Source organism: Epinephelus fuscoguttatus, linkage group LG11 (genome assembly GCF_011397635.1).
Source record: "Epinephelus fuscoguttatus linkage group LG11, E.fuscoguttatus.final_Chr_v1".
NCBI classification, from domain to species: domain Eukaryota; kingdom Metazoa; phylum Chordata; class Actinopteri; order Perciformes; family Serranidae; genus Epinephelus; species Epinephelus fuscoguttatus.
This window is the reverse complement of record NC_064762.1, coordinates 14,329,050-14,473,228: the sequence shown is the minus strand read 5'-3', so window position 1 is coordinate 14,473,228 and position 144,179 is coordinate 14,329,050. Positions and strand designations below refer to the sequence as shown.

At 39.8% G+C, this 144,179-nt stretch overlaps 2 protein-coding genes across 5 annotated transcripts; one reads left to right on the top strand and one right to left on the bottom strand.

Annotated features, from left to right (window-relative positions):
- Positions 1 to 42,784: 42,784 nt before the first annotated feature.
- On the top strand, positions 42,785 to 136,705 carry baalcb (BAALC binder of MAP3K1 and KLF4 b). Of its 4 annotated transcripts, none has more exons than XM_049589195.1 (5): positions 42,785 to 42,803; positions 130,153 to 130,368; positions 130,687 to 130,907; positions 135,995 to 136,194; positions 136,431 to 136,705. In XM_049589195.1, the coding sequence occupies exons 3-5, from the start codon at positions 130,727 to 130,729 to the stop codon at positions 136,593 to 136,595; spliced, it is 546 nt and encodes a 181-aa protein (XP_049445152.1). In that variant the 5' UTR covers positions 42,785 to 42,803; positions 130,153 to 130,368; positions 130,687 to 130,726; the 3' UTR covers positions 136,596 to 136,705. The 4 variants fall into 4 exon arrangements, with proteins under 4 accessions (XP_049445152.1, XP_049445153.1, XP_049445154.1 ...); XM_049589196.1 differs by lacking the exon at positions 42,785 to 42,803 and adding an exon at positions 127,725 to 127,735; XM_049589197.1 differs by lacking the exon at positions 42,785 to 42,803 and adding an exon at positions 128,285 to 128,591 and having other exon boundaries at positions 130,690 to 130,907.
- A 661-nt stretch (positions 136,706 to 137,366) lies between these two features.
- nme6 (NME/NM23 nucleoside diphosphate kinase 6) lies at positions 137,367 to 142,608 on the bottom strand. Its single transcript, XM_049589193.1, has 6 exons — positions 142,371 to 142,608; positions 142,015 to 142,110; positions 140,586 to 140,688; positions 140,147 to 140,186; positions 139,260 to 139,420; positions 137,367 to 137,699 (listed from the first exon to the last, which is right to left on the bottom strand). Exons 2-6 carry the CDS (start codon positions 142,105 to 142,107, stop codon positions 137,548 to 137,550), a joined length of 549 nt encoding a protein of 182 aa, XP_049445150.1. The 5' UTR covers positions 142,108 to 142,110; positions 142,371 to 142,608; the 3' UTR covers positions 137,367 to 137,547.
- Between the last annotated feature and the right edge of the window lie 1,571 nt (positions 142,609 to 144,179).

Genomic DNA, 144,179 nt, shown 5'->3' with positions numbered 1-144,179 from the left:
CAGAGGAGTGGGGAGATCTGGCCGTTGGTAAGATGGAGGGAACTTTACCAGAGTTCATTTAAGGGCTGCCCCCGACTAAGAATTTTCCTAGTTGACCAATAGTCGTCATTTAGGACCATTAGTCGACTAGTCGCTCGCATGTTAACGATATTAATTTAATTGTTAAATGATATATTTTGGGCGGGGCAACACAATGGTTTGAGTTGAAGGTGTGAGAAAGAATAGTATCAGTAACATTGTTAACACTGTGCTACATTACAGAGAAATACAAAACCGTACTAATGAACCTTCATTAACATAGGCCTATATTTTATCTACAAGTGCACGTCACACACTGAGCGAGCCGCCTGCTAATGATGCTGTCAGCAAAGCAGTAGTGATTGTGCTAAGTGGCTAATGGGCACGTAGCTACTTCCATGTTTCAAATGATACGTCATGTTTGTAGTCGACCAATGAAGATGAGTTTACATATCACCTTGGGTTCGTCCTTCACCTTCTCAAAATGATCCCACACTTTGGATTTCCTGCCTGACATGTTATTAACTAGCCTGTGGAATAACCGCAGGTACCAGCCCTTAGGAACCATACAAATGCTGCGTCTTTAACCACCTGGAAAAAATGAGGTTAGGCGCTGGGAGCTACTCTTGTGCATCTTGTGTATCTGTTGGCTGTGATTGGTTTGTAAGCTGCCTCCTGTCTGACTGCTGAGTGTGGCCACTTCCTGTGTCTGTCCTTTCAAATGAAATCCCCACATGGTCCAGTCATAGAGGTTTTGATTTTGACAAGGCGCGGCTCCGAATAGAGTTTCACGTTTTTTGTTTTCTTTTGTTTGTTTTTGTTTTCTCTGACTAAGCGATCAATGAAATCTTGCTGACTAATGACATTTCTGGTCGACTAATGTTTGGTCGACGACTGGGGGCAGCCCTAGTTCATTTACAGGTAGTACCCACATTGCTCTGATATAAGCTGGTTGAAAATCAGAGAAGTATTCCTTTTAGCCATCTGGTCTGCTGCGAGAAGTGAACAAAAATGGCAGAAACTTTGCAGGTCAACCTTGTCATGGTTGATCTATTTCCTGTTAGTCTCATGAAGTCTCTATCGTCACATGGAAGATAACCAAAGTATAACACAGCAGTGACAATCTAATCAAAATGCACAAAGAGGTTTGATTCAGAGTGTCAGAACTCTTTAACTTTGAAGGATTTCACTCTGACTGCTAGATAATTTTCTTTGTAGCTGTCATTCTGCACAAAAATGTGTCAAAAGAATCTTTTTGCAAAATGTACGTATTTCTCATATCCAAGGACTCCCTTCCTCTGCGTTAGCTTTTGCACTTATGAACCACAGCTATCCTTTATACCCTTGTGGCAGTTACACAATGCATTTCCTAAGCAGTGTGGTCAACAGCCCATCTGTCTGTGTGTACTGTTCTGGGTCAAGGGCTCAGTTCAGGACAATGCTGTCTTGCTCCTCTCACATTACTGTGCCTAGTTACAAAACAAGCTGATGGCATGGCTTTAGTCAGGGTCAAACACTGTCGTCCATCTCTATATATCAAATTCCATGTTGATGCAGAGAACTATGATTTAGCTATCATTATGACTCAGTGCTGGTGGACCAAACATGTGCAGTACAAGGCACAGGTCCAAAACTGCATAACAGTCAGTGATAATCTTTTGATAGATTTTTTTGTGCTTCTACCAGAAAGGCGGATGTTGTGAGACTACTGGACTCACATTTCACTGATAATGGAAGGTAAGAGAGAAGTCAGTGTCAGTATCAGGCCTCAGTGTTTCTTCGTGTGTAGTGTAGACGTGCTCCTTGGTATGGTGAGTTAATTCGTTTTGTTTGGTTGTTGTCAGGACTTCCCTCTTACATTTCCCACACTGGCAGATTATAGCCACTAATGGAGCCTCCTGGACGCTCTGTGCCTGGGACCCACTTCCCTATTAAAGTGATTATTGGGATCAAGGGTACTGGCAGGCTCTGGTGTGGTAAAATGGCATATCAAATTTCATTAGCTATATTTGGTCACTTTAGAAATTAGCCCCTTTTTCTTAAACTCTGAATAATTCTTTCAGTAGTGTTTTTATACTGAGCTGTGGGCCCAATATTGTTACCTCCAGTTTCCATAAAGGAAGTAGTCTGTAATCACCAAATAATCTTACAGCATTCTAGCCCTACTAGCGGAGTGGCTCTAGAGATATTGTTCTGTCAGTGGGTCAGTCAATGAATTCATCTTTTTGGTCCAGACAGAAATATGTAATATCTCAACAACAATTGGATTGATTGTCATGAAATTTTGTACAGACATTCATGGTGCCCAGAGGACGAACCCCAGTTGCTCTGGTAATCCCCTGAATTTTTCCCTAGTGCCACCAGCAGGTCACAATACTAACGTATTCAGTGAAGTATCTCAACATCTACAGCCCTGATTCCATAAAAGTTGAGATGCTATGTAAATAAAAATAGAATGCAATGATTTGCAAATGCTTTTTGATCTATCTATTCAATTGAATGCAGTACAAAGACAAGATATTTAATGTTCAAATTGATTAACTTTATTGTTTTTTTGTATATACAAACACTCTGAATTTGATGCCAGCAACACGTTTCAAAAAAAGCTGGGGCAGGGGCATGTTTATCTCTGTGTTACATCACCTTTTCTTTTCACAACATTCAGTAAGCTTTTGGGAATTGAGGGCACTAACTATTGAAATTCTGGTTGTGAAATTCTTTACCATTCTTACTTGATATACAGCCTCAGTTGCTCAACAGTTTGGGGTCTCTATTGCTGTATTTTGTGGCGTTTTTTTGGATGTTGTTGATATATGGCTTCCACTTTGCAGCGACAGACTGTGTTTACTGAAAATGATTTTCTAAAATTTTCCCAAGCCCATGTACTACTCCTTGCAGTTGACCCTTTGCTTAGTTCTATCCCTCAAATGCAGACTGGCCAATCATCAGCCAGCTCCAACAAGGGTTCGACAACAACATGGTTGTGCTCTATAGACTGAGATGCAGTTGTTTGAGATTTTCTTCATTGTTAGGGAAGCTTTGCGTTTTAAATGTTGTGCCCCAGGCATGTGTATTACTTAAACTCGTTACCTGGAGAGGTTGATTGGAGATAAATGTTTCTTCCCCATTCCAAAGCTGAAATCAAACCCTAAGAACGCTAGCTAGATACTGTTTTCTTAAAATGGAAAATGAAAGGGTAGAAGGGGTATAGGATGGATAACCTGGTAAAAATGATGCCTGCTTAACACGAGTCTATAACAAAAATAACATGCTGACATTAGCTTTTAGCTCAGAGTACCACAGTGCCTAAATACAGCCTCACACAGCTGCTAGCTGTTTTACAGGATAACTTAAGTATTTTTAAACTTATCCCATGTTTTTGTGTTTAAGTGACTGATGGAAACAACTACTTTTGAAACTACCTCAGTATTGAGCAACACTGGTGCAGCAAGCAGCTACGAAACAGGCTCCAGTGTAATCACTCAGGGCATGTGCGTCAGTTTACACACACCATAGGTGCTTGTTTTTGCCACTGACAGGCTCAGATTGTTATTATAAGTTTCTGACAACATTATGAAAATGATCCCAACAGTAAGATCTTTGTTGTTAAACCAGCAGCTCCGAAATCGCCATCGCCAAAACCATCAGAGTCCATTTAAAAAGTAATTTAGCATGTACAAAGCCAGCATATTTTCACATCTACCTTCGTTAATTAAGGGTTTATTTCAACCAAACCAGAGTCTGTGATTGTTGGGACAATAGGAGGACAAACCAAGACAGTTTTCGTGAGTTTTATTTTGTTTCTGTGACTTTGAATGAAGTGTCTAATACAATGATAAGATTACAGTATATTTAAATGGAGTCTGGAGGGTTTGGCAATAGCAATTTTTGGGCTGTTTCTGGTTCAACAAAAATGATCTTACTCATTAACAAAAAGGTCTATCTCTGTAGGGGTCGTTTCTATAATGTTGTCAGACATTTAGAATAATATTCTGAGCCTGTAAGTGACAAAAACAAACACTTCAAGTTGATGTGAATTCACGGTGTGCACATGCCCTGAGTTGTTACATTGCAGCCTGTTTGCGGCTGCTGGCTGTAGCCCTCCCACTCAACACTGGACCATTTTCAAAAATGGTTGTCCCCATTTGTCATTAAGACACACAAACATCAGAAAATAGGGTCCATAGTTGAAAAACCCCACAGTTACCCTATAATGAGTGCACTATAAGTGCAGGCAGTGTGCACAGGCTGATTTTTGTGACTTTAACTCATCATTAATTCTGCTCTGTGTCTTTCTGAATACTGGATTGCAGAGATCAACTCTTCAGTTTTGGTAATGGGAAACAAAATAACCCTCTTTTAGTAGACGTGTATGTTTGAGGATAAGTCATCAAACTGCATTTTTTTACCAACACTGACCCAGCCCACAAATTATTTAACATTTGACATAAGTGGCTGTGTCACACAACACCACAGCTTCTACAACAGAAATCAAAAGGCACAAACACACTGTATTAGAGAGGACAGTGATGAGTAAATGAGTCCTAACAAGGGTATATCATTTGGCAGGAGTTGTTTAAATTCACAGATGATTGGAGCTAAACCTGGCAAGGTTACCGCACTTTGTTCCAGTGTCATTTCTGTTTACAAATATTTTTTCATTGCTTTGAGTTGAAGTCACAAAAATGTTCCAATTATGCAAATGAGATACACGCTTATTAGTTTTGAAGGGTATGAACTGGGTTTGTTTATGGAACGTCAAATACACAAACCATGTACCAGTGAGAGGACCATGAACTTGTTGGCAATTATCTTTAAAAACAAAAGTGACTCAGTACTTTGGTTTGAAATCTATTAACCTGATCAGTGTCTGAAAAAAGGAGTGTGTCCTTTCCTTTAAAGCCTACAGTTTCATTCACTCTCTGCATATTTCACTATAGTTTACAAACATATGAGTGAATGTCATAGCAGCCCGTTACAGAGAAGATGGATGAGTTTCTCCCTATATTGTCAAGAGGTTTGTTGTGCTGGCACGCTTTTCACCACTTCCAGTAGAGATGAGAGGTAGTGTGGGATTTCCCAGAGCAAAAACCCAACAAACTATCGAACTATGATCTACAAACTCTAAATGATCACAGAACACTAAGAATATTAAAGATAAATGTAAACAAATTATGAGCATGAAACTGGAATTGAAATGATTAGTCAATTAATTGATTTAGTGGTTTGACAGAAAGTTTATTTGTAATAATTTTGATAAACAGTTAAGAGACATTTAGAGACAAACAATTAGGATTTACAAAATTGTGATTGTCAATTTGGTTGTAAATTATGAAATGATTATTTGCTCAATCAAGACAGTAATTAGCAGATTAGTCAACAATGAATCAGTATTGCAACTTAATATTAACATCTTCAACTCCACAAGTATGTGGGTGGCCTCGGCCGATATTACTGTCTTTTGAGCTCGGTCTCCCTCTGAAGTTGTCAAAATCCGGCACTTGGGCAGTGACTTTTGGCGTTAGAAACCAACAAAAAAAGGTGTCCTTTAAAGGGCCAGTGTGTAAAATGGGTTGAAACAGTGACATCAGTGGTCAAATTCTAGATTGCAGGGCTCACCCGCTCACCCCTCCCGTTGGGTAAATGACGGTGGCCTTGTAGGGACAAAAAGCCTTACGCACGAGTTTTTCAGGAGTAGGTCTATCTAGCGACGAGGTGAATGTTTATTTAGAAATCTAAACCATGTTACGATATTGTAATGAATCCCTCACGAGCAGGAGACCAGAGGAGCGTTCGGGGAAAAAGGCCCATTTATTTGAGCACTCCAAAAACTCCTCTAACACTCCAGGGGGTAAAAGACTCCGTCCCAAACTCTGACTCTTCTAGCGTAACAGACACACTTCATACACACATACTCGTTTACCATTCCGAGTGGGGACCCCCCTCCCCTCTCTGCTCAATCTCCAGCCCGCACACCGACTGACAGCGTAGCCGGTAAACAGAGCTCAGCTGTTTATTTAACCTAGCGATATCTCCGGACTATAGTAGCTGCAATGGACGACTTTGAACGTGATTTTTAAGAGCTTCTTGTAGCGGACACAGACCCAGAGCCATACCTGTTTGAGCCGGAGCATACAGATGAGGAACTCCATGTGTTTGATGCTGAGCGGGCGAGAAGAGAGGCTGAATGCACAGAATGGGATTCGGTGCTACTGCTACCATCATTGGGGAGATATATCACCAGGAGGAAAAGCGCCGCAGAGAGTGCATCACAAGGAGTGAAGTTGTGTCTTCTTTTCCTCGCAGACGACAGTTCGGATTCATTCTCTCCTGTTGCGTGGTAAGTGTGGTCCATTCGCAAACTTTATAACTAAAAAAACTTTTCACTACTCTGTATCGACGAACTACTAACACTCTCTGCTGTTTCCTCCTCCTTCTTCCTTCCTTCCGCTGTCTTCATTGGTTTATTTATACACACGAAACGTGTTCTCTGGCTGGCTGGATCGTCCGCTCGGTCTGCCGTACATACATGGCGGCGCAAGATGGCGACCTCTCTAAAGCAAGGCCCTTGCTATATATATGTAAAAGCATAATTATAAGCCTACGAAAACCAAACGAATTTTATTTTATAGCGATTATACACTTATGTAAACATATTAATGGGTAGAATATTCAGATTCAGATTCAGATTGACAATAAACCATGCCAAATATTACACACTGGCCCTTTAACATTAGCATGATACATGGCCGGTTGCCGTTATAGTTTAACGGTGACCGGCAGCGTCAGGGGGAAACAACGTGGGACAAGGATGAAAGCTAAGGCGGCGAAAGTCCAACTTGGGCAGGCAGGAGGGGGGTGGATGGGTCCGACTGTCACTCGAGAGAGCGGTGTTCGCATCCCGTAAGATTGTTTTTTGTTGCCTAAACCCAATCATGTGTGTTTGTTGTTGAAGGAAAAAAAAATGTTAATTTGTGGTGTTGTACCGATGTTCATTATTATTATTATTATGTCAACGGTAAATTTCCTGAGAAAACGGGTGTATTTTGAAAGAAGACAATGCATGTAACAGACAGAACTTGAGGGTACTATTCACATCCTATCTGGACGTGAAAGGTCCATGACCAAATGTTGATATGTGATGAGGTCGAAGGGAGAATGTGTTGGTCTTTGAGAGACTGTGGCAGGTTTTGTCCAGAACAGGGGGCCCTTGACCTCTGACCTCGAGATATCTGAATGAAAGTGGGTTCTATGAGTATCCACGAGTCTCCCCTTTACAGACATGCCTACGTTATGTTAATCCCAGTCAGCTTTTCTCATGCAGTACAGATGTCTTATTTTTGTCTGTTGTATTTGGATATTTCTGCACACTGGGGTCCCTGAACAGTCTTTGCATTGCATAAATTAGGTATGACTGGAAAGCTGAGACTCTTGTAGATTCAATGAATTTTGAAATTTTATTAATGTGTGATGATGTTAGTCCCCATAGTAGCCATTTCATCGTAGTGAGATCTTTTTTTTTTCTTTAAACTTGACCTCACTAATCACAGCCTCTTGAACTTTTACGACCACAAACTAGAGACCTCGGGCATTTAGAGGAAAAGTGGGTTTCATATGTATATTGACAAATGGTTAATAGATGGACTGCACTTGTATAGCGCCTTTCTCGTCCTTTGCTTTTTACACTGTTCCTCATATTTACCCATTCATACACTGATGGACGAGGCAATCATACAAGGTGCCACTCACTCGCCAGTGGAACAGCCATTAGGAGCAATTTGGGGTTCAGTATCTTGCCCAAAGATACTTTCGACATGCAGACTGGAGGAGCCGGGGATTGAGCTGCTGATCTTCCGATTACTGGATGACCCGCTCTACCTCCTGAGCCACAGCCACTCAGGGACAGAGTGGATTTCTCAGCAGTTTCCACATGAGAAGTTCTCCCTGTCCAGCAGCCGAAAAATGCAATTCTTACAGAAAAAGATTTTTATACCAAAACACAACATGGATTTTTCCTGTGATGTTCCTCAAGGAACAATTTTGGAGGGAGTTTTGACAGTTTCTTATCACAACTTGAATGTTAAAAAAATGCTTAAATTTAGCACCAAAATCTGTAACAAATGGTATCAACCCAAAAATGGCAGAAACAACTTATGAGACATAATTGACCATTAAGGAATGGCCATCAAATACTTCCATCATAAAGCTTTAAGCCACTCTAACACTCTGAACTTTAAAGTTTGAATAGGCGCCCAACCGGAACATAATGCTTTTTAAATATTGATGACTAGAAGAAACTTGACTCACAGTGCTGAGCTGCAAATTATTCTTCAGGTTCCCAGATTTCAGATGAAGTATATCACATGTATACCTAAGTACACTTCAGATTTTATATCTTAATTTGTAATTTTCATACTGTGCTGCTGCCATGTGCAACCAGTGGATGTTATTTAGGGTAAGATAATAATCTAATGGTGGTTTTGAAATAGCTGGCAGTAATGTAACATGATTCATATGAAATGAGCTCAAATACACAAACATGTTGGTATATTTCTTTCTTTAATACACTTCTACTGGCTTTGTAGATTTATACAGGAGCTTCTTTGAGGATCCTTTACTTCTTATAGGCAGTTCCTAGTCATATACTTTATAGAGGACTTCCAGGGAGCACTCTGCAGCTCTGTGCAATTCCCTAATTCATTCTCATCACAGTAAGTGAAAGTGAGAGGGCAGTTGAGTCCCTTAAAGGGAAAGTCAATTAAGGAATCCCAGATGATTTATTGTTTGCTACAAATACATTTCCTCCACCTGACACCAATTTTCCAACTTATTTTAATTAAGTCTATAGGTTTTATCATAAGTGCTCCTGCAGCACTGTACTGTTGTCAGCCTCACAGTCCTCACTTAAAAGAGCTTATGACACCGTAAAACGCAGATTGATGATACCTGTTAAGTATTTGAATGAAATATAAACCATCAGTCTCATTTACCTTTGGCAAATAAAGGTCTCTGTCTTATCAAAACATGTCTGAATCAGTTTGACAAATGAGTGATAAGTAAATAAAGTATGAGGCTTTTCTTATGCATAGAGTAATTGTACTACGACAGTTTATTATTTTTACGAGTTGTCACTGGTCAGAGTTTTTGCATAATGAGTAAAAATGACAAAAAACTCCAGGTAACAGTGGCAAAACACTGTGATGCTGTGGCAATGTTGCTGAAACTAAAAAAATCATGGAGCAAAATATCTAATTCATATGTTGACAGAGTTAAAAAATCATGGATACTTCTTGTTACATGAATGTGCAGCGCACGGGCCTGAAGCTGTTGAGGCTTGGTTGACATCTGCCGGACTGCCTGCAGTATGAATAAAGTATAAAGGGTCACTTCAACAAGCCAAGATTTCTTGATTTTTAGTCCCTAGAACTCCAGAAACACTGCTATTATCAGAGGCAATTTGTTCACACTGAACGCACAACCGTCACCTCTGTTTTGTTTTAGCAGTCCGCGTTTATTCATCCCAAAAGCCAAAATATCACCTGACGTGCGAAGAGTGTCTTGCGTGTTGTCAATTCAGCCTCAGACTTGATCTCAAAACAAACCAGGAACTTCAGTTTGTTCTGGTATTTTCCTGCAGCCCCCTTTCCTTTATTCATGTCTCCATTAGGGCAGCACAGTATGACCAGAAATGTTATCAGTATAAAGTTCTTCATGTGAGTTGATATTGATAAATGTGATGATAAATGTCAAAATACCTCTTTCAAGTTTAAGGGCTGATTTTTGCTCCTGAGTAAAAGTTGAAGAAACATTACAGTTAATTATGGTTTAATTATGGCCCACGACCCCATAGGACTCTTAGAGGTACTGCAGGGTGGTCCACCAAATTATTGTTTGGTAATTTATTTGTGTTTTAATTTACGTTTTAAGCCACTTAACATTGAAACATATTGGTCATTTTGCTGTATTATTATTATTTCAAGTGTACCAATGTTCTTGTGAGGCCCAAGGGCTTGTTTGTAACTTTTTGAGCAAAAAGCTCTGAGATACCGTCCACAAACAAACAGGATTTATAAATATATGAATCTGCCAATAATTAATATTTTAAGAGCTTAGTATTGTATTCACTATAAAAGGCTATGTTTATACACTTTAGGCTGCCCTGCACATTACTGTAAGACCAGTTAAATATGCAGTTTTGTACAAATATTTGTCAAACAGTGTATCATTTCACCAATCTGAGGTAGATTTTAACAATTATAATCAAAATATTGTCAGTAAATGAAAGAATAAACAGACAAAGAAATCTTAATTCTGGTCAGGAGCATGTCAAACTCTTTGTACAGACAGTTTGTTGACATTGTAGTTGACAATGTAGACAAAAGAAACTGACAAAAATGTCAACTTTGGTCAGTACTTTCTGTACAGTTTACACCCGCAGTATTTAATTTCTGCCGTTTCTCAATCAAAACAACAAAAGACAGACTTTGATGCTGTGAAGTTCTAGTAATCATGGGGTAGTCTAGAGCTGTTATCTATGGTTAAAACAATCATACTAAAAATAATTTTATGAGTGTTGAATGTTGTAACATTCTTGGTGACAGTAAGCCTTGGTGCCTGGTCTTGACTTCTTCTTCTGCTTAATGGTGAGTAGCAAATAGCATTTAAGGTACATTAGCACCCCTCTCTTCTGGTGTTGGCGTTGTTTAATTATATTGAAGATTTATTGAACATTTGTGGGCCGACACTGATGTTTAAAATAACAATTTGACTAATAGTCAATACTGATGTTTTTATCGCTTTTGTCATTTATTTTGTATTTGTTGTTATTAATTCCCCCTTTTGTGTCAGGGAAACAAAGAAGTCTACACTATAAAAGTAATTGAAATGTTCTAAAGTAATTAAGCCCTTCATTAAACTACCTGTAAATGAGCACAAAATCAGTCATGCAAAGTTGTGAAACGGCCTTTAATGTCACCTTTTTACATAAAAAATATCTTAAAAAATAACTGCTCAAAAGCCTTTTTACTATATGTAATATATCATAGTGTCCCCTCTTATATCAATTTTATACTGTTGTGAGAACATCAACAAATTTGTCCTTCAAACAACTGTATTTATTCAATTTTCTCCTCAAATTTTACACATTTACATTTACATTTTACTGGATTACATTGAACAAATCATGAGAATGCCACTGGCTGTTTAACTAGCTCTTCTTTTAACATGGACTCACAATGTAGCATAAACAACAGTGTGCGTCCTCCATCGATAGTGACTTTACTGTGTTCTTTTGTCCTGAAGACGTCCTGGGGAAGATCTCTGTTTGTGCCTAACATGTTTTTTTACTATTGTCCCTGGGAGGACCAGACACTAACTGCTATTAGCTATCTCGTCACACGACAGTGAGATCACAGAGCCCATTTACCAAACAGTCATTGTATTCTTCTTGTAGTACCTGCTTATTCATTTGAGTGGCCATTAGTCTTGAGCCTTGCTTTTTATTTGGCGCAAAATTGGTGTGACATGACAGAAAATCATCAGCTACTGCCATTGGTGAATGTCACCTCTTTGCTGATAGGCCGACTGCAGTCAAGAAGGTGATTGTCGGCTGATACCGATGCTTAGCCGATAAATCAGTGCATCCCTAAGAAAAATTTTATAGTGATGTGATGTAACGACCATTATCGTTTTATCCCCCAGCTTTAGTCTCAATACATTCATTTATTGGAAACTTAAAGCCTTGGAGTTAACAGTTCATAGTGACAGTACAAACTGTAAAATTGTTATCCAGTGACAAATGACCAACAAATGCAGAAACGACACAGACTGTGTTATTTTAAAATATGCTAGTTGGAGTTTGAATAATTGATCATTCTATCAAATCTCAGAGTAAATGTGAACCACAAAGAACCAACAAGTGCTGTTTGAAGCACATTAATCACAGTCTATCAAAGGTCTCCATGCTCCTGTAGTGTGACAAATGGACCTATTAGGTGCTAATTAGGCCTAGATTAAGGTGATGGAAAGCAGTGACAGAGTGAAGGATGTACTTCCACTGTGAGGAGGCACAGGGGGCATGACTAATAATGTTTTTAGCCCTTAAGTCTCACTTGTGACTGACAGTTTTGATAGCTCCCGGTGTTCATCATCAATAGAGATGTTCCACAACACCCCAGAGAGGTAATTTCTCCCAAGACTGAGAAATGAATTAAACTTAGAAAGGGACCCATAACAGTGTGAAAAAAAACCAACCCTGAAAACATTTTTCTGTCTCCTGGTTGTGTTTATGGTTCGCAAATTGAATAACTAAGCAGGCTCAGTCTAATCTGTACTGGGAGTCCCAAGTAAACTCTCAGACTGACAAACTGAGGCCCCAGGGCATACTTTATTGTAGATTTCTGTGGCCTCAGTGTGTACTGGCAGTGATGTAAGGCATTTGCAAATACATGCTCAGCTATACTCTACATAACTTCATCACATCCTCGTTTCCGTTTTCTACAAAACTGTGACAAAAGTCACTGCTAGCTGTTGTGATATTATGTACAGACATGGTGCCCAAAGGATGAATCCTAAAGACTTTAATGACTTTTCATCAAGCTCTATCATGATGTTGCTATTTTTGGGTTTTATTGATATTTTCTGACGAATTTCAAAGACATTGTTATGGTAAATGGACTGCACTCGTATGGCAGCTTTCTAGTCTTCCAACCACTCAAAGCGCTTTTACACTACATGTCACATTCACCCATTCACACACATTCACACATTGGTGGCCAAGCCTACCATTCATGGTGCCACCTGCCACTCTGTAACAATGGAGCAGCCATTGGAAGCAATTTTGGGCTCAGTATTTTATCCAAGGATACTTCGACAAGTGGACAAGAGGAGCTGGGGATCAAACTGTAGATCTTCCAATAGGTAGACAACGCGCTCCTCCTCTGAGCCACGGTTGTGGTTTTGCGTGAAATGTCGTTTTTGTGAGCGTTTTCTAAAAGCTTATGGATACAGATGAAACAGCAGTACCACCGGAGATCATGGGGGCAGGGTAATGTAGTTCAAACAAGGAGACGAGACATTTAAGAAACAGTGGAATGGAGTGACATAATTTGTTCATCCACATGTTTCAATTTTATTTAATGGCCTTGCAGTTTACCACCATCTACAATGCTGCCTCCATTAAAACGTACATTATTAAGACCTCCTCCACCCTTGCCAGTGACGAACGCAGCATTTTACTCAAAGTTGAACATTTTTCTGCTCTTGGCGATAAGACGAAAAAAATACGTGGTGCTCCCTTTGCTGTTGCTGCAGCGGCACTTGTTGCCAACTGCCACGTGCTGTTGTTCTTCCATGCAGTTAGGCATTTTCCTTCTTCCTTTGGCATTTAACATCAGACTACACCTGTAGATGTACATGCTGCCTTGTCAGGTCTGGAAAAATTGTATCCTCCGTACCTACAGTACTGGAGAAGAATGATTAACATCATATTTTCAGAATTTTGGCATCAACTTGGTACCGACATATTGGTTCTCGTGACACCCCTACTGTACTCTGATTGAAGTTCTGTCATGTCTTGCATCAGGTCGGGTACCTGTGGGGAGTCCATGTCATTGGTCCGACAGCCCGTTGGTCCAACATCCCATTTGTCTGACGGTCCGTGGTGCTGAACGGCTCCCGGCGGGCGTATTTCTGCCTTGATGGTGCGCCGCAACCAGCTCTGGGTCAGCTGGGAAAGGCTTGAGGCGGAGCAGGCTCACGGCTTATGTGTTTGCCACTTTCTTTTTCATTTTAACCCACGCCATGATCTTTTCCTGACCCTAACCAAGTGGTTTTTGTGCCTAAACCTAACCAGACCTTAACCACAGGGCAAAGGGAGTCAAAGGTGGTCTTTTGTCTTCATTTTATTTCCTGGTTTGGTTCTGGGTGAGAAAAGAACATGTGCGTCGGATCACAGGTGTTCAGAAATATTCATTGAAATTGTATGTCCTGAATTACCTTCATTTTAAAATATAGTATCTTCATTTCACACATTTGAAAATGATCACTTTAAATGTGCTGGCTAACCGAATTATTTGATCCCTGCGTGGTTATTAAAGGATCCGCAGTCCTGGGTTGGGCTGCGGCTCTTGTGTCCACGGTCACGTTGCAGAACTAATTGGTCACATGTGCGGGGGGCAGCGCAGGTGCGGTATTGCCCATTGTGGGTCTTGAAAATCAGAACTCTGCCACATACTGCTACCACCAACTGTGATTGAAAAGAGACGAGTGTAGAGGAAAATACGTTTGACCTTTTTACTTTTAATTTAATTTTGCTCTGACAAGATGACTCTCAACTCTCTTGCAGTGTGACAAAATGAGCTGTCCTGTCGTACGTATGCCAAATGAGCCTATTTAGAAATATTTCTGCTGCCGAAGTGCTGCAGCTGTGCAGTGTGGTGAAGTGGCGCTCCATTCAATGAGTCTGCCTGCAGAAATTCATTATCTTGAAAGCAAGCGTGGCAAAGACCATGGGCAGGTGGTATGGGTAATTTCACATTTCTCCTGTGCCCTGTGAGTGAAGATGCCACTTTGTATTACCTCTCTGTAGTGGAAAAGCACACTGGTGCGGTCTGTCCAACTGTCAGTACATCTGAAACGAGCCACTGTTGATAGCCAGCTGATTAAAAGAGGTGCTCTAAAGTCCACTGCAGTAATCTATCTTCACTTTCCAACTGCAACTCAAACTTTGAACTTTGAACTTTATAGCAAATAATTTTCTGATTTGAATTCCTAGTATAGTTCCTAGTATAACTGTCATACATTTTAAAGGTTGCAACAATGGTCACAATCTCAGTTAGTTGTTTTGTTGAACTTTGAAGTGAATTGTCATTAAAGCTCTCAGTTTGTAATCTTACACTGAAATCCCAACAGAGAAAACCCATTTGGGGTCATGTGGAGTAATGTGAGTCATATTGATCTTATTGCCCATCACATTCAGAGCCATATAACTTGGGGTCATTGCACATTAGCCTTGCCAGGGTCCAGACCTTTGAATCTGCCCACTTCATTAAGTTAGAGTTGACTGGTTTGTCTGGCATCGTGATATGAAACAGCAGACTCAATTAGCCAATCAGCGCTATGAGCAAGACTAACGCCGTTGTCAAGCTGTCATAAAGCATTGAAAGCAGTGTGCCAGAGCCAGTTAGAAGTATAACAACAGTGGCAAGCACCATAGACAAGACATATCCTGCTATCAAGGCTGTTCCAAATTGACATGTCTTTTGAATATTGTCCAACTTTGTTTTTACTTTGCTCTGCTCCACTCTTAAAGCCCTGAAAAACAGGTTTGTTGGCATGACGATGCATCAGTGTGAACTTACAATGACATTAAGGTCTGCTCCATTTTAGTGTGCTGGTGCTGCACTTAACATATAACGAGTGCAGTCTGTCAGCCAATGGCAGCAACCATGTAACTGTCAGCTGACAAACCAGAATGTCGGCCTACAGGGCAAAAGCCATTGTAGTTTTTCTATTTAATAATTGAATAATTGCCTGCTTAGACAGTGATGTTCACAGTGTGATTTTATTCAAGCCTGAATGACATTCATCAGTTCCCAGTCATATCCCCCTTGACTTGAGATTGTATGGGTCATGTGGTTGTGGTGACGTATACGCCGCTCTCGCCACTAAAATTTAGCGGCAGATTGGATGTATCTACTAAGTGGTGTGCAGACTCAGCCTTTCCTGCACACCACAGGCGTAGCTGGCGTGCTAATGGTGTGGACCCATTCAGGCGGATATGTTGGTCTCTAGTGATTAATGAGAGAAAATCGATTCCTCCCCCACAGGAATCAGTCAGAATGGATGCAATCTAAAACTGAAGATGAAAACGTAATGTCTTATATCAGGCAACCATGAGCCAGAAATGAAGCTAAATTGTCTTTTGATTCTTCAGTCAGCCCACTGCAAGCTGAAATGTTGCCACTTCTGGTGTAAATGGCCATTTTGAATATTGAAAATGTCAGAAATGGATATAGGATCATCAGTAACCCCCAAAACCATTCCAATGTACTCAAAATAGGCCTTGCAGTTGCTGAAATATTGTACATATAGGTAATTATACTTATAGGCTAAATTTTCCAACATGTACAAGTTAGCATCTGACTGTTTCTAATTGCTGGGGACCCAAACTGTACATTTCTAATACAAAACTTTGGGGTACTCAACATTTGCAGGTTCACATATCTACTAAGAAGAGTATATATGCAATTCAATTCAGTTTAATTTATAAAGCCCAATATCACAAACCACAGTTTGCCTTAGAGGGCTTTAAAGCACATGACATTACTCTGCCCTTGGACTCTCACAACAGATAAGGAAAACCTCCCCTCAAAAACCCTTTAACTGGAAAAAATGGAAGAAAGTTCAGGAAGAGCAACTGAGGAGGGGTCCCTCTTCCAGGATGAACAGATGTGCAATATATGTCATGTGTACAGAACAGATCAATATAGTAAATGTACAGTGATCCATATGACAAAATGATACATTGAGACAGAGAGAAAATGATAATGAACCAGAAATATGTGCAATATTTCATGATGGTGCAACAATTGATTGTTATTCTGCTTCAATACCCTGTTTTTAAATTTATGTATAGAGTCTTTAATGTGTCCGCTTGTCTGTGAATTTCTGTATGTACCACTGGAGACGCCTAATGTCGTACAGCTGTGCAATGACTATAAAGGCTTTGATTGATTGATTGATCTGGAAGACTAGTGACTGAAAATTCTGTTTTCACTGATTTGAGGTATAGTGAAGAGTATAGGTCACAGCAAGTGTAATTTTCCTGACAAAAAGATCATCTTGGGCTCAAATTGAAGCTTATGACCTTGGGGAGTTTTCTATACACAAGTGAGGCAGTGACATTCACTATAAAGTGCTGGAAAATAATAATAGTTCATGAGAATTTGTGAAGCAGACTAGGGATTAGAGGTAGGGAAAAAAATTAATACAGCATAGTATTGCAATATTTTTGTGTGGCAATATTAAATTACACAGTGCCAAGTATTGTTTTTTATTTAAATAAATTGTTAATGTTACAGATACAATTTTTTTTAAAGCTTTTTAAATCCACTAGATACATTTTGTTGTGTGAAGTGAGATGAACAGACTGAAAACTATCTTATTAGATGAAACAGATGTTGACAAAGTTTTCTTTTGGGGGACATAATTTACATTTGAAAACAGCAATACTCATCATATTGCAGCATATTTCAAATCACAATAATATTGTTATGTGACTTAAGTATTGTGATAATAACGTGACGTGGATCCTCTGGTGATTCCAACCCCTACTAGGGATGTCAGTTTTGGTTCATTTTGCTTGTGACAGCCTTACACCCATTAACTGGTAACTAACCGGTTAAATTTTACGTTTAAATTAAAAAAAAAAAAAAAGCAAAATGACCTGAATTGTAAGAAGCCTTTCCTTTTAGTCTGGCGCTTCAATGACTAAGTGAGTTTTAGCACCTTATTTGAAAGCACTATCCATTTAGAGGTGGTCATTTTTTAATGTCTGTGATATACATGTCTTGCCTTTTATTTTATTTTCTGTTGGCTTTCAGCTGGCTGGGTCGACGTTACAAGCAGTAATCACCAAATGCGCAGCACTGCAAGCTAATGTTAGCTCAGATTAGACCCAGGTGGAGCAAACTGCAGGAAACTAAAGAGTAGCAAAATTAAGCAATAGACCGACATGCACAACCAGTCAAAAATATTCCTGGTGGCTAACTGATGTCATCCCTTAAACAGACTAATATTTTTGAAACAGAACAGGCCCAGGGTAATATTTAAGGCAAAATGACAGCAAACCCCAGAATTTTGTTTTTCCATTTCCCCATTTGTTTCAGGACACTCTGCCTGATTTCATATGACTATTTATGCAAATGTAGTACCTTAATGTTTGCATTTATTTAATTTTGCCAGAAACTTGTTCCAGAAAAATGGGTTTTGGGTCCCCTGAGACCAAACAGCCCCAAGTTGGGGTGCTCCTTATCAACTTGTAATGGCCCAAGGTAGAGGCTAACAGGAACTAATAATGAAAAAAGGTAGAAGAAAGCATCCCGAGGGCTGGACCTGTCTCTTTGTTTAGAAGCACAGGGCAGTGCACAGTGACACAGATGTAGAGGTGTTTAAAAGATTCATCTCTAACATCTGCCTCTGCGTGTCATCTTTATCTGAGGTGTATCGCAGTAGACAAAGCCCCTTCTCCAACAGATATCATCAGAGTTCCCAGGTTGTAGCTCACTCACATTGGTGGAAGCTTAAAGGTAGAAGCAGTGCAAGCATTCTGTTTCACGTGATGCACGCAGTTTCTGTTTTCAGACAGCTCGCAGAACATTTCTAACACAAGAAACCTCACTCAAATGTGTGATGAACCCTGTTACCTGAACCACTGTAAATGTGCCTCCTGTTTTGATGTTGCTATATTTGGCTCTGCACACAATGGATCTCACGACACAGATGTTATCATAGACTTTCACAGTTATCTTGCAAGCTGTTTCCTGAACAGCATGATAAAACATTTGAGTGAACCACAGGTGCACATAGGAGAGACATGTGTGCACACAGTTCATCACAGGTGGGAATTTATATGCTGTCTTTCACCATCAGTCACTGTACACACACATACACCAACACACACACTGTGCCCTCTCTCCTGCTGATGCAGAGTTGGCACCATTAAAACCCACTTTGCTGTCCTGGACACTTCTCCTTTCCATTGTTTATACTGGAGCAGCAGAGTGATTGTGCTAATCAGGTGTGGTATACACCCTCAACACCAACTGTCTCTGCTGCTGAGGAGTCAACGAAGAGATTAGAGGACAATACGTCCCAGCTCCCTTTGCCCGCTATCAGTGGGAATCCAATTTAATTTCAGATAAAATGTATTATTTATATTGTTTCTTTTACACAAACATCAATACAAAGGCTTTGTGTAGCAGTGATTTTAGCAATGTTTATTTCTGACAGTAGGATAAATGTAAATTTCCTGTGGAGTGCATTTTTATGTGTTTATGTCTGATGTATCTTGTAGATGCAAAACAAGGATGATGAAATTAACACTTTCCCCGCCAGAGTATTATTTTTAAGTTGCCAGCCACCACCAGCATTTTTGATCGTATTTACTAATCTTTCAAGACCCACAGAAGAATTTGTTCTATGACATGAAACTAAAGAAGATTTCTTCAGTAGTTTGCCCATTTTATATCTTATTCCATTACTTTTTTATCGGCACTTGAATTTGTGAATTTTCATTAAATTTTTTTTTATTTTTTTTTTTTTTAAATTATATAAAAAAAAAAAAAACAAACTTTTTTTGGACAAAAAGTTAAAAATTACATTTTGTTCAACGATAAGTACAAAAGTACAAAATCAAGTTCACGTTTACATTTTTGTTGTTGTTTTTTTCTCATTTCCTTATGTCAATTTGAACTGTATAAATGAAAATAATAATAATGGAAATAATATTCTCTTTGAGGTATACCAGAATCGTTCAGTGTTCTGTTGTCTCCTTCTTCTCTGTGGTCGTCTTGTCCGTGTGTCACTAGCTGGGTTTCCATCCAAATGTATCGCAAATTTTAAGCAAATTTTGTGAAAATGCGCAAAAGAAAATGCGAATTTATGCATGTTTCCATTCATTATTCTTTTGCGAGTATTGGGAGTCAACAGGTCGAGCAGAAGGTGGCACTTCTCATGAAAAATAAAATGCAAAAGAACACCCGTAGAAGAAGAGGGCGCTGTGAGATGACGTCATTGAGAGCGTCTCATGTTCACAACTGATGTAAATAATTACCGGCACATCCATGACTATGACAAGATGGAGAGATTCCTTGGGAACTTCTTGGCTATTGCGAGAGCTCTCATCACACTCATATCAGTGCTTTCAGCGCAGCCGACATAATGCCGTGATGTCTGTGTTGGTACACCAGGCAGCGCACATGATGCAGCTGTATTCAACACATCCAGTCTATTCAGGTAAGTTGTGAAATAGCCTACACTCACCTGACACTGGAGTAATTACCTCTCTCTAAGTTCACACAGGTGTGTGTGTGAAGTAGAGGTAGGATTCGGTAGCCTACGTCATTGTTTATTCACTAAAAGTCGCATTTTCCTAATATCAATACGCTGACTTTTCCACCCCCTCCAAGCGTAAAAACTTTTTTGCGATATTTCGGCCTTTTTTCGAATTTCTGGCGTTTCCATTCAAGATTTTTTTTGCAATTGTTGGAAATGCGAATAAAAATAGGTGGATGGAAACCTGACTACTGTCATGAAGATCCCATTTCGTCCCACCAAACTAGTTTGCTTCTTTGTCCAAATCGGATTCAGAATGTTGATCAGAATAGGAATTGTCGGAGACTGTGACCATCAACATCTCCACGGCTTGTGCAACCATAAACTTTTCCGTCTGCGCTGGCATTTTCGTGCAGTTTACCAGCTGCAACATCTTCCTCCGGTTTCCAGCGAATCTTCTCCTTCGTTTGTTTTTGGACACGGCAGTGCTGTTCTATTTCACAAGATGTGTAAGAGCGCCCCCTATCTTATAACAGCGAAAACACGGATTGACGGAATATCTCTTCAGTGGCGAGGAAAGAGTTAATGATTCTGAAACAATTAAATGAACAGCAGGAATCCGATCATTTTCTGTCCAGATCCTTGCCTGACATTTATTACATTGATGTTCATAATGTGAAATCAAAATTCACAAACCCAAGTTCTGCCTGCAAACTCACAGTAACCGTAGGCCTACACCGTTAGCAACATATGCTGAGGACTGCACAACCAGCTGATTGGTATTCCAGTCATTGAATCTATGGGTAGCGCAAATCATGACTTTTAAATGGAGGCTGGGACACAGTATCATATCTCATCATATCAATGGGGTACAACATTGATTAGTTTCATTGAAAAAGCACCTGAATAGACACCATCTCTTTATTTCTACCACCGTCTTCTGTAACCCTCCAACATTGCAGCTCCAGGTGCATTGTGCATGTGTCCAAGCCTTCATTTAATAGTCTTGGCGCAACATGAAACACCGGAGCTGCAAGACCCTCTTGCAGCTCCCCAGTCAACCAATAGGTGACATCACAGTGGCTATGTCCATTCTTTTTACAGTCTATGGTGTCACCTTTACTATGGAAACACATCAAAATTGCTTACGCACATCCGGCGGCATAATATGTGTCGATCACCAGGACTATGACAAACAAATGCAGAGCCAAAATCCTTATCCCCACTGCTGTCAAGCAGCCTTTAGACACAAAAGCAAACTGATATAAAACAATTACTGTACAGTTGGCATTTACGCTGGCATATAGCCAAAGCTGAACTAACTGAAACACTCCTCCTAATGCAAACATTTTATTTTTTATTACTATATTTATTTAGTATTTTCAATTGCGCATCATCAGAGATGCTTTTCATATTTAAAGCCTATTGGACCCTGTTGCCTTTTGGGAAAGTGTTCGCTCAGAGTAATACAGAAGTGTCTGAAAAGCTCCTTAATTTTATAATGAAAATAGTTTACCAAGATAGCCAAAGGGCAAAATATTACCCCAGCAAAAGGATTTTGCCTGCCATCGACACTTCTGTCTACTTTCTGTTCATAATGAAAACAAATGTATCCCTATGCATTTGTTTTTTCCCCACAAACTCTCACTGAGTCATGACTCCTAAACTGGCCGTTTGGTATGAATCAAAACGTAAATTCTGTGTGGCCTTACACCCCTAGCTAAGAAATTACCAGAATGCTCCAAATGAGTTTTGGGTGCACCTAAATTATGTGCTGGTACACCTAAATGAAAAAATTAGACGCACCAGTCCAACCAATTTAATGAGTAAGTCTGGAGCCCCGACCCAGACTGCTGTATGCACGAGGCAGCAAACTTAGCTCAGACCAGCCAATACACTGAAGTTAATTTATGGGTAGGTGTTGTGCGTTATAACAATTTAATGGAACAATATTAATATATTTTCCAATATTATAGTAAATTAAAAATCCCAGAATAGGGTATGACATATAAGTCAGTGATAAGGAAGTAATGATGTGGTGAAAAATAAATAGAATTGGATAGACAAGGAAAGCCACAGTATGTATGTTATGTGTGGCAATACTCAGCCAATCTAAACCTGGCCTCAAGCAATGGAGATGGAGAATGGCAAGCACGTTTTCTCATTAGCTAGGTGTCTTTTCCTCCCTCAGTGGGTATGTAAATAAGGAACACTGTGGGGGAAAAAATAAATAAAATAATAATTAGAAGCTGAAATTAAAATTTGTTTTCTCAGTATCATATCTCTGTTTGCCAGTATGTATGTGGTGTAATATTGCAGACCATAAATTAAATACATTTGAGGCTGGCCAAGGGTCGCAATCTCATCAGCTGTATAGGATTTCATTATTCTGCATCAAAAAAAGAGGAATGAATTACAATTTGAATGAATGACAGTTTGTTCAAGGACAAACGTCAAAGTATTTATTTTCTAAGCAAGCTCACCTTGATACAGTAACTTTAATACTTGAGTCGAATGTTTCTTCACAGTATATATAGCGCTGCAAGAGTCTAGTAAACAGACTTCACAAAGTGATTTTCAAAGACAGTAATACTTTGAAATGCGCTGGTATCTTGAAATCCAATATGACATAACGTTAATTTATGACATTTGTAACATTTGTAGCCTTTTTAAACCTGAGTCCATGTTTTACTTTGATTATTGGACCTAATCTGTGCAGCCTCTCCTTTCATGACACAAGGTCGTTGGCTCTCGGCTGATCAATGAGAACCATTATTGAAAAGGAAGAGTAGCAGTTATAACTAACCCCAGAAGACAAGCGATGATGTGTTGAATAAAATTTATAGTAATTGGATTTTGAGGTTCTGCAAAGGATGATTCAAGCAAGAAGGTCTGACATGATTGCTCGTAATTATAGTGTCGGGATCTGGGAAAAAAGAGCTCTTACTGGCTGACTAATACATGAATATAAATTACAGTATGTTAAACATGGAGCAAAAATGGATCTCCTCTGTGGAGGGCTCAGTGACTTTATACTGAAACAGCAGGTAATGAAAATCATGACTGTGTCTGAAATCACTCTCAGGTTAATATAAAGTGCATTATACAGTCTGCACTGTCCACCTTTTTATATAAGTGTGTGAGAAATGTGTGCACTATAGGCCCTCAAATATTCCAACCATGCAAAAATAAATTAAAAAAATTAGTGTCTGTGGCGTGTACACTATTTTCCGCTAAGTAAAATTTTGTAGAGGTGATAATTACAGTCATGCTAACTTCACAAGTAAGTGATCAACTTAACCTCTAGATCTGCACCGATACTTGATTTTTTTTTTTTGCCGGTAATTCAGATAACAAATAATTCGAAACACACACAGTTATCCCTCTCAAATATGGTCATCAAACACCTATGGCAAATATATGTAATTTAGGCAGGAAATTTTACAGTTTAATAATGAATATTACTGACAAAAAAATGACATCAGTGCACTGAAACAGTTGGCATTTCATTATTAATATACTGATTGGACTCTAGTATCTTCATTTCAATCAGGAGAGATTCATTTTTATAGTAAAAAGAATATTTATTAATCTGTGCATGTAAGAATGAAAAAATGTTGAAGGTCTTTGCCGATTAGACCCCATCAAGGTGGTATGATTTAAGAAGGGTGATGAATCCATCATCGAATAGGAAACCCTCCAGGGTTTAGACACTGGTGTTGGTAGAGGTGGTGAAGATCTGTCAATGATCTGGATGAGTAGAGGAATGAGCTTTTGTTGAGCTTGTTCTGGCCTCCTTCTGCCCTAAAATGACAGCTGAGGAGAGAGCAGATTCAAAATTTTGCAGTGGCATGCTGATTGCCTGATAGAGATCGTGGCAAAGTTTGATTGGATAACTAGAAGAGTGAATGCCCATAGTCAGCTGATTGGAGGAAGCAGTGGGAATGGGATGGAGGGAGTTGTGAATGGATAAGCGCAAAGAAAGTCTTCCTGATTGAACTTACGCTGAGCTTCATTACAACAGTTCTGCACATGGATTCTATTATATCTTCTCTTATCTGACTTAGCACCCTGATATCTTTTAAAACAGTGCCCCTGTTGGTTAGGTCAGATTTAGGAAAAAAATCATAGTTGGGTGTTGCAATATTGCATACTTAACAAACCTGACGTGATGATGTGACATGGAGAGGTGACGTTATGCATGTATGTAACTTAAAATAACACGACACTGACTTGTTGTTACACATGGGACCTAAACCCTGGTCAGAGCACTGTGTTTGTTTGACCACACTGACCTTCCTCCCTATGGGGACTTTATATGACGTGACCTGACGTCCTCCATTGTTACAGTCATATAATGCAGGACAACCTTCAGCTCATAGGTCACATGATCATACCCTCTTGGATCACAATTACAAGGGTTATATAAGAATTATAATCAGGTACTGTTTTGTTGTTGAACTACAGATCAGATTTGTACCATACTATACCGTATGTTACATAATGTGAGTGTCCTATGTTACACCTGGTGCAGCGTGGCTCACAGCTCAGCTGTCATTGCTAGTTTTAGACCAACACATTTGTCATTATCATGACCAGCACTCACTCTGTGTGGGTAGCAAATTTACTTGCACCCATCTGTGCACACATGTAGGTCTGAAAATAAAGTGTGGTCAGGCCCATTGTTGGCATGTTGCTATTTTAAGGCAGCAGAGACTGACTGTGCAATCAATCAATCAACAAAAATTTTGTCTGAAATCAGAATGGCGCAGTATTTGCCTGCTTTTTAAAGGGCACATTATTCAGATGATGAGATGCATCTACATAAGCGGGCTCGCAGCGGGCAAACGCTCTGCTTGTTATACACACAGGGATGCACAGATGGGTTGCAGATGGGTAATGATACATCATTAATGAGGAAAATATTAATTAGATTCTGTAAAATGTGAACATAGCAGAGAGCATAGCAGAGCTGCAGTTCAACTCCCCATTAAGAGCGACAGTGTAACTTAACTGATTATTCCAGAAGCTAAGAGGTCTTCTGTTTCCTATGACAAGTTTAGGTTTATATCTTGTTTAGAGTTTTGCTGCTTAAATGTATCCATGATAGTTGCTGCAGTAAGTTTACAATGCCGACTACTCTCTATTACTCTCAGCAGAAAAAGTGGAGTTGGAAATTAGGGGTGTGCCATATCATCTCATTCATGATATCACTGGTATATTTTTTAATGTGATATAAAAATTTCAAATCATGATACTTGCAATATTTCGAATTGTTGACGTATTACGAAAATTACAGAAATTATTACAGACTCTACGGTGGTTCCAAAAAGAGGAGCAGCTTCAGTAGTGTGGAATAAACTGTGGCGTCCTGAATGTTTTATGAACAGCCCCGGACTTCTCAGACAATTTTAGCGAGTCACTGCTCAGAGGGAACTCATTCAGCGGCTCCTCTGGCAGCACCACAGCGTCTCTCCCTCTCCCCTCTCACTGTGTGCACATGGGAGTTGGTGTCGTCAAGTGATTTTGTCATAAACCGCGGGGCGACAAAAACTCCACATATGTTAATGTGTGATAGTTATGGTATCATAACAGCCTGTCACAGGTTACAGCGTGATGATTACAGGAGAAATGTCAGAGCATATAGGTCCAGGTGGAAAAAAACCAACTCAATCATTTAGGATTTTGCTAAAAGAAGGAAATCACCTGTTGATTTAGATCCCAGGGGACATTTTTTATCACCCACTCCTATTGGACATGCCCTAATTGCACTTGTGCCATGCACTTAAGATTGTTTAAATACGGGCCTGAGTCTTGTTCCTTTGTATCTCATCTCTGTCACTGAACTTGTTGATGATATTTTTGCAGTTTCACAGTCGCTTCCAGCAAAGACTTTAAAGCCAACTGCTGTCATCAACCATAATTGGAAGTGTGCTGAGCTTCCATAGAAGAAGAGCTGTACCACTAATTGATTAAAAGAAATCAAGCACTAATACACAGTCTTCTTTTGACACCAGTAATCACTGACTAAGATTAGGATGGCAGTAAATATTGTCTACCTGTATTTGACAAGTAAAAATGACCTTTGGCTAATTAGACTTTATCCTGGCTGAGGTCTTCATGCAGATCTACTCTTAATTATCAAAGTCATTTATCTGAAATAGATCCAGTTTAAAATTGTGGAGTCTGTTCTGTCTTCCTTGTAATATTGATCAATTAAAAAGGTCATATTTTCCACTCATATGGCCATATGACATTTCCCAATTGACTTTTATGGCCGCAGTCAACACTGACGAGTTTTGCCATTATTCTGAATGACATATTTGCCGGGCTTGAAAGTTATAATAGCTTTTATTAAATGGACTTTGCGCTTTTAAACGCAGCACAGGACGCTAGCTGGCACACATACATCTTGTACTGCTAATCAATAACTGATTTACTTTGCATCTCAAACAAGGACAGAGTGTCAGAGGGTGTTTACTTGCCAAAAACTGCTCATCAAATTTAAATCACTGTAGGATTGTGATTGCAGCGGACACTTTCTGTGCTCATGTAATGAAACACATCTGTGAGTGCTGTTAATGACTGAGAGCAGGAGGTCAAAGGACAGGGGAGTTGTTGCTTGGATTCTTGTCGCTTATGAACCCAAAGAACTTAAAGTTTGTTTAATGGCCGTTACTGAGGCGACCTGAAATGGCACTATTAAAAACGTATGAAGAAAATGATCTCCTTCTGAAGCACCTGGCATCTTCTGTGGGTGTATGGCATCCTCTCAGGGACGACTGAGCATGTTCCCTGCTGTCACATGTCCGCAGCAATGCCAAATATTTTTTATTCTCTCTGTATTGTGAAGCCTTGAGAGAGAGAGACTCCTGAAATATAAGTGCATGATGGCAGACCTGTAAATGTCTGTGAATCACTGCATCATAAATCTCTTAACTTCAGAGGGGAGAAGGAGGATGAGGTACTATCTCATGAGTGACATGCCAATTATCCTTCCCTCCCACCTCCACTCATTTTATAGGTGGCTACTCGCCGTAAACACCACAACTATCTCAGACATCTTGAATCTAGGCCTGGACACGTTTTTCAGACACATGATTGATGTACAGTCCACCTTCCTCGTCACCTGGGGCCAGGATTACTCTTGGTCTGAATAATTCATCCCACCTGTTTGTAATCTTTATCACTTTAACTTTGAGGCTTGGGCTGCCGTTAAATTAGAAAATCTCTAGTTGCTATCCATTCATTTCTTCCCTCTGACATGCAAACAGCTATGATTACAATTACAGGTAATTGCGTCTTGTTAAAAAGGACATGGGAGGATGTCAATATTGACCAGCAAGGCGATATCACAGCCAGTCAGTGAGGTGACTGGTGTCATAGCAACACACCACATCAAAACTGAAGGCTGCTTTAAAAACTGCTGCTGTTTGCAGTTTGCTGTAGGTGTGTGAGATGCTTAGCTGTCATTTTGTTTGTAATGCTGACAAGGGGAATGAAATTCACCAAGGGGAAATTTAGTGACTTAATACTTCACCCGCTCAACCTTGCCAAACAAAGCTCATGACGTTTATTTGCCGGTGATGTCATTACGACATAAATTTAAACAGTTCTGTCAGAGGTATTTAGGAGCGGATGATTTTGGACACTTTTTATAACGTGTCACTTCCAATAAAGAGTTGTTGTTAGGTGGAAAATGTGTATTAGAGAAATTGTACAACAAGAATTTATTCACAAATGTTGCAGTGTTCTTCTAATCACACTCATTTGGCTCGATATTAATCACCCCTGAAGCAGCTGCTTGCTGTTATCGATCACCGGTGTGACATTGTATAATATCCTGTGGCTGTGATATGACTTACTGCTTGAATAGGAGGAGGGCCATTTGTGATGAAGTATAATTAATATGTTGATGATCGCATATTTTATCCCCTGACCCACGTTTCTGCTGAGACAGTAATCAATGGTTTAACCAGAGGAGTCATATATTACAGGACAATCAATGAGTTTGTGCCCTGATTCAGTATCAGTATCATAGATAAATAATGTAGAGAAATGCTACACAAACATGCAAACCTCTGACGTCTGTAGCGAAACAAGAGTCCTAATAGCTCTTATTTTTAATCACATGATTTTCTTTCCTTCTCCTCCCTTTAGAAACAGGTTTTTAGTGTGTTTAACTAACATCCATGTGCTCCCAAGGTCCCTGAGAGACAACACCTAACACGAGCTAGCCCCTGATCTGTCATTCACTTAACAGATGAAACAGCGTCCAGCCCAATATCCTCAATAGCCAGGCACAGCTACAGTCAGTATTAATCACAGGCCCGGGCTGACAGAGAGAGAGAAGTCATCTGTATTCCCAACTGCCTTTTCAGGAGCATCATCCAATATGTAATTTAATACACAGACACTGGAGCACCTATAACCTTGCCAAACAGATAGGAATATGTCATCAACGCTGACGGGAAGTTTCCTGAAGTCTGTCAAATACAATCACAGAATGTGGGAGAATTCTTAGGCCAAGTATAAACAGATAAACAATCCTGTTTTGTAGGGCTGGGACGTTATGCTTATCTTTAAATTCAATACTGCCATGATACATGGGTGCTGATTCGATATGTATTTAGATTTTTCAAAGCATTGCTATTCTACAAGTATTGCAATTTGATATTAAAATTAATTGTGATTATTGCTTTCTGTGTCATTGGATCTTCTGCCATTGGCTGCTTTCTTGCTGCAAATTTGTTTTCTTAACGAATATGACGTCACGTCACTTGTGGATTACCTCAGTAAAAGGGGGCAAATTATTTCCACTTCCACCTTTGAATTATTAAGTGATTGATTAAAAATTGTGTAAAGGAAAATTCTGATACTTAAGTGCATTCAATTTCTTTCCCATTCCTACTTGGACACCAACAAGTAGCTTAAGATCCACTTTTTCGGATCATCCTAATGTGCTATATATATAAAGGATGAGAGATTTTAATGCTGCTATATTTTGTATAATGTAAAGTTGTAGCACATCTTTCTGTTTCATGTGGATAGACAAGTCTTGACAACAAAGAGCTGGCACCACAAAATACTTTCTTTTTCTATGCTGTATATGGCTCGTACAGGTCAAAGCATTCCACGTTAAAAAATAGGTGTCACAACCTGTCTTCACACATCACACACAACATACAAATAACACATGACATCAGTAATGCCTCAGTGACATGTTGAGAAGAGTGCTACTTAGCCCCGAGGTCAGGCTTCAGCCTTGAGTCACCTCTGCAGACCCCCCAGCTAACACTTTTAATTCTTCTGCCAGGGGCTATGATTTAAGACCAAACTGTGACTGCAATCCAGAAAAGTGCCAGGAATACTTATGGCCACGGTAGATGCTGACCCAATGTCTGTAGTCTTGGGTGCCTTTAAAAAAAAAAAAAAAAAGGTGCAGAATTTCAAGAACAAAAGCATGTAACAACTAAAGAGTGATAGTAATCTGTAAATGTCAGGATATTCATGCCTGTCTTAGTGCTAAGTTAATGGTGATGGAGATGGCTTGTGTGTGGGTGTGCACATGATTGTAGGGTCTTGCCTGTGACGTGCATGTCTGAGGATGTCTACAAAGATAAATTAGTGACCTTGTAACCCTGACAGCAACCAGTCATCATCTGTTAGTGTCAGGAGCAAAGTGAATGGGGGGTTCTGGGGCTGCAACCCTGAATCTTTCCTTAAAAGCCTAAAATCTATGCTATTCCTTCAATAAATCAAATTTATTTAGCTAATTTAATTCAGGAGGTAGAAAAACACATTTACTTGACATTGCTGGGGACCCTTACTTGAACTGAGAGTAGCCTAGGTTACCATGGAATGGATTCAAATATAGCTGAGTTAAGGTGTGTTCACATCGGGCCTGTTTTTTTTTTTCGCTAGCGACAAGTTTACATACAAAGTCAATGCAAACGGGCAATTGAGCGTATATTTGCCCGGGAGAAAAATCGCTCGGACTCCGAGCGTCAGCGACAGAGCGATTTTTCGCTCGTCGCTTGAGATGAGAAATCTCATCTGGAGCGGTTTTTCGCTGGGTCCTGTCACTTGCAGCTCAACGCTGATTGGCTGCCGGAATCCCGGGGGGGGGGGTTCTTGACTGTCATGACATGTCAATGTCATGTGATCAATGTAAGTGCACTTGTCCTAGAGCCGCCAAGACGGTTTTTATAATGCAAATAACTCTGTTTAGATAAAAACTACAAGCTTCTCTTCCTATGACTTTTCCTAAAAGTGTGTCTTGTATGTTTTCTGAAGCCTTTAAGTTACAAAAATGAAACACACTACACTTCTGAGCATTTATACCGCCGACCGCTGCTGAAAATTATACATTTTGATACATACAGGTAGGCTATTTACATATTGCAAAACTCTGTAAAAGTACACCAAAGCATACATTTTCGTTTCCAAATATTTATTTGAAAAATGGCTGCTGAAAAAACTGTCACTGTCAACTGCCTCCAAGCGCCGCAACGATCTGCCAGACCATCATATGTAACTTCATTGTTTATGCTGCCCGTGTGCTCAGAAGCACACAATGAATGCATTTTTGAGTAATTTCCAAGAAGTTATGATAAAATAAAAAAAAGTATTACAGACTATAGAATAGGACTGACAACCTCTCCAATGTCTCATGTCAATTAATTAACACTATTTGTCGGCTTTTTATAATGCCATTTTTTTTTTTGCTGCTGTGCTGCTGCTGCGCCGTGTCTTTTGGTCTATGATATTGTTGGCTATATTACGCATTTTAATGAAAAAAACTTAAGAATAAAAGAAATAACGCACACCCACAGCTGGCGCGGTCACTGTTGAGATTACATTCGTTTTTTATTATTAACAAAATGTTTTTTTATTGACCGTATGAATGGTTTGGTTTTCAAATAAATATTTGGAAATGAAAATGTATGCTTTGATGTACTTTTACAGAGTTTTGCTCGCAGCCATGCTATGGCTTGGCCGTAATACTTCTCTCCATGTCATAAACTCTCAGGGCAAGGCTCCGAAACCAAGAATATATTGGGGCAGTAAATGACGGTTTTTGTTTGTTGCATTATGGTCTCACAATGATGAACATGGTTTGAGAACAAATAGATACAAAACAGGATGTAGGATCTACAGGATGATGTTTTGCCTTGTTAACTATGATGTTTTTTTCCCAAATGATGTACAGATTTTTAGGCATTTTATCCCAAATGGCCCAATATTTAGTGCATACAGCTTTTGTAAATGGGGGGGTGGGGGGAGATCTCGCAGGGGAGCATGTCCCCTAGGTTTGGGCTGAACCCTGAATGTTTACAACTTCTGGCACTGCCCCTGGTCAGTGTGAAGCTTCGCACATCTGTGGATCACATGAAATATTCTGTCCCTCTGAGCATCAGCCAGTTGTGGTCATGAAAATTGTAAGTCCACCAAAAATAATGGCTACATAAGTAACCCTCACAAAAACAAACCTGTAATCTGGCAATCAACAAATATGGGAAATATAGCAGTATTTAGCCCAAATGTTTGCAATCAAAACACAAAAAAGCATGAATTACAGCTCAGTGCGAGAAGAAATGAGGGGATGTGCTTTCATGTTGCGTTTACAGATAATGTGAGGTCACAGTGTTGGAAATGACTGCAATTTAAACAGTGTGTTGGACAAACTGAAATACAGGACAGATGGGCATGGACATCCATGCAAGGCAGACAATGACAATGTATAAAGCTGCAGCGTTTTTATGTTGTCATCTGCATTTGTAATGTAAATAACTGGACTGAATCACTCACATTTCAGGGACATAATACAACTGGTGGCGCAAGATCATGTCCTGTTTCCAGTGTCAGTTTTAGTCATTGTCATTTTATTCATAATGACATTTTATCACTCTTTAACCTATTTACACATCTGCCAGATCGCATTTGTTTTTAGTTGTGTTTATGTCCACCTGATGAATAAAAGACCAATATTTAGTCTCCTTTTTGCTCTGTTTTGGTCTCCTCCGAGTCCATAGTAAAATATCTGTCTCCGTAGCCCAAGCCACCAGGAACGCCTCCAGGCTTTGAAGCCAGTGTGACATAGTGGCCAAACCATAAATTACTACCTCCGGGTCTGTCACATGATGCCATTTGACCCGAAAGACTTTTCCCAATAGACTTACATTGTAAAAGAGATGTCTGTAAATCAGGTTTTTGAACTTAAATAGTCCCTATTTAAATCATTATGTTCTAAAAGTTGTAAAAGAACCTCAAAGCCGAGTACAGAGTTATTTTCCAACTGTAATTCATTATAGCAAAACCGAGCAATTAGGAGTTGGGGTTGAAGGAAATGCTTGTGTGCTTACTCTCCCTTAGTCCCATTGATGCAGAAGATCCCAAAACAATTTATACCTGGAAATCAAACTTTTTTGGCTTAATGTGCCACTGAGCAACTTTCATAGGAATGAACGGGGCTTTGCCTCCAACACTGTATCCAGTTCTCTTTATACATCCATGCTCCAGCCACGAAATACTCCAAATGTTCTGTTTCTAGGTGCTAACTTTGCAGTGTGGTGCTAGTCAGGTGGCATAGAGTAGATTCATCTGAGAATTTACTTTGGTAGACTTTCAGGTTAACTGTAGAGTTAGTGATGATTTCTGTACATTGGTCAAAATTATGCCATCTTTTTTCCCCAAGACATGTGCGCATGTGCTGCTAAATGGAAAAAATAGGAGCACTCAAACAAATTTAGGAACACAGTGAACATGTTTGTTAGCAACAATGTATTACACACATATACTGCACTTGTGTAGTGTTATTTATGTTAGAGCAAGGCAAATTGTCTTAGACAGTCTGAAGCCAGACATAGTCTTGGTAGCAGGGTCAGTCGCTTCATGCTGTCATCTTTCTCACACGTTGTTATTTCTAGACATTGAAACAATGAATCTATATGTTCTCCCTCTGCTGGCACCAGTGGACAATAAAGTGACAGCGAGGGGTCATGGTAGCTTTGCTAACATTGTTGTCAGCCCACCCGGTCATTACCCGCCACCATGCTAACATTATGTAGCCACCAAAGTTCATGCAAAGTGCAAAGCCTTGTTAGTTAGTTGAACCTTACAAACACCCTGAGCCCAATCCTTTTCCTACTTGTTTTTTTTTTCTCAAAATAAAAATGAATGGGCTTTTTTTGGTGATGTCTGCATATGTGGTGTTAAGCCTATCAAACCGGTACTTTTTCCCATGTTTCTGACCTTTCTCTCACTTGACACCAGTTGCGTCATCAGAAAACTCTACTGTGATTAGTGCATCGTGGAATTCTGGGACTTGTAGTGTTTTTTTAAATTTAAGCAGCACAAGGGAAAAAAGATGACAAGGTCATTTACCCACACACTGTGCTCCTAAAATATTTTTCGGGTTCACAGATATCTGGGCTTTTTTAGGGGCAAGTGCAAGTCTTTGTTGAGCCCTGATAGAAGCCCCCTCTTTCACGCGCATGTAGTAATTTGATCCAAGTCTAATCTAAAAAATATTGATAATAGACGCTTTTTGGCAACAATTAAATCGTAGGCAACTGGACTTTGATCAAAGTCCAGTTGCCTACGATTTAACTGTTGCCAAAATGGAATTGACCTGGATAAATGAGAATATCCACAGAATAATAGACGCTTTAATTATGTTTTGTTGGGACTTGTAGATACTGGGGGAGCACCCAACTTCAAAATGTTGGCAGTACATATTCTGCTCATATGCTCCTAATTAACATTTTGCCCGATAATAGAACAATAATCTGGGCAGCACAATGTTTCTTATAAAACATATTTTACAGATGGAAAAAGTTGTTCTTCAACTTGATTAAAGATATAAACCTCATTTGTCTCTCAAACAATGTCACATTTGAGGCCTTTCTCTGTCAATCTGATTTTATTGACAACCTCTCATTTGTCATTTCCAATCACTGATTACTGAGTGTGATCAATGATTGCCTTCAGCGACAGTAGCTCCTCAACAGACTGAGTGCACCTGAATAAAAATGGAAGGCTTTTGTCAAGGCTCTACATCAATAGCTGCTATTGATTTATTGTTTTTCCTCTCTTTTTATGGGTGCATATTCTCTCCACTCTAATAACCTCCCCCTCTCTCACACACACACACACACACACACACACACACACACACACACACACACACTTACTTTACTTAAGCAGGAGCCACCATGCTGAGTCATTTGACATGGCAATCGTTCCTGAAGTCTATTAGGACTGCCAAGTCGACAATGTCAAATAGGGGAAGAAGAAGTTCCCGGAGTGTTGCACTCATTTAATCATACTATAAACAGTTTTACATTTAGCAATTTTTACTTGTTGCTGTTGAATCTATTCGTTTTCACTTAATTGTAGAAAGCAAAGTTGAAACAATCAACAAGCTTGTGGGCTGCTAGTTTACAAGGCATTAATACAAAAGTACAAGAAGCATACTGTGATATTTTATACATTTGAACTAAGAAATGTAACAGGACTTTATTCCTAGTTACTTAAGAGTCTGTTAATAACTTATTCTTAACGTATCTTATGACTTCTGTCAGTCACTTCTGTAGAAATTGATGTTATATAGAGTGGCACAGTACACCAAAATCCAGGTACTTTTTCAATACTTTTTTGTTAAAAACAGTTCGGTTTTAGAATTTCCCAACATTTGATACTGCACGGTGTAAGTGATCGAGAGGAGTTGGCAGAACTAGCAAGGTGACAGACATCAAGACTTCTCTGAGGAGGACAAAACATGACAGATTAGCAAATAAGCTAACTGGCTTGCTAGCTGTTAGGAAGGAAATGAGTTGCTAAATTAACATTAGATACATAGTATATCAATGTTAGGTCCACCCTGTATTGTAAATAGCAAGTTGATGACAAACATATTAGAAATTTCGGTTGAGTCATTTTAATTTACAGTTATATTGAGGCTCTCAGTTTAGTGTTGTTTTTTTTTAAATAGTTAAATGGCAAAATAGCATAGATATAAGTGCTGTGGAAAACGTTTATGACACTTACATGTTTTGTTGAGCAAGATAATCTTCACAAATAACGTAACTTTTGAGTTTTGAAGCCTAAATGCAATCGCCTGATAAAAAGCTAACGTTGGGTAATAAATGAACTACACTAGGGTCGTATGACCTTACGTCACCGCCGTAACAGGAATGTAAAGCCATGTTCAGCATGATGATGTTCTGTAGTCTCATTCAACCACTCGTCAGTAACCACCTTTTTAAAGCTTCAAGGGGGTATTTACAGACGTATTTCATGTCATAGATCAAAACATGAAAGTCTCTTAAGCTTGGGTTAACCACAGACCTTATTTCAGGCATCTAACCAAAAACCCATTAAAAACCCCATTGATTTCAAAGGAACCAGGAGTACAGAAATGCTAATCCATTTCCTATTTGTAGGGCTCATTGCTTGGGTACTCTATCAATCTAATGTTACCACTAGCTACATGTCACTTCTTAACCATGGTGTCAAAACGACGACAAAACAGCCTGTAAAAAAGGCACATTCCCATCGTAAATTTAGCAAATATAATTTGCCCATTGTGGACATATGCCCCTGGCCAAAAAAATGTGATTGGGTTGCTGGAGTAACATTTAAGACAATTTAATGACCTGTTGGTAGGATCATGGTTGTTATTTTGGATCTATTAATAGAACAATACAATAATGATACATAACATAATAACAACTGATCCAATAAATATAACCATAAGTTAGCATAAGTTGCCTTGATGTGTATGAAATTAAAGTGAAATAATTCAGATTTTATTGTATATGTATTTTATACACTCTGTGGGTCTTGTGGTTTTGAAACAAAAGTATTGTTTCGGAAATCAGTATTATGATAGTACTCATACTTGTTATTGGTATCAAAGTCAACATGTTGGTATGGTGTGAACACTAATGTTATATGAATTAACTTAGGCATCATTCACTGCCATGGTTATCCTGTGTTTTAGACAGAATGAATTGGTGTTTTTCAGTCATAATTTATGAGTTACACATTTTGAAAATTTTATCGAACAACTTTCATTCCTTGTTAAAAGTCAAAAGATGTTTGAATAGAAATAATTGGAAACCAAAGTACAATAATCAATGTGTATGCAGCGTAGTACTGCATGAAAGAGCATTGTTTATGCTATTTATCAAGGAATGTACTTTATTTATTCCACTGAGTACTCCAATCATTAGGAATGCGTAATGATCTACTGTACGTCATATGAGAAACAACCTATAATATGTCTGCGCTGACAGCTGTTCGATACCAACATCCACAGCACTGACAACATGATAAAGCATCAGTGTTATTAATGGACAGTGCTACCATGCTTGTGGTCTTGAAAGGCCTGGATTTCGGTTGTCAGTCCACAGTGAGCTGCCATATTGAGAAGCTTATTTCACAAATGTAATGCACTCAAGGGGATTCTTCAGCAGTACAACCTCAGGCTCTCAGAAATCACCCCTGTGTGTTGTTACATGACCAAGCAGCATGCAGTGTAGCAGGCAGGGGAGAGTTGTGTGTCTGATAACATGATGAATCAATTCATCAAATATCACATTGAGGTTGCAGATGCATATACTGTGGGTATGAACACATTTAGATATCAGTCAGTGTACCATGCACTCAAAATGACTTTCTCTGTTTTTGAGTGAACTGCTCGCTTCAGTGATTTCACCATCCTGTGTGGTGAAATGCATTTGCAGAATGTTTCAAAGTATGTGGTCATCCATTTTTCAAATCATTAAACGCACTTGATATGAGTGGGAACATTTACACTGTTTTCAGTGATAAAATAGATAGATAAGTATATAAAAAAAAAAAAAAAAAAAATTGCTCTTGCTTGGTATATTTCATAGAAGACTTTTCTGCGGATGTCTTAAAAAACAGGGAGTAACAGTAGTAAATTGCTCATGCTATTTGTAAGTTGTATTACCCGCAGGACCCGCTTACATGATATCATATACATGTACACATAATCATATAACACTGTTGGTAGTACTGTCATAGGATCAGGTGTTTAATTGTGTGTCCATCACATGGTTTGTCCACCAGAGAGAACTGATTAATTTATTTTGCAACAGTAAAATGTCTGGTTCAGAACATATCTGTGTCATAATTCTGAAGAATTAAATTTAAACATATACTACGTATAGGTTTTTCTTAAAAAAGCAAACCCAACGTATTGACTAGGGATGTCAACGGTTAACCATTAATCAGTTATCAGGAGAATACTTTTGACACATGTCGGTCGATAGGTTCATTTTGCTCCTCTTCAGATTACTGTACTGTGCACAAACTGGGTCTGGTGGGAGCTAGCCAGTGAAGGTGCTCATGTGGCAATGACTGGCAGTAACGCAGTGCCAACCCAACAGCATTGTGGAAACATTGTCCCTGCCCTCCAGTCTCCCTAGGTTGCTCAAGTGAGTATGTTGCTTAATTTTGACCCTTGAGCAGCAAAAATGTTATCACTGTTTGCTTTGTTAGCACTTCTAGCAATGTCAGCATGGCAAGTGGTGCTAACATTAACAGCAGTGATGGCGGATAATCAGAATCAGAAATACTTTATTGATTCCAGAGGGGAAATTATTTAGGTTACAGGTGCTCCTTGCAAGAGAGGAAAGATACGTGAAAATATAAGAAATTTAAACAATAGTATTTACAAATATATAGTTAAATAAACAGGAATTATTAACAAACATAAACGCAAATATATACATATATATATATATATATATATATCTGGTAAGCTGAACAAGATTATTTACACAAACAGAATATATACGGTCAAGGTGAAATGGGGTTATTGCACAAGTTAAATTAAACTATTGCACATGTTGACAGTGGGTGAAATAGTCTCAGGGCCACTCAGAGGGAGGAGTTGTACAGTTTGATGGCCACAGGCAGGAATGATTTCCTGTGGCACTCAGTGCTACATTTAGGTGGTATGAGTCTCCCACTGAAAGTACTCCTGTGCCTGACCAGCACATGGTGGAGTGGGTGTGAGACATTGCCCAAGATAGTTTGTAGCTTAGACAGCATCCTCCTCTCTGACACCACCATCAGAGAGTCACACTCTGTTCCCACAACGTCACTGGCCTTGCGGATCAGTTTGTTGAGTCTGTTGGCGTCCGCCACCCTCAGCCTGCTTCTCCAGCACACAATAGCATAGAGGATAGCACTGGCCACTACAGACTCATAGAAAATCCTGAGCATAGTCCAGCAGATGTTGAAGGACCTCAGTCGCCTCAGAACATAGAGACGGCTCTGGCCCTTCCTGTAGAGAGCGCTAGTGTTCTTAGCCCAGTCCAGTTTATTATCAATGTGTACCCCCAGGTACTTATAGTCCTCTACAATGTCCACACTGACCCCCTGGATGGAAACAGGGGTCACCGGTGTCTTGGTCCTCCTCAGATCCACAGCCAGTTCCTTTGTCTTTGCCTAAGCAGTGCCACATGCAAGCGCCCACCAGACCAAGAAGTTATGCAGTGCAGAACTGCCGACGCTAACGTTAGCTAGCCAGTGCAGACCAGAGGGTGGGCAGTGGACACTATGTTTCAGGATGTTAAGGCAGCTGGTAGGCTGTCTGTCAGCAAAGCCAAGAGAAACATAAATTAAAAATTAACATTTCACCACTGCTAAATGGATAGAGTTTAAAGCGCCCAGAATCAATGGAGCACTGAACTATTTCACATCATTTTAGCTTTTTTTTTATTATTATTTTGTTTTTCTTAAATATCAACCAGTTAGTTCCCAGTAACGGATGTTGGGCCAGTAAAAGTAAATTTAACCCAAACTGATATTCCTGGTATAGACTTATACAAAAGTAACCTCTCTCAGTCATCACTTATCACCTACTTGAAGTGCATAGCAATGTATATATCTGCAGGGCCTGCTGTCTTTATTTTTGTCTTAAGTTGCTGTTTTCGGGACGTTTTGTGCATGCACTCCTACCACACCCAAGTGAGGTTGGAAGTATAGGCAGCACACACGCGAGAGGAAGCTATGAAAATCGTGGACACAGTGCTGAAAAACACAAATCTAGTTAGGACGAACCAAAACGAGAGTGACTCTGATGTTGACTTTCACGTTAACTTTTGTTGGTGAGCGCTGAAGGAGAGGATGGGAATGAAAAACAAAGCTGAGTTTGCTTGTTTTCTGTTGGACAGGTAAGAGAGGTTAGCTCTGCTGTCTTGCTAAAGGATCAGCTTTTCCATTACAACAAAAGTAACATTCCTACAGCAGTAGCTCCCACTGTACGTACAAGCAGTGTAGGGAGTTGAATGTAAGTTTGAATGTGTGTTTACAAACAGTAACCAACAATTCCTGCATAGTATACCATTAAGACACCTCTCTCGAAAAATGCTAGTTTATATTATGAGTTTTTGTAAAATACATATACAAAGCCTACATGGCCTATTATCATTATTGTTATTAAATGCTTTTAAGTCAAATATTGATGCATCAGCCTCAAAAATCCACTACTGATTGAGGAATACTGCTTCGTGTCCTTTTGTACAAAATATATATACATATTTCTTTTTAAATAAAATGTAGGTACAAAAACTTTGACAGAGTTCCATTATTTTACATACCCGGGTGCATTTTGTAAGGAGCAGCAGTGAAAGCACAGTGCGTGCAGCCACCACACTTATTCTTGACGGTTCATTCCCATCCTGTTCCCCAACTTATTTGTACAGGAGAATCAATTTGAACCAGCTGTCTTCATGTTCCAGCAGACCTCCTGAAATGAGAATAAATAAACATATTCAAAGTGACAACCTGCTGGCCTGTCTCTGAATGCAGCGGCTATGCTTGGATTGAATTGGCGACTGGCAAATGAGACTTGTGCTCGAATAGCAGAGGCCGCTGATTGGATGACAGATTGGAACTAAACCTTATTTTTTTCTCTCTTCTTGCTCTGAAGCTTCCCAACCCACTGCCACACTGTCTTCCACTGTTTCTATTTGAATAGAATGAGAACTTCAGCAGTGATTATAGCCATCATTAGAGGAGCATTTCATGTATGTAGTTTTTACATAAACATATAGATGATTTTATGTGTCTTTTAAATCCATTTTACATTGTCCTGTGTGTCTCCTACAACATATAGTAAAAATAGCCTGACCTTGGCATGTGTCATTCAGTTTAGTGTTTCTGAAGGTAATCTATGTATCGATCTCTGTGCTACTTGATGAATGTTGTAAGCCTATACATGGGTGTTGAAGGTCAATAACGACATTCAACTGAATGACTCCTTAATGGTGCAGACTTTACAATGTTTCATTTATCTACTGATTCATTCGTTAAAACTGGAACAAGACCAATCGTGTCATTATTGCCGTTTCTGTGCTGCATGACGACAGCTGTGAACTGAGCTACAGGCTGAGTCACAGAATGAGGTCCAGGCCTGTCATGATTATTACATTATCGATTTATCGTACGATATATGGAAATAACCTTGATCATTTTCCTGATCTGGATATTGCCTATTGTGTTTACATACTTGTTTGTTTACATAAGAATGTCACCAGCATTTTAGCCAACATGATGCCAGAATGAACAGCAGGGCGACCACTATGATACTTGGGTGCAGTAATTCCCCCGTTTTTTCATTCCCAAAACACTTCAAAGACAACACAATGTAGCTTTACGCTATCCTGCAGCTGCACTTTTGGAGAGGAAGAGACGATCTTTTTGGAGTGCCTGGGTTGCCTTTCTGACGTTCCTGAAAGGCAACCCATGACGTTCCTTTTTTTCCTGTTCTCCATGAGCACCCAACACAAGGTTTCGATCTACGTTTGTATATAATAGATTATAGGTAAGGGCTGTGTCCACGAGCTTCGCTAAGCTTGTCTGTTAGTGGAAAGAGGCATCACTTTGTTTTGTTAGCTAAATTCTGTATTAAGTCTCAAACTGAGTAATTTTGGGCTACTGCTAGAAAGGAACTATAATTTCATCAGTCCTTTCTCGTGTATATTAAAAGAACAGTGTGTAAAATTTAAGGAGAATTAGTGACATCTAGTGGTGAAGATTGCAGATTGCAACCAGCTGAAACCTCTGGTTAGAACTCCTTCAGTGTTAACTGTTCAGGAAGTTTCTACTGGGAGCTGAATTATCGGCAGAGGTTTTTTCTTCTCCGAAACAAACAGACCCAGAGATTTAAACCAGTTAAAATGCTGAATAAAGCAGTTTCACATTTGAAAAAATCTGTGTTTGCCAATGCTCTCATCGCAGAAGAGCTGATAACTGCACTGGCTAATAGGAAAATGCAAATGGCTCTGTGTTTGGTTTGTTTGTTCAGTAGAAACGTGGCCATGCAACATGGTGATCTCTATAGATGTGGACCTGCTCCCTATGTAGATATAAACGGCTCATACTAAGGTTACGAAAACACAATGATTTCTATTTTTAGGTGATTATACACTTAAGAAGTTATTTTATTATATTCCATGTCTGCCAATATATCCCCCTAAATCCTATACACTGAACCTTTAAAAGGTGTTAATAGTTGTTTTTAAAATTTGTAAAATAATTTTTCATATTCTAATTCCAGTGTCTGAATATTCTTAAGAATTAAAAGTTCATGGCTCTTTGAACAGGTGTACCTGCATTATTATGCTATTATCATTGTGTCAGTGGCATAAATTTGTGTCAAAATGACAATGATATTGTTTATCGCAGTTGGCCATTTACACAGTTATATATCGTCCAGCAGAAGTAGTTATTGTGACAGCCCTAGAGGTTTCATGTTTGTTTTAACAAGGTAAATAAATGTAATTAGAAGTTGTAATATCAGACGACCTCTCTGAGACTGTATGATCATTTTTATCCTTGATCTAATTTCTACACCCAATTTTTACCCAAAACTTGCATTAGACTCAATATAGAAAATATCTTGTCGGAAAATGTGCATGCAATGTGGAACAACAGATTGGTGAAAATGACTCATGACAAGTTCTCTGAACATAAAAATTAAACTAAATCCCAGGAGGCTGCTGGGACAAAGAAATCATTCCCTCGATTGCTGGCACACAGTTTTGTCTTTATTATTTGTTGACAACCTCAAAAGAAAATATTACTGTTCACACTTCAAAGCCACTGAGTTGTTAAGCGGATGCCAATTTCCCAAACAAATTATGTGATATCATACTTCCCCTGAATTAGGTAATAACACCATTTGAATTAAATTACCTGAATTGAATTAGATTGCTACCCAGAGGATGATATAGCTTTTACTGTTGTTGAATGAAAATTGTTCTGCGGAGCAAAAGCAAAGCCTGCTGAGCTGTAAATAATCACGGAGTGCACACTCATAAAATATGCTGCTGCTGCTGCAGTATTAAAGAAATTAATTTGACCAGGCTGCCCAGTACAATTTGAAGCAGTATCTCACTGAGACACAACATGTGAAATATACAGTTTATTGTAGTACGTGTACCAGTTAGTACATTAGAGCTGATGAGAAATTATGATATTTTCAGACTTGGTATCACAATTCTACTCCCAACAGTTTTGGTATTGTATTTGACTTAAATGTTTAACATTTAACATCAGGTAATTAAATTCACTGTGGAGTTATACTCTTAAAGTTTGTTTTATTAAATCAACTGTCTTTCCTTTTCAGCTGTTCCCAGAAACCTCCCTCCTCCTCGCCAAGTCTGGGAAGCTAATTTCATGAAAAGGTGAGTAATATTATTCTGCCCTACAAAAGCTGACTGCAATGCCAACACTAAAAGTGAGAAAAATGGCTTTAAGGTTTTTTTGACTGTACAGCCAAATGTGTTATTCGTAAAAGAGTGGCAATACATAGTTAAAATAGTTTCTCTGCCTCTGTGCTGGCGATAGCCATGGCCGGAGGCATTATGTTTTCAGATTGTCCAACCTTCCTGTTCCTCCCATTCTCATGAATGCAGTATCTTTAGGGATTTTCCTCAAATTTTGCACAAACGTCCACTTGGACTCAAAAATGAACTGATGAGATTTTGGTCATCAAAGGTCACTGTGGCCTTGCAGCCATCTCATTCTGGTAAACACAATATATCAAGACTACCTTGAGGAATTTCTTCAAATTTAGCACATCTAATCTAATCACATCTAATTTAATGCGAGGATGAACTGCTTTGAATGGTGGTGGTCAAAGGTCAAAGTCAATGTGACCTCACAAAACATGTTTTTGGCTATGAATTGAGAATTTATTTGCTAATTATGACAAAATTTCACACAAATGTCTAATATGATCAAATGATAAAGTGCTTACATTTTATATCCAGAAGGTCAAAGGTCAACTTCACTGCGACATCATAATGCTCTGCAAAAACACTTTTCTTGACATCACTTAACTTCACACCTCAGGCACAGAAGGGGAGACATTTGATCAGATGCTGAATTGGTGACACCTATCTTGAGTGTCCTTCGGCACTAGCTCAATCCATAGGGACTTGGGTTGGGAACCGGAGGGTTGCCTGTTCGAGTCCCCATCCGGACCAAATATGGAGTGTGGGCTGGTTGTTGGAGAGGTGCCAGTTCACCTCCTGGGCACTGCCGAGGTGCCCTTGAACAAGGCACCGAACCACTCGGACATCTCTCTACTTTGTGTATGTGTGTGTCTTTCGGACCTGTGTGTTAATGAGTTAACACACAGGTTAAAGAGTGGAAAAAATTAAATTTCCCCTCAGGGGGATTAATAAAGTATATAAAATTTAAAAAAAATTAAAAATTCAAACTGTGCCGATTGTATAGATCTTCTGTGCTGCAGGTTGAAAATGTGTGTGAAGCATCTATGTTTTCACAGACATGGATGTAAACTGTAAATGCAACTCGACTGGTTCGCAGAAGGATACAACTACGAGGCGGTAATTCTAGTTATGCCTAAAAACATGATCAGTGATTTGACCTGTGACCCCAAAAATGCACTACAATTGTAGTCACTGCACTCTGCCTTTGAATTACCATCAGCAGCTATATAGGTCAGTAGTTCCCAATTGTTGGGTCACGGTCCAAAGTGGGTCCCAGGTCCATTCTGAATGGACCACAAGTGACTCCCGAATGTGTTAAGTTTGTTAAAAAAAACAACAACTTTATTTTAAAAGCACAGTGAATTTCTGGCACAGAGCCATTTCCTGCGGTAGAGTGAGTGAATAACAAACAGCTACTTGACAGGGACGCCAAACTAGCTTGATGACATGGCCAAATGCAAGGATGTCGCTGAATATATTAAATGTGTGGACCTTAAATTGATGACTAGGGAGAAATCTGGATGTCGTGGCTGGACCAGATGGGAACCACTGATATAGGTAATGCAAAGACAAAGTGCAGTAACTATAATTTCATTCATTCTCACGTTCACCATTCGGCGTATTACGTTTACTGTGGTTTTCCTTGGCTTGATAAAATACCAAATGCCTGGAAACTACATTAACTATGATTTGCCCCAAATTTTGGTCTAATTTTGTAGTTAGTGCTATTTTTACACCCTCTTTTCTGAAGAACAGAACAAGATTGAACCAAGACATTTTGTCACAACATAGAACAGATATCCAAAGGTTTAATTTCAGTCATAACTCAATAATGACCAATATCTTAGTTACTCTGGGTAGCCTTTGTAGGGCAGCAATGATTAGAGGATTATAATTGGTTGAAGTAGCTGCCTGCTGTAGGAGACATCTTACATAGAAAGTTAATTACCAGTTAAATCAGTCTGATCCTGATCTCTGTGCCTTTAACATGTTCAGGCTCTGCCCTACATTAATACTTTTGAACTGGTATTACATCAGGGACACAACATTTTTATTAGCTGCAAAGGTAATACGATGACTTGATAGACTTTGCATGGTTCAAAATGATTTATCCTTTCACCTCTTGTGTGTTCATGAGAGCTGATTGCTTTAGACAGCGCTTGATACAAGTACAATGAAGAGGAGTCTAACTAAATTCAGTGCTTTTATTGCACAGCTGAGCCACCCATCCTCCATGGTTATCAGAGTGTGCCAAAAGGATTGGCTACAGTCAGAACTCACTCTTATTCCCATTTTGCAGCTATTTTTAGGGAATAGGGCCACAGGAGCTGTTGCTTAAATGTATTGTTCCCTTGGTGGCTGCAATGCTCTTATCAGTGTCTTTTCTTGTCTTGAACGTTGCATTTAATGAACTTTATTATAGAATAAGAGGGCTGGTCACACTTGAACATATATTTAGCTTAATTCAAGTTAGAGACATGGTTATAATTAAAAAGACTATATGTTAAGATTCTTCTAATTGGAAATTATACAGCAACAATGACCAAAGCAGTAACACAAACATTAACAGAGCTGTGGTGTAATGCATTGTTGACCCAGGCCAGCTCTCACCACAGAGTTCATGTATACAAAAACATACAAAGACTGAAGCCATTTCATACTATTTTGACAAAACAAGTTATCTCAAGGTCAATTTAGGGTGCTTTTACACCTAGCCCATTTGGTTAGGTTAAAACAAACTCTGGTCCATTTGCACAGTTAGTACGCTTCATTTTGGCTGAATTTGAAAGCAGTCAATTGAACCCTAGTGCGGACCAAACAACCAAACCAAGACTGTATGAAAAGCTGGATCCCAGTCCACTTCTGGTGCAGTTTGTTTGTGGTGTCAAAGGATACAAACCAACCACAGGATTTTTTGACAGCAAATATGTGATTCTAACAGCTAAATCAATAATAAATCCATCTGCTGATCATGAAGTCTGTCCGCGATCTCAGAATTGATCCTAATAAAAGTCATGCATATCCCATATCCTATATATGCTAATGGATACATTTAACCATGGAAACACATATGCACATCAGTGACTGTATTTTCCCTGATTATAAAGCTGTTAAAACTGCCATCATTGTATCCAACACTGTGTACTTTGTCTGTCTCTATTAAGTCCATTAAAAACAGTGTGGCAGTGATCCTACCTGAATCATTACTGTACAAGACGCCTTCTTTTCACCCTGTCTCTGTAAGTCATTATTCATAACATGCAATTGATTTGCAGTCTTTTAATAGCCTCCTAGTAATACTTACAATCAGTTATTTCTCTATGAGCTCCTTATGAAACCAAAGAACATAAATATTAACACTTTAGAGGCATTAAAGTGCCGGTGCATAAACTTCTTGGTCCTGATGATGCACTGATGATGCAGGATGATGAACACGAAAACTGTCCAATCAGTTAGTTACCTGTCAATTGGTTTTACTCCTCTTGGTTTGTTTGCAAAAAGTCAGTGTAAACAGGAACCGAACCAAAACTAAAATGCAACAATGTATAATTTCTTCTCTCTGGTAGCTACAGACCAAATGAATTGCACTACAGGTGTGAAAGCAGACAGCTAGAGCTTTAAAATCGTATCCAAGACCAAAGACTGTCTTTGAACAGTTAGGATCTAAAGCCATATATGACCACCCGTTATCTCACAATCACAATTACACATTTAGGTCTTACGCTGGCAACTGAGCTAGTTCTACAAAGTACACCTTGATTTTTTTTTTTTTCTTGACAATCTGTGTTACCAAGGTCAAGAGACATGTTTGAAGACATAGAAATAACCTGCTTTTAATAATAATTTGTCTGATTATAGTTTTTAAACACAAAATAGTTCAATTAACAAGTTAAAAATTCTTAAAATTACATTAACCGCTACTCTCTCATTGAAAAATCCAGAATCTATACATATGAAATACCTCCTATTTCAAAAGTTTTAATAATAGACACAAGATGTCTCCTCTTCACTGAAAAGTCTATTCTCAGTATATTAAACACTGTAAGTTTTATATTAGACTACCACTGGTTTTTTAAATTAGTTGTAACTTCAAAGATCAGAGATGGTTATACATTCAACTCAGATTTTAGGTGAGCACAGATAAACTTTCCCTCTCTGCAGATGAATGTGAAAACAGCCTTTTAGTGTCAGACTCTGCACAAACATGATTCTGCACAGTGAAGCTCAAACATCCAATGAAATAACAATAAGCAGAACAAATTTCATCAGGGATGATTGTTTTGGGGGCTCACCTCGTAACATGTTGCCACTTCACATGGTACTGAACCAACTTATGTATTGTAAATATTAGTTTAAGCATATATGATGGTAAAAATAGGCGTATCGTCTAAAGTGGGACCTATTTGCAACAACACTCTTCTTGAATTTAGAATTTATTTTGGTCTGCAGATAGAAATAAGAATATGATGTATTAATCTACAAACTCATGTAAATGAAGTCACAGCCTCTCACAGAAAATGGCAGATACTCAAATAATACAGTTTAAAACATTATAATAATGTGGTTTGATATTACTTAGACACTTCTGCAGTCCGAAAAAGGAGTCGGCTGAAGCCACAGCTTATAATATGTACCCTTTGAACAACACATCATATTTAATAATCAATGACAAAACACAACAAAACAGGCAAATGCTGTGGTCTCTTTGGATAGACCGCACTAAAAACAGTATTTTTTTTTTTTTTAAAGTGCTGCATCAGGTCAGGTACCTGGGAGGACCCACAAAATAGGTGATTCATGGGAAATATTTCGTCTTAATTTTAGGGGGGTTCGGTTTTGGGTGAAAAGAATAACGTGGGTTGGATCACTGGTGTATAATTTGCCTATTTCGAAATAAATTCAGAATAATATATTTTAATTTTTGATGAAATATTTTATTCCTCTTATTGCTGACTTTATGTGCCAGCTCTGACTTCTGTGCCAGCTGAAATATAGGAGCTGCTGCAATCAGGTGTGCTACTAACAGGCACGTTAAGTGTGGAGATGTGCTGCTCAATATTTTCAAAATAAGAAAAAAAAAAAAATCATTGAAATTTTATCTTCTAAATAGCCATTGTTTGAAAACATATTTTCTTAGTTTAACATGTGTGACATGTCCCAAAATTATCACTTTAAATGTGCTGCCAAACTGAATTATTTGAACAGTGCATGGTTATTGTAGGATTTGTGGTTTCAGGTCTGGCTGCAGATGTTGTCGGCAGGTTGGGTTGGGTTGCAGAATTGTGTGGGTGGCCGAGCGGGTGTGGTAATGCATGTGGCGGTTCCGGTTCAGTTTTTGTTTCGCAAGTTCAGTAGTTATCTGTTATTGTCCTTTATTTGTTAAAAAAATACTCTAGCATCCCCCAGAGACCAGGGGGCCAAAAGCAACTGCTTATATCTCTTAATGGATAGGGCCAGCTCTAAATTTCAAAGCGGAGATGGACTTGGCTGTTATACCTCCAAAATCTTTGATCTTTCCATTAGGCTGTTGTTCCTAATTCTCGTAATTTAAGTATTTATTTTTAATTGTATAAAGGCCAACATAAAAAGCAAAAATGAACCACACAGGGCCACTGAAAGAACTGCTGTGTGTCTGTATGTTTCTGTACCAAGCAGATTCTTCTAGACAATCAGACACAATTAAGCTTCTTTTATATTTCAGTACCTGTAATGATAAGAAGACAGTGGACTCACTGAAGGTACGTTTATACTTGTAGGTGTATCTTCTCCTCTTAAGTTTGGAGGTCGACAAAACATAACAAGCAGTTGTTTTCCCCTGATAATAATTATCCTCCTTGCATGATCAGTCTCAGTGAGTTGAGGGCCAAATTGCCACATAGCCCTCACAATAATGGGGGTTGATTGAAGGACCCATTTCCTCGGGGACCCAATTATTAATTATTGTCTGTCTGGGAAACTTGGAAGGGTTCAGATTTCATGGGTTCCAGTGACCTCGCAGACTGATTGGCGGCTGCCTGACAGCGTCTGCTGGCGGTGCGTTAAGTGTGGCCAGTGTGTTTCATGCCAGTTGATGTGCTCAGGGTAGGGACTTGTGACAGCTACTGACAGAGCTTCTCACCTGTGCCGACACATTGAAGAACCATTATTCATAGCTGTCTGGCTCTCATGGTCACACTCACACAGGCAGTATTCAGAGACACTGCGAGTTTAGGTTGTATTGCAGTCACTTAGTGATTATCTGACTAATGTTTGAAAAACACCCACACACTGAAACAGCGTAGTGTTATGATACTGTAGGCCACAGGTTAATATACAGTACACAACCTCAACAAACATGCATATTGTACTTCAGAGCTGGAACAAATACAGATAACATACAATCCGGCAGCGCATTTGTGGTAATATAGACCCAGTTACTTAGCACTTTATCTGAAAGAGAACTTATCTCTGTCTGGCTCGCTAATAAATGAACATCTTCTCTACAGAGAGTCTAATTATACCTCACTGTATCGCAGCAGCTCATAATATCAGATAAACTCATCTAGACACTTTCATGGTAATAGAATTTTTCTCACTTTTATTAATTTGATTCTGGCCAGTAAAAATAGATGTGATCTACACATTCTTGTCTCTCAGAAGCAAAGGCGGAAAGAGAGTAATTAGGGTTGGGCAGTGTCTACTGAATTGGCATATGGAAACATCCACAGTGAAACATTGCAATGGACGATGATATATATACTGCCAACTTTATGCATGATAGTAGCACACTTGTCAGGACTGGGAACCAAGACAAGGCAAGGCAAGTTTATTTATAAAGCATCACTCAGACACAAGGCAGTTCAAAGTGCTTTACAGGGACATACTGTAGGAAAACTTTAAACGCAAGACATTAAGCAAACATTAAAGTTGCATTGAAAAGATGATAAAAACAAAGCAAATAAAAAGTTAGATTTAGACAAAAATGCATTTAAAATGCATTAAAAAACGAGAACAAGAGAGAGGGAGGAAGAGAAGGTGGAAGGTGGACTAGTACACACAGTGTTTCTGTAAGTTATTAATAACTTTAGCAGAATGCTGCTTTTTTGGCTGGACCGCAGAGGCCAGGCCTTTAAACACAAAAGTATGTCATTGAATGAGCATTCTCGGAACCCATCGGCTGTACTCGGCGTCTGACTTCCGGCAGGCGGCGATACAGCCTCTGGGGCAGACTCCCGATTTTTTGGCATTCTGGTTTGATTTGGGCAGAGGAGGCGAATTTCCGTTTCCGACTTCCGTTTATTTATAAGTAAATATGCTGACTAGACTAGTGAATGAGTGACTGATGAAGTTACAAAAAAACTTCCCCCAAGAGTTTCAGCATTTTTAAACCTGCCGGCCTCCTCCTGTTTCAATTCAAAAGTCCTTGTTTCAGATTAAAAGCCCTCAAGTGTTTCATACACAGTCCAGCCATCTACTTGGTTTTGACCTTGTCTTCATGACTTTTTGACCCACCCACCCGAACCCATTATGTTGTCTAGTAAAGTGGTTCTTAATCTTTTCATGTCAAGGACCCATAAACAGTGTTGGGTAAGGGTTACTTTAAAAGTAATCAAAGTATGTTACTGCGTTACTTTTTAAAAAAGTAACCACTTACCTTACTGCATTACTCCCTGAGCAAAGTAACTCAATTGCTTTAAAAGTACTTCCAACGTTACTCCCTGAGAAAAGTAACTCAAGCACTTTTAAAGTACTTTTGAGTATTCTACATTTCCTATTGGGCAATGGACCACAGGGTGCTAAGCCTACATTTTTTTGTCTCCAGAATTAAAGTTATGGACCACTTGCCCTTCACTGAGATCCAATTCTCCCATCACAGCCGTCACTTTGACCAGTAGAAACACACAACAATCTGCTGCCGTAGACAACTGTATGACAACAACACCCCAGCATTTTTAATATTTCCTCTAGGGATGTTACCACACAGAGTAAAAGGGGGAAACGATGGTGTGAAACAGCAGAGGCACTTTGTCAACCCGCTAAGTTAACGTTACCGTCATTAGCATCAAGCTAGCAAACAATGGTACATCCTCATGGTCGGACATAAAGTAATAACATTAACAAATAGCAGCGGGGCTTTTACTCACCACAACTGCAGAGGCTCCCAGCTTCATTTGAAACCGACTACATTATAGACGGTCCGTTATTTATTAATCCCTCTGTGTGTTTATATTTTTCCTTTTCATCCGCTCCGTTGTCTTTGTAAAGTTAACATATCGCACCGTCATTTAAAACTCAACACTTGTTTCAAATTAAAAGCCCCTTATAACCTCGGCTGAGAGAATCCCTCCACTTTCTAAATAGGCTTTTATTCTGAAACATTTGTCAGAACCTCCTGTGGAAGATACAGTAGCTTGACAGTTTACATATGGTGCTTTAAATGTAGCTCCTGCCATCTGCTGACGCTTTTAGGTGACTACAACAACATGTCGGCTGGCACATGAACAGACACAGTGATTCAAATAATAGTGAAAGTAATAAAAATAGGACAAGAATAACCCGATGACATCACACGCCATGAAAGATGACCGGGGATAATTGGTGAGTACCAGCGTGTAGCGTGTACCAGGCATAATGCAAGTCCTGAGTCTGAAATATGTCTGTCAGCGAGTCCTACTCCACCTATTTAGACTCCACCGTAGACAACAGCAGCATTTCTCCGACCACGTAGCGAGCCACAAGCTCCGTGGCTTCTTTCAGACTGATAGGTTTAACATTATCTCCGTTATTAGAACCAAACGACAGCCGTTGCTGTTTCAGAGCTGAAGGACCAGCGTTCTAAAAGTAACGGAATTAAACTGATGTCTTGTTTGAAAATGTACTTAAGTATTTGATTACTCAAACAACAAACTAATGTGTTAGGTTACTCGTAACTGCAAAAAGTAATCAAAGTACTCTAATGTTACTTTGTAATGCATTATACCCAAATCTGCCCATAAATTGATACACATTAGGTCAGGGACCCCCCATTTGATAAGATATCACTTCAGGGACCTCCATATGTATACTAAGATATACTAAGACCAGAATTGTAGAGTTTTTAACTATAGTTGAGGAAATAACCAGGGAGGATGTTAAAACCTTTGATCAGAATAGTCACTTTTGTGGCTCTTACTCACATTGGGCTCACTTCTTTAGTGAATTAAATAGTGACAATGAACTATTTCCTTATATTCTGGGGACCCCCTGGTACTGTACTCCCTGAAGGACCCTGGAATCCCTGGACCCTTAGTTGACAACCACTGATCTTGTGAGCTTACCTGAACCTGCCCAAGGGACCCACAGGGGGGGTTTTAAACCATAATGTTAGGCTTCTTAGGCTCTGTGATCGATGGCGATGGACCAATCCAGGTGACTTTGTTATGGGGCTGTATGGGGTATTACTTTGTCACTATACAACAGTGTTCGCACCACGTCTTCTAATAACGATAGTGGTTTCTTTTAGCCATAAGGAAAATCTCTTCATACCCTGAACAAAGTAATTTAATGACCTAAAGATAACCAAACACTAACCCTAGAGTTGGCAGTCAGCTGGAGGCAGTAATGAGCTATTAAGGTAGCAATGAATGCACAGATAAAAGAGAAAAAGGAGACAGCAGCCTCTTATTAATGATGCAGGTTTCAAATGAATGCATTAATTATGCTTGTAAGACTTTAAGGATATACACAATGCATTCTTGTTCAGTTGAAACACAATTAAAGCCCCACAGAGAGCCTTTAATTGGGCCTGAATACAGATGTAAAGTGTTTTGCTCTGATTAACTGACCTGTATGTCTTCTGCATTTCTGTTGTCCAGCAACAACCAACTACACTGTTGACATGACATGATGGATGAGTTTGTGTTGTGCTGCTCATGTGTTTAATTAAGGAAGATACGTTTGACATGGTCAACATGGACCTTTGAAGTACAGCATGACATTTTTGCTGAATAATTTAGGTCCTCTCTGTCACTAACAACTTAATGATGGAGCCAGGTGTTTATTTGAAAGTGCCACTGAGTTGCATCACAGAGCAGCAGCTATAGTGATAATTACCATCTGTTGAGGATCGTACCAGTATGTCGATTTTCAAAAAATCCATATGGTGTTGCCAGAGCAAACCAGATTGGTCAATATCAAAACTTGCCATCCACTTTGACCAAATGGTTGTGGGGAAAATTGAATATGGATGTTTTATTTAACAAGTCTAGCACTTCTGCAAATTTATGCCCAACAGAACTAGAACCTATTAATATTAATGGAAGAAAAGGAACAAACTGATTTGATGGTGATGGTGTGACACTGAGTTTGTGTCAACACTTTTAAGTAATTTTGTTTTTGTTTTGTAAATTTGCATTTGTGTGACCTTGCTGAAATCTCACCTGCACACCTGGTTCTGAGGAAACAAGACAATGTGGCATCAAACTGAGTGTCACATTAATGGTATTTGTGGAACAAGGGCACACAACAGCCTTTAATCCACTTTCACTTATTCTTTGTTCTCTCGGGTCTTACATCATGCTCGTGCACAACATTGCAGACTTTTTACCAAATTTGCTTCATCCATCAAATGTGTGTCTGCATTAGATGGGACAGGCGGTGTCACTGCAACAGCAAAAAGCTGTTCTGCAGTATCTGCTGTGACTCCCAGCATTCATAATGTGGGATGCATCTCAGCTCCAACTCAATAATAATGATAATACAAAGTTTCAAAGTATTGTTAGAAAAGGAAAAATAAAAACCTGCCGCTACCTGCTTCACTGATCCAAGAGATTGGTCACGACACCTCAACAGACACCAGCACCATCCTCGCAATAATAATGGAACACTTTATGCAAAGCCCCATTAGTGGATGTGCTCACACTAATAATGGGATCCAGTTACTTTCTATCCCAGTGGCTGTCATGTAATGCAGCCCTGTCTTTGATCTCTGCTCAGTGTTTGCACTGGACACTCTAATTGGCCTGTGATAGGCTTCGGCTTTGATCATGTCCTGCAGGCACACCAGCTCCACATTTCTTAAAGAAATAAAAAAACAACCCTCATCAGTGCCACATCTTTTATCGTGGGTGTATGTGTACCTTTGGGGTGCTCAAAATCATTTTCCAAAACAAACAAAGTTTAACAGTACAGGTAGGCACCACTCAGTGATTTATAGTTTGCCCCTCCCTCAATCAAACACACAGTTGGAGTTTGAGTTCTGGGTGAAGGGAGGTCAAACCTCTTCTCCTCCAGCCGATGATGGTTGATTGTGAAGGTATTTAAGAGGTTCATATGGCTTAAGCATTGCCTCACAATGCCTTGCTCTCAGCTGGGTACGTTTGGCCATGGGAAGAAACTTTATTCATGCTTTACTGGAACTGTTAAAACAATGTATTGTCTCGGAGTGGCTCATAAACTGTAAAAAGTTTACAGTCTGTCGGACTGTGGGGCGCTTGTAAGTCATCCTACATCCTTTGCTTGTTGCAGTGGATTTGAAGTGGTGAGCATTAGCCATTATCCTAATTAAGCACGAACTGCTGAAAATCAGCTCTTTCTTCCATGTTCTTACCTCTGGGAAGTGCACTAGAGCAGCAGGAAGCCAGTGATACAGCACAGTGGAAATGTTGGCATTGTACGTTTTTGCAAACCACTGATAGGCTATTAAGTAGCAGATTTTACATTTCGCTGTTGTGAACGTGGTTAGGTTTAGGCACAAAAACCACTTGGTTATTGACAGGAAAGGTCATGTTTTGGCTTAAAATATGCATTTTTCATGGCACTATTGAATCTGGTAAAGCAGCCATGTCTTGGCAAAAACCAACCATTTCTCATAGCACTAGTTCATCAGAAACACAGCAATGTTTCAGTAAAATACAACCACTTTTCGTGACACTGTCCCCACAGCAAACATAGTGATGTCTCAGTAAAAAACAACTGCTTTTCTTGGCACTATGGCGGCTAACAACGTAGCAATGTCTTGTCAAAACAATTGCTTTTTGTGGCACTATCTCCAGTGTAAAGATAGTGACAGGTCACTAAAGCCCTGTTTTCGTTGGCATTTTCGGTACGGTATCTTTGGAATCAAATATAATCCTTCAGGAGTTTAGCGTTGCCGGAGCCCACAGGAACGATGGTCCGCTGAGTGAGAATTGGCACATATGCAGTTCACATAATCCAGTCAAAATTAATAAATTTTTTTAAACACTTAAAGAGCCACTCTTTACTAAAAGTGTATGTCATCCAAGAGACACAGTAAAAACTAGGGTAATGGTCAAAGTTGTCACATTGAAATTTAAGATGTGGGCCAGGTTCGAGTCCGGCATGTGGCCCTTTGCTGCATGTCATCCGCCCTCTCTCTCTCTCCCCCCTTCACGCTTACCTGTCCTATCCATTAAAGGCAAAATGGCCAAAAAAAAATAAAAAAAATAAAAAAAAAAAGATGCTAGAAGTCGGCCCACTGAATTATTTTTCTCGGATAATACAGCTGCTGCGAGAGGCACACGAAACATCCTTGCAGTTTACTAATAAATCTCTCCACGGTATGAACAGTGGTTACATGAGCCTCAAAACTAACCACAACTCAGCCCTGAGCAGAGTGACTGTCCTCTATTCACCAATCAACAGACTGCAGTGTTCACAGCTCCATCTTTTAGTACCAGATCTGTGTGCTAGGTACCCCAACAGAGGGGGGACCAAAAATGGGGACGGTTGGGAATGGTTCCATTGGTACCATCCACAGCTTTTCACAGTGGAAAAGCATACCAAACTGATGTGTTAAGTACTGTACTGCTTAGTGGAAATGGGGCTTTAAACACAACTGGTTTTGTTGTTTATTAGTCTTGAACAGTAGTCTGCAGTGGTCTTGGTCAGGCATCTCACCCCTCCACCTCCAGATGACAGAGTCAGGTCATATACAACGTCATTTTAAAAATGTTGATAAAAATAGAACACATTCATGGTTTGCAGAAACACATATTGCTGGCATTTTCTTCTGGTGACAGGTCTGAGGAAGCAGACTAGAACTTTTAGTCTGTCTCATAGAATATGTAGAATATGGACAAAATGCCAAACTGCCAGTCTGATTAATCATTTCAAGAGAAAGGCAGAACAAAATAATACTTGATTCAGTCATATAGTTACAGTGTCAGGATGTCACTGCTTAAGAAGTACTGAGGCAGGTACAAGACCCAACACTTTTTTAACAAATCTTCAAAGTGTCGTATTGCATTCATGCGAGGAATCAGTTTTGACAAGTCCACACTTTACAGTGGAATAAAAACAGTCCAGCATTTTGATGCAATAATTAGTGGTTTTAAAATGTAGTGGAGGAGTGCAGTACACAAGAGCTGTCAGTGCAGCTGTAAAGACAAATATAATGCAATTCATCTCCTCTGTCACTGCTGAAAATCAGCCAACTTTTTGATATAAATCAAATGGTGAGTGTGAAATTTATCCTTTGTAATAAAAAGCAAGGCCTGGTGATAAAATGCATCTGTTGGCTTCAAAGCACAGAGAGCAGCTCGTGAATAAAAATGCCTGGTATTTATTTTTTTGTTTGTTCAATCATTTATCAAAGAGAGGCATGTTTTGTTTCTGTAGGTAAGGTGTTGGAAATAAATGATAACCTTACCTAGTTGTACTCCTAGACGTCAGTATTGCTGTGTATCAAGATCAAACTGAAATTTGTCTTGGGCTCTATACCCATGTGGCAGCCATAAAAAACAACATACAACACAGTACATAAATAAATCATCATTATACACCAAACTTGACAATAACAGAAGTGAATAAATGAATAAAATAGCATCAAACGCTAAAACTACCTCCACAAAAATGCAATTCAGCAAATCACCATAACCCAATGTGAGTTTTCACTTCATCTGCCAGTATTTAAAAGCTTTATAGACATAAGTATGAATGATTTTTTAAATCTTTAAAACTTTTTAAACAATTTTGTTTAAACATTACATAAATTAGTCACGACCAGCATCAACTAAGAGAGAATCTCCAAAGTAAATCTGGATATAAAATAAATGTTGTAGGCAAATTATTTGCTCCAAAAACATTGTACAATAATAATACTGTACTACAAGTACAGAATAATGCTGTTGATATGTCAATTAAAAGTCAATATATTTGATCAAAGAAGGTTTTTGGCTTTTACTAAAAAAAAATCCTTTATCTGTTTTACTTAAAAAAGGCACATAGCAGAGAATTAAGCAGAAGCAGTAAAGTTTTACAGCTTGATTAAAGGTGTTTACATTATTTTCATCTGCTATGAATATCGAATGACTATCTTACACACTGCAGAAATCTCAGCAGATCTACAGTACATATAAATTAAAAATGTGAGTGTTTGAATCTGCCGATCAGCCAAAGAGCAGGTCTGAAAAAATCATCCAGTATCTCACTATCGCACTCAGACTGGCTGTCACATAACCTCGCCAGAAATGTCTAAAGTATTAGTGACTAAAGCCTTTCTTGTAAAGCAGCCAGCAGATAAAACGGTCTTTGTCCTATTATCAGATTCCCAGATTGAGATTGTCAGGTTCAGTGCCCACTTTTCTTTGGAAAAAATATACGGATGAGCTTGTTTTGTGTGTTTATAGACACACTGGCTCAGGTAACACTGGAGAGCACAATCCAAGCGCAGACACTGACTGATGAGCAAAATATATTTCCAATAACAAATATTTTTATGGACCCATCCCTACTGCATCTTCTTAAAATGAGTCTAATATATAAATATATTTGGTTTCTGTTTTTTCTCATTTATTTCTTTGATCAGAATTAAATATGTGTTAAAAAAAAAAAAGGTATATTTTGGATAGACATTTAGCTTGAAATCAGAAGACATGTCTGGGACATATACACACTCTTGCATCATTTGTAAGTCACTTATCTGACTACCAATTTGCTTTGCTATGGAAACAGAGCTGCAACTAGTGATTATTTTAATTTTCCATTCATCTGATGAATATTTTCTTAAATAATTAATTAGTTGCCTGGTCTAAAAAATGTCAGATAATGGTAAAAAATGTCAATCAGTGTTTCCCAAGGCCCAAGATGACGTCCGCAAATGTCTTGTTCTGTCCACAACCCAAAGATAATCAATTTCCTGTCATAGAGGAGCAAAGAAACCAGAAAATATCCACATTCAAGAAGCTAGATTAAAATAATTTTGACATTTTCTTTCAAAATTACTCAAACCAGTTAGTTGATTATCAAATTGGCAATTAATTTAATAGTTGACACCTAATCAATGAATTGCTGTAGCTCTGGACCCATTACCAATAGATGATGGTTCTTGTATTCTCTGGCCTGTATATCTGCGTTATGCCCTTCGTCATCTGCAAGCTTTTAGAAATACATGTATGACACACAGAGCTCCATGTGTAGCCGAACAAATGGCAAGCTGTTACACAGACACTGTAACACTGCAGGCAAATTTTGGAAAGAGAATGTAAATGGAAATTATCACTGACAAAACAACATGTTGGTGAAGATTCTCAGTCATCCAGGTCATGGTCATCTTAAGTGCTATATCATAGACAACTGGACTTGCTTGAGTTTCTTGAAGATATCTCGGAGAAACTCAAGCAAGTGCAGTTGCCAATGATATAGCACTTAAAATTGACAAAGGAAACAACTTTTAAGCATCATATTTAACCTTAAAATGTGTTTGATGTAAACAACATGGTATTAAGACACAACTGAAACTTTTAACACTGAGTGGACAATGCCACGACCGAAAGATTTTAGGTGGAAGTGCACACTCATGTCTTGTGCAATTTTCTCCCCAAGTATTTGTAATTACCTCCTTAAGTAGTTTTGGTTTTACTACAACTTGAATGTTTCCAGAAATATATAACTGCTTTGATGTTTGGCTGTTCCTGCCCACAACTTCAGATCCAAGTCAAGGAGTCGAACTGAGAACTGACTCCAGCAAACTTGCCATTGAAGTTAGACGAGTCTCTGAGGATAGTGCACTTTGAAGTTGTGGAATGGGTTGGACATTAATCGCTTAGTCCTGTACTTATTATTAATTTAAGAGTTTGGTTAATAATAAGGAAGGAAATCTATCAGCTCTAGGAGGAGTGATGTTGCAGTTTTACAGCTTCTACTGTATCTACTGCCAATGCATTAAGTGTTGATATGATTTAATATCAGTAGGGATTTTTGGTCCTAACAGTCCAAACTGGAGACTCCCTGAGCAGAAGTGCCAACTGGGGAGCTCCCCTGAGAGCCACATTTAACGGCTTTTTTTCTGCTTACATTAGCGCAACGAATAGGACACTGAAGTGATGTTCTGTAAGCCTGCCAGCAGTTGGTATAGTAACCTCACTTTTGCTTTAATGGGTCAAAGCAGTGTTGTATATCCACTGTCACATATGCTCAGTAAAGCCTGGACTTCACTGTCAGTCCATTTGTCAGTGTTTTCTTCCTTTTTTTTTTCATTTGAGCTGTTGTTTTGTGTTATCTGATGTTTACACGGCCAAGTGCTACATTAGGTGTGTTCGACGAATCAACCTATACTTGCAAGGTGTGGACCAATCACCGTACACTAACGTAGTAGTAGTAGTCTAATGGAGTACCTACTCTTAAATAGGAGCTAAAACAGTCCCTTAATTAGGCAACCTGAAAATGCTGATCATTCCTAGTGCTTGCAGTGCGGACACAACAAAAAGGAGACAAATAATTACACATAAGTGTGTGTTTCTATAGCTCTAATTCAAAACGTCAAGGAGAAAATGGCTGCTTTTCTATCTCCTCCACAGCATGCTACAGTACAATACCCTGAGGGCAGTGTTTGGTCAGTCAACCCAAACAGTGTACAGAATCCCTCACAGAGACCCACTGTGACCAACAGATAGATCAAAACCAGAAAATAAGCCGGAGCATGTTTATCAGAGAGGCTCTTTAGATCAGTGCCCTTTCAAAGCAGCTTTAGTTTGCCCCCACTGGGCTATCGAGGGGAATTAGATGTCATTCTTTTTCTCAGAAATAAAACCCGCCTGTTTCTGAGAGTTAAGGCTTTGTGGGCAAACAGTAAAATCAGCTGCAACACTGAATGGACTTCCCCTTTCCACAATGGGGATTATGGTGCGATAAAGCTGCAATAACACATTGTTGTTGATGTTGTGGGGGTGGATGCAATATATAACAGACTTCATAATGTATCACTATGAAGCTGAATGATGCAGAGTATCTTCCACTTGAAACGTGGGGTGATTGCTGACTTAATTGACTGACATTTACAAGACTGTATTTGTTGGAGTAATCTGATAGTTTTGTGTCAGTATATTTGTATCCTCTAATTACAGTTGTTATACCTGTCAAGCTTGGCATTGTTGTCATTGTACGTTTCTGCAACCCATGGATACATTACATTTACATGATATAATGCAGTGGATAAGTTAAAACTTTGGCTTTCAGCATTGCCATGGTTATTGTGTGGTTATGCTAGTTAGCTCCCATCTGACCCGGGTGCTGCACAGTGCATTGCGACTAGCTAACCACTGTTGGCAAAGACTACAAAAAAGTAAAATTAAAGTCAAAACATTTACAACACGGAACATTAAATTTCTAAATAGAAATTCAAAAAGCTGTGCTGGAGCTCGCTGAGTCAATGGAACACCATACAGTAAAGGAAAGTGCCTCTTGAATGCAGATTTAATGTTATAGGTTTGTTTTTTTTACTTAAACATTCACTAGTTTGTTAACGGTTAATGGGTGTTGGACTTTCAAAAACAAATTAAACAAAACTGACATCACTAATTGTCACAGGTTAAAGATTTGTGGAACATTATAATGACCTTTGTTTTGTTGTCAGTCCCAATTTGCTGCACCTAAAAAGTAGTGTAGATGGATAATGTAGATAAAACATGTAGTGCAGATTTTTTTTTATTGCTTTGTCTTAGTCTATATATAAGTAGAAATCAAATTCATGAGACAACCCTTTAAATGTTCTAAAATTACACTGTAATTAAAAAGTAATTGCACATGATGGCAGTAAATGTATTGACTGTTTACTTTAGCAATATGGCAGACATGTTGTACAACTGATAAATGCTTCACACTGAGTTCCACTCAAGCAACTTTCCATTTAAATCTTGCCAGATGCTCTCTCCTTGAAGTGTACCCACATTCATTCCCATGGTTAAGTGGCATTGTCTGCCACATTGTAACCGTCATTCAAATTGTTTGACAACAAAATACAAGGAGCAGATTGAATGTATGGCCATTCACTGACAACAGCCAATTTCCTCAACACTTAACTTGTCTCGGTGACCCTGCTTGACCTTTGTTATTCCATTTTTCACTTTTCTCTCTATTCATGTCTGAAGATTTGTATTTTGGAAAGAAATAATGTCAGCTGGAGGTGGGCCTACTGCTGTTAAATGTATACACATTGCTGATGTTTTGTGTTTGAGTGTCAGGCATCTCAAATAATTTTGTCACATCATTGGAACCAAGTTAGCACTTCGAGATTTAGTCTTTGAGTTTGAAATTTAGCTTGGTATGCATGTTTTCTGGCAAGATACATAAGAAGCACTAATTTATAACATTGTGGTTAATATTTTGATATTTTAGTTGGCATATGGAAAATCCATTATGCATTTGACACGTTGTTGAGAACCAAAACCCATGATGGCTGTGATTATTGTCAGTATTCAATATAATGGTCAGCCATAAAGTTAACCAGTTCAGATGATGAAAGTTAATTTTCCAGCCTTGGGTTGTAATTGGGTAATTGGTTAACCACAGAGAATATTTTTTGCCGGTTACACATGTTGTTCTATGGGTTAATTTTTGTACTCTTCAGTTTACTTCATCTGGTATGAAACAAACAGCCAGCCAGCCAGCCATGTTGACATATGGAAACAAAGTGCCTTCTGCAACCCTCCTGTCTCCGGTGGTCAGCTAGCCTAGGTTGTTCTGCACTGTGCACCAGCCGGGTCGGTTTCGAACTAGCTAGAGGGCACTGCTTATTCAGGGATTACCACCGGCAACACCATCCCAACCTAACAGTGTAGCTATGGAAACATTGTGCCCACCCTCAAGGCTTCCCCAGGTCACCCAGGAGAGTAAACAGCTCAATTTTTCAACCTCTTTTAGCATTGTTTACTTTACTGTTAGCTCTGTTTGTAGTGTCAGCACTGCTAATGATGCTAACTTTGTTCATGTAACTCATCAAAATAAAGCAGCTTACCCAGTGGGGCTAGCTAGCTCCCACCACCAGGAAGGCTTTACCAATGGCAACCCCGAATGAGTGGTACCATTAGCTAGCTCCCACCCTACCCAGCTAGTGCGCATTGCAGAGCAGCCAAGGCTAACGTTAGCTAACCAGTGGCGACCAGAGAGTATAAAGGAGGCAAGACATCACAAAACATTAAAATTTCACCACCTCTAAATGGAAGTACTTTGAAATGCGGTACTAAAGCTTACTGAGTCAATTGAGCACCAGGCTAAGAAGATAGGTCTCTTGTATTTGTGTTTCACGTCAGTTTGCTTTGTTTTTGGGTTTGTTTGTTTTTTGGGTGATTAAAATCAACCAGGTAGTCACCATGTATCAGGGTTATCAAAAGCAAAATTAACCAAAACTGACATCCCTAATCCAGCCATTCTGTCTTAAAGCCCCTACAAGGAGCTTTCATTTTGAATTGATTTTGGCGACCCTGTGGACAAAAGCGGTAGTGTTTTGCCGTAATGAAGCTTACATTTCCCATGAGCTCTAGCACGTATTGCGCCTATTTATAATAGTCACTATTTCATTTCACTACTAGTCAAATGTAAGCAGCTAGGTAAGATGACCTGTGCGTTCTGAGTGCCGTAAATCGTTTCATCCTGAAAGCGATGGACCCGGACACAGTTTCCTAAAGGTATGGATATACACTATATAGATATAGCTTAGCTTCACACCGATGCTCTCATTTGCTGTTGTAGGTCATGCACAGACATCAGCAGAAACGAGAGACTTCTGCATATCCAGTTAAAAGTTCCTTGTAGTGGCTTTAAGAACAATGGAGACAAGACTTTCCAAAATCCTGACCTCTGCTGAGTTTACTGCACATATATAGATTAAGCATCAAGACATTATTAGACATCTCTTCACAAAAGCAAACCTTGCCTTAGGAAACTTACTTTGCAAAACACTTAAAAGAACAACTACAACCCCACTTACCAATCTCCTGAACTTCAGCTCACATTACATGTCAGCTACTTAAGAGTAATTTTAGCATTGGTAAGATAAGAAAAACACATTCAATAGTACAGCTCATATATTAATGCCAGAGTTAAATGTTTGACTTGATTCAAGAAGCAGTGTGCAAGATTTGAGTGTACTCATAATTATCTCTACCTCAGTTTGAGGTATGAAACCCCCATTGGGAGACCCATTTTAAATTATTCAGCTTTAAATTAGGTTTTTGATTATCTTTTGATATAAATGCTATGAATTATTTATCATAAGTAGTTAGAACTCTGTTTTGTCTCTCCTGCAAAGGTATTACTTTGTTTCATTATGAAAAGCTAAAGCTGCAAGGCACACAATGCTTCAAGATTGTGGATTGATTATGTAGGTTATCACAAATATTTACAGAACCAGAAATGACTCTCATCAACCCACCATGGATGATACCGTACAAATACTCATTTTCCATTGGCACACTTTACAGACGTTGTGATGGTATGCATCGCCACTCACCATTTTAGTTGGGGTTAAACAAAGACTGTCCTCTGGAAAGAAATGAAATAAATGAAATGCTGCTATAACTGACTTGGACAGACAGGTGGCCGATGCATTTTCAATTAACCTCACTAACCCCATAGGTGTGAATATGACTGTGAATGGTTGTCCGTCTCTATGTGTCAGCCCTGTGATAGTCTGGTGACCTGTTCAGGGTGTACACTCCCTCGCCCAATGTCAGCTCTGCTCAGTATCTTAGCTATTTCTAGGACTGCACTCCTCTGAGTCTGGACAGATGTTGCACCTGGAATCTGCTGGAGCCACTCAGTTTTGGGGTCACAGCATGAGTGCTCCGATTACCACTGGCACCACTGTTGCCTTTACTCCCTGCATCTTTTCTAGCTCCTCTTTCAGCTCTTGGTATTTTTCAAGCTTCTTGTGTTCCCTCTTCCTGATGTTGCTGTCGCTCAGCATTGCCACATCATTCACCAATGCCGTCATCTGGTGTTTGTTGATCAGCACGATGTCCGGTTGGTTAGCCATCACCAGTTTGGCAGTCTGGGTCTGGAAGTCCCACAGGATCTTAGCTCGGCCATTTTCAACCACCTTAGGAGGTGTCTTCCATTGTGGCCTTGGGACTTCCAGCCCACACTCGGTGCGGATGTTCCTGTACACTATCCCAGCCACTTGATTATGGAGATCCATGTACGCTGCTCCTGCCTGCATCTTACACCTTGCTACTATGTGCTGAACTGTCTCAGGAGGATCTTTGCACAGCGTGCACCTGGGGTCCTGTCTGGTGTGGTAGACCCCTGCTTCTATTGATCTTGTACTAAGTGCCTGTTCCTGTGCTCCCATGATTAGTACTCCTGTGCTGTCTTTCAGTCCAGGCTTTTTCCAGCCACTGGTAGGATTTCTTGATGTCGGCCACTTCTTCTATCATTCAGGGGTACATGCCATGCAGGGGCTTGTCCTTCCATGATGGTTCATCCCCCTCTTCTGCATTCTAGGGTATCTTCTGCCTGAGGTATTCACTTAGCAGCTCATCTTTGGGGGCCATCTTCCTGATGTATTTCTGGATCTTGGTTGTTTCGTCTTGGACAGTGGCTCTGACGTACACCTTGTTCCGCTTAGTGTACAGTCTCAGGGTGTTGGACTTGGAATGAAACCCTTAATGCATTGTGAGATATACATACGCATATAATGTAAGATGATGTTCAAAGAGTAAATTCTTTTTTTCCGGTCAAAACATAAGATCAAGACATCTAATAAGTAAAGTCCTTCAACTAGTTAAAACATCCAGTTTTATGGAAATCTCCGGAGTAGATGTCCCACCTGTGTGGGAATTTATCACATGCCCAAAAAGGTGTTATTATGAGCTATCATGGGAAAAGACTGACCCTGATCTTCAGACACAGACCTGTGATTTCAGTTTTAGGGCGAGACATGATGAGCTTCAATACCATTGATTTTCCTTCTGATTGCATCACACTGATTGCTTAATAGGGCACAGACACTCTGTTATTAGTGCAGTTAGACCAAAAGTAATTCTGTCATCAACCAAAGAGACACTCTGGCTTGTTACTTGTATTGCTGTGATGCAAGTGGCGGTGTCTGCTGGGTAGCCTACAAAATGTGAAACAGCATCCATAGTTTAAAGATCATGACTGCAAATGGTGTAAAAGCACAGTTTGTGCCAATGCTAACATTTTATGAGAGCGTCAACACAGTCTTTTATATGTTAACTTAATTTTTTGGTTTGATCCCAAGTGGATTTTTTTCAAAACACTGATGTTGCATTTCCATCAAATGTTGGTTTTCAATAACACTGCACCTACAGTAAGGATGTAAGTATATTAATACTATGAGTTTCTACAATGTCAGTAGTTCATCTGAAGCTCATAAAGAAGGCAAAACATGGACTGCAAACATTCACTGTTCTAATATACAGCCAGAGAGAAGCCTACAGACCCATGAAATGAACACAGTAACACAAAATGAAAAAGAAAAATAACTGCATCATCTTTTTAATGCCCCCTTCCAGTCATTTTAACTTTCTGCTTAATGGTTAACGTTCTTTCTTAAACAGAGAATGAGGATGTGTTTAATATTCGGATGTAATGTTAATCTATAACAATAGCGAACAGATTGCAGCTACAGTAATTTGGAAAACAGCAGTATGACACTTACTTTGATGAATTTACTGTTTATCAGACCACAAATGAGACAACAATTAGCACAAAATGGCATATATCTATTAATTTTACTTGCTCTCCTTCTCACCATCTCCTCCTGATACAGCTGTTGGCTGTGTAGTGACGAGGAGCTGTATGGCTGCTGTTGCACTGAGGAGCCACATAGCCACACACAAGGCCACAGTCCACTGAAGGAAGGCCAGACATGCCGCAGAGGTCCACAGTCTGAAACTGTGTCACAGGATGTTTAGGAGGGGCACTGTCTACCAACAGGGACTGTTCAACTTTTTGACTGAGAGTTGTGCACTTCCCAGTATCCAGACCTGTTAGAGGCCGATGCTGGGGGATGATGCAAACTTTCAGCCAACCCAAATCAGCATTTCAAACAGTGGACCTCAGTAATATGTCTATCCATCTTATGGTGCACCTTGGCCAAGAGATGGCAGGGCAAGTAAGAGAGACAGTCAGCGTGCTGGGCCATTTCTGCCAGTGTGATTTGGTGTGATTCACTGTGTTGATTTCAGCCATTCACTGCACATAGGCTACAAATGAAATTATTAACACATAAAACAGAGGTGGAAGACACAACCACACAGAGTGGCATCAGTAAGGCTATGATGCTACAAATATGGTAATATAAATATACAAGATTAGTTGACTGGCTAGCATACAATGATGCTGAAATATACTAGAGGGGTGCTTTAAAGAGTTCAGCATATGCCTGTCTTTAAGGGTTCAAAGTCAATGTGTTTTTGAATGTGTTTTTTAGTTAGATGCCTGAAATAAGGTCTGTGGTTAACAAGAGACTTACACAATTTGTTCTGCACAATAAAATTCGTCAGTTAATACCCCACTTGTGAATTTTGAAGCTTTTATGCATCTTAAAAAAGGCAGTTGCTAACAAGTGGCTAAATTAGGCTACAGAGCGTCAGTTTTTTTTGCTTTTTACTTCTAGTGATTCAATTTAGGCTTCAGTAAGCATGAAAGTGGTGTTCATTTGTGAAGTTGAGCAAAATGTGTAAGTAAACATGAATGTTTACTTTCCAGAGAGCTTATTTTCTGCAAATAATACAAAAGCCAATGGAAAAATCCCATAGGCTTTTTGACAAGGGAACCAGGGCAATCCTAACTTCCGTGTTTGGTCCACAAAATAACGTCATCCCAGGAACACTATATTGCATAACTCCCTTGCAACATGATATACATGAGCATGGGTGACTGCCACGGTCAGGAAGAGAGATAAATCTAAATACATTACATTTCAAAATAACTAAATAGGACTCCGAGGTGACAAAATTGCCTCTCGGATGAGAAACCTACTTATTCAGACCAAATTACAGATTAAACCAGATATAAAATGTCCTTTGTGATTAAAAACCTATTTATGTATGTTACAATTTACATATTTATTGCTCTGTTTATTTTTTCAGGATATATTTCATAGCCATATTTTTTCATTTGTTTATTTAGTATTGCCATAAATAGCATTCCATATGTTTTAAAACACACTATTTAAAGTCAGGAAATAATTTTGGTCCGAAACTGGTCATGCAGGTTTCACCCGGGTTCACCTCTCAATAAGCTACACAAAACTTGTCTACCAGCTAACCATCAGTTAAACCAGACTGAGCAAGCTGGCCCACCAGGTGAATCCAGCAAGACCAGCTAATGACCAGCTGAGGTTTAAAGCTGGATCTAGCTGGAGTTTACAGTCGTAAAGAAATTCAAATGAGTTAATTGTTACAAACGTACTAGTTAGCATATGATAATACCCAAAATGTTTTTTTGAGTGATTACAGTGCTGATATGAGCTCCTTTCTCCCTCTCATCTGTCACCTTAAAATGAGTAAAGGTGTAAGGAATATATCAGAAGGAGAAGCCCTGTGAGTGATGTATGATTTCCCGCTACAAGTCATGTCTCATCCTCATCAGTGACTTGAATCTAGACGTGCCTGTCACATTTTGTCGCTCCAGGTAACACCTAGGGGTGACATTATACAGTACTGTCAGATGTGGAGTGCCTGCAACTCTCCACAAGCATCTCTGACAGGGAGACGTTTTGGGATTAGAGTGTGAGTGTCACATCACGTGGCTGTATCTCGTCTAATCTTACCTGCTGATCTGAAAGAAATGAAGAGCAGTACGTCTGAATATTAATTTCCAAACCACTCTTTATGTATGTTACGCATCCATAAAACGGTAGTGAGCATTTTTATGAGTGTGAGCTTCAGGGGCAGGCTGGGGTTGAAATTCAGCCTGGGAGCTTGGTTTGGAGAGGCCTTTTTTCCGATCGCACGATGGGCACAAGTGGAACCATAATTTTAACATGAATACTTTATTTGCAGTATAAAATCAATCTAATGATATTAAGCCTATGGGCCCTAGGCGTTTTTCGGGGTATTTTTACTGCCTTTACTTTTAAGCTCATATCACAGTCATTATAAAGGCTACATACACATGCTATATCTTGTTTTTTTTAGGACAATCTGGGCTATCCAGATTAGCCATCATCCCATGTCCTTCTATGTGCCTGTATTTTATATTATTTTTTATATTATGAAAAAAACAAATATGTTACTGAGTTCTTACATTTTTACATGTATCTCATAGCAAGTTGGAAGTTGACATATTCTGCCATATATGAAGAGGGGAGACTCTCTGGAATCTGGTAATATAAGAACCATGATGGTGGGACATTCTGTCCAAAACGTGGTTTGTGCCAAGCCGACATGATTGCCAGTATTTTTTCATTATTGCAAGGAATTCCATTGACTCATTCACAAGTCAAAAATGTGTTTTATCTGAAAGAAACATGCAATATTTACATCTAATATCATAGGAAAATAGTCAACCAAGTGCAATGATGTCCTCCAAGATAATATTTGCCACTTTATTTGCAGTTTTTTCGTTGTTGTTTTTCAGTTTCAGTTATATATTGGGGGGACATATACACCCCCAAAAAAGATTTTGGGGGTGTATATGGTGACTACGGCCCTGTCATGCATGCATAATTAGGCTGCAGTTGTCTGGGTGCACTAAGGTGAAGTGGCTGGTCTTGTCAACTGGACAATATGGAGATATTTGCATCTTGAAAGTTGGACTACAAATGTGGATAGACAGGGAGAAACACACGCAAGCCTAAGACGTGGTAAGATATGATATTCCTCTCTATATGAAGTGACTGATAACAAGATCTGTATAATGGATTGTGTTTGTATTTATAGCATGATGGGATGACAGCACAATGGTGTGTGTGGTATCATTGGAAAGCTCTGCTCCTACGCTTTCATGTGATATGCGTGGCATTTCTGTGCGACCCTGCATTTGCGAGTAATCCATCCAAGAGTAATGTGTGTGCAAAGCTGTATGAAAGCTCTGTTATTCATGATTTCAGTGTAATTTTATCGTTGTTTTTCGCTGTGAAAACTGTGGACTACTGACAAGTGGTCTTGTCGGAAAGCTACGGTTCCGCTGTTTCACGTGATATGCATGGTTTCTCGCTATGACGCACGGTCGCGGAGAAAATCCATAGAGAAGAACAGGTGAGAATTTGGACACACTATGTGTCTGCTAATTTACCCCGCTCCTCTTTCTTTTTTTTTTTCCTTTTTTTTTAACAGAAAAACAACAGTTTAATGACTGAGCGGCTGAGCCAGTCACATTTCAATAGAATCCAGGATCAGCTCAAATTGGGAGGTGCCGCTTGTATCTCCCCTTAATATGCAAAATATCAGATTGACCCAGTCTGACGTTCCACTCTGTGCAACCTGCAGCTGTGAGGGCAGGCTGCTGCGGTCAACCGTGGCTGCATTTTATGGGGTAAAAAAACGACCACCGGCCAGTTCGGCCTGGAACAGACCGGCCATTCGGGAATACTCCCGAACCTCCCCGTGGCCAGCCCACCCCTGGTGAGCTTATTGAAAAAACATTTCTGAAGCTCTTCAACCTACAATTTAAAGGGCCAGTGTGTAAAATGGGTTGAAAACAGTGACATCAGTGGTCAAATTCTAGATTGCAGGGCTCACTCGCTCACCCCTTCCGTCGGGTAAATGACGGTGGCCTCATAGGGACAAAAAGCCTTGCGCACGAGTTTTTCAGGAGCAGGTCTATCTAGCGACGAGGTGAATGTTTATTTAGAAATCGATCGAGAAAACAATATTGTAATGAATCCCTCACGAGCAGGAGACCAGAGGAGCGTTCGGGAAAAAGGCCCATTTATTTGAGCACTCCAGAAACTCCGGTAACACTCCAAGGGGTTAAAGACTCCGTCCCAAACTCTGGCTCTTCTAGCGTAACACACACACTTCATAACTTTACACACATACTCGTTTACCATACTGAGTGGGGACCCCCTCCCCTCTCTGCTCAATCTCCAGCCCGCACACTGACTGACAGCGTAGCCGGTAAACAGAGCTCAGCTGTTTATTTAACCTAGCGATATCTCCGGACTATAGTAGCTGCAATGGACGACTTTGAACGCGATTTTGAAGAGTTTCTTGCAGCGGACACAGACCCAGAGCCATACCTGTTTGAGCCGGAGCATACAGATGAGGAACTCCATGTGTTTGATGCTGAGCAGGCGAGAAGAGAGGCTGAATGCGCAGAATGGGATTCGGTGCTACCATCATTGGGGAGATATATCATCAGGAGGAAAAGCGCCGCAGAGAGTGCATCACAAGGAGTGAAGTTGTGTCTTCTTTTCCTCGCAGACGACAGTTCGGATTCATTCTCTCCTGTTGCGTGGTAAGTGTGGTCCATTCGCAAACTTTATAACTAAAAAAACTTTTCACTACTCTCTATCGACGAACTACTAACACTCTCTGCTGTCTCCTCCTCCTCCTTCTTCCTTCCTTCCGCTGTCTTCGTTGGTTCATTTATACACGTGAAACGCGTTCTCTGACTGGCTGGATTGTCCGCTCGGTCTGCCGTACATACATGCCGGCGCAAGATGGCGACCTCTCTAAAGCAAGGCCCTTGCTATATATATATATATAAAAGCATAATTATAAGGCTACGAAAACCAAACGAATTTTATTTTATAGCGATTATACACTTGTATAAACATATTAATGGGTAGAATATTCAGATTCAGATTCAGATTCAGATTGACAATAAACCATGCCAAATATTACACACTGGCCCTTTAAAGATACTTTAGAATAATTATTTTAGGGTTTTTGGTTAAGTGTTGTGCAAACCACATACCATGAAAGGATAACATAAATTATACGCAAAAAGCATCCCTGGGGGCCACTGGTTTTAAGACACATGCCGTGTAATTGCAGCATCTCTTTGGTCCAAATCCAGCTGGGGACCTTCACTTTATGTCATTTACGTGATCTGTCCCCACTGCATTAAAGCAATCAACCAAACAATTATTTAGAAAAATGTGGCACGTTATTGGCATTATGAATATTTAAAGCTCTTGAATGTTACGCTCATGACTGTGGGATTTTTACGTGTTTCTAACAACAATATATTTCAAAGTCATTTCCCTTTTACATGTTTACCGTTACATGATCCTTTAACCTATTTAATTTATTCTGGGTAAAAACTAACCTGCTGTGTATCAACATACACAAAGGTTCGTATGATATCCTATGACAATGTACACACAACAGTTGGTATGATATCGTCCAAACACTGGTCTTCTGGGGAAAGTCTCTGGGGAAAATCCTCTGTTTTGTGACCCATGCACCACTCCAACCTACCTGCTAACAGGGACCACTTGGGACCACTTCCTTCCTCACTTTCAAGGCTGCAGCCTTCCAGAATATGTAGGTTAGGCACAAATTACTGGCTCATGATTACAATAGATATGTACAAATTTTGGTGAGTTACTTTGCGTAGGAAAACATATGAACAGTGCATGAGAACATTCTGTGTGTGTACAGGAATGGGCCAGTCGGCATGCCATGTTTTTTGCGCCCTCAAATCCATTCTTGTAAGCACGTGGATGATTTGCTTTAAAACAAGAGGGACACACTTGCGGAGCACCCTGTGATAAAAAGATTTCATCGTTCTGAATAGCGCAACGCACATCGTAAGTCGTGACAAGGAACAACCAATCACAGCCAGCAGAAATATTTTACTTTCTTTCATAAATATCTGTTTGTGGTAAATGTGGAGGAGATGGTGATCATTTTAGTGCAGGGCTATTCAGAACTTTACATCTGTCTCACAGACAACATTATAGACGTAATGCATACTTAGATAGCAATGCCTGGAAGAAGATTATCTCCAAAATTAAGATACTGGTAAGTAGGCTATGATAAGGTGCTGGTTATGATCACTTGGCAATGTCAGAGGCCACCTGCCTGACTCTGTTTGATGTTGCACATGTCCCAGCCATAACACTGGAACCAGGAGTGCAAAAATCCTAACTCATTTCTGGGTTTTACGACTCATTCTTGGGGCACCATTTATTGAGGACTAGGTGTATTATTCCTGCATCACACTGACATTGAAATGCTTCAACCTCACACATCTAAAAATGACGTGTTGTATTCAGCCTCACATGAGCTACTGTAAGTTTTTAGTGTGTTTCTGTCCTTTGAATAGCGGCCACTGCTCTGTTTCTGTACTCTGCATATGAAGTAATAAATACATAGCTGCTGTGCACAGTGTTCATTATTTAATACTGTTTGTGTGAAAAATGATAAGCGTGCCCCTGTGAGGAATGTTTCTATTTAAATGTGGAACAGTGAAAAGAAAGACTGATTGCATTTTGAAACACTGGAAGCCAAATGTTCACTTTTGCACAATAACTAATTATCCTTTTGAAGATAAAAATAGACCACTGTTGACGAAATGGATTAAATGGATACCAAGGCAACTGCATTTCTCCTATGCAGACATGTCTGGTTAATTGAACTCCATCTTGTTGTGCCCTTTGCACACCTCCCCTGGCCCATTCCCCACATCGCGAAGGTTAATTGAACCGCACAGAGCGATGGCTCTTCTCAGATCGGCACGTAAATGGGTCGTATTTCACGGTCACATGGCAACTTTATAAGAGCAATCATGTCACAGGTAGATGAACCCTGTTTTTTTTTATAGAGCCTTGTAATTGTGGGATGGTTAACCAATGAAGTGACAATCTTCAGCCTCTCACTCATTCAGTCATTTGCATTTATGAAGCATTCTCACAGGGTTTTAGAGCGCAGCTTTAATTAATATGCAGACATATTTTTCTGTAAAACACTTGAGTGATCACAGGCAACTATTTCAAGTGTCTGAAGTGGAGGCAAAGGCCAATTCAATGAAAACTAAACATTCGCAGTTCTCACATTTTGAATTATCTACATTTGTGGTGTCACATATAAAACACAACATTTAAAGTAAATGTTCAGCAAGATTGGGTGTCCAGATCGTTTTTTATTTTAAATGTACACTACAGCTCTGTTTGTACAAGTGTGAGTTGCTGTGTCATAGAATCAATCAAACTGGTTATTGGGCCATAATAAGGATAAGATGAGGACATAATTTAAATTCCACAAGCCATTTGAACATGTCTGCATCAGAGACAAAATCAGCCTTACCCCGCAAAATACATACAACTGTTTATGGAAAGGGGAAGATCTCAGTGAGGACTTCTGAGACTGTTTGACACGTGGCATTTCAAACTAAAGGAAATTACTTGCATTGTATTGATTTTGCTGTTGTGGGAAAAACATTTGTAACAGAGAGGGTGACTTAACAGCTACAGTATGTCTTTACAATAGAGCCCTGATTTGTGCAAAGTCTATAAAATGTCACACCGCAGGGACCACTAGAGTCATTTGTTTGGCAATAATTTGCTTGACAATCATGATTGGGACAAAAATACATTAGAAAAAGTAAATTGAAAATAATGGAAACACTTACCGTTTTTAGTAAAAGTGCTAATGATTGTCATTAATTTAGACAGAAAACATTTTCACCAGCCACAGTAATGTTGCAACAGCTGGTATTGTTTTCATCTTGTGAGTCTGTTTATTTCTCATCATGGCAAAATATGGTCCTGGAGACACCAATTGTAGCAGGAACTACCACAGTAGTGGTTTTGAGCACTTTGCGAGGTGTTTATATGTCTGTCTTTATGTCTGTGGACAGATTTTGTCACCACAGTAGTGTTACAGTCATGCAAGATGCATTCACAACACTTAACGCACGTGTAGTTTAGATCATAATAGAGGCAGAGTTCGAAGATGGGTGTTCAAGCAAGGGGGTTGGATGAAGGGGCTGAGGGGCAGGGTAATTGGAGGCATCTTCATTCCTGCCAGGTAGCTTTATCCAATTTATTGGGAGCGGGTGTGGGAAACCATACATCTGGAGTTGATCTCCTGGAGGGGAGAACAAAGAACAATGGGAGAGTGCGTTTTGTGTAACGCATGCTGGGAATGGGTGGGAGTAGGAACCTCTCAGTTTCTTCTCCCGATATATTTAGAAAAACCTTTTGTTTTGGCACCAGCAAGTCTGGTAGCGGCCCGGCTAAGGTAGTTTTTGGTTTTGTAGTCATAGCGATGGAGCTCCTGAAGGAGCTAGATTTTCTGTTTTTTGAGACTTTTGCTTTAGATAAATAAAAACCCTGTTGATCGTTGAGCTTACACTGTCTTTGATTGCTTTACTACTCTTCTTTTGCTTTTACACCTCCCCACTTTACGCCTCTGGCCTATTGTTGGCTGGACTGCAGTCTGTGAGGCCAGTCCTGTAAATGCCAAAGTCTGTTCATGAGTGAGAATACGTGACTAAGTGAGTGAGTGATGACGTTACAGCATTGGCTGGAATAAGTGATGACCTATGTGTTTCCCCATTGGCTGATGCTGTTTCGAAATGAACAGGCATTGACAGAGCCTTGGATGCTGACAGTCCTTTATTCCTCATTTACTGTAACCAGTGTAGCATGATAGCATGTTGGAATTAGCAAGCTAGATAACTAACTAGCTAGCTGCTACATGAATAAATTAAAAAACTTGATTCTTAATTCAACGGTCTTGTCACAGAGTAGGAAAGCACATTGAAATCATCACATGGTTAACAACTTTAGGTAGCTTCCACCAGTCGCCCGGGCATCTACATCCTGCGGAAGAGGGAAGGGTTGTGTCAAACGGAGCAAAAAGGAGCTTGATCAGTAGGTGCAGCTCCAGAGAAACCAGGTCCCTGCTGCTGTGTGACTGTGTGTAATGTTCTTCGTTTTATCGTGTATTTACTTGTTTTATTTTTGGGCTGGACTGCAACAACAGGGTCAGTGCTGTAAATAAAAGACATGGCTTAAGTCTGTGACTGTTTATTTGCCACCGCGTCCCATTTCAAAATAAAAGTCCTCATTTCAAATTAAAAGCCCTCAAGCATCTCATACATGGTCCAGCTATAAAGTGGGTTTTGATCTAGTCTTGTTTAGTCTAGTTTAAAGTTAAGGATCGCTGTATCACAGATGAAGTGGCCCCAGTACACGTATTTACGTTTATAGTAAAACAGAATAACAGAACAAGCTTAAATGACCTCACAAATAAGCATCCAACAATGACAAGTCCAAGGGTTAAACCTGTGTCACTACAGAATGATCAAAGAGAAGGACTGTGATGGAAAATAAAATATTAGAACTGAAGGAAGAAAATGGATTTAAGACAAATTACAGAGGCAGGAGGGCATGATTAGAGGTTGAATATTTGTCTTCTTGACACATCAAAGCCTAAACCTAATACATGAAGGACCCGCTGTAGTGTTCACTGTCTGTTTATCAAAATCCAGAGTGCATTCTGTTTGATGCTTTATGAGGTTTGAGACTCCATTCATAGTTTCTTTCCAATATTTTTGCCTCTCTAATTAGAAAAGTTTGTTTTTTAGTCTTTGATATATGTCACTCATTAAGTTTGTAATGCACTGGCATGAGTGCCCATCTTCTATCTTTACTGCTACTTAAAGTCATTTTCATTTCTGTCTTTAACAGCGGGCGCGTTAGGCTCTCAGTAATAACAACCCCTATTAATAATATTGACACCTCATATGAATCAAATCCGGACCACTGAATGAGTTGCATTATGAATTTTGTTGTCATGTCCTCAGATTTATTACATTGCCATCAGAAGCAGCAAAGTTAAGCATTTTCTCTTTCACAAGCCTCCATGAGCTATTATTAGCATCATCTGTCTGAAATGACTCTGCATTTAGTTAAAGCGGTGCCATTAGAACGGCAACAAATGTGCCGACACAACTTGGCACAGCGGAGGAGGGAGCTTGTTTCTGCCGCACCTTTGTTCATTACTGAAAACGGCCACTCTTGGCTTTTGTACGAAGCCAAGCCGCCAGCCAGACGAGCTGGATTTATTTATGCACACTCAAGTGCTTTCATTCCAGGTTTAAAGACCAAGTGTGGCCTTTTCTTCCTGCCCAGTGCTTTAGGTATCCATTACAAAGAGTCTACAGTATAAAGATGGTGGGGCTACAGTAAGCCATTTCTCTTTGCTGTATGTTGTGACGGTCAAGCTGCAAAGGTCAGTAAGGGCTCTATTGGATAAATAATTTCTAAGAAAAAGATTTGGGTATGGGACTGTCCTAAGAACGGCAATAGTATCAGTTGTTTTAACAAATAGACCTCTAGTGGTTATTGGATTTGAAACTTATGTTGTTGGGGGCAAAGGAGGAAGTAGTTTGATTCTGTTGTAGAGATGGAAAGTCTGCAGAGGGAGAAGGCTGGGTGATTTGGATTGATCAGCAAAATGGCAGACTGTGACACAAGAGATCGCTGTTCACTTCCTGTCTCCTACTGTCAGTCAGCGTCAGCAGGGTTTTTTTTTACTGTTCAGTTGCTTGTTTTTAAGGAATAGTTTGACATTTTGGGATGTACGCTCATTCGCATTCTGGTGGAGATGATTACCACTCTCGCATTCACAGAGTGGTGTAGGAATGAATCCTAAAACCTGGAAATAAGTTAACATGTTAGCACTCCCTGTTCCGTCATCTCAAAGTCAATGGGTTTTTGGTTAGATGCTTGAAATAAGATCTGTTGTAAACACAAGCTTAAGAGATTTTTTAGTTTTGTTCTATGACATAAAATATGTTAGTGAACTCCCAACTCATAAACTTTTAGGCTTTTACATGTCTTGAAAAAAGACAGGTACTAACAAGTGAGCAGAACAGAACCGAACAGTATCATGCCTACCACAGCTTTATAGCCTTTAGTTTTAGCTTTGCCTAGTCAAACCACGCCATATTGATTTGCTTATCCATTACCAGTTTAAACGCACCCAATTGTGCTCAGTCACACCACAGATGGCCCACCTTCAGATTCAAACTAAAGCATGCCAGGCCGTCACCAGGCAGGTTGCATGGACGACAGGTGGGCTTTGTCATCATTATTACGCATCTACATTCAGTGATGACCAAGTGACGTGTCCATCGGTCAATCAATATTTTTTTGACGTGAAATCATACAAGCCACCATTTGGGTGAAATGCAATCCCGTCAGCTGCTTCAGCTTGTGCATTGCAATTCAAATCGTGTATTGATGTTTGAATAAAATGCATCACAAATAAAGGAACCATCAGAAGAGTAGTGCAGATTCAGTTAGCTAGCTAAAGACTGGGAGAAAATAGTTTAATATTTAGTGGCTCAAAGGCCAGTGGCAACTTTTAAGGTGGAATGTCTTTTTGCATATTTCTCAGTGCATGAGTTGACATTGTGAATCAGTCAACACACCTCAAATATCAATATGACAACTTTGACTATTCCCTTTGTTTTTATTGTCTCTCTTACATGACATATGCTTCAGTATTGGATCTCCAAGATCTTAGAATATACATACATTTCAACCAGATTATGCAAATTGCACATATTTTCTCACATGGAGAAATGGGAATTATTGCCTCGCAGTTGTACACCTCCAAGCACCAGTCAAGTTTTCCTTTAAATTTACATCCATTTCTGTTGAAAACATTTATGCTTCACACACATCTTCTCCCTGGCAGCACAGAGAATCTATACAATCAGCACAGCACTGTTCATCCTTCTGTTCCTGAGATATGACATTGAGTAATGGCTAGAAAAGTGTTTTATATAGAATATAATGATGTCACAGTGAAGTTGACCTTTGACATTTAGGATATAAAATGTCATCATTTTATCCCATTAGACTTTTGTGTGAAGTTTTGTCAAAATTAGCATTATAATTCTTGCCTTATTGCCAAAAACATGTTTTGTGAGGTGACACTGACCTTGACATTTGACCAACAAATTATAGTCAGTTTATTCTTAACTACATGGGGAAGTTTGTGTCAAATTTGAAAAAATTCCCTTAAGGTGTTCTTGAGATATCACATTCACGAGAATGAGAGGGATACAAGGTCACATTGACCTTGACTTTTGACCAACAAAATCTAATAATTTCATTGTTGAGTCAAGTGAACATTTGTGCCTAATTTAAAGAAATGTCACCAAGGTGTTTTTGAGATATCACATTCACAAGAATGAGACAGACAGGGTCACAGTGACCTTGACCTTTGATCTATGACCACCAGAACCTAATCAGTTCAGTTAGATATTTGTGCCAAATTTTAAGAAATTGCTCTATGTTGTTTTTGAGATATTGTGTTCATCAGAACGAGATGGATGCAAGGTCATGGTGAGCTTGCCCTCTGACCATTGACAACCAAAATCTAATCACTTCATCCTTGTGCCAAATTTCAAGGAGTTCCCTTGACACACACTTAAGATTTCGCCTTCACAAGAATGAGACAGAAGGATGGACAACGTGGCAGAACACTGTTACAGTATGCTCCAGCAACATTAAACCTTTGCCTCTGAGACATTGCAATAAGCTGGAGGAGATGGGCATCCAACATACCTTTGTGCAGTGCAAAGAGGAAATTATAAAAACTTAAACAACAGTATAAGAAAGTTCTTGTATGGGAAAGCCCTGCACTACATCTAAAGCTCACTGATTAACGTTTTAAATTTTGTGTGTGTAGTCTTAAAAAAAAAAAACAAAGTATACAAACCACAATTCGATTATGTGTCACCCTGTTTCTTGGCTCCAAGCAGTTATCAGGCAACCAGCAGAGACTCTGACTTCCCTATCTTTCCCCTGTTCCTGCCCACATGTTAAAGAATCCTTGGGCAAGACACTGAATCCAAGTTCCTCCCGATGGGCAGGCTGGCGCCTTGTATGGCAGCTCCGACCCCAATCACTGTGTGAGTGTGTGTGAATGGATGAATGCAAGGCCAGCTGTAAAACGCTTTGTCGTTAAAGGTAGAAAAGCGCTATGTAAGTGCACTCCATTTACCATTTGCTACAAGGCAGCTGCAAGACCAAATTTAACCCTCTACCATGGTGTCCTGTCTCTACAGTACTCCTGCTAAGGGCCAGTGAACTGGCCACTGTTACGCTCAGACTTGACTTTTCTTCCTCGCGGCTCACTGGAGATGGAATGACCTCCCAGCTGCTGTCACTTATAATTCCCTGTTAAAGCGTGAAAACCCATCTCCTCTCCCCCTCTCCTGTCCTTCTCACTCATGTACAAACTCACACCTGAAATGAAAAACATTTTTCTTGAGTCCACTTTTTGCACTATGGACAGATTAATTAAACATTTCACAATATTACATGGAAAGTCAAACTTCAAATTACTACATAGAATGGCCATTACTATGGGAATCGTACAACCAATTCAAGCATCATTTTAGGACTAATTTGTCTGGTTTGACTTCTCTGAGGTTCATTTTAGGTCACTTTCCGAGTTCGGAGTGTGACTGCAGTGGTAGTCTTCTGGTCTGAAAGCTGCTCTTTCCAGAAGAGATTTGTTTGTTTAGCCAAGCAAGCATACAAGTCCACAGCACAGACTCCCCATGAGAGCCGCTGTAGCACGAACACAATATGTCCTCTGGCCTGTTGTGTTTAGGAGACGATAACCACAAGATGTTTGAATGGGAAGCGAAAACAAATGTTTCTGCTGCCACAGCAAGCAGGCTTTTGTTTTTTTCTTTAGTAATATCTGGCAGCGCTTTTTCATGGAAGTAGCAGAAGAACTTGTCCTGTGCAACAAAGTTGCAGTTTTGGGCCTGCACTACATACACATAATTCATGCTGAGTGATAATCAAAAAGATGTTTTTCTTTATTTGAAGTGCTCTGTCCTAAAGTGAAATCTCCCAGTAACCTTTTTACAATCTGGATTTTTCACCAAAGGGAAATTGGACTGCAGTAAAGCCTGTTATCCCGGAAAAGGGCAATGACATACAGTATCTATGAGCAGAGTATACTTCCCCCAACATTTACTTTATCTTTCTTAAGGAGAATTACAAGTTGGCTGTAACATTTTTCTTACTAGAGTACAGAGAAGTGGGGATAAAGACATGATTGTGAGCAGATACTGCATTGCTTCAGTAGATGAAGTGTGATTTTAGTTGGAGGTTTTAACTATTACACCATTTGACAGCTAACTGGCCACAGACCTTCTCTATCCCACATAATGCTCCCCCACAAACTGAAGTATTATTAACACACTTTTTAAATCATGATCCTGAGATCAGACTGATTGAGAAAGATGAAGGGCTTATTTTCATCGATCCAGCAGTGGAACAGTTTTTCCAGGGCAATGAGGAGCTGAAGACAGAAATTGAGGCACATGCTTAAAATGAATGGTCTACTTTCTAACTAAGCATTATGGGTATTGTTTGACTGTATCCTGTGTGCTCTGTTTAAAGGTATAATATATTACATTTCAGCAGTAAATTGTCTAACAATGACTGGGCCTATGTTATATATGTTTTCATCAACATTCAAACCTAAAGAAATGTGTAATTTCAGTCAAGGTAATGGTGCATTTTATTTGGTCACCTGTCAGTGGCATTATAGTCTGGCTCACAGGATGTAGACTGTGGCTTAAAGGCCCTGGTCACGCAGAAAGCGTTTTAGCAGCTGGAGGCGCCTGCGAGTGTTTTGCTCGCAGTTTTTGCTCCGCGTTTCTGCGCTCTGGGTGCCCGGCATTTTTGTCGGAGCACTCCTCAACTCCTCGAACTGAAAAAACTTAATTCAAAGCGGAAAAGCGCCCCGCATCATCTCTTTTTAGTCAATTTTTTCCCATTTTCCAATTGGATGATTTGAGAGGCGGGCCTTCTGTGGTGGTCACAACAAGAAGTTTACAGTTGGTAAACAACAGAGGAGAAACTGGTGGTAGTAGTTGCTTGATACCCAGAGCTATATGGCCTGACGATAGACAGCAGGCTGTCAAACTGCCCCTGAGTCATTCTAAAATATGCCTGGAAACGGCCATCATGGAGGTGAAGCTCCTGGACCAACTGGTGGTACTCCCCATGATCCACCCTTGGTTGCCTGTTTCAGACATTATTGTTGTCAAAATCCACGTTGCTATGTGAAACTTCTCTCTCTTGGGATCCATGATAATATCAACATGTCATTAGTATTAGCCAGTATTGGCTTTAAAATGAACCACAGTGAATCAGATTCGGCCAGCATTCCTTTTTAATTTTTTTGGCACAATGAATTAATATTACATACACTGAAATGCATTGTATTTCATGTCTCCATCTGCTGGTGAGCCATCACTATAAGAGTATGCCAGCATAATATGATGTTAATTCCACTACAGAAAAGACTTGATTATCACTAAAATTAGGAAGAGAAAAAGTGTATATGTTGATTTTGGTATCGGTTATGGGCTAACTGAGTTGTTATATATCGACATATCAGATATCAAAATCCAGAAATTGGCTAAATATCCAATATAGTGCTTACCTAAGTCTCGCATAGCCAGGCCACACCTCATTATAACGCTGTGCGTAAAAAAACAACAACTTCTGAGCCAGCAACCTATCCACTATAGAACGTCTTTAAGAGTTTTCTTCTTTTGCGGAGGTTTAGCCATGTTCCAAATAAGTTTATATTTTAACATTACCATCACTGCATCCTGAGCTCAGTGCTGCCCAAGACGACTGTGATTGGTTTACAAAAATACCAACAACCCAAAGCGTTTTTTCCCTTAGTGCAGAATTGTGATGGGTTTAGCCAGAACTTTCTCCGGTGCTGGCTCAGTGCAAGATAGGTCTGGCTTTTCGAGTCAAATAGTGTCATATCTCCTTTACCTATTTAGTTGCTCCACCTTGCGGGGATACACAGGAAACACCAGGGGTCTAATTTATGAAGCAATGTGTAGGATCCATACTAAAAATGTGCGTACAGACAAAAATCAAAAAAAGTGTGCTCCAAAAAATGTTAGTCAGTTTCTACAGTCAGGCTTCCACCTCACCATCTGCATTGCCAATTATCCGTCCGCAAAATGTTCGGAAGCATGGGTCAAAGTTTCTCCCATCAAATCTGTTTTTATAGATCACAACTTTTGTGTGAAAAGTGGCATATGCCTCTTTCAGGCCTCATTTTCTGTGTACACAATGTAAGACCCCAGAATACATGTCAGAGAGTCAGAGAGTGAGGAAGGAAGTTCGTGTTAGCAAACAATCCTTGCAGCTATTTCATTAGAATGCAATGCCATAACGTGAATTAATGTGACTAAATAAAACGTGAATGAAACTTTACCACATTACCTTGTCTATGAACATGATCTCTGCCTGAGTCATGTCAGATAGATTTTCATCAGCAGTGGTAAAGACAGCAACTCCCATGATTCCATGCTACTTCATAATGTCATTAGAGTGTGTTGTTTGTTATTGTTTAATTGAGAGACCTCCAGCAGCAGCGATAACATACTGTGCATTTAAGAAAATATCACTGACTCAGTAAAAATGTTAATATATAATGTGTATCTTCTACACAGCCATTTACTTTCCTTTAAGGGAAGAGTTCAGAATTAAAACTATTGTGTGAAGATGTCTTAAAACTACATCCAAAAAGTTAGGCGTGATATTAGTAATTTATCAAATTTCCTGTTAAAAATGTTGCCAGAGTATCAGTTTTGGACTCAGTTGGATCTACCTTGAGATTTATATATCTTGTACATCTCAAGGACGTATGAAATATTTATTTCCTTCCCTTACCTTTGCAGGTACTTAAATTTGTATCTTTCTTTTGGCATCAAAGTTGAATCCTTTTGACAACAGTTTTTGTATCTTAGTTTTACACAGTAAACCTGCAGCTGATATGTAACTGGAAAGCAAGAAAATTAATTCCGCTATCTGCACAACCTCATTCACTTATGGGTACATACAGATGGTAACAAATAGTATTATGTAACTCTCTACATTGAATTATGGTTACTGCTGTGGTCATTTCTTTTCTCTTTATTAGAAGTCATTCACAGTATGACTCTGTGAAAGGTGTTTGTTTTACACTACACAGTCCAGGAGCAGGAGAGCACAGGTGGGCAAAAAATCATCTGCTAATTAGTTTATTAATAGACAGTCGGACAGTGATGGCAGGAGAGAAAAGCATCCATGCAGTTTAACCTGAATAAGATGGATTCCAGGCCTCTAAGCTTTTGTAAATTCATGTATCAGATTCACAGAAGTTGCATTGTTAATGTGTAGAAGGGTAAATTTCATATGACCCTTGGTGCAAACTCACCTCTGTGCTGAAATGTGATGCTTTGCCTTTTGATTTAGATCCTTCACACGTGAAGGATTTCATGAGACATGTATTTCGTGGTAGCTCACAGTAGTTAGAAACAGGCTGAGGACAAATGATGAACATGGAGTGGCTGCCAGTAGCCAGTGACTGTTTGTTGCAGACTGTTGGCGTAGATCTTGTAGCTTTACCCATCTCTTCTGCTGGGGTGTGTAATTTTTCTGATTCTTTGCAAAACCATAGACCAGTGGTTTTCAAACTTTTTGTGCCCAAGGCACGCCAAAGGGCAAACCAAAATCTCAAGGCACACCTGTATTTATACCTGTGCACAAAAGCTTATATAACGTGTGTTTTCTCTCTTATCGTGACTTAAGACAATAAAAATAAGAGAAAAAAGACAGAAGGCTTTCGTGATACTCTTTACTGACTCTCGTTTCTTTCAATGGTAGGTTGTCTTCGCCGGTGTTTCGTTGTAATTTTCTCTGTACAGTAAAGTGATCCACTGTCCCACTCACAGCTTTAACCTTTTAATTGTTATCATCCCTCACACTGTCCATATGTCACACTCTTCTAATTCCCACAGGCAAACAGTGACAAATAAGTTCTCCGTGAAGGTTTTTTTTAATTAAATTCAATTAAATTACATGTTTTTAGCTAGGCTTTGCCTCTTCATTAGGAAATTGGTGCACACAACATGCTGATAGAGTCAATCAAACATTAAGTCAAAAAATTTTTTTTAAGTCTCTCTGCCATTTTGGCTGTTGCCACCTTCGATTTTAGGAGCCAAAAGTGACCATATTTGGACAAAATGGTGGAGCTGTGGGGGAGTGAGGGGTGGATCTGACTGAGAGCCCGAGGACACTATCCACAGACCAGCCCAGTCTCACTCCTGGGGTGTCAAAATACACCACTTGTACAGTGGTGGGCACCCTTTAGCATCTGTGTGAGATGCATTTGGCTTTCCACAAACTCATCTGTGTCATCAATAGATGCTCAAAGCAATGGATATAGTTTTAAGAGCGCAAAAGTATGCCTACAGTGGGTGGGAGTGAAGATGGATGGGTCCAAGAAGAAAAAGACTTTGACCCAGGAGACTGGTGTTTGAGACCAACAAAAAACAAAATTCGTTGCACCACTGGTGCCACACAAAGCCAGGTGTTTTTAATAACACACTGCTGCCTTTTTAGCCGCATTTGTGCAACCAAAGCAGGGTGTTTTTAGTAACATCTGCAATCTTTTCCTAATTATAACTAAGTAGTTTTGTTGCCTAAATGTTACCCTCAATCCCTTACTTGAGTCACTTCATGTGACTACTATCAACCACAATCTTTTCCTAACCATAATGAAACACTTTTGTTGTCTAAACCCAACCGCCAACCCCTTATATGTCAAGATACAATGCAAACTGCTGCACCTGGCATCACTATAACACTGAGGCTTCTGGCCAAGCAGCAAAATATGGCAAGTACAGATAAGATCACATTGCACAGACTAGGGCTTTGACTCCGAACTTCGTTATTCGAATATAATTCGAATATTTACAAAAATAAAGATATTCGAACGAATATTAGGCAGCCCTTAATATTCGAACCTGATATGGGCATTAACTGAAAGAGATGAAAACAATGATGTCAACTGATCTGAAGGCACAATATGGCCCCGACAAAGATGCATTCTTCCTACTGAACACAGCCAGCTACCTCGACCCGCGTTTTCACCGACTGGTTCATTTGGAACAAGAGTCGCGGCAGGCAGTGCGAGATAAGGTTCAGAGGGAGCTTGCCGAGCTCAGCGAGGAGACAGGCGGAGAGGAAGGCTAAGAGGAGAACGCCACGGCTACAGAGCCACAGCAGCGCAAGGAAAAGAATGCTCTTAGCGCAATGGGGGACCTCCTTGGCAATGTGTACTGCCATAACTCGGCAGGAGGTAATAATGATGATATTATTATCAATAATAAATAATACAGAAACGTTTAAATTATCGAGTGCCTTTCATAACAGCTCAAACTCACTATATAGCCCTACGTTGGAAATATAAAAAAGTGCATTATAAAACGTAGCCTAAACAACACATTAACAAAAACTAATTTATTTTTTAAGTCAGACCGAATGAAGATGTGCTCCAAAGAGAAATGATGGCCTACGACAGTGAGCCCCCACCCCCGTCTGACAGCAACCCGCTGTCCTGGTGGAAGGAGAGAAGCCTCAAGTACCCCCATCTCGCCCAGCTAGCACGCGGCTACCTGGCAATATGCCGGACATCTGTGAGGGCGGAACGAGTGTTTTCCACAGTCAGGAACATAGTCACAAAGCGACGCTCTTCTGTGAATCTCAAAATGTGAATCACCTTGTCTTTTTGGCGAACAACCTAAAAAAGTCTGCAGCCAGAAAAACTGTAGCCAGCCAGATAGCCCATAATGGCGAGTTCTAATTTAGTCTAGGCCTACATGTTTGATTGTTGGAGATATAGCCCTGCATCTCGAAGTGTTCTAATCTACATGATTGATGGGGACTGGGGAGGAGAATGCATCCCGAGTGTTCGATTTACATCTCAAAGTGCCTTGTTCTTGGTAATTGCTGTCAGATCGCTAATCGCTGGTAGGATGTGCTCGTTTTGAATAGGTCTACCAAATAGGGCCTACCTTTATTTATTTTGTCTTTTCAATACTTAGCCTGACTGGCTTATTTTTTATTTATTTTTTGTTAAGAACAGTGGATAAAACCCAGGTTTGACTTTTAATTAAAAAAAAAAAACAAAAAACAGTCTTTGAGTGTTTTTCTTCTGAAAACATCATTGCCTGCCTATTGACATTGATACACTGCCCTCTGGTGGAAAGAGCATATACAACTTAAGTACTATTAATAAATATTCGAATACATTCGAATATTAATATTAATAAACAAATGAACATGAACGAACATGATTTTTGGCCAAAAGTCAAAGCCCTAGCACAGACCATCAATCACTTAAAGTGGCTATGCCATTAATTATGCATAACTTAAAGCCGTAATAACATTTAAACAGGTGAGTTAAAAAAATTCACCCCTTCTTACAGTCATGAAGGAGGAAATTAGCTATAGAGACCAAAACTGTTTTTTAAACCAGGCTGTAAACATATTTATTTATGCTGTAGAATAGGACATTTAACATGGGCATCTATGGGGATTGAGGACATGGAGCCAGTCTCAAGTGGCCATTCAAGGAACTTCAGTTCTTGGCCCTTCAGCATTGGCTTTATTTTTCAGCCCCGGAGATTTTTGCTTGGCAAGCACACATACATAAAAGATAAAATACCTCAGCCTCACTGGCAGCTTTAGTAAGATAGTGAATATTCAGCTGTCAGGATCATGTGATTCTGATATTCTGGTATGATTCACAGCTGAAGGCAGACGGGCACTTGGCCACAGATATATAAGATAATACATTATAAATCTGACACAGAAAAATGTGCCATGACACAAGCTGTAGTCATAATGTACGGCCAGGGAGAGTTGGATATATTCATAAATCATTATTACAAGTCCATGACATGTACATTTATTTATTCCCTCACACTGAAGCAGGATGTTTTACACTAAGTACATATGATCAACATTCATTCAAACACAAAACTCAAGCAAGTTCACCTATTTGACCCCCTTGGTCTTCTTTTTTGCACTGAGCACTGAACATTAAAAAAGACCAGTTAGTGGAGGAAAATAACACAGGGATCCTATCAACGTATACTTTTCTACTGTCCTAGATGTTTATGATTTAAACTATGTTGGTAAAATGGAAAATGCCATTCAATATGTAAAAAAAGATCATATCTAAGTTTCACATGACATTGGCTGAATGTTTGTGGCAGTTTGTTAACACTAACAGCTTTAAAGGAATAAAAAAAAACAAGCAGTGCAATACCTCACTTTCCTAATTTTATTTTTATTTCTCTTGTTTAAGTCCAAAAATTAAATAAAGCAAATGTCTTTTTTATTTCCTTTGCTTTTGTCCTGAATCTGCTGCACTAACCTGCCTTAAAGTCAAAGCCATTTGGACTATGAAATCAATAACACGGTTAGGATGAACATCCTCTGTCCGCCGTATGACTAATTTGTTTTTTTCATGGCTATTTAAAGATAATGCATTCAGCTGGGCGAGCGGTGCAGTTTGAAAAGGGCTGCGAAAAGTAAAATGTGGCAGAGTGCGGTCCAGTTCTTGGAGGTATTTCTATGCTTTAATTATTCTTTTCCTAAAAGAAAAGCAGCGCTATTGAATAACTGGAAGTGCAATTAAGTTGCCTAAATTGAAATACTTTGTTACATTTAAGGGTCTTTGTCCTTAAAGGACAGAAAGCTGTGACTGTGTAGGATGTTAGAGTTTGAGGTTTAATAGACACTGGAGGATGGACCTCCCAGAGTTCACAGTGCTCACAGTTCAATGCTGACTGTCAAAAATAACTCTGGTTAAAGAATAATAGGACAGAAAAACAGTAAAAGTCCTTCAAACCCACATCATTTTTGATTGAGCTTGGGAGTGTGTGTGATTTGCAGGAAAGGCTCATCAAGCTACCATTTTAAAGCAAGAAAGTAAACGTATAAAAATGTCTTTGTTCCTCTTTTCTACGTACAAAATTCTTCAGTGTGACAACCACATTTATAGCACACACATTTTAACAAATCATAAGGAGCATTATCACGTGTAGGATGCATATGCATTACCTGTAATGCTGTTTATCAATCTAGCTTGTTTTGGTCTGAATTGCCAAATGTTCGAGATCGAGAAGATGTGTGCCTTCTCTCGAATAATATGGAACTAGATGGCACTCGGTTTGTGGTGCTAAGGGCACCAAAAAAAACCCTGACTAAGAATTTTCCTAGTCGACCAATAATTGTCATTTAGGGCCATTAGTCGACTAGTTTACGATATTAATTTATTTATTGAATGATATATTTTGGGCGGGGCAACACAATGGTTTGAGTTGAAGGTGTGAGAAAGAATAGTATCAGTAACATTGTTAACACTGTGCTACATTAAAGAGAAATACAAAACAGTACTAATGAACCTTCATTAATATAGGCCTATATTTTATTTACAAGTGCACGTCACACACTGAGCGAGCCGCCTGTTAATGATTTCCTGCCCGACATGTTATTAACTAGCCTGGGTAATGACCGCAGGTACAAGCCCTGGAAATTAGGGGCCGCACAAAAGCTGCATCTTTAACCGCCTGGAAAACGGGAGGTCGGGCGGTGGGTGCTACTCTCATGCCCTTTCTGTGCCAGCTTTCAAGAGCAAGTTGCGTCTGAGGTTGCTAAGCAACCTTAAGAAGCATTGTTTAGCCTATGTACCTGAAATCCTGAGTGCAGAGCTGATTTTCTTCAGGTGCTGTTTATAAGTGTGTAGGTCTATCGTCCGTGGGACAGATGTAAAGCTCTGGGTAGCCCTGCACTAACATGATCAACTTTTCCGTGTTTATCAGACTGAATATTTACAGAAGAAGGGAAAGATATCTGTCGGCTGTGATTGGTTTGTAACGTGACTCCTGAGCGTGGCCACTTCCTGGGTCTGTTCCATTGCAAGCTGAACTAGTATCTCATCAAAGGAGGATGCCATTAATGTTTACATCCCGCACTGTCGAGCACGAGCCTCTTTTCCATGAGTAGATGCACATGTCCTTCTGTGGTGATACGGTTGGCAGGTGTAGTTCAGTAGAAAGAAAATAGTTCCTACATGAAACTACTCACAAGGTCTGTGGATTATTTTGAGTACTCAGGTCATGATTTCTGGAAAGAGACATTGCTGTTGAGTTTTTCAACAGGTCAACAGTTTTTCTATTTTTTTGGCGCTTTGAGCACCACAAGCCAAGTGCCATCTACTTCCATTTCATTGTAAAGCAGCCGATATCTCCAACACTAAAACAATTTAGACTGATGAATAGCACTACAGGTAAGAGGGGTAATATGTTTTTTTATGGGTTGAACTGTCCCTTTAAATCAATTTGTAAGCTGAAATACATTGTGACATTTTCCCCTCTATTTTGCCTTTGATGTGAGTAATAAGGCCGTTTTTAGACAGAGTATGACTTGAAGGATTTTAGTCACAGTATTTGGGGTGAGCTGTTCCATTGTGTGTTTTTCTGTGTGTATGAGCTGGAAAGGCTACTTAGTTTTGCTCTGCTGACATTCATGACAAAGCAACAGTGCGATTAGTCTGGGACATAATTCATCCTTATTAGAATCAATAGTAGTGAGGTGTTGAAGTGAATTATCTTCACAGTCATCTAAAGCAGTCTCATTAAACCATAACAGGAACATGTCTCTGACATCAGACGGTATCTGCCGATCTTAAAGGAGGAAATGAAACATTTATTACACTCTGGAGAAATTAGCATGCTTTAAACCTTCTTCTAAAGTGTCCCAAATCTGCCTGTTCTCTCAGTTAGCAATATTTCCGCCTTGATTTGGAATTGTGTAATTAGCAGTGAGTTATTCTTCGCCGATATGATGAGATGATGTTTGTCGATTGCAGCTTCTGTCTCAAGTCGATGCAAATTAGGTGGGTTGTGTATGCAAAACTCAAGGTGATTAAATGCAATTCCCAAAAGCTCACGGGTGCACTTTGAATCAGCAGTGGTTGTCAAGTGTGTTTAGTAGTGTCTGTGCAGTGCTGAGTCCGTACAGGAATGATAAACTCTTCTATTATAAAAATGGTTAAAAATAGATAAATAAAGGCTTCCTTAGAGTAACTTATAATAAAAAAAAAACTGTCCAAGTGAAGGAATAACAGACCGTAGACAGTGATGGATTGGAAATATTTTGCTGTCTCACTTGTTGTCTATCATAACCTGATGATGTGGCATGCATCAGCTTCCAGTGGTGGGAAGTTTCTTTACTTGAGTACAGCTTTAAAGTGCTTGAACATTGCTTGAATAATCTCTGTTTAATGCTGCTTCATAAATACACTCAGTATTTACGGGAACGTCCACAAATCGTCACAACCTTTTATGCCGAAGGGGAAAACAAAGCATTGCTGCCATGCTGATGAGTTGCTTTGTGGCTTTCTGCGTGTCAAATTAACTTTAAAATCCAGAGTTAAAAGGTATTTTTCAACCTGGACTCTATTTTCTAATGTTTTTTGTGTCTAAGTGACTAATGAGAACAACATTTTTTAAATTGGTCCCGTACTGAGTCAGAGCAGCAGCCAGGCTGCTCAGTAAACACTCAGGGCATGTGCCAGTTTACATCCACTAAAAGGTTATGCTTATTTTGCCACTGACAGGCTCAGATTGTTATAATAAGTGTATGTGAGATTACTGAAATGATCCCAACAGGTATAGAACTTTTTGTTAAAGAGTGAGATGTGTTTTTGTTTAACTAGAAACAGCCCTAAAAATGCTATCTTCAAACCCACCAGACTCAATTTGAATAAAAGATAATTTTGGCATCATAAAACACACTTCATTCAAAGTCAACAAAAACAAAATAAAACTCACAAAAACCATCTTGGTTCATCTTTCCACTGTTTTAACAATCACCAACTCTGGTTTTGTTGAAATAAACCCTTAATTCAGAAAGTAAAATGTGAAAATATGCTGACTCTATACAAGCTAAAATTACTGTTTATTTAAATGGAGTCTGGTGGGTTTGGCAATGGCGATCCTCGGGGCTGTTTCTGGTTAAACAAAACGGATCAAACAAAATGTCCAAACAATGTTAGATTGTGTAGACACTGATAAAAAAAAGAAGTTGTGAGCCTCCAAGGACCATAGTTCTTGAGGTTGCAAATCCCTTCGTGATAATGTTATAGTGTTTCCCAACTGTTGGGTCATGGTCCAAAAGTGGGTCATGGGTCCATTCTGAATGGACCCCAAGTGAAAACGCACTTTATTTTTAAGTACAGTGAATTTCCGGCACAGAACTTTTATTTTGAAGTGCGGTTTCCTGCTGTCGTGTCAGTGACTCATGGACAGCTACTTGACAGACAGCAAACTAGCTCAATGGCATGGCCAAACATAAGTGTGACACTGAATTAATTCAACTGTGTTGACCTTAAACTATTGACTAAGGTGAAATCTGGATCCCGTGGCTGGACCAGTTGGGAACTATAGCACATTATACAACAGTTAGTTCCGACTGAGTAATTTGATTCGACAAGAGGCATTCCGTGAGTGCTGATACATCACTGGGACATGTAACAGAAAAATCACACTGCTCACAGGTGTTATAAATATAAATACAACCGTTAATTAACCAACTGTCACACTCACTACACTGACACAAACTGACACTAGCGTTCCACCAAGAAGATGGATATTTTCCCCCAAATTACATTTGAATTAAATTATGAGTGGTCGTCAGGAGAGAACGAGGAAAAGGAAAGCCAGGACTCTTCTGTGCAGACCTCCAGGTGTGTTTGAATCCAGTTTAATTAATTGTATCTATACTACCGTAAAACTGGTGTATAAGTCGCATTTTTTTCCCTTTTTTTTTCATCTAAAAAGTTGGGTGCGGGTTATACACCGGTGCGACCTATAGACCAAGGTAAATGCTGACATAGGTAATTTGACCCACAAGATGGCACTACCTTAGGCTGACCAAACATCCTCTTTTGCCCAGACATGTCCACTTTTCACGTCCCGTCCGTGGCATCTGGGGGTCTTTTATAAACTGATGATAATGTCCGGTTTTCCGTGTGTTTGTGTGTGTGTGTGTGTGTGTGTGTGTGTGTGTGTGTGTGTGTGTTAGAGTGTGGCACGGGCAGCATATTTCTGTCCGAACCCGAACCGAGCCCGACATTATTTAATGACCAAAGCACTGACTTTGTGTCACACAGTGGTTACAGGCTATTTAACAGGCCGAGCGTGCACCGTGGGTACTCAGCTGCGGAGAGGGAGACCTCCGCGTTTGAGACAGGAGCGGGAGGCAGGAGGTCCGACGCTTCAAGCGAGAGGAGAGGGAGAAATAAAACAAAATAAGATAAAATAGAAAAAACCTGTCTCCTCTTTTATTTTATTTTCAGTGTTTAATCAAGGCGGAGGCGGGCGGCTTGAGGTCCGAGACTTCCAGCAAGGGGAGAGGTAGAAACAAACAGTCAATGTGTGTCTGTGTGTGTTATGTTCAGGTGTTGTCACGTAAATAACAGTGCCCAAGCAATAAACAGGACAGACAATAGGATTTTATTTATTTTTACACTACATTTTCACTGAAAGCTGACCGAATCCGACCCGAGCCCGAATACAATTTATAGCTACATTTTTGACCAAACCCGGCCCGACCCGTCGGGTACCGTCGGGCTCGGATCGCCACACTCTAGTGTGTGTATGTGTCCCCTATTGGGGCCTATCTGAATTTCTGTCTTTGAGGGATATTATTTTGTAATATAACTGAATTTTCTATCCATACATATAAATTTTAAATATATTAAAATTATAAGGCATCTTTGAGTGAACTGCGAGTATCATTTAAGTAGGCTATGTCGTGGCCGGCCAAGTGTCCTCTTTTTTGGAAATCAAAATATGGTCACCCTACGCTACTTAGTAATTTAAACTCATTCGTTTTTGGGATTTGAGTAAGCACGTATAGTTACAGCCCACACTATAATAAGGTACTGTAATGCTGTCTTCTTAAAAAATAAAAAAGAAGTGTTGTTATACTGTAATTTTATTTCCTGAAGAGGTTGTTTGGAGAATTGCAATCTGAAAAGTAACCAAAGCTGCTTAAGAGGTTATTGTGTTTTGAATGTGTTTCAAATTAAAAATAAAGGGAAACAGTGTAGGAATAACTTGTATAAAGTTTTTATTAACAAATAGTAATATAAAACCTTGTTTTCCCTGTTTGAGACATTAAAAAATAGACTGCAACTTATATGCCAGTGCGACTTATATTCTGAGTTTTACGGTAAATGTAATTGTGTCTCTTATGTGAGTTTAAAAACTGCACTTTCCCAGCTGTTTCTGTTTTCCCCCTCGCCGACTCCACCCTCACTACGCCTCCTGTCTGTGACTAGACACCATCTGTATTTATACTTTTACTCCAAAACATTACAGAGGGAAATATTGTCAGACTGAGCTTGTACATAAAAAGACATGAAATACAATTAGTCATTACAGATGAAACAAGTTGTTCGCAGCCTTTTTGACTCGTAACCTCATATAAAAAAAAACTGTGTAGTTGGGGCTGTTTGTCCCCTTTTAGATGTCTGAGTTGTTAGCAGTTCACCAGAGAAACATTTCCCTTCTAAACTTCTCTCATGCTTTCATTTAAAATAACTGTTCGAGACTCAAAAGTGTCAAATTATCCAATCTTTCAATAAAAGGCAAGGATTAGAGAAAGGTCCAAAAAATTAATGTAAGTTTCTGTAGCAGAACTTTGTTTTTTTTTTCTTTCCTCGTTTTCTTTCACCCTATGGAGGGGGTCAACACAAAGTAGTTTAACAAGCTCCAGCAAGACGAGCAGCAGCAGTAAAATGCTGCTTACAGATTGTTGCATCAGTATTAACAGTCTAATGATGTCATGTGTAATAATATATCAGCCATAAGGGCCATTGTTCTGTGGCATGAGTAGCTCTACTTTTAATACTTAAAAGGGATATTTTGGATTTTTTTTGAAGTGGGGTTATAATAATGATATACTAATAATGCAGCTTATCTATAGGCGCCTTTCAAAGCACTCAAGGACACCTTACAAGACACAGTTAATAAAGCAAACAGCAATGTATCCATAAATCATTAAATCACTAATGCACTGACTAAGAATTTGTACTTCATACAACCCCACTTAAAAAAAATCTGAACTATCCCTTTAAGTACATTTAGTTGTTAATACTTAAGTACTACGTATATGTTAACTAGGATTTTGAATGCAGGACTTGTACAGTAGTACATTTACATTAATATGTTGCTGCTGTTACTTAGGTAAAGGATGGAGTACTTCTTCCATTGCTGCCAGCTTCCAGCCAACAGCTTCAGTATCGTGACTCTGCATCACCATCTTCCTTTGCGTCTCTGCCCCACCTTTGCCACCACAGTCAAAATAATCTGGACAAGGCCGCTGCCTGATTCAAGTTTAATCAATAAAGCTGACTGAGAATCTCCAGCAACAGGGTTTGAATAAACAAGAGGCATTTCCCCCTCGCAAGTTCAGATTCACACGTACAACTTTTAGAACTTTTAAAATCTCTAGTGAGTCAAGTGAACTTTAACAAGCATCAAGGGTTTTTGTAATCAGCCGCTCTTGTTTTCAAGCTTCTTCTGCTTCACACAGGTCATGCCGATTAGCCGGATCTGTTGAAGGAAAGGTTCAGAAAGCCACTGCAGAACAGCTGCTCCATCTCAAGACAAGTACAGGAGTCTGCATATCCCACAATTTGTGTTGATAATGCCAAGAAGCTATCTCCAACAGATAGTTTATAGATATGAGGTGGCTGAGACTGAGGCCAAGTTAGCTGATTGCAATAGATCGGGATGTTGTTTAATAAGTTTGCTGAATTACCTCATGTCACCCTCTCCTTTATCATATTCACTCTCCCACATCCTCTCCCTCTTCTCACTCTAATATGCTCTTGTGCTGAAATCAAAACACAATTGAAAAGTAGCTCTGCGTTCTAGTTATTAGATTGCAGCATGGGAGTGTTATTATGATTTTGTTTCAAGCAAAGGGAAAGTTTAATTTCAAGAAAAAATTAGTGCGCCAGAAATATTAAATGAGAGATGTAATCTAGGTTGGAGGTAAAGATAGATCAGCAATACATGAATAGTCTGAAATAACAGCAGGACGCTTCAGTTTTGTCTGCAACTTGAAGGGCACTCAGAGAGCAGACCTCCGCCAAGGCCAGTAGACCAGTCTTTTATGTAATGCAAATCTATAACCTGGATATATTTCCAAAGCTTTAGTTGCACTTAGCTGAAGCCTCATCGCTCAGCTGTGCATTTATCATGTACTTCTGCACTGGAAATATTATTTTTCCTTAGTATCTCAGGTCTATTGCAGATAATTCACATTAAGATATGACTTAGAGTATAATCATCTGCATGATATTTGTGTATTTACGTTTCTGTAGCCGCACCTTAGATTAAGAACAGTGTTGTTACAACTGTACCAGTTCTTCCATGAAGCCACACACACACACACAAAAAAAACTTGACTCGAAGGAATTTTGATTCAGTCAACTGAGGGGTCTCTAAATTATTATTTGAATCTCAGACTCCGACTTAATTACTTTTTTAACTTGTGTTCAGCTGGAACAGATATATTTCACCACCCATCGTACTTGTATGATTGTGTATATGACACATAAACTTGAAACCTGAACTACTCTCATGTATAGTAAATATGAAGCTACCATTAGCAGCCAGTTAGCTTATCCTAGCAAAAAGACTGGAGACAGTGGGAAACATGCTCTGTCTCAAAGTGACAAAATCCAAAGACCAGCACCTGTAAAACTCACTTGTTAACACTGTTTATTTACTCCATACAAAAATCAAATCCTCAGCTGGTTGCTTGGCAACCTCATAGTCAGGACAAGACTTCAATTAAGTGTTTTTTGACATTTTGGTTTGTGTACCCTAAGATAAGCAAAAATAACTGCCTGCTGGCTGTAGCTTCAAGCTGAACAGACAGTTATCAAAGATCTTGTTTTTTGTCAACTCTTAGCAAGAAAGCAAATTGGCATGTTTTCCAAAATGTCAAACAATTGCTTTACGCACATGTCACCATTAGGGCTGTCAAATGATTAATTTAATTGCACTTTTTAATCGCAGGTCTAGAATTCCATAATTTTGCATTTCTAAACAATTATGAAGTCCATATCAACAAGGTAAAGCAATTATTACCACAGTGTTTTGATTGGGAATCAAATGAATGCAAAGAAATTTACTTTATGATCTTGACTTTAAGATTTATTTCTTTCAGATCAGTGCTGCGCTGCTTAAACAGTGTGGTCGAAGAGATAAAATAGCAGCACACAATTAACCCTCTTAGACAGCCCTAGTCACCACATAACATTTACCCTCTGTTTAGCCAACCATTGTGGACCATCACTACTTTTTAGTTAATCTTTTAGACTGCTGTAGCAAGTTTTGGCCGAAATCAGGTGGATCTACAGAACTGAAGACCCAAGGGAAGTAATGGTACACCTGGGATCCTTTTAATCTCAGTGATGTGTATTTTTATATACAGTACGTATCTTTACTTAATTAGCTTCAGATTGGAGCTATAGGGTGTGAGAAATACAGTGTGAATGCAAGGGCCAGTGGTCTGTCACAAGACTTGTGTACTGACAAGAACAATGAGACAGATCTGACACAAATCACATCTCATCATGCCACAAACCATGCTTCAGTGTCTCTTGAGGGTTTTGACAAAGCAGCATAATTGGAAATCAAAATGTCCGACAGCAAGGGACGCGAAGATCAACAGGATGGAAGACAAAAGAAAGCTGCAAATAGATTGAAAAGAACCAGGAGGAGTAAAAGAGGACTGAATACTGGAGATCACGGCATAGAATTGAGACAGGGCAAAGAACGTGATTGGTGTTTAATAGACCATGAGTATAAATAAATGTCATGAACTGACATTTGAGTCGGCAAAATGAAATGACAGTGATGTTCCTGGAAACTGAATCAGAGAGGTTAAAGCAGGTAAAGCATGCATTAATTGAAACAGGAAATAATTGAATTGTTTGTATCCACAGGCTGCTAATTACTCACTTCTTGGGAGTCTGTTGCTCTGATGAGCTCTATTATTAGCTTGATGTTGTTCTCATTGTTAACTGCAGTGGTTCAGTACAGGGTGAAAAGAAGACTATGAAAAAGCTCTTTTTTAGGAGATATTTGTTTAGAAATTTCAGAGACTGTGCTGTATTGTAATTTTGTGTCCTTTTCATCAGCCTTTTACCCCAGTTTAAAAAAGTTACCATGAACAAAAAACCCTCTAATACCCACTAAAATTTGGTTTTTGTCCTTCATGGGAAAGGTTACAATCAACATTCATTCCTGGGGTGAATGACTCTGCAGTAGTCGCAGGTATTTATCGGCAGTGATGGAAACATGACACCCGTATAGACAAACTAGTTTTTGACCCTTTTCTGGCGCCACCGTCTGTAACTTCTTTGACTGTCTCAGCCACAAAGTCCGTCCATCTCCATCCAAGCAGCAATTGAACATCAGTCCAAATCAGTCGACATTAAGTTTAAAGAGACCGAATAAGTAACATATATAAGAAAAGAAGTACATGTAACTATCGTAACATTTTCACTGACTTCCATGCGGTTTGTGACATCCAGTGTGACACAACTCAATAAAACAGAAAGGCATACTCATCTATTGATAATGGTAAAGGAATCTACACCTATTTTAGCTGTTTTCCCCATGTTTGAGAAAACACGCATATTCATGCAAGAGTTGACAGTGTTCCCGTGGATCCTTAAAAAGTCACAAAAGGCATTGAATTCATTATTCTAAAAATAAGGCCCCAATTTCTGTTAAAATGTCTTAAATCAATCTTTAAAAAAGTCTTTACAATAAGGACTTTGTTTTCTGGTGTTGCCTTGTAAAATCTCAAAACAATTGGAAACATCTGTTTTTTTAAAATAATTCACAGGATGTCTCTTGTATAATGGAACACTCGGATTTGGATTCTCTGAGCAGAGGATCCACTGTCTGCTCTGTTGCTTTAGTCTAGACAACATTGGGAAGTGCAAATTCAACTAAAACTGGCTATCTGGCCACGATTTCATGGCATGGCTCAAACCGCTACAAGGCAATGCATACAAAGCTCAGTGTCTTTTATGCAAAAAGTTTTCAAACTCAATACAACAGGAATAAAGGCAGTGGAATCCCACATGCAGAGTTCAAAACACAAAATTGCCAAGCAAATACGCCAACAAATGCCAGGTATTTCCCATTTCTCTACTACAGTGGTCCCCAACTGGTGGGTCACGGTCAGAAAATGTGGGTCGCGAGTCTATTCTGAACGGACCATAAGTGACTTACTAACATATCAACTTTGTAAAAAACACACTTTATTTTTAGGTACAGTGAATTTCCAGAACAGAGCTGAGAGCTAATAATGAACAGCTACATAACAGAGACAGCAAACTAGCTTGAGGCATGGTCAAACACAAGTATGACATTGAATATATTAAACTTTATGGATCCTAAACTAATGACTAAGGAGAAATCTGGACCCCGTTTTGATGCTGGTTCATGTTTTGTTGGTTTGTTTGTTTGTTTGTTTTCACTATTGACTGGTTTTTGTAAAATTGGCCTTAAATTTAATTCCAAGTAGCATGAAAAAAAATCTGAAGAAGTCTTAAATCTAACTTGCCATAAGCTGAAGGAACCCTGTTTCAGTATTTTAGCCTCTGACTGTGTTCAATGTACAACTCCAGTGTCCTGTGTGCTGACTCGGCTACTTTCAATCACAACACAACATAGTTTTCAAGACCCAAATCCCATTTTTATTATAGGCATTCACAAATCAATATACAAACTTAGTAAACAAACATTGTAGGTTCAGTGCCTTTGCCAAATAATTTATTTGTGAGAGCTAATTCATTCCAAAACCACTTTAAAACCAATAAAAGAAACTGCAATGGGAAAATGTTCCATAATGTGACCAAACAGCACACACACACAAAAAAAGTGTCCTTCCAGTTCAGAACTTAGAGCACATTTCAATTTCAGTACAGACCTCAGGTAAAACCCATTTCAAAGCTTGCCAGAGTAGTGGAAAACTTAAAACCCCCTCCAACTTAGCCTTATATTACACTTATATTTTTGTGGTACCACTCTCCCACAATGCCCCTGATCACTGCTGTCCACAGTGTGAATCATGCATACATGTAGTGTTCTGTAGGACACTTTAATTCAACCATCTGTAACCTGGGCTGCTGATATGAAAATGTTTCCAGCGCTGTAGCTCCACAATTTCGGTCACCTTAAGTTATAACACCAGAAGTGATGCGTGTTTTTGGCAGGAAGTACAGCTGGCTGATGTGCCTTGTCTCACTGGTTACTCCTATTCAATTCAGTTTGTGTCACAGTCAGCCATAACAACATGAAACACTGTTGCCACCAAGTGGTGTGAAAAAATAGTGCCCAAGATTTGTGAGCGCTGTTAGTACAAAAGTGTGAAGGAGATGGAATAGCCTGCCAGCTGAAATATCCTCTAGAGACCATATTTCATGTTGGTCATGTAAAATGACATTTTCAAGAACAGAATGATCATACACAAGCACGTGTTGTCCCGCCGTGTCAAGTCCGATGATGTAAAACAAATTCAGAAAGCACAAGGTCAGACTTTCCTCTGTGTGAATCCATACTTCTACTGCATACTCTTTGGGCTGAGTAACACTATGGCTCAAACAGAACAGAAAACAAAGCCCATTCATCAGCAGCTCTCAGCACACTATACGGTCAAATTTACAGCTCTCAATTGATGCACTTCTACCGTCTGCTTGTAAAGCTTCACCGCACAGTATAGCTGGTAAATAAAAAGGGCTCAAGATGAAATTCTACTGAACATTTTATCAATCAGCTGCTTACTATGAGTGACAACCTCAAGATGCTTTTTATACTCTGATATTACTTATGAGTCATGTATTGCTAAAGGAAAACTTAAAGGGGCAGTTCACCCCCAAATCAGAATATAGATATTTTTCCCCTTACCTGTAGTGCTGTTTATCAGTCTAGATTGTTTTGGTGTGAGTTGTCGAGTGTTGGAGATATCGGCTGTAGAGATGTCTGCTTTCTCTCCAATATAATGGAACTATATGGCACTCAGCTTGTGGTGCTCAAAGCGCCAAAAAAAAAAACACATTCAAAAAACTCAACAGCAATGTCTCTTCAGAAATCCCGACCCGGAAACTCAAGATAATCCACAGACTTTGTTGTGAGCAGTTTCATGTGGGAACTATTTTCTTCCTACCAAACTACACCCGCCAGCCGTATCATTGTGCAGAAGAAAGAGTGCATTTGCGTCATTATTAGACACCCAGAGAAACAGATGTAGTTTAAAGAGCATGAAAGTATATATAGGGTAGGTTGGACGGAAGGTGGGTGGGTCCAAGAAGCACAAGACTTTGACAAAGGAGACCAGTATTCCAGACCAACAAACGACAACATCAGTTGATGCAATGGTGCCACTCAAAGGCGGGTGTTTTTTAGCGGCATAGGCAATCTTTTCCTCACAAGTAGTTTATTTTAACCTAACCACTAACCCCTTCTGCGTCAAGAGAGACATTGCATTATATGCACATTAATTTGCTGATATTTTCTTAGGCATCATCATCATCATCATCATCATCATCAGACCAACATTTGAAAACACAAAGATATTCAGTTTAACATTACATAAGACAAAAAACAGTAAATGTTTACATTTGACGAGCTTGAACCATTAATTTTTTTGCTATTTTTGCTTGATTACTTAAAATGAATTACTCGATTATCAAAATAGCTGCTGGTGATTTTTTACGGTCGATCACTGAATTGTTTCCGCTCTGTGATTCACTGATATTCAAGAAGCCTGAATGTGGCATAGAGGTTTCCTCTCAGGAGACAAACAGGGAGCCCTGAGCCACCCGATGACCCCTCACTGAAGCATTTCCATGGTTTTAGAAGTGTGATGGACAGCTGAGTTCGGGGTGAGATCTGAAGGTCGTCCTCACTGTTCCTCCCACATGTGTTCCACGCTCACACTAATTAGATCCTCAGCCTTGACAGATCATCCATCACCCCATACTGTATTCGTTCTCTCTCCCTCGTCTCCATCGCCAATCAGAGAAGAGGTTGTGACGTCACCAGACAAACGAAAACTGCACCATGCATCTCTGGTAATTAGCCTCAGGGATTATTTTCTGCATTTGGAGCAGACTCAATCTGTCTTATCAGCCAAACAATAAAAAGCAAGCCCTGTGTTCCCTCAGCTCTGTCTTCCCTCAGTGTCAGAGCCAGTCGTTTCATAACTGTGTTAGTGTTGTCCATGTTAAAACCTTTTAAGAACTTTCTGAGATATCACACAAGTAGTATCAATAAAAGACTGACAGACAGGGGCGAAAACACTGCCATCACTGACAACGGCACTGATCTCAGGGAACACAGACATGCTTCTCAACAACAGGTTTATGTAGTGTCTGTGCTTTCACGTTATTCTTCCATGCGTGGCACGCTGTGTCAGTCAGTTGGATGTCACAACAACTCATTTCTACATGTCAACATCTCCATTTTTGGTCATTTTGGGGCTTTCAGAAAATGAATATTTTATCGCCAAAGTCAGATGATAAATAGGCTACAGTGATGAAGCTTGTAATGGCATGATGACAAACTAGCAGCAAACACTTAAGAACTGAACTCAGCACCACTCTCCCTCCCTCTATGTCTCCCTGAAATGATGAATGAAAGGTTTATAGTAACAAAGCAGAGTCTGTGACAGTGGGTTATCATCTGATTTCAAATAAATAAAGTCATGGATCTTTTAATCTTTTGTCAGTATAGACCCTTTTGCTGTTAGTAAACAGTATGACATTTTTTGGTGGGCGGGGCTTAGCTGGAGGCAAATAAATTCTCCACAGACACATGCTAGTGCTAGCTAGCAACTTCTGTTGGCTTGTGTTTGACAGTAGAGAAAGATGATGCAAGTGGTGCGTTCGGAAATACTCATTTCGAGTGCCAGAGCATCTCTGGCACAGACTGGACCGTTCACTTAATTTCTTCGACCAGCAGAGCTCTCATTTTAGTGTAGTGTGTCAGACTGAATTTACGAATGCACCTCGTCTGGTGTTACAAAGGTTTCCATTAGTTTCCCCTAGTTTGTTTTGCTATCGAAGCTAACGTTAGCTAATGCACTAAAAAGTTAGCGTTACAGAGAAATCCAATATTCCTCTTAATACCTCCCAAGTTTCTGATGAGAACATACGTTATACACATAACGTTATTCATCCCTACAACTGGAGTCCTTCCGTCTTATCGCATTTAACAAAAGTTGTCTTCGTTTTTGTCGATAGGCAGTGGCGGCTGGTATGAGATAAAATTTAAGTTTTAAGCCATGACTCCTTCTATTCTGGCTCCTAATAACACAACAAGAGACATTTTAAGACTCTTATGTAGTCTACAGCCCTCTGGTGGCGAGTCGTGTTTTGCCTTCAGCTAATAAAATAAGGTCATTGGGATGTCGGCCCTACAAGGGTCTGCGGACATCGTTAGCTCAGTTACATCCTCCACAATTCAATCGTTTGTTAAATTTAGGGAAACCAAGAGCACTAAAGTATAATGCATTCATAGGTAAAAGAGAGACGAGGAAGACTTTGTACCTCTGAAGCAGCTCTGAATACAGAATATGTGTCCAATCCCCAATTATTGAAATTCCTTTGGTCCAAATGGGTCCACCTATCAAAAGAATTAAAAGGGATTTCCACCAAAAAATAATTATAATTTGTGAATATTGTTGTGTGAAGTCCATTGCTAACTGTATGTTAACTTTGTTTGCCACAAAGGCCGCAGTTCCTCCAAAATAAACAGTATTTTCCCATCTTCCTGCAGCGTGTTATTGGGTACACTTGTTTTTGTTACAGTATTTTTGTTACAATAAATGTGGCCCTGAGTTTTTCAGCCCTTGGAGTACAGCACGTCCTCCCTGTTTAGGGGGCAAACAGTTGGGTCCATGTCATTGGTCTGACAGCCCATTGGTCTGACCTCTCATTAGTCCGACGTCCCTTGTTCCGATATGTGATTATACTAGGCTATACTGTATTTGTGTACCATAGAGGATCAGCAACGCAACAAAAGTAGGCTACTGGTCGAGATACAAGTGTCATAGAGAGAAGAGAGTGAAACACCGGGAACTGCCCATTGGTTCGACAGCCCATTGGTTCAACATCCCATTGTTCCGACCATATTAAACACATTATTCCGAAGTCCGTTCCGAAATCATCATGATTCCCTGTGGTTAAGGTCTGGTTAGGTTTAGGCACAAAAACCACTAGGTTAGGGTTAGGAAAAGATCATAGTGTGGGTTAAAATGAAAAAGAAAGTGACAAACACCTAAGCCGTGAGCCTGCTCCGCCTCAAGCCGGTCGTGGCGCACCATACGCCCGCCGCGAGCTGTTCAGCACCGCGGACAGTCGGACTAATGAGATGTCGAACCAATGGGCTGTCGAACCAATGACATGGACCCGAAACACCATAACCTCCTGGTATTAACTCTGGGGTCAGGGTTGTGTGGGGAGCTCTCCGCAGTGCTGAACGGCTCCCGACAGGCATATTTCTGGCTCGATGGTGCGCCACGACCGGCTCTGGGTCAGCTGGGAAAGGTTTGAGGTGAAGCAGGCTCACAGCTTATGTGTTTGCCACTTTCTTTTTCATTTTAACCCACACCATGATCTTTTCCTAACCCAAACCAAGTGGTTTTTGTGCCTAAACCTAACCAGACCTTAACCACAGGGCATCATGATGATTTCGGAACAACGGGACTTCGGAACAATGGGATGTCGGACCAATGGGCTGTCGGACCAATGGGCAGTTCCCGAACAGTTTCTTTCATGTATCTTTGTGGCCACTGTGCTGCGAACTTTGAAGACCTTTTTCCCTGAATCATGGTTCGATGACAGACAGTATGAAATGTGACATGTTTTGCTTAATATTTGGAGCACAAAAACAAGACTGATGTCATTAGAAGGCTATGAATCTCCTCATTTCAGTAGTGTATAAAATGTAATGTGTTTCAGGGTCAATATGACTGAATGATGGAGCAAACTACATATTATCATAGGTATTATTATTAAGTGGCATTGGATGCAGTCACTCATTGGAAATCTTCACACAGAGGACATCAATCATTTAAAGTTAATAAAAATTAAAAAAAAAAAAAAAAAATTATCAGCTGAACCTACTTGGAAAATAATCTTGTCCTCATCCAAAGACGGTTAAGGCTCCAAGTCCTAACTATTTGTGACTGAGTATAATGAAAGCTGCAGATTGCAGTGCAAGGCTCCTCTCTAATCAGTGCTAACAGACTGCTGGGTCAAATTCAACATCTGTTTTACTGACTCGCCTAATATCTCACCCAGACTGCAAGGTCCCTGTTCTACGTGACATCCTCAAATTATCATTCTCATTGCTCCCAACATGTCCTCGCAGTGTTCCCTCATTTGTGCCAGGCCAACATTATAATGTCTGATGTGTTGTTAGAGATATTACATCACCGGCTGAAGGATAGTGGTCCATGGAGTCACATTCAGGACAAGAACGTTGCGTACAGGTGTGTCATTGACTCACTTTGTCTTTGTCAGTTATATTATTATCATAAGTCGTCCTTTTGTGTCTGCTGTTCCCAAGATACATGTCACTGCTCTTAAAGGAGGCACGTTCTGTATTTGTCCATTGTCAGTTTGCCAAAAAAGAAAATTCTTGAGACACTGCTGACTACAGACACACAAGATATTAGAGATACAGATTTTAATCATATCAGATAGTAAGGGTGTGTTATTTTTACATTAAAGAGATGGCTGTCAACACCTCCCCAGTTTGGAGAAGCAGGAAGTAGTTCTGCAAAGTGAAATTACCATTTTTGTCAAAGGAGTCTGGTGGCTTTGAAGATAGCATAGATAAGGGCCTCCCTGTCAGAGAGGGCTGTGTGACGACAAGGTAATGCAGTGAAAATATTTTGAATGTATCTTACACTTAAACTGATAATGATTTTTTCAGGTTGCTAAAATATGTTTTGTTGCTGCAGCTGTCCACAGCAGTACATTGCTTAGCTTCAGTGGCACTACTCCTGCCAAAATCATCTACTGTAGGTAATAGTAAAAATGATAATCTTTATTTATAGAGCACTTTTCAAAAACAACATTATAAGAGCCTTACAAAGCAACAAAATAAAACCGATGAGTCATGAAATCAACAGCTTAAAAGAAAACAGATAAAAACAATTTGATGTTAAAAAACTGAGGATATAAAAGAAAGTTAGAAGGAAATTAAAACTCAAGTAAAATCAGGAAAGGCTCTCCAATAAAAGTATGTTGAAGGGATTTAAAAGAGATCACTGACTCAGCCAACATGATTTTCTTGGGCATCATTCCAGAGCCTTGGGGCACTGATGGCAAAGTTCTGTCCCTTTAGTCTTCAGCTGGGCTTCTGGAACAGACAAAAGATCTCTGCTGGAGGATCTCAAAGAACGTACCAGCATGTATAGATTAGAGAGCAGGGAAAGAAAAATTCACTAAGAGGCTAGAACTGGAGTAATGTGATGAAGTGTCTGGTTCTGTAAAGTCTGGAGTTGATCAATAGATTTTCACTTCAGGCACCTGAAGAGGCTGTTGCAGTAATACACATGATAAGATAAAGATGTGTAAAAAAGACAGGTCATGTTCTTGAAATATTTCTCAGATGATAAAAACATGATTGCACAAGCTTTGTACAGTGCTGTTAGAAACGTACATTATTGTCAAACCAGATGCCAAAATTATTTGCAACAAGCTTGATGTGATCCAAGGAACTCAGTTTATTTATTTTAATTTTTGTAGTTCAGCTAGGGAAGATTTTTTGACAACTAGCTTTTGACAGCAGAAAGTCAGTAATTGAGTGAATTACGTATTCAAGGGTTCATGGATCAAACAGGCAGGTACATATGCATATCATCAACATAAAAATGACGTGGCATGGTTTTTAAGAAGGAAGCAGAGGGAGACATGATTCATTTAAAATAAGGAAAGATCCCTTTCGTAATTAACTGACTTTGGAGAAGTATCTCACATCATTCTATTTCAAAATATGCAAACTGTCTCTTAAAGTAAGATCAAACACTGATCTGGAATGGGCATTTTAATCTCAAACTTACAAATTTAGTTTTGCTTTTTTCAAAGAAGTAAAAATTTAGAAATGAAGAGAATGAGGATAGGAAGTTGATAGTTTTAACAACGTGGCTCTAAGGATGGCAGTGTTGATTGGTCGATCTGTCTACTTTGGTTCAGACTGAAATAACTAGTGGTTTCATCATGATACATTATTATATCAATTCTTTGGACAACAATACGATATGCACTAATACTGTAAAGACTGCCATGATATGATTTCAATATGAAATTATATTATTTGCCCGTTCAACACAGTCTATCACAGAAGGAGCTGCCACCCCTTTACTTTTTTGCTTTTGGCCATAAAAAAGTAATGTAACCGCTTAAGTGCAGTAAAGTTTACTTTCAACTGACTACACTTACACACATACTGTAAAACAGCCCATGAGATAAGTTAACCTTCAGGGCTTTCTGACAGAAAGTCCTTTCTGGAATAAATCTTTTCATTTTAAACCAAACCATCATCTGTTTCCTAAAACTTCAGGTCTATCTGGCCAAGAGCCCTGAGGACAGACTTCTTCCAACAGCCATAAAACATGGATTAACCACAACATCGCTTAACGGAAGTATCAAATTCAGCTCTGTAATAACTGTCATGGTTCATAATTGCTAGTCACCCATTTTTAGCTTAAGCATGTTTACACTGCATAAATTAGCCTAGCAGCTAGCAGACTTTTTTTCTGTACTTATAGCTAACATATTACATGTAACGTTATTATTTTTCTTGCTCAGCATTGGTTTAAATCACTGACAGAACAGCTCAGTTGAATTTTGTCCTGCATGCACGCTTTTTCAGCTGAACATTGTTGAAACTGAGCAGCTAATGTTGCTGTAGTGAGAAGTTAGCAGAATGAGATACCCGACCAGGCAGGTAACATTACATCTTGTTTTATCTCGTAACAGCATTGTTTACATATGCTCTATGTGTTGACCAGTATTTTCTCCGAAATCCAAAATATTTCCACATTTACTTGAATGATTTGCTCACAGTTTTGACATTCATGGTTTTCGGACGAGATATCTCTGTAACTTTGGTCCCCTGACTTCTCCTGAAGCGCCACCATGAGGTTGTTTCAAGTAAAATGTTTTAACAACTACTGGATGGAGGATTATTTCCTATTACTTTGGAGAACCCTTAGGTAATCCTTACACTGCTGGTCAGTCTCACAGAGCTGCACAGCTGTAGACTCTAAGTCATGTTTTATGTTCATGTGTCTAAAGATGGTCGGGGTTATTCTAACTGTAGCTTAATGCTCTCCCACTTTAATGTCTTAAAATTGATGGTGAGGTTGTAAATATGTGAGCTATTATCCTCTCAGCACTAGTGGTACGAACACTGACATACACAGTTTATATTCTCTCTTGAATTATTAATTAAAATCACATCGAAAGTGAAATTTGCCAACAAAATAAAATGTAATCATTATTCACTTGAGGTGCAGTTCATAACAGCTGACTAACAAGGTGTCAGCATTAGGACAATTATCGTCATCACCTGCAGTTCGTCAAAATTAAGACTCAGTGCAGTGGTAGTTGACATTGAACTGAAGTGTGAAACTTGATTTTGTCAGCAGGTGCAAACTGCTCTGTACAGAGAGACATGAATCAGCAGGAGCGGCTGCCAAAGTGACTGACAAAGTCACTCAATAACATGACGATAGCAGCTGAAGGTTGACACTTATGTCACATCGGATAAATGTTGAGTGTGAACAGCCGTGGAGAAAGTCGGCTCGATCAGAGGGCTGACGTCACACTTTGCATTAGGAACAGCTCTGTTTTTTCATTCATTGAGACTGAAGTTGTGCCCAAAATAGACAGGAATATTCCTTTGTTGTCAGTGTTCCCATGCTCCCATGTGAGAACATGATGGCATTAGCACTGAAGGAGACTTTAATACTAAATAATAAGGTGGAAAGCCTTACAAATCAGAAATAGGTGCTTTTAGGAGTTTGAATATGTCATATGTAATTCTTAATGTGTAGCCCTTTGAGGCAGTGATTGTCTTTTAAGTGTCTTTTAAGTTAGATACACCTTAAGGCCATTTTCATATTGGTTAGGAAAGATTCGTACCTTACCCAAGTACAATCGTCCCCCCTCCCACTCCTCTGCTGCTCAGCTTTCACAGTAATGTTCAGTGCCTGAGTACACTTGCATCATCATCTACAGGACCTTTGGTTATGTTGTCGCTACAGTGTAGAAAAGAGCAGCAGTTGCAAGATCCTAAGCCCCTACCAAGGAGTCGACCTTCGAATTATGGTTACTATTGTTTATATTTTGAAAGCAGGACCAACCATTTTGCCTCACCATTCTACTTTATCACCCATATCTGATTACTAATCATCTGGAGTTTGGTGAAAATGTTTTCCCAGGCCTAGTTTGTCTCCTGGTTGTCCTTTTAAGCTGTGAGCAACATAACTCCAGGTATTTAGACACCATTATCGGGTCCTCCATCTTGTCTTCTTTCTCCTTCTGTGGCAGCAACCGCCAGAAGTTCAACAAGGTACACTCCCTTTCTCTCTGCTGCTTTCCCCCCATTGAAATGACTGGTGGTGGTGTGAAAGAAACTTAAACATTAATGGCGTCCTCATCAGCTGAGCTGTAATGTTGGCCAGCTCGGTGGTGTTAGGTGAGCTAGCAGTAGATGCACACTTCCTTTTGTGGGGTGATATGATTGCCGGGAGTAGTTCGGTAGACAGAAAATAGTTCCTACATGAAACTGCTCAAAGCAAGGTCTGTGGATTATCTTGAGTAACCAGGTCATGATTTCTGGAAAGAGGCATTGCTGTTGAGTTTTTCAAATGTACCACAAGCTGAGTGTTAAGTACAGAGTGTCTACAGGCCCTTAAAACATCTTAAAATTTCATAAATCCAATTTTGTAAATATTAGTCTTTAAAAATCATTAAATGGTCGTACATTTGAATTTGTGGGGTCTTTATTGCTACCAACATTGTATCTAATTTCATTTATCCATCTTTTCATTGATTTTTTAAGTCCAGCTCCTCTGCCTGAATGTCCACATTTCTGATTTTACAAATCTTTAAACCTACCACTGAACCTTTTACTTTATACCTACTTTATAGCTCTTACATACATACTTACATGCAGTGCTTGAAAGAAAAAGGAACAATTTTTCCAAAAAGTCAATCTCACATTAGGTTAAAAATTATTTTGAAAAGGTCTTAAACAACATTACATTTAAGTGTCTGATACCTGTAGACACCCTTCATCCAACATTCTGCAACTCACACCAAACAATCTAGATTGATAAATAGCCCTTCAGGTAAAATTGCTGAACCGTCCTTTAACACATAACACAGCAGCAATGTCCCCCGTCACCAAAAATACATGCTTCCTGCACTCAGCAACACATAGTGACGTGTCACTTTTCAATACTTTGACAGGTCACCTCAGCAGCGGTGATATACCGTACAGTCAGAGACATAAGAGCAGTGAAACCGTTTGTCTGCCTGCACTTTAAATCATTCCTGACAGTTTCGTGATGAAAGGGAACATCAGCCCGGGCACACACTTTCCTGACAACGTGTCTCCAGCCTCTCCTTCCTTATCACCTTATTTCACTCAGATCATTATGTGCATCAAAATGTGGAGTTTAGTTTCGTTGTAAATGGGTTCAACAATGCAAGACAATAACAAACGCTTTTTGTAGCGCAATAAATAGGAACACCTTCACCATCAGAGATTGTCCTCGTGATTTGCTATTATTTTGAGAGTTGGGTTCACTTGTAGGCCTTACCTGTCCTGTCGCTTTGAGTTGTGAGACACATACATCAGGCTATAAGCTGTGGATGCTCCCTGTTCCCATTACAGTGAATCAGCAGTGTATGAAACAACCCCATCTGCTGCACCGCCTGCACTTTTTTATTGTTACACACTCTTCTGCCCCTGTAATGTGGATTCATTTTGGTACGTATTGATTCTGTATAAGAGACGGGGGTGTTGTTTGGCATCTCAGGAGAGAAAGCAGAAAGTGTGTAAATAGATCTCTCGCTCAAAAATCACTGTAATGAAAAATATTATCAGGGAATCAGCAAGTGTTGCCGGCACAGGGATTTAAATAAACAATATCCTAAAATGACTTGACACACACAAAAGTGTTGCTGGATGGTCCCCTGGCTCAGTGACAAATCATCACTGTAACCTAGCGACACCACTCATAGTTTAATTAGAGGGACGAGATAGAACAGCCTGGAGTTAGATGGTAATCTCCTTTAGTGCTCTTGTGGTTGTGTTGTTGTGTCTGTATAATTTCATGAATACATGTATTATGTATCCCCAGACAAAGACAAAGAAATATGGAGGGTTTAATTCAGCTGCTGCTGAGATGCTTTTCAGGTTTTTGAGTTTTATTCAGTTGTTTTCTACATTCTCTTTCTTCGTAATGTACATCACTTAACAAATGACCTTTTAAAAATTCCTAAAACACTGTTGCAGGACCAGTGTCATGTTTTCAAATGATCATATCTTTAACAAGCATCTTATGACATCAGATGCAGAGCTCATTTTATGCCTTTCTGATAAATATAGCAAAAATGAATCTAAATTAGCCCTCTGATTGATCCTATTGACTTTAGAAATGTCTCACTGCTTTCCTGACAGAACATTATCATTCGTCAAAGGGTACAGAGCGACTAATTACCCACATTATCTCTTTGGCTCATTAGGGTCTGATGGCAGTTGACACTGCTATAAGGCTCCCTCCACAAATGGTAAAAATTAGACTGTCAAAATGTCAGTCCTGCTGTGAAACAACTGTGCAGCTAATCACACTCTGACAATTAAATCAAAACTCATTCAGCGTATACAGTATGTGTGTGTGTGTGTGTGTGTGTGTGTGTGTGTGTGTGTGTGTGTTAATTAGCATGTGTTCAACAGTCTTTCTACATTATATATCCACTAAAAGAAGCCACAGTCTCACCTTTTATAAGGCTGTACTTACACTTACACTCCACAGGACACTTTAGCAGGATGAAAGTGTGGAGAAGGGGGTTAAATATTGCTCCAGAGTTAGGATAAAATTTGGCAAGGGAAAAACTGGCATCACCATTTTCAGAGGGGTCCTGTGACCTCTTACCTTAACATTTCTGAATAAAAATGGGTTCTATAGCCCCGTTACCACCAAACACTTTCGGTATGGTACCTTTGGAACCAAAAGTAACCATCCAGACATGGTACCTAGACCCTGGGTCCATTTAATGCAGTTCACATAATCAGGTCAAAATTAACATATATACGCTTATAGATCGACTCTTTACTAAAAGTGTATGTCATCCAAGAGAGACAATAAAATTAGAGTTCCACCTTAAAAGTCGCCGGCAGTCAGCCCAGTGAATTAAATTATTTTTTTCTCAGAGTACAGCTGCTGTGAGAGGCAGCAAAACATCCTTTCATTTCATAGTTGTATAGTTTAGTTATGTAGGTAAGACTCTCAATGGTATGAACAGTGGTTACATGAGCCTTTTAGTACCAGATCTGTGTGCTAGGTACCCCAACAGAGGGGGGACCAAACATGGGGACGTACAGAACGGTTCCATTGGTACCATCCACAACTTTTCACAGTGGCAACGGAAAAAAGCGTACCAAACTGAACTGTACTATTATGGAATGCTTGGTGGCAATGATTCTTATAAGAGCCTACTAGTCTCCCCTTTACAGACATGCCCACTTTATGTTAGTCCCATGTAGTTTGGGGCAAAAAACATGCAGCTTTTTGCATGCAGTACAAAGGTGTTATTTTCACCTATTGTATTTGAATATTTCTGCATACTAGGGTCCCGAAACAGTCTTGGAATTGCATAAATTTGGTGTGACTGCAAAGTTGAGACTCCTCTGGATTCAATGAACTCAATTTTGTTGATACCTGACAATGTTATCCCCAAATAAAAGCTGCCGTTTCAGTGTAGTGCCATCATTTTTTGAAACAGACCTTACCATATAAAATGACCTATTGTGACCTGTAGAATAATCAGAGCCTCATCATGTAACTTTACAACCACAACCTAGACACCTCAGGCATTCACAAGATGTATGGCTTTATATGTATATTGACAGTGGGGGGGGTTCTCAGCTGTTTCCAGAACAGTGTTTGCCACCAAATTGCTGAAAAACGCAATTTTTACAGGAATCTCCATATGTTTCTGAGACCAAATGACAACATGGATTTTTCTGTGGTGTTTCTCAAGATCACAGTGTCTTAATATCATATTTCGGTGGGGTTTTTGATCATTTTTATCAATTATCAATTGGTCAAAAATGCTTAAATGTAGCACCAAATCTGTGTAACAAATGGTATCAACCCAAAGCTTGCTGCAACAACTTATTAAACGTAATTTAGCACGAGGGAATGGCCATCATATACTTCCATCAAAATGTTCTCAGCCCCCATGCACGCTAAACTTCAAAGTTTGCGTAGGCGCCTAATCAAAACACAGCATTCATTAAATACTGATGACTAAAAAATAGGGATGCACTGAAATGAAAATTTGTGGCCGGAGCCAAAGCCGAATAATATTAAACGCTTGGCCAAATACCGAATATTGTTGTTTAGTTTTTCATTAGTTTTTGCAGATGAACCCCCTCCAGATTAGTGTTGTCAGGGTACCAAAATTGGATCCCACTGTACGATACCAGTGAAAATATCACGGTTCTGAGTAGTATCACGATACCACAGCGAAAATGAGGCAGATGTACCTTTTGTCATTTATAAAAAGATAAATCACTTTTCTATAATACATCAATGATATTTCAATGGAATAAATTACTTATTGACTTATTCATACTTCAAAAACAGCATCAATAAGTGACATACATAACATAGTAGATCAAAATAAAATAAATAAATAAAATAAGAATCAACCAGCCACCCTCCTCCCCTGACAGTCCCTAAAGTGCGGTGAGGTTTGTGGGCCGTGAACAGCTCGTTTCTCCTCTGACACATCACATACCTGTGTTCGGCTGGCTCGGCTGTTCAGGTACTTTTGGGCAGTCGTGATACCAAGAAGAGGATATTATTGGAGCCGACTTATCCGTCGCCGGTAAACCGATGGCCGCCGTATTTGACAGGAATACATTAACGTTACTGTCTGTGTCTGTGACGGTTGTTCAACCCACAACCAATGGGATTCACCTTTCATTTCTGCTGCTGGTTGAAATCTGTAGGCTGCTCGCACAGCGTGCTGAATGATTTAAGCCTATTTTGCTCGCTCAAAACTATTTTTAGTTGCAAAAAGTGACTGGCGGATCGCCACACTGCCGACATTTTATTCAGTCTGTCACGGCACGCTGTTTGATTGCGTTATCAAAACACGCCGCTATTATTCGGCCTTGCTTTTAACTTATTCCACCGAATACCAAATGTGTGTTTTTTTGCAATATTTGGCCAAATATATTCGGTTACCGAATATTCGGTGCATCCCTACTAAATAAACATGACATACAGTGCTGAGCTGCAAATTAATCTTAAGGCTCCCAGCTTTCAGATGATGTTTACAGCTTGGAACATATCGTTGACCTGATATCTCCCCTAAAGATCCCTTGTTCTCCCTTAAAAAGACAAATATAGGTCTATGATAGGGATGGGGGAGTGAAAAAGGTTCATGCTAACATCAGCATGACAAACATACTCCCTTGCATGCTGAGGTTTAGTTGTTAATGTTTACCATGCTCACCATCTTAGCGTGTTAGCATGCTAACATTTGCTAAGTATTAACGAATACAAAGTGCAGCTGAGGCTGATTGGAATATCATTAATTCTGTAGATATTTAGTCATAAACCAAACTTGTGGACAACAGCAAATTTTTACCCAATGAGGGAGCCAGAGAAAAAGTTTACCAAAGTTCATTCTAAGGGGGGCATGACTATGGTGGCACTAGAGAAAAAGTGAGGGGAAGTCATAAGGATACCTCAATTTGTCTAGACACCAAGTGGTGTAAGCTAAAAACTCCCACCTGTACAGAATTTGCTATTTGTGTTGCATTAGGAATACTTCATCACCTCCCCTGTAGCTCCCCTAGGCCAAACTGTGTACATTAGTTGATACTGTATCTTGTAAAAATATATGGCAGATATTTATCATCCCCAACAAAGAACCCTTCTGATTGTGGTGACCTTTTTCAGCTGCCATTTGCAGGCTCAAATTTCCACTTTTCCATATCTGAAATGTGAAATGAGCGTGACATTTAATGAACATTTTTATGTTCCCCAGAGCACTTACTAAGCCATTACATGAATTTTAGTGCCACTCTTAGACCAATCATCTACTTGAGGCACATATAACTAAAGGCATGATTATATCTATCGATTTCGGTGTTGCTGTGGTCTTTAACACAGATATTGTGTTATATAACAGGGTTATTGCCGTGACATTTGTGAGCATGTTATTGGGCCCTGCAGGAAGAGTCCCTGTGATGTAGGGGATTTTTTTTCACTTGCTCTGTGTCATTCTGAGACCAGAGGCTGTCTTTATGTTTTAACTCCCAAATTCTCAGTGATATGTAGCCTTCAACTCTACACCAATTCAGCCTCTCAGCCTTCTGATAGACAGTTCTCAGAAGCTGAATCTAGTCGATCTAAACTTGTCTTCCTGAATTAAAATTACAGAAAAGCTGACCTCGCCCTTTCTCAACATATTCAGTCAAATATTCCTGTAAAACATACAGTATTAAACACTAAAATGCAAAATGTGTTTGTCCCTCAGCAGGAACTCACTCAAGAATTTTAACTCAACTCAGTGTATTAGATTTTTCAGATCATATTTTACCAGGCTAAAATCTCATTTTCTTCAGCAGCAAAATGAAATCCAATATGTTATTTTTTTCACCACAATGATGACTCAAATGGCCGCAAACCAACAAATGGCTCATTATGCACTAATGGCAAAGCATGTCTTGAGTATCAGGGGGATGGCAGAGCACTTATGTCACTTTATGGTTGTTGTTATTCAGCTAAGTGAAATGTTATCAACCCACTAGGTAATTTGATCATGACTTTAATATTTACTTCATTGGCGTTTCAACTGGGGAACGTGCAACCCAACAACCCGATTAAGTTTCATCTTCACTGTCACCTGGCTCATTTGTTGCAGTTTCGCATGGTTACATCTTTTATATAACCCGAACATTGATATACAAAGCACTGCAGTGTATTTGATTGTTTCTATGTGGGGCAGGTAGGAATCTGTCAAAGGCCAAAAAAAAAAAGAATGTGAAAATACTCCCTCCGCCTGCAGCTCCCCCTTCTCTGTCCTAAGTCCTTCCTACCAGATGAGGCTGTGCACGCACTTGATGCAGGAACCCAGTGTTTCCCATACATTGATTTATCTAATCATATTTCATTGTACAGTTGCACACAACTCATTTGATCAGTCCTCTTTGCCTCTCTGTTTATCATACTGCAAATGAGACAAGAATGAACTAGCTAGTCATCTCACAGTCCCACTGCCTCGCTCACAACCGCTGTGAACTGCTTTCTCGGGAGACTGACCTTCAGTCGTTTGAATTCGGCCAGCGGAAGCCCCCCAGTGCCAGGTGTCACAGTGGGCTGGTGGCCAGCGGAAGCATCAGGTCTAACTGTGTAATGGCAGCAACAGAAAGTTTGCTGATATAGCTGGGGCTGTCTGATCCTCTTCAGCTGGGGTTTGTGCTGGCTGGATTTGTTTGCTGTGGCCGCTGACCGGGGGTCCATCTCCAGAGCTGCTGCTTGCTCTCCTCCTGGCTAGGTGGTCTTTAGCAGTGGGGAGTCAGGCGGAGGACCCACTGTGAGGCCCTCACACGTAAACGCGAACATGAAGCTGCAGCTGTGAGCCTTTGGCTTTGGTTAGCAGAAGGCTGAACTATTAGCAACATTTTCTCTCCATCTCTGAAACGCTTCGCCAATTTTGACATGTGTTTTGTTTTGTTTATTGTCAGACTTTCTTTAGGACTTTCGTTTTTAAAGACCGTCTTCTTTTTTTGGGTTGCTTTGCAGTGTAGGCAGTTGTTGCCAAGGCTGAAGTAGCAACTGTCTCTGCGGGAGCATATCTATGTTTCCAGGGTTCTATGTTTTCCGGGTTCTATGTTCCCCACTTAACCCTGCATTTGCATGTGCCGCTTACACAAAATGGTTCTATGTTGCCCGCTCAACCAAGCAGGAAACATAGAACCCTGGAAACATAGGGATGACCCTGTCTCTGCCAGATTGTCTGCCATTGAATCAGGCAATCAGGCTTTCACTAAAGGGACGTGCATGCATATCTGCATTTGTAGAGCGGCCCGTAGGAACTGAGATGACCTGTGATTGGCCAAAGTCTCCTGTCATGGGCGGGAGTTTCTAAAGCTTGAAAACAGAGCCAAGAGTAGGCACAGAAGTCTAGTGTTCTGTCAGACCACTTGAATTACAATATGCTCAAATTTATTGTGGGATTTTCACCCACTGACACCAAAATTGAACTGCCTACCCCAGCTACCAAGTATGTACTCAGTTCGGTAGTCCTGGCTTTCCTCCAATTATCCTCTCGACGTCTGTAGTAAGATGCTGCAGATGTTTTATCAGTCTGTGGTGGCAAGTGTGTTGTTTTATGCTGCAGTCTGCTGGGGAGGAAGCCTTAGACACAAAGATGCAAGGCGGCTGGACAAACTAGTCAAAAGAGCTGACTCTGTGATTGGAGTCAGGTTGGACACACTGGAAGAGGTGGTGGAGAGATGCACACTGAAGATGTTCGAGGCCATCATGAACAGCCCAGATCATTCAGTCCACAACACCTTGATGGACCAAAAAAACTGTGGTGGATGGCTCCTTTCTCTTCGATGCAGGACAGAGAGATACAGAAGATCCTATATACCAACAGCCACGAGGCTTTATAATTCTTTGACATATAATAGATGAGCTGACAGATAATTGAATTTCCTCTTGGGATGAATAAAGTTATTCTTATTCTTCTAAATTTTAAAAAACGTGAACAGATTTCTCAAACATAGTGAAGTTAAAGGTCTAGAGAGGGAGTTCATTTCTGGTCCTTAGTTGCTCTAATGCCATCTAGATGCAAATCTTCTAAGTATTTTTAGTGATTATTTAATCTAGTTATGACGGAACCCAAAGTCATCCAGCTCCACATCCACATAGCTTTTCAGAATTTTAACCTTGAAACAGGCGCTGGACATTTTCTGTCTCCCTTTCATTTAATGGATTAGAGCATCAGCTATGAGGCAATACTACAAATGATGCCTCTCTTTAGTGGACGATCCTGCATACAAAATAAGTTTTACAGAAGACAGGCAGTTGAGAGGATGGGTACTAGAAAGTTACAAAACCTCTTTTTGTAGAACATTTAAAAACTAAATAATATTTCAGCTTGTTGACCCCCAAATTTCCTCACCCTTTTAAGTCCATATTTTGGCTTCAGCACCAACATCCAGCGTGACTCTTTGTGGCAGCTCGTAGCTTAATGTTTATATGAGCTCCATCAGAGTTTCCCAAGATAATTTCCCTAAAACTAAGAGTCTGTCCCAAGAAATTCCATGAATACTAATGCTCCACTCTGTCGCTTCAGAAGCCCCCACTAATGCCCTTTCTGGAATATTCCTTGCCTTTGATAGGATTAGAGTTGTGTGTTTAGCAGGATAAAACGAATGAAGCACATAAAGTGCAAAGGCTGCATTTATGGGGCAGCCTTCACCAGAATTTAAATGGCGGAAATATCAATTGAGGCTGAAGATCGATTTTAGCACTCCCCCTGATAATGTAAATGACAGTAAGGGGAATTACATAAATCAGTCATGGAGAGCGACTTCGTTGTGGCGGCACTACAAATCATTTTTAGGTCAAACATGACTTTTAGTGCTGCACAAGTTTTGACACAGACTTGGCGTTCAAAGTGTGAATTTTTGCAGCGTCCTTATGTAATTTAAAGAGATAAAAGGCTGTTTCATCAAACTCTGATGAAATGAATTAATTTATATGTTCTAAAATTAAGGCTCTGTAACAGGAAGGGAGAGATATATACTTAATGATGCTGTGCTGTGCAGTTTCTTATTCCAGCTTCCATTAGCGCAGAGTCCAAAAGACCCATCCCATTTAAAAAAATAAAAAATAGCTCCATAGGTGTAGCTTTTGGGGGGGACGCAGGGGACACGTCCCCCTCGTTAGGCTTTGGTGGAATAGCCCCTTTTTACTTAGGAAGGTTCCTACCTTAGTGTAATGACCTGGACGTATCTACGTCGCAGCCATGATAGGAGCTGTTAAAACTCTCCAGATGCTAAGGAAAGGAACTTTTATGCTTCCTTTATTATCTCCTTCATCAGAAGATACACTGGACCATCCTATGCCAAAAGGAAAGGAGACAACGTAATATAAGTTGACTGGAGGGCGAGTGTGAGCAACCATTCTCAGTGTGACTATTGACTGACTGTGATTGTTTTCATTTAACTTGACTCGACGTGACTGGTAGCTTTTATTTCTTTTTTATTTTGATTCTAATCTTTTGATGTAGTCATTTTTCACCAGGTGCCCACATTTATATGACGTGTACAAAACAATACAGTAATGCATGGGGCGAAGTATCTAAGGTATAATAATAATAATGATAGAAATAGTAATCTTTATTTCGGGGCGGCATGGTGCTGTAGTGGTTAGCGCTGTCGGCTCACAGCATGAGGGTTTCAGGTTTCAACCTGCCTGCCTGCAGGGGCCCTTCCGTATGGAGTTTGCATGTTCTTCTTGTGTCAGCGTGGGTTTTCTCCGGGTATTCTAGCTTCCTCCCACAGTCCAAAGACATGTAGGTTAATTGGTGACTCTAAATTGCCCGTAGGTGTAAATGTGAGTGTGAATGGTTGTCTTTCTCCGTGTGTCAGCCCTGTGTGTCCAGGGTGTTCCCCACCTCTTGCCCAATGACAGCTAGGATAAGCTCCAGCCCCCACGGTGATCCTTAACAGGACAAGTGGTTACAGATAATTAATGGATCTTTATTTATTGATCGCTTTTAAAATCCACGTTACAAAGAGCTTCAAGAAAGCAGCAAAAATCATTAAATCGTCAGGTTTTTAAAGAAACAGATGTTTTTAAAAAAATTGGTTCATAGAAAGCACTACAGTGAAGATGCGCTTTTTGTAGTCCATCACAGCAAACCCACATCAATATCATCTGCCATCACATAATTAAGGAGCCGAGTGCACATGCAGTGAGATTCTCTTCACACTGCAGTTGTCTTTTCCTAAGTCCTCATGAATTCTCCTTCACATCTTGCCCTGACCTTGTGACATTTTTCATCGAAGTTAACGAAAAGTGGTTGAGAAAGTATATTTTTTGACCATTTGACCGCAGCCCGTGTGCATTTGTCCCCCTCAACAAATGTATAAAAGTAGCACACAACTTTCAGCATTTTCACTGTAAATTGATGCAGAAAATGTACAAATTGGTGTATAAAAATTCACCAAAATGCAGGAAATTAAGCGTTGATGCTCAGAATTTTCGGGCAGACAACCCCTAAATCCCCCATTCCATATGTCCCCCCAGTGTTGACACCAAACCTATGCCCTTGTATAGCTGTGAGCAGATTTGTTAATAATTTCTATGAATTGAACCATCAAAGATCTTTGTGTCCTTAAATCTGCAAGAAACAAGGAACATACAAAGTAAAAATCTTCATGTTTGCTGAACAGCTACATGTGTCTAAGCTGCCCTTTTTGTTCCAATAAACCCATCCTCTTGTCATTACCACTTTTGCCCATAAATACTGTTGTGTTCTCCCCACTTGCTTATTTTGGGCAGTATTGGTGCTTCTCCTCTGGAGCACTTTGCACTAATGAAAAGGCGTCATGTTAGGCTAGACCATGATGGATTGAAAGAACACAACCTCTTGAGAGATCTCTGGCACTGTGCTGTATTGGGGGGAGATTGCCGCTGCCAGTCCGTGGAGAAGAGCCATGTCTGCCAGAAAAAAAAAACAAGGTTTAGAGATGTGATTGATGCCGCTGAACCACAACCTCCAGGCAAAGCTCAATCTGGATAAGCTGTGTTTTCCCACTGGAAGCTTCAATATCAACAATTTGCTGATGAAATCTGAACAAGTGAGCATGATAATATCTGAGTATCATTTACAAAGTGTTTTGTTGTTTCCAAGGCCCTGTCTGGAAAATTACATTTTTGGTAGGAAATATATTGTTTTTGTCATTTTTGTTATTTAAATAAAAAATATGTATTTTTTTTAAATAATTGGGACAAATTTCAGGACAAATTTGGAGACTTCACATCACATTCAGAGGCATTATAGTTTAGTGTAACTGCATTATTCTATCCAACAGTTAAGATACTGACAGCAAAATGAGCAGTCCTTTGTGATTGGAGTCAACTGTTCTCCTCTCCAAGCCCAGTGCACCCTCATTAGTTTTCCAGTGCTGTAACTCAGTGGCTGTCTCACTGAAATCCCAGTGAAAGTTTGGATTTGGCTGCTTCGCTGCTGCACATTGGCTCATTCACTCCCCCCCTCGACATAACTTGCCAGAAAAGAGTTCGTTTCCCTCCTGCAAAACTTTGCAAATCAATGGAGAGTGCATATTATCCACTATCAACCTTGACCAGCTGTGAAAAATGAAGCAGTGGGGAATGAATGCTGAGGCCAACTGGAAAGCAAGAGCTTGGTGTAAACATACACACACACACACACACACACACACACACACACACACACACACACACACACACAATGTATAAAAACATGCTTCTCATCAGGAACATGAATGACAAGTTTCTGTTTAAGATTTAGAAAGGCCAAATCTGTAATATTAAACTGCTCTACATTTTGAAAGAGGCAGACTGTGAAAACAATTACCATGTGAATATGGGCACATGTAACTTTGATGGAAAACTGACTAAATTAGCCTCTGATCAGTGGAGACATCGAGGTTTCAGTGCTGGACACTTGGACTAAAGGTGCAGACACACCAATCCGACATCAAAGAACTAGCGGAAACGAAAGCCAACTGTTGCGTCGTCTACGTCGCCTCACGTCGCCCTGTGTCAGTTGCATTTGAACACACTACACGGACTACATCCAACGGCCAAGTGGCACGTACGTTCTGCGCCTGCGTGAGAGAGAGCGGAGTGACAGAGTGGTACATCCTGACAGCCGAGGTGTTACCTAGCACCAAGCACCGCAGCACCTCCACGGACTATTACATTCAGACGGTCCCGGTGTTTCCTCCACAGGCTCCACTTCACTCAGCTGCCCGATAAACCTGCTGCTTCTTCCCACTTTAACCTGAATAACAAACCAGGGCTCAGTGCTCTGGTTGGATCCAAATGGAAAGCCGGGGCTAGCTGTGGAGCTAGTGGAGGCTAACTGGCTGTTCTTCCCTCCGGTCATGCTGCGGCTAATGCTAGCCACTTCCAGCTAGCTCCGGTTTGTTATTCAGGTTAAAGTGAGAAGAAGCAGCTGGTCTAGCCCCGGTTTCACTACAGGCAGATTCACTCGCTACAGGGGCGAGGGAATAAAACCTAAACAGCCAATCAGATCTCTTTCACCGACTAGCTCCGCCACCGATTCAACATGCTCAATCGGCCAAAAAGCCGCCGACACCGAAGTGCCGACAGTGTAGGACGCACCGCAAAAACTAGGCCGACAGACACTCACAGACGGCCCGACTTTGGTTGATGGCCGGCCGTTGGCTTGGTGTGTCGGGCCTTAACATGGGTTAGAGCCACTTGTGTTTGGTGATCCAAACACAAGTGGACAGCCAAGACACATCACCTTTCACACCTGTGCCTTTCGTGCATCTCCAGCTGACCACTTGTGTTCAGATTTCATTACTGCCCAGCTGACCACTTGTGTTCAGATTTCATTACTGCCCTGCGCACAGTTATCACGACCACACTTTTTCTAGCTGCTCTGTCGCATGGTTACTCATCACGTTAGTGGTTGTGTCAGTATGGCTGGAGATATCGCAGTCGGCAGAATTCAACACATGTCCTTCCATAGGGCAAAATGATGGACGGTCACGCAACTAGTGGTCCAACTCGTCCAACCAGCAACAAACAACAAAATGATTGTTTTTTTAGCCGGCTCCCAAATGGTCAAATACAAACGATTCGTCAGTGGACCTAAACGTTAAAATATGACACTCTGGGTACTCCTCCTGCTTTGGTTTTGGATGTTCAGAGATGGCACATCAATGCACGCTTGTTACATGCGTTGTGTCTTTTCAAAATAAATGTCGGTAAAACCCTTTGTTTTCAGGTTTACTTACTCAGGTTTAGGCAACAAAAGCATGTTGTTAGATTTTGAAAAAACATCATGGTTCGACTTAAAATAAGTATGTTTTTTACTAACATAATATGACGTCACATCACGTACATCACTTAGCATACATCGCTAACGTAGTATGTTACACACACTACATTGATACTGAAATAACTTGATTGACTTTTGATCTCTCACAGGAAACGTACAGCGAATTCCTGAGTGAAAGTCCCGATTTTGTTTGACATACTCACCTCCTCTCCCTGCTGCCCTATGCCGACTTTCTTGCTCTTTATACTACGGCAGCTGCTCAAAGCTCAAATCAGTGTTTGACGAGTTGAGAGTGAGATCAGGTTATTTCAGCCATGTTCGTGCCACCAAAACCTGGTATTTAAAGCCAAAGCGTGATCTTTTCATACATGACCAAGTGGTTTTTGTGCCTAAACATAATCACACGTTAATTACAGTGTTGCAGAAACGTACAATGCCAACATTTTTTCTGGCGATTTGGTCAACCATCAACCACAAATTGTCGTGTTTTTTTTTTTTTAATTTAATTTTTTTGATTAAACAAAGAAGAAATATTGTGTTTTTTGTTTGTGAATTTAGAGGTGCTATTAGGCAGATTTGTTACTGTTGGCTGTTTGCCCTCTTTTTCATTTTCAGTGTTCTTGCTGAACTCTTGCAAAAAATCTTATTAGTGTATATTCTAAAATGTTGAATTACTCCTATTAGACCCATTGATTTAAATGCCTTGTTCTTATCTACGTGAAACACTTGGGCAGCAAATGTTTTGTGTCATTTAAATTGTATCTTGACTTGGACCTGCACCAGCTATAACATCTCTGCTTAGTGTATCACGCACAGAAAAGACAGCTGTTGCATGCATTAAATCTGACGTAAAGTAAATGTTCAATACAATACAGTGGCATACGTCCTTGTTTGCAGCTGAAACCGCTGAGAGCTCACCCATGATTCACTCCAGTGTAGCGTTTGGCAGCACGCCACATTAATCGCCAGGGTAATGGGAAGACAGGCCTATTGACCAGTACTCCAATAGGACAGAGGGGCAGGACATACAAATCAAAGCTGTCCGGCCTCATATTGACCAGACTGTCCACAGGAAGTGAGATTCATTTGCTTGGTGACAGGGGAAGGAGACGGGGGCTGAGCGCAGGAAGTCACAGGGATTTGATTCAGCTCAGATGCTGCCAGACCTGCATGAAATAATGCTTGAATGTGTATTAAAAGGGCAAGACTCCAATTGGTAATTTAATCCTTTAAGATAATCCCCCACTCTGAACCAGAATTCAGTGTCTACACAAATGAGGTGTCTGTATTTCTACTTTTCAAGTGAGTGCTTTTCAGCTCATGCATGTTATATTGAGGGCGAAGGTTCAGACGTGCAGCAGACAGGAGTGCATGACAAGGGTTGAAGGTGTCTGGAGTGTTGACCTGTGGATGGTTTGGGAATCAGCGAGTTCCTCGTCTTTCTTCTCACTCTTCATTACAGACTGTCCAGTAGTGAAGAAAAATGTAATGTAGAGGGCAGAGTTTGCATACTGATAATGCTCGAAGCATCGTAAGACCTTCCCAAGAGGAAATTAGGTTTGCAGCCATGATAAGCCAAGCAGTCCACAACCACATAACAATAACAAAATATAACAATACAAATCAGACAATACAAGATCTTGTTACAAAGAACTTCTAGCCAGTTCTAATGTAAAGCGCAGAAGCAACAGCTGATAGCTAATGATGAGAGAATCTCCAGTACAGAGATCATTCAGCAGACCGATACCAGAACAAAGGATGCCTTACATCTCTTTCGTCCTGCAGGCACCTGGGAGCAAACTGTGTACTGTTTGTCATTAAATCTTGCTCTAGACTGCTGTGTGACAGGAGCAATTGGTGAGCTTCCTCATTAGTGAATTGATCTTACAGTTAAAGCTCTGTTCTTCTCCTGTTTTTTGTAATTTGCTCTATTGACATCTGATACATCAGTAATAAATGACCGTCATTGACACAAACAGATCTCCTTCATAGCAGATGTATTTTTCAAATGTTATCATAAATAAAACAGGCTGAGATTGTTTTGCCTCTGCTGTTCATGGTGGATATCAAAGATCCAAAGTCGAGCAATAGTCGTCATTTAGGGCCATCAGTCAATTAGTCACCTGCATGTTTACGATATTAATTTAATTATTAAATGATATATTTTGGGTGGGGCAACACAATGGTTTGAGTTGAAGGTGTGAGAAAGAATAGTATCAGTAACATTGTTAACACTGTGCTACATTACAGAGAAATACAAAACTGTACTAATGAACCTTCATTAATATAGGCCTATATTTTATCTACAAGTGCACGTCACACACTGAGCGAGCCGCCTGTTAATGACGCTGTGGGCTAATGGGCATGTAGTTACTTCCATGTTTCAGTCATGTTTGTAGTCGACCAATGAAGATGAGTTTACATATCACCTTGGGTTCGTCCTTCACCTTCTCAAAATGATCCCACACTTTGGATTTCCTGCCTGACATGTTATTAACTAGCCTGTGGAATAACCGCAGGTACCAGCCCTGTATATTAGGGGCCATGCAAATGGTGGTCAAAGGTAAAAGGTTGAGGTCACCATGGCCTCAAAAAAACTGGCTATAATTTAGGAATTCTTATGCTAATTATGATGAAGCTTCACACAAATGTCTCATAGGATAAAATGATGATGTAATGACATTTTATATCCTAAAGGCCAAAGGTCAGCTTCACTGTGACATCATTATATTCTGCATAAAACACTTTTCTGGCCATTGTTCAACATTGTAACTCAGGAACAGAAGTGGAGACATTTGATCAGACACTGAATTGAGGACACTTATCTTGGGTGCCCACCTTAAAACTGTGCTGATTGTATAGATCTTCTGTGCTGACAGGCTGAAGCATCAATGTTTCACAGACATGGATGCAAACTGTAACTTCAAGTTGCAAGGCAGTAACTCTAGTTTTAGTCAGTGTGCAGGCACTTTTTATGTATGATATGAGACTGTTTATCACCTTAAACTACTCCTTGAAAAGCCTGGATTTAATGAGCGCACTGTAACACATCTGATCGTTTCGACATACCAGCAGCTATGATGAAGATCTGTGTGACAAAAAGCTTATATAGTGTGTGCAGATGTTCATACTCTCCTTTTGAATCAAGCACCTTTTTGGGACAGTGTGGTAATTCTGGGCATTTTTACTCAGATTTATAGTTATACCAATCAAACAACCACCAATAACACAGCATAGTTCCTATATTATCAATACACCCACTTCTGTAAATGCAGGAGTGGGTTGTGACTGTCCCCTTGTGGGCAGAGGAGTGAACATCTTGATGGTGTGTTCGGGGCAGAAAGCTATGAGGTCATGGGTTCCCAGTGCTGTGCCACAATACGATGCTCAGGAAGAAAAATTAAGGGAACACTTAAATGACATATCAGATTTTGATGAACAAATTATTCACGTTGAAAATCTTTACTGATGTATCTTTACTGATGTACATTTGTTGAGAACCAAATTGACGTAACAACGGTCAATGGAAACCATAATCATCAACCCACTGAGGGCTGGATTCAAAATCACACCAAAAATCAAAGTCAAGAATTGAAATCACAGGCTGATCCAACTTGTGTTAATTTTATCACGGAAACTCATAATGTGACTCAGTAGTGTGTACGGCCCCTGCCTGCCTGTATGACCTCCTAACAATGTCTGGGCATGCTCTTGATGAGTCAGCGGATGGTGTCCTGGGCGATCTCCTCCCAGACCTGGATCAGTGAGCTCCCTGACAGTCTGTGGCATTACTTGGTAGCATCAGATGCACCGATATATAACGTCCCAAAGGTGCTCAATTGGATTAGGTCAGGGGAACAAGAGGGCCGGTCAATTGCATCAATGCCTTTGTCATCCAAGAACTGCCTACTCACTCTGGCCACATGAGGCTGGGCATTGTCCTGCACCAGGAGGAACCCAGGGCCCACTGCACCAGGAGGAGCCCAGGGCCTACTGCACCAGGGGGAACCCAGGGCCCACTGCACCAACGTAAGGTCTGACAATCGCTCTGAGGATTTCATCCTGGTACCTAACAGCAGTCAGGCTACTCTTGGCTATGACTTGGAGGTCTGTGTGACCCTCCAAGCATATGCCTTCCCAGACCGTCACTAACCCACTGCCTAACTGGTCATCCTGGATAATGTTACAGGCAGCATAACGTTCAGCATGGCATCTCCAGACTCTTTCATGCCTGTCACATGTGCTCAGTGTGACCCTGCTCTCATCTGTGAAAAGAACAGGGCACCAGTGGTGGACCTGCCAATTCTGGTATTCTCTGACGAATGCCAATCAAGCTGCACAGTGCTGGACTGTGAGCACAGGTCCCACTAGAGGACGTTGGGCCACCATGTCCCCCTCATGGAGTCTGTTTCTGACAGTTTGGTCAGAAACATGCACACCAGTAGCCTGCTGGAGGTCATTTTGTAGGGCTCTGGCAGTGCTCCTCCTGTTCCTCCTTGCACAAAGGAGGGGGATTTGCCTGTGGCATCAAATGTGCTAGGTACTGACTATAAATTTAATACAGATTAAAAGTCATTTTACATTCACATCCTTGTGTTTATTAGGTTCTTCTGCATAGGCGTCATTTAGGTATGGCGAGGTATGGCAGCTGCCATACCTTTGAATCAGGAGGAAAAAAAAGAGAGAGGTTCTGTAGTCATCTTACTCGAGGCGCACTGGCTGGTTGTTTTCATTGTATTGCACTTAAATAGGTCAATAATATGCTCATCAGTGAATACGAGTGTTAGTGAATACGAGTGTTATTGAATCAAATTGTTCGCGACTTCGCTCCTCTGCGAGTTATAAGTTATGTGAGTTATCTCTGTGTTGTAAAAGCATTTTGCTCTGCTGCTGTAGACAGCCTGTCTAAATGATGTCTTGAAGCCTGTCTGATTGTATGTGGGGTTTTTTTCTTCATGTCGGCATGTTAAGCTTGTATTTTCTGTCTCTGGAGACACTCCAATAAATTCGCCTATACAGTATTGTACCAAATTGGCCTTTGTTTTACTGGGTTTCATACACCGGACCCCTTGGTTATCTTCTAGAAATGAGCTTGTAATTAATTTATTTTCTTTATTTTTTGTGAAGTTAAACACATGACTAATGATAATTAAACGTCCGCTCACTGTCCATGGTGCTGAAATATGCGCCGAAATAGGTCTGATGTTTTCACTGCTCTCACCAAGTCGTGCATTACATGCAGACATGAGGTATTATGAATGTGAGAAACAGCTTCATGTCCTTTTGAAACAGTTTTCAGTAGCATAGTATGTACTTCTGACAGGTCAAAGACCAAAGTGAAGTTTTATATAAGTTCATATTTTTGAAACTCCATCATCAGTAGCTCTGTGACGTCATGTCATATTGCCATATCTTAGTTGCTGAAACGACACCCCTGTTCTTCTGTAGTGTAGGGTTATACGGGGGCAGGGGCATTGAGGGTAGGCCATTTGACAATACCCTGGAAAATCTCCCTCTTTTTCACAGCCTAATGTCAGCAGGTATGAAGAGTCAGAACTGTTGTTTGTTTTTGTTGTGTTGGCAATAGTGATTATTATTATCCTCTGGTGTACATAAACTACAGGTTGTAGTTCTCTAAAATACAAAAATGTGAAATTATCGAATCGCATGGATAGTACTAATATCTAAAATATAAAAAAATGGGGGGAGGGCAGAGGAAGCTTGCACCTAGGGTGCCGAATGTGCTTAGTCCGGCACTGTATAAGGTTTAAAAAATGCACATATGAATTAATTTCTCTGTTTATGCTCTCTTCATGCAGAGGATGCATTAGGTTGTTGAATTTCAGTGCTAAATTTCTATGAGATTAAACTTTTGTCATTTAAGAACAGGACACAAAACGTATTTGCAGAAACAGTCCATATCTTTGGAATAAGCTCAAGGAGACTGACAGCTAAAATCAAAGTGTGACGACCGACCCCGGTCTCCCCTATATTATTTTAAAGTTTACCTGGCAACAGCTGTAACCTCCTCATAATGTGAGGCTACCTGACATACAGACCGTCTCTTAATGAATCCACCTTTCCTGCGGTGGAGAGGATGGATGCAGCGGGTGGTGCGGACAGACGCGCAGCCTGTTGAGGACTTTCATTATTGACAGCATGTTAACGCGTCTGTCTGGGAGACGACACGGAGGAGCGACCGAGCAGAGACACAAACAGGCAGCCTCCATCATCAGTAAGCCTTCATCACATTTTACTACGCGGTGTTTGTTTGCTCTGTGTTAGCCGATTTAAACGGCGTCGTTCGCGTGTCTGTCAGCGTTTTTACTCTAATTTTACGCTATCGCTGCTGTTTTCATTTGGCCTGTATTGATGACAGCTTTACTGCCTGACAGCACTCATTTCATTTACAGCGCTTTTACAATCGCCTTTACCCTACAGGCGACATAATGACTCAGGATTGGAGCCTATTTGTCGAAGGACAGATAATTTAATAAGCAGATTAATGATCTACATTAGGCCTGATTGTGGACATCTTACTGAGTGTCAGTGCATCAATAAAAATCTGACTTAATCTGCGTCTGATTTAAGGGAAAACCCGCTGCATGTAGGTTCAATAACCCTGAATAATCCTGATCAGTGATGAAACCGTGGAGAGGCTATAGATCTGCGTGGTAATTGTTTTACAGGGTGTATTGATTTGCAGTGCTGATCCATTGCAGTCCAATTATAATAGGTCTCCAGACAGATAGACTTAGATCTATATTTATACAGCTTCAGTAGTGCACATGCAGTACAAGAAAGTAGGACACCACAGAGGAAACAGCAGTACAAAACACTGCAGAACAATACTGTAAACATCAAGGACATACACCGCAAAAAGGTTGGTTACTCATCTCTGGGGAGAATAATTTATTCACTCATTAAATAGATGCATTTTCATCACTTCCTGTCTTACTTTGTTCCTGTAATGACAGACAGTGTGCACTTTGAGTCTGTGTATGTGCTAAAGCTGCAGCAATTAATCAAGTAGTTGTCAACTATTAAATTAATCACCAACTGATTTTAAAAAATGATTAATCAGGAAATTTTTTAAGAACAAAAAGTCAAATTTCTCTGATTCCAGCTACTTTAATATGAATATTTTCTGTTTTCTTTACTCCTTTATGACAGTAAACTGAATATGTTTGGGTTGTTGACAAAACAAGACATTTGAGGATGTCATCTTGGGCTTTGAATAACATATCCACATATCCTCCCTGTCATACTCAATAATCAGCCTGTAGAGAAAGTGGAACAATTTAAGCACTTGGGCACAATTATTGATCAGACATCAACTTTTGATGGAAACTCAGAGAGCATTTTCAAGAGAGCCAATCAGCGCCTGTTTTTAATCAGGAAGCTGAAGAGCTTCGGTGTTAGCCAGCACATACTTGAAATAGCATACAGAAGCCTTCTTGAAAGCATTTTATCATTTAACATTACAGCATCAGACGGCAACCTGGGTGCAAAGAGCAAAAACAAGCTCTCCAAGATTGTCAGCATTGCAGGGAGGGTGATTGGTAAGTCACAGAAACAACTCAGCAATTTATCTGATAGTGCTGTATGCAGAGAGGCTAAACAAATATTAGCACTGCCTCAGATCCATTACACTCAGAGTTTGAGCTGCTTCCACCTAAGCATCGATTAAGGGTCCCTAGAGCTAGTCGGAATATTATAAGAAGTCCTTTATTCCCATATCTATCTACTTAATTAATCTATCTTAACTTATCTTGTCTTATCTTACCTCATCTTAGGTGACTAGCTGGTTTTGATGATCGATCGGCTCCTGTGTAATATGGTTGCCTTGACCTGATTGACCATCAGCGGATGGTGCCTTCAGATGGTAATGGAGAGCTGTAAGCAAGGCTGAGTTAACATAGAAGAACTCAACTGACTCTGTAAAGGATAGAAGTCTTTGGAGCCTGATCTTATGAGGACACTCGGTTTTTCCCACAGCTCTGTGCTGTGCTGTAAGTATTATTTGTGTTGGTGCCATATCAGAAATCGAGCATTTATTTATTTTAGACCTACAACTAGTGGCTGTTTTCATCATTAATTTATCTGCCATTTGTTTTCTAGATGAAGTGTATATCTTCCATAAAATGTAAAAATCTAAATTTCCAAGGCCAATGCATGGTCTTCGAACTGCTTGTTTCTTTCTAACCAGTATGGCTTTCAGCGCCCCCAGCTGTAAAATATGATTACAACTGATTTTCATTCTGTTCTGTATCTGTGACTCTTGATGACACAGTGCTACCTGTCTCTGGTTTTCTTTTTCCGCTCTGAAGAAGAGTCCAGCTAGAAGTGAGGGCGCCCTGAGGCAGAGCTATGGGCTGTGGGGGGAGCAGGACTGATGCTCTGGAGCCTCGGTACCTGGAGAGCTGGACCAAGGAGACTGAGTCGACATGGCTGACCGGCACGGACACTGATATCCCCCTGTCGTCCATCCAGAGCATCCCCTCTGAGAACTCTGAGGCCGGCTTCGCGTCAGAGAAAACAATCAGCCCTGGTAAGAATAATGAGTTATGGTTGAGTGGATGGATGAATGAACACCTAATTGGTCTCCCAACAGGGACAGGCAGTAATTTAACTGCTGAAAAAAATTAATAATACATTTATGGTTGTTTGAATTAGTACTTAATTAGGTTCCTGCCACAGATCTCATTGATATCCTTTTTTAACATGATGAGTATGTTAAATTTAACCATGTTTTTTTTTTCAGTTAGTACTATTTGCAGTGACAGTTCACCCCAAAATTAAAAATACATATTTTTCTTCTTATCTGTATTATCACTTTGGATTGTTTTGGTGTGAGTTGCTGAGTGTTGGAGATATCGGCCGTAGAGATGTCTGCCTTCTCTCCAATATAATGGAACTAGATGGCACTCAGCTTGTGGTGCTCAAAGTGCCAAAAATACATTTGAAAAACTCAACAGCAATGTCTCTTTCCAGAAATCATGACCTGGTTACTCAAGATAATCCACAGACCTTGTTCTAAGCAGTTTCATGTAGTAACTACTTTGAAACTACGCTCACCAACTCTATCACTGTGCAGAAGGAAACGTGCATCTACTGCTAACTCACCTAGCACCACTGAGCTAGCTAACGTTACAGCTCATCCAGGGGGGATACCATAGATGTTGACATCTCAGGCTGTCAGAAGCACGAAGCCTCTCACCCATGAGTAGATGCACGCTTCCTTCTGCGCCGTGATTCCGGTCATATGGTTTGTGGCAACACATTCTCACTCCAACCTCATCACACATTGCCGCTCGCTTGTGGACTTTCCACGTCAACATATGAAATGCAAGGTAGCCTGGGTTCATCTGTTGTTGACGTTCTGGGACGCCGGACTTCAGCCTTCATGCATTATGTCTTTTCAAAATACACTGCCATTTTCACTGGAAATGTACAGTTTGCACACAGTCTTATTCAAAATAAAAGTACTATGTTGGTACAACACCGAAAATTGACCTTTTTTTTTTCGTCTTTTTCCATTCGTTCTACCAAATAACACCAGCCAACCATATCACTGTGCAGGAGGATCTGTGCATCTACTCATGGATGAGAGGCTTGTGCTTGTGACAGCACAAGATGTAAAAACTAATGGCGTTCTCCTGGGCTAAGTTGTAACGTTAGCTAGCTCAGTTGTGCTACATTAGCTGCCAGTAGATGCACGCTTCCCTCTGCGCGATAGCATTGATGGGTCTAGTTTGGTAGAAAGAAAACATTTCCTGCACAGAACTGCTCACAAGGTCTGTGGACTATCTTGAGTAGACAGGTCATGACTTCTGGAAAGAGACATTGCTACTGAGGTTTTCAAATGTATTTTGGGGGTTTTTTTGGGCTCCGTGAGCACCACAAGCCGAGTGCCATCTAGTTCCATTATAATGGAGAGAAGACATTTCTACATCTCCAACATTCTGTAACCCACACCAAAACAATCTAGAAAGATAAATAGCACTACTTGGGAGAGAAACAATATGTATTTTTGATGCCGGGGTGAACTGTCTCTTTAAAGTAATTAAATATTTGCTTTTATTCACAGCAGGCCGGGAGAGCTCAGGCTGTAATTCTGTAGGTAATTTGACTGGACTATCAATGACTGAGCCTTTCTTGACACTCCTAACATCAAAGTGAAGTGTGACACTTATGTGTTAGTCTATCTGCTTTTCTCTGTGGGGAAAAACCTGAAGGTGTAAATGGTTTCCCTTTTGACGTCAAACACCTCCAGAGGTTTCACACGGCAGATTCAAACAAGAAGATGCTGTCATGCACACAAATTAAAATGACAATGAAAAACGGCTGTGGTGACCATCATGCTGTAGCGAAGGATTATGAACCAAGGATGTGCAGCAGACTAAGCATTTGGAAACCTTTGTTCCTTTCGGGTTCAGTCAGTCACCACATACAGCTCAGAAACAGATGGGTTTGACTATAATTCTACTGTTCTTCCTCTTTTTCACTGAACTGTTGGTGCGTGTTTCTTTGAAGCCTGGAGGAAATGAATCCGTAAATGGACATAATAGGCTACATCAAAAGCAACCGTGCTGCTGAGATGGGTCTTGGCTCTCATGGCAACAGATACAGCTGTTAGTGAATGGAGGCAGAGGAGCCTTGATGTAATTGTGAAGAGACAAATTCAGTTAAGCTCCACCCTGCAGAGATAAAACAGATCTAGAATTGGCCAAATAAATCACCAGCTGGCAACCACAAAGATTCAAACAGTGGTGCTACAATAATGTAAGCTATATGTATCTGCAGCATATGGTACTGTTTTTTACCACTGCTGTCAGAATTTTTTTGATGTTCCTCACAGGGGTTTTTGTGTGTGTCCATTTTTCTGTGTAGTATACAGAGTACACCCCTAGTGTTCAACGCAAGGAAATACATCTTTTTACAGATGATAGAAACACCACCACAGAAATGGCAAAAAAGCTCATTCTGAGTTTTTCTTTTGCCGTCCAGTCCTATGGAATATGCATGTGGAGCAGTAAAGAGACAAAACAGGACTAATAATGCCTGGAGATAAATAAGTGGGGAGGTCAGCCTGTCAGGTGTGTAGCCGGTTTTGTTTCACAGCTAGCATGCTACCAATGTTAGCTATCTAAACATGCCGTCAAACTTTTCCGGTAGAAAAAAATGAGCCAGTCAAGTCGGCTGCTTCTGGCTGCTTTAGCCCTTTGCTAACTTTAATGGGGATGAAATAATTAAATCGTGCGGCTCTACTAGACTTTCCAATTTTCGGGCCAAATGGATTTAATCTCAATAGTGAAATGAGTCATTTCACACAGGTTGTGACACTCAAAGAAAATGTATCCACTGATTTACAGACAGGAGTGGCCCGGTGGTGCAGTGGTTAGCATTGTCGCCTCACAGTAAGAGAGTTCCTGGTTCAGACCCCCCATCTGCGTGTAGTTTGCATGTTCTCCTCATGTCAGCGTCAGTAAACCCTGTGTCACATGACCTCACCACTGACCCCGTGTCAGCATGGGTTTACTCCAGGTGCTCCCACAAGCCAAAGACATGCACGTTAAGTTAATTGGTGACTCTAAATTGGTCGTAGGTGTGAATGTGAGTGTGAATGGTTGTCTGTCTCTATGTGGCAGCCCTGTGATAGTCTGCCGACCTGTCCAAGTTGTACCCCCCCTTGACTCCCAACAGGATAAGTGGTTACAGAAAATCATTGATTTATGTAAGTCAATGGGAAAAAGTTTCTTTGGGCCATAGGGCATCATGTGATGGTGTAATTCCACAGATTTACCACTACAAAAATTGGTTTCAAAGCCCGGCACACTTCCTGGGGCCTGATGCAAACACTGCACACTATGTTGTCATAAATATCCCACAGTGCAATCCAGTAGTGACGAGAAAGTTCATATCAGTGGACAGCGACTGAAACAGAACATCAGCTTGTTGGCATGCTGATGTTAGTATTGGGCTAATTTAGGCATTACCTAGCGACAAAGATGCCTGTGACAAAATGTTTCACAATGAGTTTGCCTGTGGTTCATATCTTCAAGCAGCCAAATTAACATTACTCCTACAGACGTGATGAAAAACTCAAGAGGTTCATCATGCTTGCAGATGCCATTTGAGCTGATTTTGTCACAGGGTACCATGATTACTCATCTTCAACCAGCAAGGCGGCTGTGAAGAAGTTGCACTGTAATTAAAGCTCAGCATGTTTGAAAAGATACTACTGTTTACAAACACAAATGTCAGTTGAACTATAATACACACATTGGGTATGTAGTGTGCAGTATTTCGGATGCAGCGAAGGTCCTGAATATTGAAGTTCATGTTCACACATCCCTGAGGAGACATACATCACTGAGCACACTTGACCCACACTTGACGTTCACAGCAGACACCTCCTCAGAGTGATTTTCAGTGTTTTCCATAATTCATGACACTTCACTGCTGCACACTGTAGTCAGATTAGTTCAGTGGTGGCAGTAATGCACCTGTAAGCTATCAGCAAGCTCCGACCTGTGACTAATGCGGTTTGATTTACAAATTACCCACTTCTACGCCACACAAATCATAAACAGTGTGATAATAGTTTTATTAGCAGGGTTGGAATACGTCAGTTAACCTGTAATTGAATGTGCACTTATTTGCATAAAATTTCAGAACAAAAATCTGAACAATGGATAAAGTCAGGTTCAAAATTCTTCTTTCACTTTGTTGACATGTTGGAGTCAAAAGTTTTTACAGAGGGAATTTTAGTTTTTTTTTACTCCAGAAATCAAAAAATATAATATATAGACACGAGTAAAACTGTAAAGTTTGGTTTAGACTAAGAAAAAACTAATTTTAAGAAAATGGCCTTTCAAGATATGTATTGTGAAATTCAATTAATTTTTAGGCAAAAAATAAGACACTACAGGTGAAAACGGAAAAAAATTAACTCATTGACATCACCATGACCATTCCCCAGTTGATTTCTTACATTAAGACAGTTATTTTTTGTATTACAAGTTTTCTGAAATTTTATGTTTACAGAAAGTGTTTGGTGGAAACTATGAATTAGATTGTCTCCACATGGCTCTCAACATGGAGGTGGCTAAGCCAGTGGCTCGCAGCTAACAGTGCTTACGGCTCAAATAGTGCTGACAGAGCTAGCAGTGCAAACCTGGGGAGGACGGAGGGTCAGCTTTATGCTTCCATGATGGCGCCATCCCACTTACAGCTCTAACTGCGGAATGAGTGCAGTGCAGAGCGGCAGTGATTAGCTAGCCTGTGGAATACACACACACACACACACACAACACACAAGTGGCCGGACCGGCTACCACAACAAAGAACAGAGAAGCTTGGATTACAACGCATGCAGAGGCAGTGAGGCTTCATTCTCTGCTCAGGACGCCATTACTCCATTATATCTTTACATAGCTAATAGCTGTTTGATGCTATATTAGTATCTTAGTTCAATCACTGATGAGCCTCACACATCCATGAGTGACGGGGCCTTTATAATTTAGAATGTTCACTTGTGCTCTTACCCTGCTGATATTTTGTTGGTTTCAAGTAGTGTTGTGAAGTAATCAAAATCCAACTTTCAGACAAGGCTGATGTTTTGTGTCGTTCCAGCTCCAGATTTCTTCGAGGACGGCCTCCCTCTTCCCGCTCAGGCGTACCTAAAGGTCTGTTCAGCCGTGTCTGAAGCCAGTCTGAATGATGTGAAACCCAGCACTCCGCCTGCAATACTGGGCTCTCCACCCAAGGTGGCGGTGTTACCATCATCTGGCACCACAGTGCAGCGCAGAAGCGTTCTACACACTGAAGAGATTGTAAGACCCTCTCCTAGTTTAAAAATCACAGCATCTTTTCTTTTATCGAGTGAAAGTAATGAGCTGTGGGAGACCTACATGTTGGAGAGAGGTGCGACTATTGTTTTAATTTTTTATGAAAGAGCTCTAACAATAGGACAGTTGTTTGAGTCATTTATTTAAAGATTTTTCTTCGTACATGATTGTCAACTGACTATTTTTACAGTGTCACATCTTTTATTTTTCACCACTCTCAGACAAAATGGCAGGACAATCGGATGTCGACCAAGCAGGTGACCATCACGGTGACACAGAGCATCCACCAGGTGGACAAGAACGGGAAGGTGAAGAAGTCCCTCACCACCTATGAGGTCATGAAGCCTGTGGAGAGCCTCAAACAGGTGGCTACACAAAACACTTGAGTGCAGGGGAGGCGGGAAGAAGCCAAAGAAAAATGAAGATAAATTTGTGGTAAAATATTTTATGGTTTGATGGCTGATGGAAGCACAACAAGGACAAGACTGTGAACTATAAAATTTAGACTGTCATATCAAACTAGGCTGTATTTTATTTAATACTGTAACATGTACTTCTATGGTGCCTGTTCCGAGAATGTCTTACTGTACTTCGTAAATGACGCTGACATGCAAAACTGTAGGTTGGTTGGAAAATACAAACCATGACATTTTACAGTATCAAACCAAAAAACAAAAGAAACATTCACAGTATATATCAGCAGGCAGGAAACAAGCATGGCACATTTCAAATCTCTCAAGTGACCTAGAATCTAAAAAGCCTTCTCACCCCTATTTTAAGATGAGGATAAATATATGTGTAGAGCTACAATATTATTTAACATTATCGAATATTTTCAAACTACATATAGTTTTGTTATCTGACATTGAAACAACATGTAGTTGCTGCTGTGCTACAATCAGTAAGGCTCAGGAAACTGACATTGATTGTGATGATTGAACTACTTAGAGTGAAGCCCAGGGCAGGTTTGTGATGACAATGGAAGACGTTGTCTGTCTACGTTTTGAGTCGTTTTGTAAGATATCGTGTTACATTTTCTTATCGAGTCGTTCGTGTTTTCTAATGACAATAAATTAAACAAAAACATTTATGGTCCTTCTTTTACATGACGTCATAAGCTGCATTATCTTTCCATCTTCAGGTTCTGTTTTACTCACAAAAAAAAAAAAAACATGGGACAGTAAACATATTAGCACTCTGAAGTACTGTGGTAACAAACAAAAACATGCACATTATATATATACAGCAGGGAGGATTACACCGTCTTCTTTGGCAGCTTGCATTTTTGTAAGAGCGTGCGATTTTTTTTAAGCAGTAACTATAACAGCAGTTCGGGGGTCAGCTTTGAGATGAAAGTGTGTGGATCTGTTTTTTATGGTCGTAATGTATTTGTCCTGATCTGAACGATGGCTCCTCCTTCTCCATCCACTCCTCCACACAGAAGTCTGGGAAGAAGAAACGGATTTCTCTTTGTGCCGACTCAACAGAATCTGGGGAGAACAGAGATTAAAAATAGTATTATTTTCAAACCTGATAATCAGTATGCGATGTGACGAATAGGTCCCACTGCAGAGTTCCAGGCTCAGGCCCACTTCCATTGCCAGGACCCATGGTGGAAAATCATGTGTGTTATCGCCCTTTTTAAGATGAACAGTCATGAGTGTTTATGGCACTTCCTTAAATTATGTTTACATGACACTGTATTAGATTGCGTAGTGTACTGATTTGCCTATTGGATATATATTTAACACACTGTATCACATCCATACCACTGTGCAAGTAACGTGTCACAAGATAATGTATGTTACACATTTGGTTTTGTTTAGTTCCGTATGTATTGTTTGTGGTGCTTATCATTAATAATAAGTGTATTAAATGTTTAGATACCACTGTTTTTTGTTTTTTTTTTAAGATATTTTTTGGGCATTTTTAAGCCTTTAATTGATAGGACAGACAAGTGTGAAAGGGGGAGAGAGAGAGGGGATGACATGCAGCAAAGGGCCACAGGCTGGATTTGAACCCGGGCCGCTGCGGCAACAGCCTTGTACATGGGGCGCCTGCTCTACCACCAAGCCACCGACGCCCCAATGCCACTGTTTTTTATAGGTTTAGCAGACGATCATCAGGATACGATTCATTAGTTTGCCGTACGCCCTCCATCAGTAACACCAAAATATACAGTGTGACCTTAAAGTTGGGTGACGAAACATTAAGCAGCAAATAACTTGTACTAATCTTATGAGTTTGATAACGTAAGATAGCAATGCTAACTCTTAGTCAATTCAGCTACGCTGACGTTTGTTTGCTAACGAAATAAGCATACCTAGCTAATGTTGGCGGCCTCGTGATGTTAGTTACAGAAAGTTACTTGCTGCTTACTGTTACGTTACCTAACTTTATAAATTATGCTGTGTTAACACTACAACCAACAACAAAACAGTGTGACCAGCTACATTATTGCTGTGTCGCCATTAGAGTGTTGCTCAAGCGCTTGTGGACATAGTTACGTCATCACAGGCTTGTGTTTGTCTGCTACTTAGGAGCGCAATATGTAGAAGCACGGGAGATTTAAAATTTGAGTCTGTTCCTTGTTTTTGAGTGTGGATTGTTTTGCTATTTGTTCCAACTTTTTGCTGCTGTCTTGGCCAGGACTCACCTGATAAACATATTTTGAATCTCCATGGGACTGTTCATGGTTAATAAAGGTTAAATAACATAAAATGATGAGCCACAAACAAAAACATATGATTTGCTGATGCATCACCACGTCATTGGAGCACTAAAATACAGGGTGTCAGTTTGTAGCTTCATGTCACAGGCCTCCATTGAGAATGACTTGTAGTTTGTTGGTGTTACTGGTGGAGGCCGTGGGGCTTATTCATACTAATGAACACATGCTTTCCTATCCTGGTGATCGTCTCTGGCAGGCACAATTTCAGACTTCCTTCTCCAAGTTTGGGACTGGAGAGGGTCCGACAGAGGAGCCTGGAGCTGTGGAGCTAGACCCCTCTGGATTTGGCAGCCCACGTGACACTCAACATATTTCCTACCTGAGCCATGAGTTGTGTTTCGTGTGTCTGTGAGTCCAAACTGGCCCCTGATAGAAGCAGGTGAGGTGTATCTGGCTCTGAACACTTTGGTTGGTCCCATTAGCTCTCTCCAGTGACGTATGGCGTCCTCTCTGGCTAAAATGTACGCTCGCATGGGACCACTGTGGAGAAACAATTTAACAGCAGTGTGAGTGGTCATGGATCATGCTCAAATACTGAGACATGTCAGCTTAGAGTTAACGCAAAGCCAGACACTGCTCTGTGTGGCTGTTACAGACATTTCATTTTAAACACTGGATGGTTTCTGTGCTTCAGTGATGAGCCAAAGACGGACTCTTCATAAATCACACCAATGTATTCACTCCAGAACCTCCCGGGAGGAGAGCTCGGCCATGAATACATATCAGTTCATCAGTTATAGCAAAACAATGCAGACTGGAGCCGCTTCGAACTTGACTGGCTGACATGCCGAGGATGCTTCCTATGTCTCCAATAACACTGACAGCATCCAGAGGAAGGTTGCTGTAGCAACCACTGATTAACTGCTGTAAGGAGACAAAAATGACAATGTGATGACAAGCACCTTTTGCAGTCCAGAGGGTGCCGTGTGGAGCTATTGTGAGCAGGCTACGTGGTGATTTTCAGACAATCGCTCCAGGGCTGTTGTCCTGGCTGATAATTGAAACTCGTGTTGTGAAGTTTCAGAAAATGATGCACCGGCGACTTGCTGAGCAGGAAATTGCAGCACCGTCAGTTAACGTGTGCTTTTTCTGTGTCAGCCCCAGTGGGTTATACATCACACAGACAAGAACGTTTATCAAAGTAACTCAGTCAAAGCTGTCAAGGTTTGGGAAATGTGCACGTGTAATGTCAATGTGGAGGCTTACCTTGACATGAACTCAACAAGTCTTTGGTAGAAGAATCGCCCTGAGAAGCAAAAACAGAAGGAAGTCAAACAGAGCTTTCACTATTTTCATTATCCATTATCCATTACTCTTACTGCCCAATAAGCTGTCAATTATTTTCTCAATTAATCAATTAGTTGTTTGTTATATTAGAAGACAGAAAATGGTGAAAAATGTCGATCAGTGTTCCCAAAAGCCTAAGATGACATCCTCAAATATTTTATATTGTCTGCAACCCAAAGATATTCAGTTTGCTGACACGGAGGAGCAAAGAAACTGTAAAATATTCATATTTAAGAAGCTAGAATAAGAGAATTTTTAACTGATTAATCTATCATCAGATTAGTTGCTGATTAATTTAACAGTTGACAACTCATGGATTTATTCCTGCAGCTCTACAGCCTGAGTTGTTTCCACACACCTGAATGTTCAGCATAAAACCTCTCAGAGTCCTGTTTCCTCCACACAAGATCTTTGCACCTGACAATCACAAAGCTGTTGTCCAGGATTCTCTGGTGAAGAGCCTGAAGGAAAATATAAATTAGTTTTCCCATAATGTGCCATAATGTAGCTGATAATAATCGATTTACTGTGGCGAGAAGGAAAAGGGTTGCCAGAGGGAAAACAATATTCGGATACAAAAGGTCATTCTCGTCTTTAATATTAAAATAACAGTAATCTGGTCGACTATCTGGGCTTTAAAATGGCTCCTTTCACTAATGGAATATTTTATGATTGACACAGCTTTCATGACTTTGAGGCTTTGGGGCTTGTGAATCTATTAAGACCGCAAATTATTCTTTACTCTGTGGAATAAAGGTGAGAGCAGGGCTGGCTTAGGACATGTAAATGAACATGCCGCTCCTTGGAATAATTTTATTATAGAGTGAGACAAAATAATGAATGAACAGACGGATGAAGACACTTGGTTTAACCATAACAAGTTTAATTTATTCTAGATCTACATCTTATAGAGTAATTAAATACGATGATTAGAACCTCAGCTTGTTATTATTCATGCTTTATTTATGTTTGTGAAGTCAAATTGTGGAATTCTGTGGGAAATGACTTCATATGAATTGTGTGTCTCTACAGGTATCGGACATTTAAATTCAGTGCCTTTTAAGACCTTTTCAATGTCATTTTTAACCACATTTAATACAGATATTTGGACAAATCCATCTTTTTTTAATTCAAGCATTGCAGGTAAGTACATATGTGGTCCTGTGCAGAGGTAGGTTTTATGTCAGAATATGGTTATTATAGTAAGTTAGGTTAATCGGCATTTTGCCAACAGGTAAGTGCAAGTATAAAGTAAAACGTAAAGAGAAAGTATTAGGTTCAGTGGTAGGTTTAGAGATTTGTGATAGCAGAAATTAAAGATGGATTAATTAAATTGAATACATTTTTTGTGATAATTAAGACCTCACAAATTCAAATTTAAGACTATTTAATGACTTAATATTTGTAAATGAATTAAATAACTGTTAAGTCTTTGTAAGGACCTACAGACACCCTGAATACTGATAAAATAATTGGACAATATGGGTAATATTTATTTGTGTCATACTGTCTTACAGAGTTTAGGCATGAACATCTACATCTTCTTGTGTATTTTGAGGTGGGAGGAACAAATATCAGGTTGGTGTTTCTATTTTCTGAAATGTTATATGCTATAAAACAAGGTCAAACTGTTGACTCTTTATCTGTTATCACTGCTCACTCTGTAAGACTTGAGAGACAACAGTGGCAGTAGAAGATGTGTTAAAAACTGCTAAAGTAGTGCATCTGAATAGAGACAGTCTGAAGGAAGTGAAAGGATTAATGTAACAGTGACAGGCTGAGTTCACCTGTAACATGACAGGATGAGCCACAGCATCTGGTTTGATGACCGCCAGGGTGAGCTGCAGCACTTTGGACAGGCAGCGAGCTGTCAGCAACATTATCTACACAGAAAACACAGAAATCATACAGACAGTGTTTTATATACACAGTGTCAACAGTTAGCTTAGCTTAATGTAGCTAACGGTTCATACGCAGCTTTAATTGTTTACCGTGTAGCTTTATAACAGCCGAATAAATTAAGTGTAAACAACAGCAGAAAAGTATGATTTGTATACGCTACTGATGATACACCTCAAGAAAACTAAACTGCTTTAGCTCAAAAATATCTCCTTCCCCGTTAGTTACAAATAACGTTACCAACCTCTGTTCCAAAACACTGGTCAGTTTGAAGAGGAGGAAACAGCAGCAACGGCCGCCGCCATGTTGTGTCAAATATAAGCTCGTTACTGTAATTTAGTCTGTATTTAGTCTCCACTCCGTGTCTTGGACTACAAGTAATTTGTATTTTGTTTATGTCAGTATTTACTGTAAAATTAACGTAATTTTAGCGTTAATATTAGTTGAATGAATCCTGCTCGCGCCGGTCAGTCCGGTCGATAATGCCGTCCCCAAAAACTTAAGCAGCACACAACGTTCCTACTGCAGGTGACACCAAATAAAAACTCTCAACAAACCATTATACGTTAATATTCAGTTAGTACCTGTGAAAAGTAAAAGTTAAATTAAACTCCTAAACAGCAGCTAGCATAATTGATCATGTGACAAACAGGAGTGTTTCTAATGAGCTTCTGTGATTTAAACAACTTTTAACTATAACTTCTGTGATTAAATCAGATATTCTTGTTGCTCCAGGTTGTCACACATGAGATGTTTTTAATTACTGTATTATACAGTAGACCTGTAAACTTTGGAGGTTTGGTCCAGATTAAATCCCCCAGGACACTGGTTCCCAGCCTGAGGTCCTGACCCTCACTAGGAGTCCCCAAAACTTCACATGGGATTGTGAGGCCTTCTTGATTTTAAGTACACTTTGAATAATAGCTATATACTGTATGCCTATATCTCAGCATTTTATCAATTTCTGTGATGAAAAATAAATGAAATTGTTGCGAATTCTTGCGAATAATTCCGATTGACACCTCAGAACTACACTTGTGTTCAAAGAACTCACATTAGATTAAAAATGGTGCCATTTGCTGCAGGCTATATGCCCTCAAAAATGCTTTAACTCATTTCCGTCATGATTTTCTTTTCTTTTCTTCTTTTTGTAAAATAGTCAGTAGCCATCTATAGCAAAATTATACACTCATTCTTCATGAACTAGAAAAACCATGACTAAAGTAAATTTACAAAAAAAATATTCAATTAAATGAATATATTCTTAATATTTTTGTCATATACAGATATGCAGTGATATTTGTGGGTAACATGCATGTTGATGTTGCCTAATGTGAAGTCTCTATTTGATCATGTGACAAGACGATACAGGAGCTAGTTTAGGTGCAAAATCTGTCAGGATTGACAAGCTGAGCACATCTGCAAGTCCAGTGAGGCAGTCATGTCTTTTAAATAGAAAGGCAGCAGCAAGAAAGGACAAGAGAGAAATGAACAGGAGGCAAAAGTAGCAAAGCTCCCCAAATTAGATTCTTTAGTTGTTGTTTTTTTTTTTCAATAAACAGTTGCCAGCTGTGTGTGTGTGTGTGCCTGCCTTGTAAAGTAACGTGTGTACTGAGGCCCATGGTAATTAAAGTACGCCACTGGTTCAAGACAGCCAGACCCCTCTCCACTGGTTGGGGAGTAACCAGTTAGATGTAATTAAATACAAAATAAATTTAATTGTAATGAGTTACAGTTACTGGGAAAAAATATGTAATTAATATACAGTTACTAATCAAAATGATGGTGATTACAAAGGGGTTATATCTGAATATATTCTTTCAGTAAAAAGCATATCTAACATTCATTCTGTTTCTTTGCATCTTGTCATCATGGAGAAATACCTTCTTTTGGCAGAGCCTATTTCCGGACGGCTTTGTTGCCCAGTTTAAAACATTTTTTAGAAAAGTGATTGAAACCCATTACCTTTTAAAAGTAACCTTCCCAACGCTGGATTATTATTCAACATATACATTTTTAAAATTTGTCTCTATTTAGGTCGACCATAAGCATT

Coding starts and splice junctions, on each gene's coding strand:
- baalcb (XM_049589195.1), top strand. CDS start 130,727: ATGGGCTGTGGGGGGAGCAGGACTGATGCTCTGGAGCCTCGGTACCTG. Junction 130,908..135,994: donor AGAGAAAACAATCAGCCCTG/GTAAGAATAATG, acceptor GTGTCGTTCCAG/CTCCAGATTTCTTCGAGGAC. Junction 136,195..136,430: donor TTCTACACACTGAAGAGATT/GTAAGACCCTCT, acceptor CACCACTCTCAG/ACAAAATGGCAGGACAATCG.
- nme6 (XM_049589193.1), bottom strand. CDS start 142,107: ATGTTGCTGACAGCTCGCTGCCTGTCCAAAGTGCTGCAGCTCACCCTG. Junction 140,689..142,014: donor CTCATCCTGTCATGTTACAG/GTGAACTCAGCC, acceptor ATTTTCCTTCAG/GCTCTTCACCAGAGAATCCT. Junction 139,421..140,146: donor CTTGTTGAGTTCATGTCAAG/GTAAGCCTCCAC, acceptor GTTTCTCCACAG/TGGTCCCATGCGAGCGTACA.